Below are 144179 nucleotides of genomic sequence, written 5' to 3' on the forward strand. Positions count from 1 at the left end.
AAACATGAAGATGAAACCAGGAGATGTCCTTACTGAATCATCAGAGCTGTGATGGAGAAACAGGTTTACCTTTTAGTTAACATGAATGAGTTGAAGGGAAGTTATGAACTGTTTCTGAGAGACAAATAACACCAGGATCCTTTTCTAAGTAGCTGACAGCTGGTAACTGTGCAGGGGCGGGTCTAGCAAAGTGTTGCCAGGGGTCCATGTAGGGCATTAAAAGGGAGAGGTGGGCACAAGGAAATACTTTCTTATTCTCATTTAAAATGTCTCACTTTTAAAAAAATAATTATCTGAGTCTTGCAACAAACAATTGATAGATTGATACATATATACCATCAGAACAGTGTACATCACTGTCACAAGAGTGTTTATTTTCATTCAAAGGCTTTATGATTTTTCCTATAATGGTGGGCCGGTCTCTAGTCAAAATGCCCGGGACGATTTTTTTGTCCCAGTCCAGCTCTGTATGCAGCTGATCTGCAGTCTGGTGTTACCTACATCTTCCTATTCAGAAGGCAGAATTTCCGAGTTCTGAGTACAATCGAAAGCACCACGACTGCAGTTTTTGTGTTGGATGTAAAAAGCAGGCTAGGATAGAATCAGGTGTGGGATTTCTCTCGTGGAAATGTGCACATTATTTTTTCCTTTCTATTGGTAGGTGGCACAGTGCACTTGTGGCAAGTAAGCAAGCAAGCTAGAAGACTGGCAATCTTGCTGGGTATCCAGTTACGGAAGCAACACATTAACAAGAGAATTCTGAGTAAAACCAAAGTTACTTTCCCTAGTAACTAGTTACTCTGAAAGTAATGAGTAACTTGAAGTAAGTGAGTTACTTTTGATAGAAGTAACTAGTAATGTAACTAAGTTACTAATTTAAAGTAACTTACCCAACACTGGTGATCTTGCAGGAGCGAACCAATTTAAAAGATCAGAAAGGTATGAGGGTGCTAACACATGCAACGCCTTAAAAACACATAATAAAATCTTAAAATGAATTCAAAACCTAACTCGCAGCCAGTGTAAGGATGCCAGTATGGGAGACTCGGTTGCATAAGATAAGATAACCTTTAGTAGTCCCGAGCGTGGGAAATTTGTTTTGTTACAGCAGTAGACAGTGCAAATGTATAAAAGGCTCTGGGATTTTATGTCTATGTTCTGCAATATTGTGTGGCAATAAAACAGCTGGCGGTGACAATCCAGCAAATTGGAAGCCTGTTGTCCTCCTGTATCCTGACCGATACACCATCTTGTTAGCTGCTGAACCTAAAAGAACTAGCCCTCACCAAGTACTCCTCAACAGCAAAGTTGCATAGAAAATTTTGAGAAAAAACACTGGAGTAATATATCCATAAGATACTGTACACCAGGGGTTGGCAACCCTAGGCACGCGTGCCACAGTTGGCACGCGAAGGGTTAACTGATGGCACGACCATAGCTGGACTGGCCATCGGGCATACCAGGCATTTGCTCGGTGGCCCGATTATTTGTTTTTGTTTTGTTTTTTTTGTAACGGTATAAACAATGAAAGGTGGTGGATTGGCCAGATGCTGGCCAGTGTGTAAAAATAACTCAGTTGTTTGGTAGTGGCATCGCGGAGCTTCCACTGATTCAATAAAATTAACAAGTGGTGGAGGCCAGCAGGTGGATGAGGGAGAGGGGAGGCAGGAGGAGAGACCCGAGGCGGCCACCAGTCCAAGTGTCAGGTGAACTGAACTTCAGGTAAGAAGTTATGACCTGCAGTCTATCTGGGTCAGATATAAACCAAGTTTAGGTGGAGTTTATTTTCGTTGTGCTGACTTTTTACAGTCAGTTACAATAGCTCGTACTGCGTACTAGCTAGCATGACGGAGTTTCTATACAGCTGGGTGGGTGCTTTGATGTTACTGATGTTGAACTTTTTTACTGAACATTTTATTCATAAGGTTAGTTAGTAGAGTTGCCAACCGTCCCGTAAAAAGATGGAATCGTCCCGCATTCAGAGAAATTATTACGTGTTTCGTGTTGAGGTGAAAAGGAACAGTTTGTCCCGGACTTCAGCTACAATGAAAAAGACACAAAGCTGGAGTTATTCTGTCTTTACGCTGCACAGCTGCCTCTTCTCTCATTCTCCTCCCTCCCTCTCCTGTTGCTACTTTAATCATGAAACTGATCAATGATCAGCTGATCGGCTATCCTCTCTTGTTTGTTTATCGCACACTTTGCGCCAGAAAGAGGAAACCAATCGCGCTAAACAACAGCAGCACCTTTAAGCTTGATCAGCTGTTGTTAGAATTTATTTAATATTAATTTCTAGTATCAGCTGATGTTTGCTGGAGCCACAGCTGTAAAAGCTGCTGGTCATGATATCGGTTTGGATATCTGGTGAGAGGGAAACATGAAGATGAAACCAGGAGATGTCCTTACTGAATCATCAGAGCTGAACAGGTGATGGAGAAACGGGTAGGGATGCACCGATACCACTTTTTTGGAAAACGAGTATGAGTACGAGTACTTGCATTTCAGTACTCGCTGAACTGGACATGATTTAAATTTACAGGTAACAGCGTTAGTCCTATAATTTAACAAAAAAACAAGGGACTGGTTTGGAATTAAGAATATTTATTTAAAATGAAAAGCATGTTGTATGCAACATATTACAGAATAAATAATTATGAAAAATTTAAACAGTGACAGTGCAACTCAAGTATTTTTTTCAGTTTGTTGTAAACTGCCGCTTTGAACAACAGAAGGGGCATTAATAAACACCTTTGCTATTTAGTGCACAATATTTGAATAAACTAACAACATCCACCAACATAAAACTGTGGCAGTCAGTGCAACTGAGGTAGGTATTAACATCGAGTCTAAGATGACTCACTTAATGAAGCCTATTTAGAAAAAGTGAGTGGCAGGTTTTTTTTTTAAAGAAAAGTAGCTTTTCTGCATTACCAGCAGTCAGCCTGTTTCTGTTTTCATCTATAATGTGTGACACTGAGCTAAAAAGCCTTTCACTTTCCACACTGCTACATGGGGCTGAGAGGTATTTACGGGCCATTTTAGCCAAAGTGGGGAACCTGATTTTGTTGACACCCCAGTACTTCAGAGGACTGTCTTCACAAGGGCTCGGGGCCTCTCCGAGGTATGTGTCGAGCTCAATGGCAGCACCTGCTGCCAGCGGCTGTGCTGCCTGGGGCTGCTCCTTAGCAATTTCGTCAAATACAGTGTCCAGACTGCTGCTAGTGCTGGCCTGGGCCTTGAGGAACAGTTTAGTAGGAGGTTCTGCAGCTTCTGCCCGACTCCCCTCTGCCTCAGCTCTGGACATCATCTGCAGCTCCTGCTTCAGGTGCAGCTTGGTCTCCGGAGCAGTGTTGTTGGAGAAGAAGCGATCTTTATACCTGCACAAAATTCATAAATGTATTAATATGTGGAGAAATAGGACTGATTTTAGTGTCCCCTAAACATTGTGACAAATGCCAGCCATTTGACTTTCTGGTAGTAATAAGGGAAATGTATTTCATATTATATATTGCATACATTTGTATTTGTGTATTTTAGTTACAAATATATAATATTTCAGATGGAAAATAATCTTACATTTAGTACTGTAGTTTATCATTGAATACCTATAGCACACAGACTTTACCTTGGGTCAAGTATGGTGGAGATGAAGTACAGTGGGTTGGTCTCGATGTCACTGAAGCGCTTCTTGACAGCTGCCAGTAAGGTTGCTTTCATTGTGTTGACGCCGTGGTCCTCGTCTGTTTCTCTGTTTAGAAGTCTCACTAGCACAGTCACAGCTGGGATGACATCAGAGGCTAGTGCGTCGTAGCTGCTCACCTATTTAGTTTTAGTTCCTCAAAGGGGGCAAGGATGGCAACAGTCGTCTCCATAAGAGCCCATTGGTGAGCGGTGAGATAGTCAGGGAGTTCGTGCTCGGACACATACACGCCCAGCACTTGCTTTTGCTCAATGAGGGACTGGAGCATGTAATACGTGCTGTTCCAGCACGTCTGTACGTCCTGCTGCAGTCTCTTTATTGGCTGGTTGAGCTGTCCCTGAATGTCCTCGAGGCGGGAGTAGGCTAAGGCGGAATGTTTAAAATGCCCAACTATTTTCCGTCCCACTGCTATAGCATCAGCTATGCTCCTCTGTGCTAATAAACATGGGTAAATAAGCGTGGGTAAACTCTTTGTACTCGTTGTCGTGTTGGGATTTTAGGTGCTTGATTAAATTGCTTGTGTTAAATGCGCTACCTTTAGAGCCTCCTCTGGACAATTTCGCTGAGCACAATTTGCAGTCCGCCTTTGTTTTCGGGTCTTCATTCACTTTGAAATAGTTCCACACAGCTGATATGTCTCGCCTCGCTTTCTCCCCGCTCTGAGCTGCAGCCGGGGCCTGGGGGCGGGCACTCGGCGCCTGTGATCAGTGTTGGGTAAGTTACTTTAAATTAGTAACTTAGTTACATTACTAGTTACTTCTATCAAAAGTAACTCAGTTACTTCAAGTTACTCGTTACTTTCAGAGTAACTAGTTACTAGGGAAAGTAACTTTGGTTTTACTCAGAATTCTCTTGTTAATGTGTTGCTTCCGTAACCCAGCAAGATTGCCAGTCTTCTAGCTTGCTTACTTGCCACAAGTGCACTGTGCCACCTACCAATAGAAAGGAAAAAATAATGTGCACATTTCCACAAGAGAAATCCCACACCTGATTCTATCCTAGCCTGCTTTTTACATCCAACACAAAAACTGCAGTCGTGGTGCTTTCGATTGTACTCAGAACTCGGAAATTCTGCCTTCTGAATAGGAAGATGTAGGTAACACCAGACTGCAGATCAGCTGCATACAGAGCTGGACTGGGACAAAAAAATCGTCCCGGGCATTTTGACTAGAGACCGGCCCACCATTATAGGAAAAATCATAAAGCCTTTGAATGAAAATAAACACTCTTGTGACAGTGATGTACACTGTTCTGATGGTATATATGCATTAATCTATCAATTGTTTGTTGTAAGACTCAGATAATTATTTTTTTTTAAAAGTGAGACATTTTAAATGAGAATAAGAGGGTATTTCCTTGTGCCCCCCTCTCCCTTTTGATGCCCTACATGGACCCCTGGCAACACTTTACTAGACCCGCCCCTGCACAGTTACCAGCTGTCAGCTACTTAGAAAAGGATCCTGGTGTTATTTGTCTCTCAGAAACAGTTCATAACTTCCCTTCAACTCATTCATGTTAACTAAAAGGTAAACCTGTTTCTCCATCACAGCTCTGATGATTCAGTAAGGACATCTCCTGGTTTCATCTTCATGTTTCCCTCTCACCAGATAACCAAACCGATATCATGACCAGCAGGTTTACAGCTGTGGCTCCAGCCAACATCAGCTGATACTAGAAATTAATATTAAATAAATTCTAACAACAGCTGATCAAGCTTAAAGGTGCTGCTGTTGTTTAACGCGACATCCGCTGGTTTCCTCTTTCTGGCGCAAAGTGGGCGATAAATAAACAAGAGAGAAAAGCCAATTAGCTGATCACTGATCAGTTTCATGATTGAAGTAGAATCATGAGAGGGAGGGGAGAGAATGAGAGAAGAAGAGGCAGCCGTGCAGCAAAGACAGAATAACTCCAGCTTTGTGTCTTTTTCATTGTAGCTGAAGTCCGGGACAAACTGTTCCTTTTCACCTCAATACGAAACGCGTAATATTTTCTCTGAATACGAGACGATTCCGTTTTTTACGGGACAGTTGGCAACTCTAATAACTAACCTTATGAACAAAATAAAGTTCAACATCAGTAACATAGCACCCACCCAGCTGTATAGAAACTCCGTCATGCTAGCTAGCACGCAGTACGAAAAAGTCAGCATAACGAAAATAAACTCCACCTAAACTTGGTTCATATCTGACCCAGATGGACTGCAGGTTATAACTTCTTACCTGAAGTTCAGTTCACCTGACACTCTCGGACCAGCGGCCGCTTCGGGTGTCTCCTCTTGCCTCCCTTTTCCTTCATCCACCTGCTGGCCTCCACCACTTGCTAATGTTATTGAATCTGTGGAAGCTCCGCGATAGCCACCACACGAAGTAACGAATAACGAGCCTATTTAAATCCCAGTAACGAGTAACGCGTTCCCGGTTTTGGCATAATAACTAGTTACCGTGCTCGTTACCACAATAATAACGTAGTTACTGTAACGCGTTACTTAATAACGCGTTAGTCCCAACACTGCCTGTGATTAACCCCTTACATGCCCTCAAACATAGACAGGTCTCAGACTGTGGTATCGGTTCCCCGGTATCGGGGGACTTTTAACGAGTACGAGTACTTCAGAAAATGTGGTATCGAGGCCGATACCAGATACCGGTATCGGTATCGGTGCATCCCTAGAAACAGGTTTACCTTTTAGGTGACATGAATGAGTTGAAGGGAAGTTATGAACCGTTTCTGAGAGACAAATAATACCAGGATCATTTTCTAAGTAGCTGACAGCTGGTAACTGTGCAGGGGCGGGTCTAGCAAAGTTTTGCCAGGGGGGCCAGGTAGGGCATTAACAGGGAAAAGAGGGCACAAGGAAATACTTTCTTATTCTCATTTAAAATGTCTGGCTGTTATTAAATAATTATCTGAAGCTTACAACCAAAGTTTTTATCTGATGTAAAATGTATAGAAATCATACATATACCAGCAAGACAGTGTACATCACTGTCACAACAGCGTTTGTTTTCATTCAAAGGCTTTATGGCTTTAATACCTGGTGGGCCGGTCTCTAGTCAAAAAGCCCGGGCTGTTTTTTTGTCCCAGTCCAGCCCTGGGCACGACACGCAGTGAATTAATCTGAGAAGGTGCATCAAAAAATAAATGGCCGCACCAGAGGTGCACATCGCAAATCAGCTCGCATAGACAGATTAGTTGTGCCTCTTCTTAATGATGGTATCTTAGCTACCAGATTCAACTTGTAATTGGCTAAAAATAACTTAGCTTACTGGTGAGAGGGACGTTTTTAGCTTTTCACATTCCGACACTTCAAAAGCTTCAGGAGCTGTCTGCTCAGCGCAGCATCAGCACCACGGAAATACACGGATACATCCGTAGACTCGAGACAGAATTCACAATGTGCTTTTGGGACTTTCAGGTGTATGGACCAATGTTTTATTTTCTTATCAAACCAGAAATCTTTAATGAGCAGCTAGATTTGTCTCACATTAACTGGCTGAGTTAATGCCAGTTAATGCAACATCGAAGCAGCTGGAATCCATAGCTGTCCGTGTTCATGGAGCTTGCATTTTCACCTGCTGGACATCACTACCTGACTAGTTTAACTGTCTTCAGAACATTGCAGAGGCATTATTGACAGTATTTGGCTCTAATATCTGTGTGAGCAGATTTTCTCTCACATGAGTGTCCTCAGGTAGCCGTCTGAATGCTGGACACTGGGAGACCTGTGTCTCTGAGTGGGAGACCAGAGATCACATTAACATGTGTGTCTCTGTATTACAGTTTTTCTCAAATGTTAAAACACAAAAGCCAATCCTGTAACCCAAATGACCAGTAGTCTAAACACATTTACTAAATGTAGCCACCATATTCCAGTACCATAAACACATGTCACATGAAGACACAATTCACAAAACACAACCCTCTGTACTCATAAATCTAAACACATTTTTCCTTGCTAAAACACATGTTGCAAAACAACTCTGCTCATATTCTCAAATGAAAGCCCATGTGATGCAAAATGCTTGCCACAGTCACCAATCTTTGAACACAGGGAACACACCTGGCGTCAGTCACTACACACAACGACTCAAAATTGAAGACACCTGTTGCTAATGATGTGACCCCACCTATAAAAGCATAGTTTGGTGAAGATGCCAAACAATCACAATGGATGAAGGCATTCGAGCGTGCGGAAGGAGAAGAGCTGCAGGCCAAAGAGGAAGAGGGGTTGAGATCAGAGGAGGAAGAGGTGAAAGCCTAAGAAGAAGAGGAGTTCGGAGTCGAGGAGGAAGAGAAGGAGGCCAACAAGAGAGAGGAGAAGGTCCAGGTGGGAGAAGAAGACAACCTCACACCATCATAACAGATGATATGCGAGCAACAGTAATTGATCATGTCATTGGCCATGGCATGACAATGGCTGAAGCGGGACGAAGAGTACATCCAAACCTGAGTAGGTTCACCGTGGCCACCATTATCAAGGCATTTAGACAACACAACAGGTATAGTACGCTATTGCTTTCTTTGTCACACTACAGTTTTACAGGCCTGTGAAAGTGGTCTGTTACTTTACATGTAGTTTTACATATAAATCAGTCAATTGACAACACATGTTTCTTTCTTTAGAGCTGAAAGGATGCCACATAGAGGTGGGAGGGTTGCCATATTCACAGCGGCACAAGAAACCCTCATTGCAGATATGGTCCGTGAGAACAACTGCATTAGACTCCGAGAGATCAGAGACAAAGTCATTGCAGATAATGTAAACTTTGAGAACATTGACGCTGTCAGCGTGTCCACAATAGACCGAGTTCTCCGGCGCCAACAGATGAGGATGAAACAGGTCTACAGGGTTCCCTTTGAGCGCAACTCTGCGCGACACATAGAACAACGTTACGAGTATGTGCAAGTACGTATACATCCATGTCCACAGTACAGTTAGTGGACATACTGTGTTGCTTAGTGGCCTACATTACTTCTGGACAATACTGTGCTACCTGATTGACCGTTCTGAACACCTGTACGTTTTTCCATGTTCACAGAGGATAATGCAGTTGGACGCGATGGCCAGACCCCATGAGTACCTCTTCCTGGATGAGGCTGGCTTCAACCTCCAGAAACGAAGGCGAAGAGGCCGTAACATCATTGGCCAAAGAGCCATCACTGAGGTTCCTGGCCAACGGGGGGGTAATATTACTCTTTGTGCAGCTATGGGTACGGAGGGGCTTGTCCACCGGCATGCTGTCCTTGGGTCTTACAACACCCAACGTCTCCTCACCTTCCTAGAGGAGCTAAAAGACATCCTCCTGGACCGTCAACAACACCATCCTAGGCTAGCACATCACATGTATGTGATCATTTGGGACAACGTCCGCTTCCACAAAACACACCAAATCAGAGAGTGGTTCACCACCAACAGTGACCACTTTTTAAACGTCTGTCTGCCACCCTACTCCCCTTTCCTGAACCCTATAGAGGAGTTCTTCTCATCATGGAGATGGAAGGTGTATGACAGACAGCCATACACAAGAGAGAACCTCGTACGGGCAATGGAGCTGGCCTGTGCTGACATCCCAGTGGAGGCCTTCCAGGGATGGATTCGCCATTCCAGGGCGTTTTTCCCGCGGTGCCTAGCAAGGGACAATATAGCCTGTGATGTGGATGAGGTGATGTGGCCCAATGCAGCTCGGCGACATGATGCCGCACAGTGACTGTGTGTAATACTGTAAAAAGACCGTGTAGACAATAAAAAAGACTTCACACCCTGATCATGTTTCCGAGAGTACTGTTGTGTGCGATAGATTCTGTTTTTGCATTGAGTTGTGTTACAGTAGTGTACGTACATGCAGGATGTTTTTATAGATTTAGTCTTCATGTGAAACTCTCAAATCTAAATGCCTAATCCTCTGCAGGGTTCTATGACGATCCGTTACTGTACAGTTTATAAAAATATGCATTGGCAGTTATGAACCAAAGAACCTTCTCACAAATTGAGCATTGTGTTTTCAATTGTTTTGCTGTAGTGTGTAATGCTGTGTATAGTGTTTACAGTTTTGACAGCTTCGAGCTGCTCTCTTGGTGTGGGAGTTTGAGTTTTGCAGTGGGAAGGTGTGGTTGTGTTTATGTAGCTTTAGAGAAGGGTGTTGTGTTTGGACATTGGGGGACCTGGTGGTAACGTTTGTGACATGTGTTTTAGCATTTGAGAAAAACTGTAACAAACATGCCATATTGGCCCAGTTTATTTTTCTTATCATTGTTGTGAGGAGACCATAAATAGCATTTGCATTTTCTGTTGTACAGTTCATTTGCTGTTGTGGAGTTCTTGTTATGGATTAAAAAGTGTCCTTTTTTGTTTCAAAATAGCTGATAACTATTCGCTGACAGCTGCCAACATCTGCAAACAAATATAATTCTATAAAGTGCTTCTATATATTGTGTAACTGTTAATATAGAGCGTTATTAAATTTATTGATAATGCAATGATAAGGCACACTGACTTCTGAGGAAATTTTAAATGGCACTCGCCATTAGAAAGGTTGCCTACCCCTGCTGTACACAATAGAATAAAATAAAATACTATATGCAATCGAATAAAATAGAATACAAATTGAAAAAGAATTGAGTATAATACAACGATGCCAGAAAGAGTATTGCACTCATTGTAATCCCTTGTCCAACAGGGATGACAGCTTAGCTACCATTCTCCTGTCACTCACCACCACTACTGGGTCCAGAGCAGCGGTCTCCAGCCTTTTTTGCGCCACGGACCAGTTTATGCCCGACAATATTTTCACGGACCGGCCTTTAAGGTGTCGCGGATAAATACAACAAAATAAAACTAGTACCGGTACCGAAAAAAAGGAAATTTATTCATAACACACGTGAAAAGACCCAGGAAAACCGAGTAAACGATAAAAACGATAACAAAATAACGCTGAAAACCGATAAAAACCCTGAAAACTATTCATTTTACACCTGAGCCTCAACTCTCGCAGCCCGGTACCAAACGACTCACGGACCGGTACCGGTCCGAGGCCCGGGGGTTGGGGACCGCTGGTCCAGAGGGCATCCTAGAACAGAGCTGGCCCTTCTGATCGGCCTGTTCAGTCTCTTCCTGTCTCCGGCACAGATGCTGCTGTCCCAGCAGACCACACCGTAAAAGATGGCTGAGGCCACCACAGAGTCATAGAAGGTCTTCAGGAGTGGGCCCTTCACTCCAAAAGACCTGAGTCTCCACCAGGGCCGTGCAGAGATGTTTAAAGGGGAGGGTGCTCAAAGTTAAAAAGGGGCACATGGAACCAGGTTGAATAACAACAACACACATTCATCAAGAATCTAATATGGGATCGCATCATACTGTATCACTGTTATGAGGTGGCCACAAGGCAAAGCAAATGTAGCCTATGCTTCAAGCACTCTTTTCTTCTAGTAAGTGCCAAAGAAGCCGATACTGTTCTTGTTTTGTATTTTGTTCTTGTTTTTTTTTTCTTCATCTTATATATGGCTGTTCTATTAAGTTCCTTAAATGTTCGAGGCTTAAATGTCAAACGTAAGGCCATGTTTCTATTCTGCAAAGAAATTAAGGCAAACATTTTGTTTTTACAAGAAACGCATTCTAGTAAGGAAGAGGAAACATTTTGGAAACATCAATGGGGAGAAAGTATTCTTTATTCACATGGTACTACTCACTCAGCAGGAGTGATGATTTTATTTAACAAATTTGCAGGGAGAGTTATTGACCATAAAAGCGATGGAATGGGACATTGGATCATGGTGTTGGTAGAAGTCTGTGAACAGAACATTATTCTTATTAACGTGTATGGATACAATAACAGGTCTCTAAATAGAAACATGATGTCAAACTTAAGTAAATTAATTGCAAATTGGAGTAATACATATGGTTCTACCCAGGTAATAACTGGAGGCGATTTTAACCTGGCTCCTAACTCATGGCTTGACAGGCAACCACAGAGAGGGAAACAACCAGAACACGATAGCATTATTTGTGACTTTTGTACAACAACTAATATGATGGATTATTGGAGGATGACAAACCCAAATACGGAGAAATACACTTGGTTTAGTCCAACAAATAAAAACGTATGTTCAAGATTAGATTATTGGCTTGTCTCCCAAACAGTATCATCATATGTTACGAAATGTGAGACCCAATCAACCCCACTTACTGATTGTTGTCTGATAAGTCTCTCATTATCTCTACGTAAACAACAAAGATCTGAAAACATATGGAAATTTAACAATAGTTTATTGCAAAACAAACACTTCTGTACACAAGTTAAAAAACTTAAATTAGAAATTAACAATATGAGGATGACTAATGTCAGTAAATGGGAATGGTTTAAATATAGTGTTAAACAACTAGCTATAGAAACGGGAAAGAAAGTGTCTGCCCTACGCATACGTAAACAGAAAAATCTAATTGAACAAATACATTTATCATGTGGTAAGCCTTGTATGACTGCAGAAGAGTCAGAACACTTACAATCTTTACAACACCAGCTAGATGAGGTGTAGTTGATTAAGGCTAAAGGAGCATATGTAAGGTCTAAAGCCAAGTGGATTGAGCATGAGGAAAAAATTCATCTTATTTCTATAGTCTAGACAAGCGTAGACAAACAAAGAAAAAAAATAACTAAATTGAGTAAGGATGGCGCTATGATAGAGGAACCAAACCAAATTAGTGAGGAAATTAACATATTCTATAGTAATCTGTATAAACCAATAACCGAAAAAGAGAATGCAGACATCTTTTTTAATATGATTAAAGACCAGGTAAAAAAATTGGAAGAGGATGATAAAATATGGTTAAAAGAAGATTTGAATATATCCGAATTAGAAACAGCTCTAAAACAAATGGAAAATGGAAAATCGCCTGGAATTGACGGTCTAACGATTGAATTTTATAAAACCTTTTGGCAAGACATTAAAGATTTGTTATTTAATGGCTTTTTGGATTGTTTAAAAAATGAAGAACTATCCCCAACAATGAAAACAGGATTAATAACCTTATTGCCCAAACCAAACAAAAATTTACAAGTGCTAGACAATTGGAGACCCATAACACTTTTATGTAACGATTACAAATTATTAGCCTTAGTATATGCAAATAGGATTAAGAGCATCTTAAACAAATTAATTGATGAGTGCCAATCAGCGTTTATTAAAGGAAGGCAGATTCATAATAGCATAAGATTAATATTAGATATGATTGACTACCGATCCTTTATTAATTCATAAAGTTTAATATTATTTATTGACTTTTTTTAAAGCATTTGATTCAACAGACCATAATTTTTTATTTAGATCTTTAGAACTTTTTGGATTTGGAAACAAATTTTGCAAAGTGATCAAACTGTTCTACAAGCAGATTTATAGTTATGTTTTGCTCAATCCAGGCATAACACCTAGGATAGACGTATTCCGTGGAATTCGACAGGGTTGCCCAATTTCTCCAAAATTATTTATTCTTTGCACTCAATTAATGGCCTACCTCATTGTGAACCATTCAGACATCGAAGGAATAAATATTTTTGATATTGAACTGAAAATAAGTCAGTTTGCAGATGACACAGTAATACTTTTAAAGGATAAATCAATACTTGAGAAAGCATTGAATGTAATTTCAATTTTTTCTAAAGCTTCAGGCTTGTGTCTGAATCTAAAGAAGTGTGAACTTTTGCCACTTTATGATTGTTTGGACAATAGCATGAGGACGATTCCAGTGAAAAATGAAGTCAAATATCTAGGCATTTATTTAAACAAAGACATCAACACTAGAGAATCAAAAAACCTAAAAGACAAAATTGATGGTATGTCCAAAACACTAAATCATTGGTTAACAAGAGATATTACAATTTTTTCTTTTTTTTTCTTTTTTTTTTCTTTTTTTTTTTTTGTTGTCCCGTTTGGATCTTTAGCCATCAGAATTGTTGTCTTAAGGCCAAGAAAGATGCCAAGCGGATTTATTTTACCAAGTGGATCATCATGGCCTTGCCATATTGGTCCATTTGATTGACCTTTATTATAATTATGTATTTATTTTATTTTCGGTTGCTACAAACAGGACAGACATGACTGGGGGATAGGACAGGGAGAAAGAATGAAAGAAACAGAGGGAGAGAAAGAAAAACAGAGGGGAGAAGAGAGGGTGAGAAAGGGGGGAAGAAGGAAAGAAAAACAAACAAAACACCTGGATCACCTGTATGGAGAAAAAAAACAGAAGAGAAAGCAAAAAAAAAAAAAAAAAAAAAAAAAAAGAGCAACATAATAAAAACAGCACCATCACAATAAACTAGCTAGCAGTAGATAACAGTAGATACTAAATATTAAACGCCATTGTGCAGCACACAAGATAGACAGCGCACAATATGCTTTGAGGCAGCAGCCAAGAAAGGTGTAGTCCACGTCTGTGAACACCCGTGTGTACACCTGTGTGCATACCTGTGTGGATCAGCATGCTTGTATTCCAAAGGTTTCTCCATGTAACGATCTGCTAGGGAGTGTGGGGAGCCATAGCCCCGTCCACCAGGGTATGAAGCAGGTATGGAGGAGATCCAGGCCCCAGATATCCAGAGGCCCCAGAGTACGAGGACCCGAGGAGGACCACCAAAAGGGGGGGAACCGTGCCACCCTCCTGGGAAGAGCCGAGTAGAGCCCCAAACGAGAGGTCACCCAGCAGCTATGGAGCAGAGGCCAGAGGGGGTTGCAGTGGCGTGCCCGCGGGCTCTGCCGGCAGCCAGCTGTGCCAGAGAGGACCGAGCTTCAGGCCCAGAGGCCAGAGGCCTGAGGGCACCCCACCCCCCGGAAGGGGCCCAGCCGGGCCACAGGCACCAGGCCCCGCCAATCGGCCACCAGGAGTGAGCCGGTACATACATGAGCGCCCAGCCCCAGTCGACAAGAACCACCAACACACCAACGTCTGAGGGCATCAGCCACCGGCAGGGAGTGTGGTGAGGGGAGATAGGCCTCTGTACTTAGGAGGGCCTGAGATGTACCCAGAGAGGTTGAGTCTAAGACCCAACCTGACATATAGACACAGACGAACAGGCGCACGCGGACACAAACGTGCATTTCCACCCCCATATGCACAACCAAATACTCGGCACTCACCCAACGTGTAGACAGACACAAATAGACACTGCACAGACAGTCACACTCCCCAAACATACTCTATATCCCAGGTCCAGGTACCCCCGCCCTCAGAGGGGCAAGCCGCACCTAGACCCAGGAGATGTAACCCTTCTCTCTGGGGTGGAGGCAAGCGGACCACCTCCTTATCTGCAGTAGCAGGGCGGCCCCGCATCCCAGACCCCAATCTGACGGCCAGCACGTCCTCCCAGCCCCCCAGCCCTGACAGCTAACAGAACCGGGGTGAGTGAAGACCCCAAAACCTCCCTACACCTGCTCATATGTAGTGTTGCTGTGTGCTGTTCTTAAGTGCATTTAAAACACAGGAGAGCACGTCCCGGACCCACCCAGGGGCAGCCAGGCTACCAGGCCAGTAACCAACGTCCGCCAGCACAGACCCTGCCCCATCTCCGCTGTACGCAGCAACAAGGAAAACACCATCTAAGAGCCACCAGAGCCCCTAACCAGGTCATGGCCACATCCCCCGGGTTAGGCCCTCCAGGGAAAACGTCCCTAGGGACTCCCCAGACGTCCTAAGGCCGTCCCTACCCCCATATCAACCACAATAGCGAAGGCAGGACCAAACCATGACCCCCCACCCCCACTAGGTGATGGAGCCCAAAGGGATTGATCAAATGTGATGGCAGAGGCTGTATCAAGACTAATGTGATCTATTAGATGGTTTTTATATTGGTTAGAATTAAGATTATTTTTATTTTTCCAGTTAATGAGGACCATTTTCTTGGCAATGCATAGGGCCGTAAAAACAACGTGGGCTGTGTTTATTTCTGCAGTGACCTCATCCAAGTTGCCCAGCAAGCATACTAAAGGGGAGGCTGGAATGTTACATTTCAGACACTTTGATAAGTCTTCACATATCTCATGCCAAAACTTCTGAACTGGTGGACAGAACCAAAGAGCGTGGATGTAATTGTCCGGTGTATTTGCTGTGCAGTGTGAGCAGTTGTTGGAAGGCGTATAGCCCATCTTGAACATCCTATGACCAGTATAGTGCACTCTATGTAATATTTTGTATTGTATTAATTGCAAACTGGGATTTCTGATCCATTGAAAGGTTTTTAAGCATATCTGAGACCAAAGGTTTTGGTCTAAGCTGATCGATAAATCTGCTTCCCATTTTCCAATAGGAAGGGATATTGATTCATCTATTTTAGAAAGTGTTCTGTATATTTTAGACAATAATTTGGGGGGTTTTAGACTAAAAAAATTGTACCACACTTGGTGGTGTTTGTAATTCAGCTGCACTGGGATTAAATTTCTTTTTTACTATGGGTTTAATTTGTTGATATTCCAAAAATCGTTTCTTGTTGATCCCATATTGTGTCTGTCAAACGAAATAAAGTCTGTTCCTTCCAATATATGTTCCAAGTATTTAATTCCTTTGCAACTCCAATCTGGAAAGTTTATCATATTATTGTTTTGTAATATGTCCGGATTGTTCCAGATAGGTGTACGTTTGCATGGGATTAACGAAGACTCTGTCATTTTTAGAAACTCCCACCATTCTGTCAGAGAAGAGCTGATGTTGATGCTTTTAAAGCATTCATGTCGTTTGATGTTTGAGCTGATAAATGGTAGGTCTGAAATTTCTAGGTTATTACATAGTGCCTGTTCTACATCTATCCAAGGTTCATCTAAGAGGGTGTGTTTAAACCATCTAGAGATGAACTGAAGCCTGTTGGCTAAAAAATAGTGATTAAAGTTAGGCAGATCTAATCCTCCTTTATCCTTGGTCCTTTGTAGTGTTTTTAAGCTGATACGTGGGGGTTTATCTTTCCAAAGGAATTTAGAAATATACGAGTCTAGAGATCTGAACCAATCTTGTGATGGCTTATTTGGGATCATTGAAAATAAATAGTTTATTTTTGGCAAGACCATCATTTTTATAGCGGCGACCCTTCCCATGAGTGATATGGGTAAAGATTTCCATCTAGCCAGGTCGCCTTCTACTGTCTTTAAAAGTGGGATGTGGTTTAATTTAGTTAATTCTGAAAGCTTAGGAGAGACATTAATACCTAAATATTTTATATTTCCAGATTGCAGTGGGGAAGGAGAAGAATTATGGAAGGAGCAATTAATTGGAAGAACTGTAGATTTTGACCAGTTAATTGAATAATCTGAGACACTTGAGAAAGAATTTATCAATGCAATTACCCCAGAGAGATTGGTTTGTGAATTTTGGAGAAAAAGTAACACATCATCCGCATAAAGGCTGATTTTATGTTCTACATTCTTACATTTTATGCCCTTAATTGTTGTAGCCTGTCTAATTGCTGCTGCTAGTGGCTCAATAAAAATTGCAAACAGTGAAGGGGAGAGTGGGCACCCCTGTCTGGTGCCCCTCAGGAGACAGAAGCTGGAGGATGTTTGGTCATTTGTTCTGACACAAGCTGTTGGGGAGTTATATAATATTTTTAACCAGTTTATGAAAGAGGATCCAAAACCAAATTTGTGTAAAGTTGCAAATAGAAATTTCCAGTTAACTCTGTCAAATGCTTTTTCTGCATCTAAAGAAAATATTATGGTTTCAATGTTTTTACTGCATGAGTAGTCTATTAAATTAAGTAATCTACGTGTATTTGTTGATGAGTGCCTACCTTTTATGAAACCAGTTTGGTCAGGATGAATTAAAAGGGGGGTTATTTTCTCTAATCTCTTTGAGAGAGCTTTGCAGATTATTTTAAGGTCTATATTAATAAGGGATATTGGACGATAGCTTGAAGGAAATACAGGGTCTTTGCCTGGTTTTAGTAAGAGACTGATATTTGCAGAGTTCATATTTGGTGGTAGTCTACCATTTTCTTTGATTTCCTGCAACATCCTGTGAAAAACTGGTGCCAGAATTGTCCAGAATTCTTTGTAAAAATCTGTTGGAAAACCGTCTGGACCTGGAGCCTTATTATTGGGCATACTTATCAGAGCTTCCTGGAGTTCACCTGGCGTCAGTGGCGAATCCAGTGCTATTGCTTGGGTGTCTAATAATTTTGGAAGAGTTATGTTGTCGAGAAATTGATCAATTTCGTTTTTAGATGGGTTTATTTGTGGTGTATATAAAGTTTCATAGAAATCCCTAAAAATTTTATTTATTTTTTTAGGATCATATATTGTATTCCCAGATAAATCTTTAACAGCACATATAGTTGTTTTTTCTTTATTGATTTTTAACTGGTTAGCAAGAAATTGTCCGGATTTGTTACCGTGTTCATAATTTTGCAGGCGAAGTCTTTGTACTAAGAATTTAGTCTTTTTATTAATAATTTCATTTAATTCTAGTTTTGTCTTGCGTATTTTGTTTAATATTTCTTGATCTTGGTGTGACACATAGGCTTTTTCTAAGAATTTGATGTTTTTTTCTAGTTCCTGAATATTTTTGTTTTCTTCTTTCTTCTTATGTGATGAGAAAGAGATTATTTTACCTCTCATCACGGCTTTCCCTGCTTCCCAGAGGACAGATGCTGATGTTCCAGGAATGTCATTAAAGCCTAAATATAGAGTCCATTCTTTTTTAAAGTATTTGATGAACGCTTCGTCTTTGAGCAGTGATGTATTAAATCTCCAGTTTTTACTTGGTGTAGTATTATTCTTCTGTATTAGTGTTAAAGATACAGGAGCATGATCGCTGACAGCTATAGGATGAATCTCAGTGTCTGAAATGTCACTCAGCAGTGAGCTGCTGACTAGAAAATAATCCAGACGAGAGTAGGAGTGATGGACATGCGAGAAGAAAGAATATTCCTTACTGTTGGGGTGAAGGGAGCGCCATGCATCACAAAGACCAAAGTCGCTCATATACTGTTTGATTATATTTGTGGACTGCCAATTACGCTGAGTTCCTGCTGTATTATTGAGCCTATCCATTTCTTCATTTAGTCCCAGGTTGAGGTCTCCCCCAAGAACAATTGTGCAGTCTAGGTGTTCGGAGAGTGTACTAAAAAAAACGTAGAAGAATGAGGGGTCATCAACATTTGGACCATATATACTTACAATACATAGCTTTTGGTTAAGTATAGATAGTTTGACGATTAGGAATCTGCCCTCTGGATCTATAACTGTATCGAGTACTGTGAAATTAATATTTTTATGTATTAGAATTGCTACTCCTCTTTGTCTAGAATTATAACAGGCTGAGAACACATTAGGAAACTCAGGTGTTTTAAGTTTATTCAAACCTGTGACAGGCATGTGGGTCTCTTGTAATAAAACAACGTCTGCCTGTAATTTTTTAAGTTGGTTAAGTATTTTTAACCTTTTTTCCCTAGAGCCAGCTCCATGCACATTCCATGTGACAAATGTTAGCATGCCCATAGTTGTGTGTTTGTGGCTAATGATGTACGCTGTGTGTCTCGCTTAGACGGGTGAGGAAAATGGAAACACATCATTTTTTTGTAAATAAAGAGAAGAAAATGCGCGGCGAGAAGCTCCATAGGTCTGACTATGTGTGTGCATAATAACTAAAATGAGCAAATGTGTGCGTGTGTCCTATATCTGTGTGCGCTGTGTGGCTGTTGTAAATGTGATGCCTTTAAACGCACGTGTGTGCGTGATCGTGCAGAGTGAGCATGTAGAAATAGACAGTGTTGTTTGTGGATGGATAGGGAAACAGGTGATCGACGCAGTGATAGAAAAGAGAAGCAAAGAAACCAAAGAGCAAGGTGAGCGACAAGAGAGAGAGAGGGAAAAAGAAATAGAAACGGAAACATTCCAATTAAGGCATTGGCGGAGAGTGACGTTATACTAAATTAGCAAACTGATATTACATAGTTAAGCAAAAGTTAATACAAGAGAGTGTGAGTGAAGAGAATAGTGTAGCGGATTCTTATCTGGTGTGCAGTCAATACAGCCATGGAGTGGTGCCGGGGTCGCGGTAGAGCTGTCCGTCCACGTAGAGCCGGTCCACGGCGATGACAGCCCGGGAGCCTTTCTGGATAAAACTACGTCGGACTGGGAAGAGGACCCTGCGTCGTTCCAGGATCTCTCTGGGGAGCTGATCATTCACGCTGAAATCCGTTCCTCACAATTTTTGGACGCAATCTATTATCCAAATCAGAGGGCGTCTCAAAGATGGTTTATCCAGCTTACTCATTATACATTACCCCGAAAAGTATTAAAAAGATTAACTCTATAATCTATCAATTCATTTGGCGCAATAAAACACATTACATTAAAAAATCACAACTCGTCAAAGATTACACTAAAGGTGGTATAAAGACAATTGATTTTCAATCAATGGTTGGAGTATTTAAAATAAACTGGATAAAAGCCTTCCTCTTGAAACCTGACTCCATATGGTTCCATATCCCTAAAAATATTTTCAAAAAGGTGGGAGGGTTGGATTTTCTCCTGAAATGTGATTTTGATATATTGAAGTTGCCTGTGAAACTGTCAGAATATCATAAGCAGGTCTTGTCTTATTGGAAGAAGGTTTTTGCCCATAACTTTTCACCACATTGCTCCACCTTGTGGAATAACAGGCCCATTACAATTAATAGGAAGTCATTGTTCATTAAAGAGTGGTATGAAAAAAACATCATCTTTATAACAGATTTACTTGATGAAAAGGGACAGTTTCTCTCAGTGGGTGTTTTTAATGCAAAGTTTAACATTCAGTGTTCCCTTAGAGAATATGACAAGGTTTGTAAGGCGATCCCCTTACCTCTGTTGAGTTTGATACAAGGCTATTTATATTACTCTAAGGGACAAATTAGTTTACCTTCTTTACAGCTAAATCAGATTCCTTTGACTGATTAAAAAATGTAATAATAAAACCATAAACAAAATATTTAAAAATGAATTATTTCCCGATTTTAACAGTAACACAAAATTAAAAGGGAGTAACGTTAAAATAACGAACAAATATACACACTTTTTAAAGTGGCCTACCCCCCCCCCCCCCCAAAGTCAAAGAAATGCAATTTAAAATAATTAATGGATATTACCCAGCAGCTGAAATGCTTAAAAAAAGGTTTGGGTTTGAGGTGGAGCCATGTGGATTTTGTTCACAAAATGAAGAAAGTATTGATCATTTGTTTTTTTTTTCCTGCTCAGTAACGACTGACTTTTGGCAGGATTTGGTAGACTGGTTGAGTGTAAGAATAGATGGGATGACCCCACTGACTCTAACACAAGTTTTATACAATAACTGCATTGAAGATTGAATTAAAATCTTTTTTGTCATCTTTAGAATTACTGAAGGATTCATGTAATGATGCTGCTTTGATATGTGAAAATGGGACCCAGTTTCTATCCTTTTAATAAATGTGTTTTGTTTTAGTGTACCAAGTAAGCCACATGTATGTTAAAGTGTTCACAGAAAGGAAACTGTTAAATGTCATAAGAATGGCCTTCACATATTTATATGGTTTTTTTTGTTTTGTTTTTCTTTTAGTCTTCTTCTATTTCGTTTGGTTTCTTACTCAACATTTCAAGATGTTGTTGCACCAATGTTGTCTCCCAATGAGAGATTGTAAATGTGTGCATAAATTAAATCAATTTATGGGAAAAAAAAATAAATTTTTGAATGATACGGTTAGCGCCCAGTTAGCTCCTAGCATTTCTAAACAGCTCTGCCTCCCACTACCAGGACATTTAAACAGTGGATAATCCATTTACAAACAAATTCATGCTTTTCTCCTCAACAGAGAGCGTCCCCCGATTGAACAACAGCGCCGTAAAATGAGAAGAATGGTGCCGAATTACAGACTTAATAATACTGACTTAGTAATGTGTCACGTAAAGATTCATCAGCCAGATGAAGTGTTTACTGACAACTGACAGTGATAGCGGACATCATCATCACTATTCCAACAATCCTCTTCACACAGACAAGCATGAACACACTAGACTATCACTAAATCAAATTAAGCATGCATTTGTAATGACGCTGCTTCAGTTTCCAATACGGTTCATTCGTTTGGTCAGCAGGTGGCGCTTTACTCGTAGACTGGAGAGTAAACTGCCATTAAATTGAACAGAAGAAGAAGAAAAATTTGCACATGCGCAGTACGGATCGGGGAGTCCTGATCCGTAACTATCTTTTTATTTTTTGTTTTTGTCTACATTATATTGAAATGCTTCATTATTGGAAAATTTTTAAGAGATACTTATTGTTCTTAACATCTTTACAGATACTCTGACCCGTAACTATCATAAAACGCTTCGAGCGGAAGTAGACAGCTTTCGCGCATGCGGGGTACCGATCGGGTTTCCGGTACGGATCGGGTAGTGACAGTGACAACTCAGACGGAGCTACCGTTTCTTCCTAAGCGAGTAAAAGAGTGAATTTGGATGATAAAACAAACTAAACCAGCGTTTGGATCGATATCTGCATCGATCTGCCCACCCTTGTCTCCTGGATCGTAGCTGAGATCAGCGTGAACCACGTGGGTCTTGTGGACAAGAGATATTTTATTTTGTATTCTTATGGTGACGATTTATAATCAGAACTATCATTGATCAATCATTCATCATTGTCGAACCAGTTGACAGAATAATCTCTGAATTATATCTATGGTAATCTGAGCAAAATATTAATGTATGTATATTATCATCACTTTAATTAGTCTATTGTTGTTCTCTATCATTCTTTCTATCTGCTTAAGCTGTTGCAAATGGTATCCATATCAGTGTATTCACACCTCTCGAAGCTGTGGGTCCAGTAGGGCCTTCTACATTCACTTACACACATATTCAGGCCCACACCAACATGCACATAGAGAGTCATGGAAAGTACGCACGTTCACTCCCGCACGTACTAAGAACAGGGAGGTCAAAGGAGCTTGCAAAGAAAAGCGTCTGGACTTCTTTAAGTTTACTTGAAGACATTTCACCTCTCATCCGAGAAGCTTCTTCAGTTCTAAGGTCAAATGGTGGAGAGTCCCAGATATAAACCTAGTGGGAGTATCCCCCCACAGAGGGACAAAAGGACCCCCTGATGATCTTCTAATCGCCTGAGCCAAGGTGTGAAACTGGGTGTGGGTCCCAATCAGCCAGGGTTTCGGGTGTGTTCATTGTGAAACCTGGCCCCACCTTATCATGCGAATTCCTGAGGTCAGATGGCCCAGGATGTGAGTGGGCGTTAAGGCGTCTGGGAAGGGATCTCAAAACTGGATTATAGATGGCAGAGAGTTGGTGTCGTAAACCCCCGCCTCTGTTCAAAGATGGTCGCTCACAGTGGACATAGATGGCTATGTCTCTTCCTCAAAAATTCGAACCACGACAGTTTTGGTGCCAGAAACCCGGTTTGAGGAGGGACAAATGGAGTTTGGCTGAGGTATAGTGGTGTCAAACAGACGGACAGTCAGGAGGTCGACTGAGTGATGGGCCCCGAAATAGGAGGTAAGCACCACCTGTTGATTCAAGAAATATCCAAAGGTGCTAAATTGGAAATTAAGCTAAATTAAATGTTCACTCAGTAGAGCTTCTGGTCTGTGTCCGTGGTGATTTTGGGGTAATTAGTGATAAAAGTTTGGGGAATATTGGACTGACTAAATTTATTGCTGTTTATTTTGGGGGTGAATTTTGAGTTAAGAGGTTATGTGTTTAAGTCAATACGGTGTGTGTTTAAAGTGATGTGGGTTGACTGGGGAGGCCAGCCAGCCAACCAGTAGTTTAGGGTATTCGGTCTGATTGATCAGCAGAACGCGGTTCGGGCGTCGAAATAACCACGGGCTAAGACCCGGGAGTGATGCTTATAATACACTTGAATAAATTGTCTTAGGACTGGGGCGCGGCCCCTAAGAGTGCAGTTGCTCAGCGTGTGGCGGCGACCCCTGATCGTGGACGCACGGTCAGGTTAAAAGCTCGGGTGGTACCCGGGGGATTTCGAGCCCCCCTTAAAAACTAAAGTGATCAAGGGGATCACTTTCCTTACTGCGCTGTTTGATTGACAGGGTGCGACCCGGCTGCGACTATTCAACGTCGGGGACTTGTGAACTTTAAGTAAAGCCAAAAGCGTGAACTGTGATATTTCACGTGGCTGGTGGAGGTCCTTGTTGCCTGGCGGGAAGCAGTTATAAATTAAGTAGGGCTTAGGAATCTGACCGCTCTCGGCGGGGGCGTCCTCGAAGCGGGTTTAATTGATTAGCAAGGCGCGGCCCTGGGCTGAAAGATGCTTTTAAATTAGTCGAAAAACTTAGGAACACCGGTAGAGAAATGAAGAAGATAAGTTGTTCTGGCATATGGTGTTTTCATACGTTTATACGGGCCCGTGTATGTAAATAGAATGTAAATTACCCGTGTATGTAAATTACCCGTGTATGTAAATAAAGTGTAAATTACATTGAGAGCGCTTATATTGTTTAAAAGCTTGCATGTACAGGCTTGCTTTTGTTTGTGGTAGAGAAAAAAGGAAAAGCGTCTCTCTCTCTCTGTCTCAAGAAGCTGCAGAGAGGGGGGCTTGGTGAAGTGCATGAGAGCCGCGTGGCTCTGTGTTCCTGAAAGAAAGAAAAGGTGGGGGCTGTGTGTGTGTGTGTGTGACAGGAAGTTTGCATGCCCATATAAGGAGTGAGCACCCAGAGAGAAAAACAGAAGAGGCAGACTCTGGCCACATGAAGCAATGGAGGCTTTAAGGAAAGAAATGAAAATGATATTAATGCTATGGTTTAGTGTGTCAATATATATAGGCCCCAAATAGATAAAGGTGGACTTTTCTCAACCTAGAATTGTGAGCATAGCAGCAAAACCATAGATTAACATAATTGGGAGAAAACAAGCCAAAGTTTGGTTTAAAATTTTACAGCTTGACCTCCCACTTGTCCCCATCCTGAGAAGAAGCTCAAAGGACAGTTAATCTTCTGATGAAGACCAACAGAACATCGTGGATTTGGGAAGAATTAATAGCAGGCAAAAGATAGTGCAACTGAACCGTTAACACTGAAACCGAACTGATGGGACCAGCAGCATGGAAGGAACTACGAGATGGAAACGTGCACTGTGAATGACAGGCTGGACAGTTGAACGGTGGGAAAGCACTGGACACTGATTGTCAGATTTGCCATGCTTGGAGTAATCTTGAAATAGACGACTGAAAGGATCAACAGAGAAGAAGAAACCACGTGATGAAACATGGACGGCGAAAGTGCAGGCTGTTCTTACCCTCCTCGACTAAATTGGTTTCAGTTATGTACTGAAATATAAGAATGGACACTAGAGGCTTCTTTCAAAGAAAAACTCAGGCTGGGACTTAATCCAAAAGGAAAATACTGAAGAGAAACAGAGAAGAAACGGACTGTGTTTGCTGGAGACTTCAAGACAACAAAAGGACACTGAGAAAAGAGGACGGGGACCAGTGAGAGGTGAAGCCGGACGAGTTCGACTGCAAGAATACAGGGTATAATTGGATTGAAATGAAACCCTGAACTCATGATGGTGTTTAGAGATGTCCACCAGAAAAAAGGGAAAATGAAGAAAGAAAATAACTGACAACTACGTGAATGAATGGAAAACACACATACACAAAGTGTTACATGTGAAATTATTTCTGGAAAGAATCAGAAGTGAGATAGTTTTGAATTAAGAAATCAGTGAAATGATGTGTGAATTAAACCTGATTATAACATACAGAGGCAATGAAGAAAGCAGCTTACACTCACTGAACATTAACAAAATACATAGGAAAAGCAATGAAGACCTGCTTACACTTATACACATGACATAAGCTGGTATTTCTGACCAGAGAGAGGGAAACGGGTAGTTTAAGTACTCACGATAATAATAAAATGTCTCAGTTGTGTTTCTTCAGGGGCGAAACAGACCTGGATCAATTCTCCACGTGCAGCGGTCGGAAGAAACCTATAGGTTAACTTGACTGGATGTGATAAGGCAAGTTTCTGGTTGAATTGTTCACAGCGCCATGTCTCCATAAACCTGACAAGTGGGCCCTAACTTCTGGCTGAGGACCAGGAATGCTGTTAATAAGGTGGGAACTTAAAATTTGGGTTAGCAAATTTGGGTAGGAAAACTGACGGCTTAAGTGGAGAAATGTGCAGGAGTCTGAAACACTGCGAAGGCAACATATGCAAATTCACATACACAAGCAGAAAATGCATTAGCCTTACAAGGACAAGCTCATAATGATTAATGCATAGACATTGATTAAACCTGGCTACGAACACAAACATACGCAATGAAGAACAGCTTGCTGTTTGTATGAGTGATAGAATGGTGTGAATGTTTAATAGAATACATTTGAGTTTGAAGTAGAGGAAATTCAAAGAAGCTATATGACAAAGGGAGTGAGTTATGAACAAAGAAAAAGTGATTAAAGTAGTTTTAAGCATAGCAGACAGAAGAGAAGTGCAGATTTGCATAGGAAACTTATAGTTTAGTGATTATATGTTGTCGTAAGGGGGTGATTGTTGTGTGCAAATTGTGTGGTTTTAACAAGACTTTCGGTGTATTGAGGAGGTGTAATTATGTGAGTTGACCCGGGAGTGTCAGGACTGCGGGGTCAATATTTGTGTGTGTAAGGTTGTTGAGGTTGTGGTGATGGGTTGATTCTGTCAGTGAGGTTCGGGTTGTTGTTGTTTTTGTTTTTAATAGAGGGAGTTTTAGGAAACATGGACATGTCTGAGAGGGGCCCATTATTTCTGTAACAGTGCACTTAGAGAAAACCTGTCAGGTGATTTTGTTTTGTGTTTTCATGAGCTAATAATCAGCTCTCTTTTTATTCCTCATTTTTGTTCTAAGCAGGCCTGTAACAGTGGATAACAGCGCTGATAAATTCTCGGGAAGAGCAAATATAAGGTGGGCTTTCCAGATTACAACTGGCCAAGGGGAAAGCTACCTGTGGGGATCTGATCAGGTCGTAAGTCCCTGTCGAAAAGGATTGTAGCGATTCAATCCAGTCCAAAACATAAGGAATTAGTTTCCTATCGAAAATAAAAAATGAATGAGCTAATTTTGCTGAGGGTGGAGAATCTGACGCGGGAGGCTCCACTATTAGCAAAATATGGTGTGATTACAGGTCAGTGAATGTGTGTCAAAATAAAGGGGGAATTTAGGGTTTAATAATTTAATTGTTAAAGAATTTAGGATCATTCTCTGACTTTTGGGTTTTTTGGTCATTTGGATATGGTAAACAGAAACTGTTATTTTTATGTTAAGGTTAAAGGATTAAAGTGAACTGAATCCTGTTTAGAAGATACAATGCCACTGTTTTAAAGCTGTGTACAAATTTTAGAGGGAAATTGTGGGACACGTTGACAAAAAGATATGCTTTGGGGAAAATTAGTGAGGGTTGTAGGAGTAGAACAGGTTTGATTTCTTTTTTGATTTCTAGGAAGTAGTGGTTATAATGTAGGCTTACACATACAGATATTACATAGATTTATTTTTAGGATAAAGGGGAGAGCTTATAAGTAGAAATGATTTTTTATACATATTGCATTCTGTGCCTTTAAAGGAGTTGTGGCTCAATTCGTCTCTTGAGGGTCACGAGCTTTTGGCTAGCGCTATGATTGGCCAATCTACTGTGAGGAGGATATGAGTTATTGAGGGATTGCACACGCTTACAGACACAGAGTCCAGAAACACACATGAGAGTATTGATTCCAGGCAAAAGGCCTGAAATTCGTTTAGTTTTTAACTGAACTTAAAGACGGACCAAAGAGGAAGGAAAGCATATATTTTGGTTACAGCTGATTAACTAGAATTAGAAGGTATTTTTACATTAGAAGGAGCAAAATGAAATAAAAAGAGTTATATCAAAACAGGTTATAACATAGGAAATGTGAGGGTAAAGGGAAGTTAGTGTCAACACACAGGAGTTGTGTCTAGCCAGCATTTAGCTCTGATCAAAGTTATGCATGAGTAATTGCTTATATGCTTAAACTCGATTGATTAGAGGGGAAATGGGGTTTTGTTTCCTTTGCAGAAGATCTCTGGACCATGAGAGAGGGTCAGAGCGAGGACACAATGTATTGCGACCTCTGGTGTTCCAGAGGGCGAGAGAGGGAGTGTGGAGCAGGGAAATTATTTTACTGCTATTGCTAAATAATAATCATCATCACCATTGCATTAATAATATAATTTACAGCACAGATATTGCATTCGGAGATTTATACAGTGTGTGTCTTTCAGAAAGACTAAGTTGCATTCTTTTACTAAGCTCTTAGTAGGGGTTCTTTTAAAGTTTTACTGTTGATTTTTGTTTTATATTTTGAACAGTGCACTGATTTTTGTTTGAGAGTCTTTTCTTTAAGCAGATCTGCACATCGGAAATTACAAGCATTACACGTCGGCGAGAAAATTGTTGCAAGTGAGTTTCTCCACATTAAAATGGGCTCTGGAGAAAGCCACTTATTGGGACAATTAGAAAATAAGGGTCCCTGCCTAAAAAGGATTCAGCGAGGTAATCCGATCTAAAGTTCTTGTTTTTCTTTTTGAAATGACGTCATTTTGCTGAGGGCGGAAATCTAAATGCGGTGATGGTTTCCACTATCAGCAATGAATGAATGAATGAATGAATGACTGGAAATAAAACAAACTGACTGACTGACTGGTAAAAGCTGACAGGACTTGACCACGACTCAAGGTTAACCTCCACCTAGATAGGAAAAAGGGTGGATGAATTTAGGTGTGTTTCTTTTTACAGGAGCAGATAGATGACAGCGACATCTGAGGTTGCATGACGATTTAACTGTTAAATACTACTTTCGGTGTTCGTGAACCTACCAGGGTGGTTGTTCAGGGGTTTGTGTTGTGTTGCTCACGGAGATAACTGTGAGAAAGTGTGTACACACCTGCGCAGCGTTAACATTTGCATTTTCTTCTTTTGAAACAGGGTGATTCTTTTTACAGGAAATGTTTTACAGGACCTCTGGAATGTGGATGGCTGACGCCTAACCCGAGATGGTCAAATGTGGTTTGCTAATGTTTGTTTTGGCATGTGGAGGATTCAGTAGAAAACAGACAAGTGACATGAGAAAACAAATAAGGGATGCAGTTTCTATGGAACAGTTTAATATGGGGTTCGTAGGGATAAAGCAAGTGGAGTGACATTGCTTAAGGGAAGTCACTGATTAAATTGGGGATAAAATAAATTGCAGCAATAATAGTGATGTAATGATTTGGGAAATCCTGAACGTGATACTTGCCTGTTGTGCTGAATACTTTATCACTTTCGTGATCTATAGTTGGTTATAAATAAGATGTTTGATTTAGCAGATTTGTTTTCCAGGATACAGGTTCCAGGTGGAGCTGGGAGTTAAATGAGCTTAACCTGTAACTGCTGACTGATGTTTTTACACAAGCTTACAGGTTGGCAGGAGATTGTTTTAGAGAAAATGTGTAACGTTCGTGTACAGGCCTCAGTAGGGAGTCAACATGTGGGAGGAGGCCAGGAAGGCCCAAGAGGAGGTGGCCCCGGAAGAGAGCTTACTCGAGATAAGCTCCACCCCAAGTAACACAGGGGGGAACATAGAGGCAGAATAATCCTCTCCCCCTGTGCCGTGGTTCTCCCCAGCAGTCTACCTGGGGACACGAAGAAAGAAGAGGAGCGTGACATGCCAAGCATTAATTCATTCCAGGCTCCTAATAGGCTAGGGCTCTAGTCTAAAGTATTTGATAGTTTAAAGGAATCGTAATAGTTTTGCACGGTTTTTACTTTTATACTCATAACGTTATACTCTTATCATGAAGTGAAAGTAAAAGAGCCTGGGAACAGTGATCATGAAATTGTGGGAAAATTGGAAAATAACGGGGATGTTGGGGTTAATAAGTGGTATAATGTGTTTGTTTGTTTATTGGCAGACAGGCGAATTGCCCAGACGCAGAGGTCTATCCGCTCCAGAGTCCAAACCGATCGAGTCGTCGAGGAAATTCAAGCGCGAGGTTGGCTCAGGTGGGAACAATTAGGTCCGACGTCTTTAATGGGAGTCCAAAATCGAATGGCTCTGGACATGTTGTTGGCTGAGAAAGGTGGAGTATGTGCAATGTTTGGTGACATGTGCTGCACCTTTATTCCCAACAATACTGCTCCGGACGGAACGGTCACTCGGGCGCTTGAGAATCTGAAAACGTTATTTAGAACCATGCATGAGCAATCAGGCGTGAACACGGGGCTGGGAGACTGGATCACGTCTGTTTTTGGGCAATGGAAGGGTGTGTTTATGTCTGCCATGTTTTCTCTTATAGTTTTTCTAGGTATATTGATGATCGGATGTTGTCTCATTCCTCTGGTAAGGCGAGTGTTGGTAAAACTGGTAAGCAGGGCCCTAGACTCTGGTTCAGCTGGTTCAGCTGGTCTGGGGTATATGATGCCGTTGCGAGAAGCCGCCTGGACGGAGGAGTGAAACAAATTCTGGTAAAGGTTGGCCAATGGCCAAAGAGGAGGAGTGTGGACAAGAGATATTTTATTTTGTATTCTTATGGTGACGATTTATAATCAGAACTATCATTGGTCAATCATTCATCATTGTCGAACCAGTTGACAGAATAATCTCTGAATTATATCTATGGTAATCTGAGCAAAATATTAATGTATGCATATTATCATCACTTTAATTAGTCTATTGTTGTTCTCTATCATTCTTTCTATCTGCTTAAGCTGTTGCAAATGGTATCCATATCAGTGTATTCACACCTCTCGAAGCTGTGGGTCCAGTAGGGCCTTCTACATTCACTTACACACATATTCAGGCCCACACCAACATGCACATAGAGAGTCATGGAAAGTACGCACGTTCACTCCCGCACGTACTAAGAACAGGGAGGTCGTCTCAGGACAATCTCTCGGTTGGACACACAGTCTCACAAAATTGCACAACATATCACAAACTTGTTTGTTTCGAAAGTAGTATCGGATGTCTATATAAGGAGAACTTTGGAACTGTTATCATTTCCAGTAAGATCTAGCTGTGATGTCATCAGGGTAATATAAGGATGGGGAGCGGTCTGCTCGAGGAAGATTGGAAGATTGTAGGGTGGCTGTTGCAAGTTTCTTCTCACACTGTACTGTGTGTTTTAATAAAATAATTTGTGTTGACCCACTATGGACTTCCAGTCGTATGTCTCTTCCTCAAAAAATCGAACCATGACACTGCTTAAGCTGTTGCAAATGGTATCCATATCAGTGTATTCACACCTCTCGAAGCTGTGGGTCCAGTAGGGCCTTCTACATTCACTTACACACATATTCAGGCCCACACCAACATGCACATAGAGAGTCATGGAAAGTACGCACGTTCACTCCCGCACGTACTAAGAACAGGGAGGTCGTCTCAGGACAATCTCTCGGTTGGACACACAGTCTCACAAAATTGCACAACATATCACAAACTTGTTTGTCTCGAAAGTAGTATCGGATGTCTATATAAGGAGAACTTTGGAACTGTTATCATTTCCAGTAAGATCTAGCTGTGATGTCATCAGGGTAATATAAGGATGGGGAGTGGTCTGCTCGAGGAAGATTGTAAGATTGCTGTTGCAAGTTTCTTCCCACACTGTACTGTGTGTTTTAATAAAATAATTTGTGTTGACCCACTATGGACTTCCAGTCGTATGTCTCTTCCTCAAAAATTCGAACCACGACAGTCTCTGCTCCCTGATCTGTTTCCTGTGTTTGGAAAGAGTTGCAGCTTCATCGCGGAGTTTCTCTCGGTTTGTGGACTCATCTAAAGGTAAGCACCGAGCTAACTTTACTGTGAGTTCAGTTCATGTTGAGTTTAGCTCCTGAATGAGGTCTTCTGCTGCTCTCCTCGGTGTCTGTTCACAGTTTATTGTGAACACGTTGAGAGAAGAGTGAGAGAGTGTTTGGAGAAAAACACCAACTAATCATTAGCTCAGCATGCTGGGAGAAGTCGGAGCAGAAAAGTCTTTTCATTGTCCCTGCAGCTGTTTTTCTGCCTGCACCAAACCTCTACAGCCTCATTTCTATTTGAAGTGATAACAGGAAATGGATGAGAGCGATCTGCTGCAGTATCAGGGTCACAATAAACTTTATTGTCCAGCTGCTGTGGATGAACACATGAGAGGAAGTGAACTCCTACAAAGTCTCATTTTAATGAGTCTGGCTGCTGTAAAGTGATGCACAGGAAGATGTTAACAAAAACTAATGAAACAGAGATGAAAGTAAACAGTGTTCATATTTGAAAGCACAGAGAATAAAATATATTGTGGTGGTTAATGTGCAGCTCTTGCTGATTTGGGAGAATCATGTTTTTAATAATGTTGTGGATTGAATGTTGGTTTTTATTTTATTTTATCTACAGCAGTTTTTCCCACCTGTGATCGTTCAGATTGATTTGTTGGGTTGACTTGAATCATGTGAAGGTTTAAAGCTGCACTTCCCCCAAAAAGAATAAAGTATAATCGTGAAGAATGTAATAATGTCTTCCTGTGTCAAACACAGCTGCAGTCAAAGCAGGAAGGAAAGCACTGAAACCACTGATCAAAGCTCATTAATCAATGGCCATGATTACCGTTCACAGTGTTGTGGTTCGAATTTGAGAAGAGACATACGACTGAAAGTCCATAGTGGGTCAACACAAATGATTTTATTAAAACACATATATGTGGTGAAGATGGGCTCTGCAAAACATCAGCCTCGATCTCCCGCGAACAATAGGTGGGTGTGATATTTATACTTGTAATATGCGTCACTGCAGATGCCTGTTCCAGTAACTCCAGCGAGGACATATTCTAAAAAAGAACAGCTACTTCCTCTGTTCCTCCAGATGCTTCCTGTAATTCCACTCCCTCTGCACTTCAGAACAGAACATGAGCATGCCGTTTACAAGCAACACAAGTCTACTATGTATGTGTGCAGGCCGACTTATGTCTGTGTTTTAACCTCAGTACATGACCTCACTCAACAAACAAAGACATTTTAGAAGTATACTTCCTGACTCCGTTTGAGTCATCTGTTACCAGGCAAACTTCAATGCAGCAGGCTGCTGAGCACACACACCAGCCTTCAATATGTGGTAAATTGTACTGTAAACATGTAGGGCAATTCTTTCAACTTGAACTTTGCTCCATAGATCAGTCGAACTCGCGCCGGCTGTAGCTTCAAACCATTAATTAACTTGACCTAGCTTATATGTGTATATAAGATTATAATGTAGTTATACTAACACCTGAAATACAGACTTTAATATAACATCAACAGTTTCAATAAATGTGTCAATGAAATGATAATGATAAATCATAAATGATGCAACAATAATGATAATGATTATGAATAGTAACAGTAAATAATATTTCATCCCGACAACAGTGAGTGAGTCGCTGCAATCACAGCATTTGATCAATGAGCTTTAATCATTGGTTGTTGGGGAATGGTGGAGGTGGTGGGACTGGGGGGCTGAAGGTGTGGAAAGTGTGGGGTGGGGGAGTAACAGGTCTGTCCCTGTTTGTGGAAACCACAGGAGGAGCTGTTCAGGCTGTTGCTGGGTGTGAATTGTTGATGGAGTCTTTAAACTTGTAGTTGCTGTTTTCCAGACTGAAGCAGAGTCATTAGCTGAAAACTGGTTTTAGAGGTTCATTCAGGACACCTTCTCAGGCTCTTACAGCCTTACCTGTATCATAACAAAGTGTATAAACCCCAATCCACCTTTAACATGGTCCTTCTCCCAAACCTTCAAATAGGACTTTCTGGCCCTGTCATAGTAAAGGGCTGCTTAGAATATTAGAGCCAATGTCACAAAGTTCCTCCTGAAGTATAAGTGAGTGAGAGAGTTTCCTCACTTTGCAGCACAACACGTCTCACAAGATTTCTACAAGCAATCAGAGTGAAATTTGTACTTTGTGTTGTCAGATGAACATATGAGACACTTTGACTCTTCAGTGCAGTGTGGAGCCTAACAAAGATCTGTTTTGTGTCCCAGCTGATCAGCAGGAGGAGAAGAGTCTGACGGAGCAGCAGAGGAACATTTTCAGCTACTTGGACTCAGCTGAGTCACTACAGAGGAAACAATGAGCTCAACACAGAAGGTATCGGAGTGAAATATTATTTTACATTCATAATCTATGTTACTATTCATAATCCTTATTATTACTGTTGCATCATTTATGATTTATCATTATTGTCATTTCATTGACACATTTATTGAAACGGTTGATGTTATATTAAAGTCTGTATTTCAGGAGTTAGTATAATTACATTATAATCTTATATACACATATATTGCCTTTTGTGCTTATTAAAGAGTTGAAGTTAATTAATGGTTTAAAGCTACAGCCGGCGCGAGTTCGACTGATCTATGGAGTAAAGTTTAAGTTGAAAGAATTGCCTACATGCTTACAGTACAATTTACCACATATTATACATGTTGTCTAGAGATGAAATAAAGGCCGTGTGCCCTGTGCTATTGATGTTTGCCTGGTAACAGATGACGTAGAGGGGGGTCATTCACTAAGGTTAACAACACAGACACATAGTCTGCCTGAGTAAATTGACTGCAAATGTTGTTTAGCGGCATACGTGACAGTTTAGCTCTGATAAGCGCAGAGGGTGGAATAACAGGAAGCGTCTGGACAAACAAAGGAAGTAACTGTTCTTTTTTAGAATATCTCCTGAGATAGAATTACTGGAACATGCATGTTGTTTTCCATTTGGAGTCACGTATATTATGTGTATAAATATCACACCCAAGCTCTTGTTCGGGGGAGATCGAGGCTGAGGTTTTCCAGAGCCCATCTTCACCACATATATGTGTTTTAATAAAATCATTTGTGTTGACCCACTATGGACTTTCAGTCGTATGTCTCTTCCTCAAAAATTCGAACCACGACAAAGGTGAGGAAAATATCACAGTTTCACCAAATAATCAGTCACGTCTCAAACTCTCATACTCCCAACCTGTTATATGACTGTGTTGTATATTATGTTGTTTTTTAGAGACCACAGCACATGTTAAAATAAGGAAGGTTTATTCATCAAAATTATTAATAATCAAATGGACATTTGTCAGAGTTTTACCCCTGATACTGCTGGATAAACAGAAACTCACTCAGGAACGAGGTCACACAGAGCTCAAGTTTTCACTCGCGAGGGGGAAGCAGTTGTCTCCAGCCCACTTCAACTTGCTTTCCCCCTGCAGGTTGTTTTTATTGGTTACACACATGAATATTCATAAAGCTTGTTGCTGTATTACCTATGAGAAACTACTATAACTGGTTACAAAGTGATTGTGCTGTGCAAGCGTGATTATACATTGTGTGTGGTTATCTGATGGGAGTGCAGCTCTCCCAGATTGTTGTTGGTAGAATCTGTTCTTCTCAAGGCTGCTTGTTCCCCTTATCAATGTCATGCACGTAGTCATATGCGTAGGTTACCTAGATAGCAAACAGAAGCATTCTAGCTTTCTAAATGGCATTGTGTAGCTTTTTAAATGGCAACCTGTAACACATACATTAAACCTAACAGTTTTTTCATCACCCCAAAAAATACACGTTCAAAGCACCACAACAGCAGCCTGATATGAAACAGAAGCTGTCAGCTGAGCTCTGTAGAGTGGGCAATTATAATGAAGCTCTATATTATAATTTGTAGATTCAAGCTGCTCTTCATATTTTGGCCAGCAGATGTCACCAAAGAGGACTGTGTTGAAAAGCTTTGAGCAATGAACCTTTTTTCAATACAAGCTTCAGTGTTTCAGAAAGCTTCATTTGGCCATCACTGATATAAATAATATTATAGAAATGATCAGGGGAGGCAAAAGTACATTTACTCTATACTTAAGTAGAAGTACAGATATTAGTGTTATAAATACTTAAGTAAAAGTATTCATTCACCTTCTTTACTTAAGTAACAGTGAAAAAGTACAGGCTCTGAAATGTAATCAGAGTAAAAAAGTAAAAGTAGCTCCTTGAAGAACATTTTAACCACATGTTTTTATCCAAAGTTAACTGAACCTTGTGCTTTATTAATGTAATAATAAAATAAGATTAGTAAATGAAGTACAAACTATTTATTTCTAATAAAGGTTCTCTGTTTGAATCAGTCTAGTAGAAAATAAAGGAAAATAAAACATATGTGTATTTTCTGTTGCCTACATTGTAGAGGGTGACTTTGCCTCTAAACAGGAACATGAGCAGGGAAGAGGTTAAAGTGGGATTGAGCAGGTGGGAACCCTAAAATCATCTGTAGTGGCTCAGCGTGGGGAAAAGAATCACAGCTCACAATAATTTCTATTGAGAGCTCCAGTAGATTTTCTTAAACAGGGCTCTAGACTATCTTTTTGCCATGGGCGTACCGGTACGCCTAACTTTAAAAAGTTAGGCATACCGGCACAAAAGTTAGGCGCACACAAATTTTATAATAATTTATATAATATAATGTGTTTTTCTGGATACACTGTGCTTTTTCAGCTTTCAAAGATTGATGACACCGTGTCAGAGCACTGGGTATGAATTTCAGAAGGATCAGGCCTTAACTTAACAGAAAAGTTAGCAATAGTTCTTTTCCTATTACAGCTACATCCACTTCTGTCGTGCCTAGGCTGCTCACTAGGGCTGGGTATCATCACTGATTTCTATAATCCGTTCGATTCCGGTTTTCAAAGTCCCGATTCGATTCAACTTAGCCTCAGACAGTCAGAAATATTATAATTCTGATCATTTATCAGTACTGACTTCATCAGAATTGTGAACATCACAGCAGATGCCTTTGTGTGAAAGTAACTGAGAATAAAACACAGAAAAACATTAAGGAGATTTTCCTGGTCTGGCTTTTTATAGCAGATAACCTTAAAAATATTCTACAATGTTCTGCATATAAAGTTTCAATTTCTTCAGTATTGAACAGCAGAAATTAGGCTTTCTTGTCCGAGGTCATTTAAGTGAAAAAAGAAAAAGACAGCGCTGTAAGCAACGGTAGACTGGTGGGTAATAAGCGAATGAATAATACAGAAAACAGAGATTGGAGACGGGAAACTGTTCTTGAAGTACAGAGAGAGATAGAGAGAGAGCTAGCTGTGCATGAAGTGTGATTTTAATTGTCGTGGAAGCAAAACAGCAAAATTCATGACGACATTGATCAAATGTGAAGCGCAGTTTGCTGCTTCTTTTGCTGCTGGCTCGGTGAATTTTGTTTGGAGAGAGACAAAACCTGTAGCTCAGAATCAGCGCAAAAAGACGTAATCACAGCGCGGACCGGACGCATCAGAATCGCTAAGCTCCGACAGCGTGTCCGTCTACGGGCCGTCGGGTGAGAAAGCCGAGAAAGACATAGCTGATTCTGATGCGTCGGGTCTGTGTTTACGTCTTTGTGTGGAATCCGTGTACCTGCTCTCATTTGCTGTTTGGTTGTTGTCGAAATGGTTTTGTGAGCTTTAATCTGAGAATCTGGTGTTTCTGGCAAAACACAGTTATATTTAAAAGTCGATTCAGGATTAAATGAATTGATATCGCTTTATTCAAGCTACTCACCTCCCACTTCCACCTGCACTTTCAACTGGACCACGGCCAATCAGAGAGGTCCCGCCCTTACTATCTCTGATTGGTTTAGTCCACGATAGGGGCATAATGTGTGTCTGTTGTTGACCACAGGGAAGGTTGCAGATTTTTTTATTTTATTTTTTTTTTGCTACCCGATCAGTTGGTCGCACAGGTGCAACCAAATATTTTTTTTTAGTCGCACCACTGAAAAATTTGGTCGCATTTGCGACCAAATTGGTCACACTCTAGAGCCCTGTTAAAGTACAGGCTGTGATCAGCTGACCTGCTGCTCTCTGTGGATGTACACAACTGAATTCAACCAGATGTCAGCAGATGTTTCATGAGCTGTCCTGGCTGATTTCCATCCTCTACACTGACAGTACACTGTCTTTATATTAGACACTACAGGGAGTGCAGAATTATTAGGCAAGTTGTATTTTTGAGGAATAATTTTATTAATGAACAACAACCGTGTTCTCAATGAACCCAAAAAACTCATTAATATCAAAGCTGAATGTTTTTGGAAGTAGTTTTTAGTTTGTTTTTAGTTTTAGCTATTTTAGGGGGATATCTGTGTGTGCAGGTGACTATTACTGTGCATAATTATTAGGCAACTTAACAAAAAACAAATATATACCCATTTCAATTATTTATTTTTACCAGTGAAACCAATATAACATCTCCACATTCACAAATATACTTCATAATATATTTCTGACATTCAAAAACAAAACAAAAACAAATTAGCGACCAATATAGCCACCTTTCTTTGCAAGGACACTCAAAAGCCTGCCATCCATGGATTCTGTCAGTGTTTTGATCTGTTCACCATCAACATTGCGTGCAGCAGCAACCACAGCCTCCCAGACACTGTTCAGAGAGGTGTACTGTTTTCCCTCCTTGTAAATCTCACATTTGACAATGGACCACAGGTTCTCAATGGGGTTCAGATCAGGTGAACAAGGAGGCCATGTCATTAGTTTTTCTTCTTTTATACCCTTTCTTGCCAGCCACGCTGTGGAGTACTTGGATGCGTGTGATGGAGCATTGTCCTGCATGAAAATCATGTTTTTCTTGAAGGATGCAGACTTCTTCCTGTACCACTGCTTGAAGAAGGTGTCTTCCAGAAACTGGCAGTAGGACTGGGAGTTGAGCTTGACTCCATCCTCAACCCGAAAAGGCCCCACAAGCTCATCTTTGATGATACCAGCCCAAACCAGTACTCCACCTCCACCTTGCTGGCGTCTGAGTCGGACTGGAGCTCTCTGCCCTTTACCAATCCAGCCACGGGCCCATCCATCTGGCCCATCAAGACTCACTCTCATTTCATCAGTCCATAAAACCTTAGAAAAATCAGTCTTGAGATATTTCTTGGCCCAGTCTTGACGTTTCAACTTGTGTGTCTTGTTCAGTGGTGGTCGTCTTTCAGCCTTTCTTACCTTGGCCATGTCTCTGAGTATTGCACACCTTGTGCTTTTGGGCACTCCAGTGATGTTGCAGCTCTAAAATATGGCCAAACTGGTGGCAAGTGGCATCTTGGCAGCTGCACGCTTGACTTTTCTCAGTTCATGGGCAGTTATTTTGCGCCTTGGTTTTTCCACACGCTTCTTGCGACCCTGTTGACTATTTTGAATGAAACGCTTGATTGTTCGATGATCTTCGATGAAGCTTTGCAATTTTGAGACTGCTGAATCCCTCTGCAAGATATCTCACTATTTTTGACTTTTCTGAGCCTGTCAAGTCCTTCTTTTGACCCATTTTGCCAAAGGAAAGGAAGTTGCCTAATAATTATGCACACCTGATATAGGGTGTTGATGTCATTAGACCACACCCCTTCTCATTACAGAGATGCACATCACCTAATATGCTTAATTGGTAGTAGGCTTTCGAGCCTATACAGCTTGGAGTAAGACAACATGCATGAAGAGGATGATGTGGACAAAATACTCATTTGCCTAATAATTCTGCACTCCCTGTATACTGTTGGTATGAAGGTGGAACTCAGTGAATGAATGTCAGCATCATGAGCTTCAGTTTAAATGAATCTCTGCTACACTTGATGTAATCTAACTCGGACATGAGCACCACAGTCACTGTGCACCAGTCACACACTGTTCTTTACTTTAAATCCATCACAGTTCAGCAAACGAACCTGTTTATCCTGCACTAACCTGCAGAGGATCTTCATGCAGTCTTTAAATAACACAGTTAGTGATGAAATAACTCTCCTCAAATTCCTCCAACCAAAAGTAAAAAGACTGTTTTGAAAATACAATGAGTAGAAAGTCCTTTTTTTTAATGTGGGGAGTAAAAGTAAGGAAAAAATGATTTTACTGTTTGAACAGTCATGAATTATTTTTAACACCAGGTTGGATGTAATGTGTTAGAACTTCCAGCAGGTGGGGATAAGAGACCTTTAATGTGTTTGGTGCCACACTCCACCTTCAGGTTTAAAACTAGTGTTAATGGAGGGAGTTTGAAGGTTCAGTTTGTCCCACGACTGCATTTCACTCACTGCCTCTGTTTGTATCTCTGTCACTGCAGGACCAACATGGAGCGAGAAGTCAGCGCTCTCAGGAGGCCGACAAACCTCACAGAAGAAAGAGAGAGAAAAAACACACCTGTGACGATTGTGGGAAGGATTTTACTCTGAAGGCTAAACTAAAACGTCATCAGGTCATCCACACTGGAGAGAGACCGTTCAGCTGTGACTTGTGTGGAAAGACTTTTTCCTGGAAGGGTTCCCTAAAGATACACCAACTCATCCACAGTGGAGTTAAAGCGTACAGCTGTGATCAGTGTGGCAGAGCTTTTACTCACAGTGGCCACTTACAGAATCATCTAGTTACCCACTCTGGAATTAAGGCATACAGCTGTGACATCTGTGGGAAAACTTTCAGCCGGATTGAGAGCAGAAATACACACCTACGCATTCACACCGGACATGATGTGTACTGCTGTGATCAGTGTGGCAAACAGTTTACAACAGGCCCACAGTTACAACAACACATGTTTACCCACACTGAGGAGAGACCTTATAAATGTGACCTGTGTGAGAAGACTTTTAAAGCTCCACATTACCTGAGACTACACCAACAGATCCACACCAGAAAGAGACTCTACAAGCGCAGTTACTGTGAGGTATGTATTTTTATCTTTATCTTGTCATTTTAGCCTGACTGTTTGGAACAACTCTGCAAATTAAACTGTGTTAGCATGTTAGCAATTCTACTGCATGGAAAAGGCTGCATCTGAGGCGGCACAGTTAATCTGCCTCAGATTGTTTTGCAGCATGTTTCATAATCTGAAAAAAAAAACATAATGTCACATGTACAGACCCAATACCTGATTTCAACACATGAGGACTTACATGTAAGCTTTAATCTCCAGTTGATCAAATCCCACTGAGCAGTCCTTCCCTTTAAATCTAACCTCTCTTCTTCCTCTCCTGTCCTGTGTGTCTTATCTTTCTCCATCTCTGAGTGAAGTTAGCTCTCTTTCTTTTCTCTCCCTGTGATGTACAGCAGCTGGACCTTTAGCCAGCAACACACTGTGAGACAAACTGCACACAAACAGTTTGTGTGTTTGCTGATGTTTGTTGATAGAAACGCTGCATTTGAAATGACCTGTTTGTTCAGGTGCTGTGCAAAAAAGAAAGAAGAACAACGTCTCCTAGGGCTGCACGATTTTGCATAAAATGAGAATCACAATTTTTTTTGCTTAGAATTGAGATCACAATTCTCTCACGATTTTCTTTTCTAATATAAATATTTATTGCACTTATTAACTGCACATCAACTTCGTAACAGTTGAGACTGAACATAAGAACAATTTCGTCTCCACCGTTGCTCGACACTGCGTGTATACAGCAGGTAGTGCAACATTTGAAAAATAGTTGCGGGATGGCACTGTGTAGCGTTTGTCTAGGGTAGGGGTCAGCAACCTTTAACACCCAAAGAGCCATTTGGACCCGGGTTCCACGCAAAAGAAAACACTGGGAGCCGCAAATACTTTTTGACATCTAAAATGAAGATAACACTGTATATATTGTTTTTTACCTTTATGCTTTGTGTGAACAACTAAGGTGTGTTGCTTATGAAATCCATGAAGTGCTACAGAGAAAATTTCATTTTATTTCTGTAATTAACACATTTTGAACTCTTAAAGAAATATAACAAAAGGAAAGACACCCAGCTGAACTAAAATGATCCATGTAGCAAAGAAAAACTGTTGTGAGCCGCCACCCTTATATCGTCTTTGGGCTTTTGGAGCCTTGACCTGACTTTTAAAAAATAACTGGAAAAAAGCACTATGCTGCTAAAAGATGAAAAATAGATATTTGCAAAATTCTGCCCAAATATGTATTTTACCTGGTTAATGTGTGTGGCGGGGCGTGGTCTGCAGCGCTGCTGCAGGGAAGGCGGATGCACCTGAGCGGGACCCGCAATCACGCCTTGCCGCCTTAAAGTCTGTGCTCTCTATGCTGTTGTGTTGGTGTGTGTCGGGCTGTGAGCTGAGAAGCTACAGCCGGCTGTATGCGTACAGCAACCGTGTGTGAAAAGTGGTCAATAAAGAGATGCTGAAAAGCGTGTTCATACAAACATCGTCGGGTCTGCCGTGATATGTTTACAATGGGACTTCTGCTCCTGAACCTCTGCGCACAGCGTCTGCAGATCGGGGTTGTACGAAGTCACTTTCATCTTTACGCAGGACTGTAAGCTGTCATCTGTGAGGCGTGAGCGGCGTTTGTTTTTAACATAGTTCACGGTGGAGAACAGCTGCTGACATAATGTGGATCCGAAGATCCATAATTGGCCTACCTGGGGTTGAAAGTCTCGATAAATTTCATGGCGTTTCGGGGGGTACACCGGCTTCCGCCAGTGTGACGCTTATTTTGAGCGAAAAAAAAAATAGAATATAATTTTATTTTTATGTTTCAATATCACAATAATCTTCCAATTTAGAACTACAAGTTAAAAAAGAACTAACATAAATAAAATACACTTCAGCTAAATACTTCTAATTTATTTTCCCAAACCATGCAGAGCTGCACTGTAAGGACTAAAGAGCCGCAGGTTGCCGACCCCTGGTCTAGGGTGTTGATCATTTTCCTAAATCCCTCGTTTTGCACAGTGTTGATGGGAGCCATATCTTTAGCCAGGTGATAAGTGAAAGCCTCCGTAATTTCTTTGTGCCTGCGGGAGTTCGACGGGTATGGGGAGGCGCTGTATAAGGTTCCCGTTATTGATGTTTGGGTGGTTGACCGGGACGGATTTTCTCCTGTCACTTTCTTGACCTTTACAGCTTTGTCATCTCTCACGTGTTCTCCGTTGTTTTTTCCCCTGCATCAGCAAGCTGGCTTCTGTATCACGTGGTATAAGGCTCCGCCCTTGTCATTTGTTGAGCAGGAAGAGTGAGCGCTTGTGTTCATGTCCCGGATCAAAATGCGGTACAATCGTCATCTTTTTTTTTCTTTTCTTTTTTTTTTAATCGTTGTCATTTGGAAATGAGATCGCACATAAGTATGAATTGAGATCGCGATTTTCTAACGATTAATTGTGCAGCCCTAGCATCTCACTTTAACTCCTAACTATGACTCAAAGTTTTGCCTCTTTCATCTCTTTTTATGTTTCATACCCTGGTGATTAGTACACAATCAGGATTGTCTTTCATGTGTTACTTTTCAGGCTCAAATCGGTTTGATGTTTGATGCCCTTAGTGATGAAATAACTCCCCTCAAATTCCTCAAACCAAAAGTAAAAAGTCTGTTTTGAAAATATAATGAGTAGAAACTCTTTTTTTTAATGTGGGGAGTAAAAGTAAGGAAAAAAAGGAAAAAATATTTTAGAGTGTTTAAACAGTCATGAATTATTTTTAACACCAGGTTGGATGTAATGTGTTAGAACTACCAGCAGGTGGGGATAAGAGACCTTTAAGGTGTTCGGTGCCACACTCCACCTTCAGGTTTAAAACTAGTGTTAATGGAGGGAGTTTGAAGGTTGAGTTTGTTCCACGACTGCATTTCACTCACTGCCTCTGTTTGTATCTCTGTCACTGCAGGACCAACATGGAGCGAGAAGTCAGCGCTCTCAGGAGGCCAACAAACCTCACAGAAGAAAGAGAGAGAACAAATACACCTGTGACGATTGTGGGAAGGGTTTTCCTGCTAAGTCTACACTAAAACAGCATCAGGTCATCCACACTGGAGAGAAACTGTTCAGCTGTGAATTGTGTGAAAAGTCTTTTTCCTGGAAGGGTTCCCTAAAAAGACACCAACTCATCCACAGTGGAGTTAAAGCGTACAGCTGTGATCAGTGTGGCAAAGCTTTTACTCACAGTAGCAGCTTACAGAATCATCTAGTTACCCACTCTGGAATTAAGGCATACAGCTGTGACATCTGTGGGAAAACTTTCAGTCAGATAGGGAACCGAAATACGCACCTACGCATTCACACCGGACATGTGTACTGCTGTGATCAGTGTGGCAAACAGTTTACAACAGGCCCACAGTTACAACAACACATGTTTACCCACACTGAGGAGAGACCTTATAAATGTGACCTGTGTGAGAAGACTTTTATAGCTCCACATTACCTGAGACTACACCAACAGATCCACACCAGAAAGAGACTCTCCAAGCGCAGTTACTTTGAGGTATGTATTGATATTTTTATCTTGTCATTTTAGCCTGACTGTTTGGAACAACTCTGCAAATTAAACTGTGTTAGCATGTTAGCAATTCTACTGCATGGAAAAGGCTGCATCTGAGGCGGCACAGTTAATCTGCCTCAGATTGTTTTGCAGCATGTTTCATAATCTGAAAAAAAAAACATAATGTCACATGTACAGACCCAATACCTGATTTCAACACATGAGGACTTACATGTAAGCTTTAATCTCACGTTGATCGAATCCCACTGAGCAGTCCTTCCCTTTAAATCTAACCTCTCTTCTTCCTCTCCTGTCCTGTGTGTCTTATCTTTCTCCATCTCTGAGTGAAGTTAGCTCTCTTTCTTTTCTCTCCCTGTGATGTACAGCAGCTGGACCTTTAGCCAGCAACACACTGTGAGACAAACTGCACACAAACAGTTTGTGTGTTTGCTGATGTTTGTTGATAGAAACGCTGCATTTGAAATTACCTGTTTGTTCAGGTGCTGTGCAAAAAAGAAAGAAGAACAACGTCTCACTTTAACTCCTGACTATGACTCACAGTTTTGCCTCTTTCATCTCTTTTTATGTTTCATACCCTTGTGATTAGTACACGATCAAGATTGTCTTTCATGTGTTCTTTTCAGGCTCAAATTGGTTTGATGTTTGATGCCCTTAGTGATGAAATAACTCCCCTCAAATTCCTCAAACCAAAAGTAAAAAGTCTGTTTTGAAAATATAATGAGTAGAAAGTCTTTTTTTCTGTGGGGAGTCAAAGTAAGGGAAAAAAGGAAAAATATTTTAGAGTGTTTAAACAGTCATAAATTATTTTTAACACCAGGTTGGATGTAATGTGTTAGAACTACCAGTAGGTGGGGATAAGAGACCTATAAGGTGTTTGGTGCCACACTCCACCTTCAGGTTTAAAACTAGTGTTAATGGAGGGAGTTTGAAGGTTGAGTTTGTTCCACAACTGCATTTCACTCACTGCCTCTGTTTGTATCTCTGTCACTGCAGGACCAACATGGAGCGAGAAGTCAGCGCTCTCAGGAGGCCGACAAACCTCACAGAAGAAAGAGAGAGAACAAATACACATGTGACGATTGTGGGAAGGGTTTTCCTGCTAAGTCTAAACTAAAACGTCATCAGGTCATCCACACTGGAGAGAAACCGTTCAGCTGTGAATTGTGTGAAAAGACTTTTTCCTGGAAGCGTTCCCTAAAAACACACCAACTCATCCACAGTGGAGTTAAAGCGTACAACTGTGATCAGTGTGGGAGAGCTTTTACTCACAGTAGCAACTTACAGAGGCATCTAGTTACCCACTCTGGAATTAAGGCATACAGCTGTAACATCTGTGGGAAAACCTTCAGCCGGTTAGAGTACCAAAATACACACCTACGCATTCACACCGGACATGATGTGTACTGCTGTGAACAGTGTGGCAAACGGTTTATAACCAACACGCAGTTACAACGCCACATGTTTACCCACACTGAGGAGAGACCTTATAAATGTGACCTGTGTGAGAAGACTTTTAAATCTCCACATGACCTGAGACTACACCAACAGATCCACACCAGAAAGAGACTCTACAAGTGCAGTTACTGTGAGGTATGTATTTATATTGTTATCTTGTCATTTTAGCCTGACTGTTTGAAACAACTCTGCTCATTGAACTGTGTTAGCTAGGGTTGGGTTTTGATAATCGATTTACCGATTAAAATCGATTCTGGCTTGGATAACGTGACATCAATTCATTAAAATCCTGAATCGAATTTTTTAATATAATTTTATTTTGCCCGAAACGCCCGAATCTCAGGTGAAACCTCACAAAATTTTGACAACCACCAAACAGCTCAAACAGTAAACTAGAGGAGGTACACGGATTCTGCACAAAGCGCAGACCCGCGAATTAGAATCAGTGAGTTGTCGCCTTTCTCACCTGACGGCACGGACACAGTCGGGGCTGAAAGCTTGCAGCTCACTGATTCTGATGTTTCGGCAATTCTACTGCATGAAAAAGCAGCTCTGAGTGATTATTCAGATTTTCATTTCAGTTATGATTTTGTTTGTTTTTTATTTGCTCTTTATTTCAGGCGACGTTCAGGATAAAAATGGTGAAGGACTGACTTACACTGTCTTTGTGTCTTTGTTTAGAAGCAGAGCGACACAGATGGATCCAGTTCTCAACCCTGTCATCACTGTGGTGGTGGGAAAGACTTTCGTTGTGACCTCTGTGGAAAAACTTTCAGTTGGAAAGCTGACCTAAAAACACATCAACGTAGACACACTGGAGACAAACTGAAATACTGCAAAGAATGTGGGAGAAGCTTCACCACATTAAGTGGATTAAAACAACATGAACTCATTCACAGTGGGACAAAAAAGCACCTCTGTGATCAGTGTGGATCATCTTTCATTACTGCAAGTGAGCTTAAAAGACACAAACGAGTCCACACAGGAGAGAAACCATACAAGTGCAGACACTGTGACAAAAGATTCTCACAATCATCTCTTCGTAGTCTTCATGAACGTACACACATGGAAGGAAACTACAGCTGTGACCAGTGTGACAAGAGCTTCAGGAATCTCAGTTCATACTCCGAACACAAACGATCCCACGTTACTAATAAACTGTTTCACTGTTACCAATGTGCCAAAACATTCAATTCATTATCTGCTCTGTGCAAACATCGGCGTGATCACTCCCATCACAGTGAATCTGAAGAGACAGAAAGATCCTCTTCTGGTTTCAGGGTCAAACTCAAAACCCTTGAGATCAGGCTCCACAGAGTTCAGAGTGAATCTCCTGTAAAGATCTGATGAGGCAACTATGAATGAAAATGGTTCTCTAGTCTCATTTTAAGCTTTCTAAACTGTTCTGCTTCAGTGTTCATGTCGAGTGGTTCGCTTTGTTCCAGCAGTTGGATGAAGAAGTTTGAGCTGTGATTTCATTTCCTGTATTTCAGAGTAAAGACTGAAGTGACAAATGGAAACATGTTTACAGTCACAGTCAGATGAACTGTTTTCAGTGGCACAGATGGAGGTTTATCAGAGGAGGAGACTTGGCTGTTCTCCACTCACACTGAACAGGGTTCCTGCAACTTATTAAAAATCTGACCTGAAAGTTATGAAAAATTTCCTTGTAACACTGAGTTACAGTAGGGGGGCTGCTCCGTAATCCAGTTCAATAACACATCTCCTGACATTAAACATAAGCTTATTTAATAACGTGAATCTCTTTTTGTCCAGATTTTTATTCAGAGGCAGCAACCGTGGTAAGAATTGAACCGGATGTTTATATATCTTAAAGTTTAGTATCAAGTTCATTTTCTTGTTGATGCAGAGCCAGAATTTAGATATTTTTAGACAATCCCATAGAAGATGCATGTAAGTTCCATCTGCTGTTTTATATTTGAGAAAAAATGTTGAAAGATCTTTAAAATCTTTTATTTTTCCTTAAACTTGCTGTAGGTATTAAAACTTATGATTTTGTGTTTAAGATGTCGAAACAATTAATTTTGGGAATTCATTTTTTAAAGTTGTGGTTTCATTTGCTCAAAGTTCATCAATGTTTTCCTGATACAAGGTGGGATGGATCCATGCTTTTATGCTGTTTAAGACAAATTCTGAAAGCTGAACGTTGTAGAGATTGAGACCCATTAGACCAGGCAGCATTTTTCAATCTTCTATTGTCCTGAGCTGTGGCCTCAGTTTCACTGGAAGTTGAACCCAAGTACGGTGTTCAGCTGTGGACTGGTCCATGGACCCGCCTGTCCTCCAGGAACACATCCTGTACACATCCAGGACAGGGAGGAACGCCGGTTTGAGACCAGAGTCAAGGAGACCATTTACGTCAAAAGGGAAAATGATAGGTTTGTAGCTTGAACCTATTCGCTGGAACGTTGAAGACAATATAATTACACAGCAAAGCAAGACACGAAGTAGGCAAAGTTCTTCATGTTTCTCGTGCACGGGAGAGAACCGGACAAATGCCATTCCTTCGCTTGACCCCAGTTGCTCTCGTCCGCTCCCCCGTAACACTGCTCTTTTATTGAGGTTACATGAATATGCATAGGTTCATTAACATATGACGTCTACATACAAACAAAGAGTACCTTGCCTGTGTGTGTGTGTGTGTGTGTGTGTGTGTGGGGGGTCAGAGTGTGACCCCATAAATGACTTCCCTAAACCTGCCGGTCTGGAAGTCCAGCAGTTCATCTAAACAAAAGGCACTTAGCCTAAAACAGATATAGACACGTTTATCCTACCATAAAACAATAAGACAAGGTACGACCTCTTCCCATGCTCCCAGGATGTAGGTGTGCACACAAAGTTTGCAGACTATTAAGGATCAAACCTCTACCAATCTAAAACTAATTATAAAACTCTAAGCATATATAAGTAGATATTTCTAAGCATAAATGACAATCAACAATACAAAACCTAACAGAAAGACTCTGAATCAAGGAGGGGACTTTTATTTCCTTTGCAACGTCCATTTAAATTTCCATTTAAACACAGACAACAAGTAACTAGATTAAGCAAAGTAGGAAATGGTTTGCCCCTTCTCATCAGCAACACCTGGACAGAATTACCCTTGACCTTAAATAACCCCGTACCTACCTCTGCCATAACCAGTACATAAAATGAAATACAACCCTCTAGTGGTGATAAAGACAGGGAAATAAGAAAAATGGCTCCTACACACCAGCTCCTAATTACATGAGCAGAGGTCATAGTAATTATCGAACTTAAAGGAGCCATGATGAATTCGACTATTATGTGATAAGAACAAGTAGTCTGATGTCCTGTAATCATGATGACGCTAAAATTTAAGAAACAATAAATAAAATAAGTTTTTATACAAAGTATCGGTTCAGTATCGTCGATGCCACCCTGAATTTCACTTGGTATCATATCAGAAAGGAAATCAGTGGTATCCCACATTACTAGTCATGATACATCAATACAATATGCACAAGAGGGCAAATCATGTTTAATTTATACATCATTCTACCAGTAATCTAGTTCATCAGTTTGTAGCTTGACAAAACTAAACAAAAAGGAATTTTTGCAACAGGTTTTTCAATCAATTTTGTTAATTTTGTTTCCAGATAAGAGAGGCCAGACCTTTCTTATCCTCTGTGTTTAATCTGGACCTTGGGACAGCTAAGAGCATCTGATCCACAGACTTCAGTGATCTTACAGGAGTGAACAAATTTAAAAGATCAGAAAGGTTTGAGGGTCCTAACCCATGCAACGCCTTAAAAACACATAATAAAATCTTAAAATGAATTCAAAACCTAACTCGCAGCCAGTGTAAGGATGCCAGTACGGGAGATATGTAGTCTTGGTTGCATAAAATAAGATAACCTTTATTAGTCCCACGCGTGGGAAATTTGTTTTGTTACAGCAGTGGACAGTGCAAAGTTGCATAGAAAATTTTAAGAAAAAACACTGGAATAATATATCCATAAGATACTGTACACAATAGAATAAAATAAAATACTACATGCAATTGAATAAAATAGAATACAAATACTATTTACAATTGAGTATAATACAACGATGCCAGAAAGAGTATTGCACATGTGTGGATGTGTGTGCTTGGTCAGTTGAAGTCTTTGTTGTGGAGTCTGACAGCAGTGGGGAGGAAAGACCTGCGAAATCTCTCCGTCCCACATCGTAGATGCCGCAGCCACTGAAGGAGGTGCTCAGTGCTGTCAGTCTCTTGCATTGGGTGGGAGATGTTGTCCAACAGGGATGACAGCTTAGCCACCATTCTCCTGTCACTCACCACCACTACTGGGTCCAGAGGGCATCCTAGAACAGAACTGGCCCTTCTGATCAGCCTGTTCAGTCTCTTCCTGTCCCCAGCAGAGATGCTGCCGCCCCAGCAGGCCACACCGTAAAAGATGGCTGAGGCCACCACAGAGTCATATAAGGTCTTCAGGAGTGGGCCCTTCACTCCAAAAGACCTGAGTCTCCGCAGCAAGTACAGCCTGCTCTGCCCTTTCCTGTAGAGGGCGTCTGAGTTATGAGTCCAGTCCAGTTTATTGTTCAGATGAACACCAAGGTACCTGTAGATGTCCACAGTCTCAATGTCCATACCTTGGACCTCAGTGGTTGCAGTGGGGGATGTTAGTGCCTGCGGAAGTCTACCAGCAACTCCTTGGTTTTACTAGTGTTGATCTGGAGGTAGTTCTGCTGGCACCAGTCCACAAAGCCTTGAGTCACTTCTCTTTAATAATAATAATAATAATACATTTTATTTATAGGCGCCTTTCAGACCGTCAAGGTCAACTTACAGTAACATGTAAACAATACCATAAAAAACATAAGAAAAATGTATATATCGCAAACATGGCAGATAAAATTTAGACATAAACAGTCATAAAAGTATAAAAGCAAATATAAAAACTGAGCAGATCAGGTGTATGCAATTCTAAATAGATGAGTTTTGAGCAGTGATTTAAAGGTGATGTACTTTTGTACTGTACTCCTTGTCGTCCCCATCAGTGATGAGGCCGACTATTGCAGAGTCGTCAGAGAACTTCTGCAGGAAGCACTGGGTGGAGTTGTGGGAGAAGTCTGCAGTGTAGATGGTGAAGAGGAACGGTGCCAGAACGGTTCCCTGTGGGGCCCCCGTACTGCAGACGACCCTCTCCGACACACAGCCCTGAGTTCTCACATACTGTGGTCGGTCAGTGAGGTAGTCCAAAATCCAGGTGACTGACGATATCATTGACACGAGACAAAATACTCCACAACTTTATTAGTGCAAAAAACCCCATCAATGTATTTTCACATAAACAAGCAGCTGTTTTTTATGTGCATTACAGTTATATAAAAATTAACAGTGCAAATGCAAATTCTTTGCTGACAGTTTAACCAAAAGGCATTTCCAGTGGAAATTGGCCAACATATCTTCAGCATAACCATGTATAATATCCACAAAACTTAAAAGGAGGTTATACACACACAATACGGTAATATTATGTTGAAGCACAGTTTTTATCACCCGCGAGGCTCCTGCCTACGATAGCCGTAATGCTCCAACAATCCATCAAGCGATGCGGATTCGTAGCTTAGAAAAGTCATACTAAAACATTTTTGAGCTCCATGTACCACATAAAATCGTTTCCAGGTCAGTAAACACAACCAGAATTCATACATAAGACACACAGGATTATAAGTGGCACTGTTGATTTTCAGAAAAATCAAAGGATTGATTTTAAGTGTGCCGTATTTTCCAAAAAAACACGGCAATAACGACGGCCCGCTAGCATGCGCTACCAAAAATAGTGCTTTGTTGTGTATCTGACGGAACAAAGCCACACCACTGAAGTTGCAGCCTTTCTGCAAACCAGTTTTTGCTGCTAGGCAAACTGAAGTGGGTCCAGTGATGAGCTCACCAGGCGCCGAAGCTGAGCCAGGACCAGCCGCTCCAGGGTCTTCATCAGGTGGGATGTCAGAGCCACCGGCCCATAGCTGTTGAGGTCTTTGGCACTGGTACAACACAGGAGGTTTTCCAGAGCTGCCTCAGGCTCAGGTTGAGGAGGTGCTCCATCACCCCACACAGTTGGTCTGCGCAGGACATGACAACCCTTGAGCTGATGCCATCTAGACCTGCAGCTTTCCTGGCTTTAATCCTCCTCACTTCCCTCCTAACCTGGGTGGTTGAGAGAGGCAGGATGGAGCCTTGTGTTAAGTGTGTATCAGATGCTGTTGTTGGGGGTGGGGAGGAGTGACCAGGGTGAGTAGAGGAGGTGTTAAGTATCTGAGGTGTCAGAGGTGGAACAGCAGCAGTGGGGGTGGGTGAGTCTGCAGCCAATGTTGGAGACTGCCTCATGGATGAATCAAACCTGTTGAAGAAATGATGCAGTTCATTTGCCCACCTCACATCCCTGCCAGGCAGAGAGTTCTGACCTTTGTGCCCCGAGATGGTTCTGAGGCCTCTCCAGACTTCGCCAACATTGTTTTGTTGTAATGCATGTCCCCAGGCTGTCGATGTCCTCTCCGTGGTTTCACAGATCACCTCCCACACAGTAGACTCAAAACAGTCATTAAGAGCCTCCTCGCTCTCCTCTGACCATCTCTGCACTGTGCGGGTGGCTGGTGGCTCCCTGTGCACTAAGGGCTTATGCACAGGGACAAGGTGCACCAGGTTGTGATCAGATCTGCCCAGGGAAGGGAGAAGTGATTAACTGTATGCCTCTTCTGCACTGACGTACAGTAAGTCCAGTGTTTTATTGTCTCTGGTTGAGCATGTCACATACTGTGTGAAGGTGGGCAGTGTGGAGTTCAGAGAGACATGATTAAAGTCTCCTGATATTAAACGGCTAAAGGCTCAATGTCTCTGCTGCAGAGTGGTTCTTTTACAGTGATGTGCCCGGGTTTACACCATCTGTCATTCACAAACACTGCCAGCCCCCGTCCTTTCCTCTTACCTCTGTCTCTTGTCCTGTCCACTCGCAGTAGCTGGAATCTCGGTAGCGTCACGCTTGTGTCCGGAGTTAGCGGTGTTAGCCAAGAATCCATTAGCATCATGATACTACATTGCCGGTATCCCCTCTGTGACCAGGTTAGCGACGTGAACTCATCTATCTTATTGAGTAAAGATCTTATGTTTCCAATGATTACAGAAGGGAGAGATGGTCTATAGCGCATCTCCTTGTCTGCCGACAGCGCTCCCTACCAACACGACACTAGTGTTGTTCGATTCGTGAACGAATCGTTCAATACTCGACAATCACTTTACTGACTCGTGAATCATGATTTACAAGCCCAACTGACTCACTGACTCATCCCTGTTGCTGTTAGCAAACTAATTCCATTAGTAGAAATATATCTAGCTTATAATTAAAATTGTGGGGGGGGGGGGGGGGAACAAAAGCCAGTTTCGTAACAAAAGCATTTCTGCTCTGAACTGGAAGAAAAAACCCTGAGTAGAAGCTCACATCAAGAAAATAGCTCCTCGGTTCAGAGTAGCATCGCTCTGCTAACATGCTAACAACACATTTGACCTACTCACCCCCTCCCTCCTGTGCTGAATCATAGAGCGAACGAATCACTCAGGACTCGCTCACCCCCTCCCTCCTGTGCTGAATCATAGAGCGAGCGAACGAATCACTCACTCACTCACTCACTCACCCCCTCCCTCCTGGCTCACAGCTTCTTCTTCTTCTTGGTTGGCAACCAATGTTAAGGCGCATTACCGCCCCCTGGCTCACAGCTCAGTGGACATTTAGATGAGAAAATATATATTTCACACACTTAAGGAAAACACTAATAAAATACAAATAAACAAAATAAATGTTTATTAAGCAATTTTGATAGGAAATTGCTTAATTTTAGAAATGTTTTTGCTCTTTTTTGCTCTATAAAATAGTTGTTGTTTTTTTAATCATTCATCTTAGCAGTGGGATTTACATGAAAAGAGAAAAAAATTAAGTTTGAGTGAAAATGTAAATTTTTTGCACTCTCTGGTCAACTGACTCAGTGAATCAAATGACCCAAAAATTCGATTCACTTTGGTGAGTAACTCATTAAAACTCGATTCAGTAAAAAGAATCAAATTTACCATCGCTACACGACACCCACATCTTTTCCTTCTCAGCTCGATGGGAATGTCATGTCTTTCCACCGGCAGCACTGCTGTGGGACGCAGCGCCAACAGCTGATCCCTACTGTAAACAAAGGATCCATGTGCCGGGTTCCCAAACACGGGTGAAAAGAGTGGAAAAAACACCAGAGTAAAGACTATTACATAAGTCGAGGTGAGATGAAATGAAGGCATGGATAGCTATCTCAGAGTCTCTAAAACAGAGAAATGGCTTAACTTTTGCAAGTAGCTGAAGATGAAAGAAAATGGTCTTGATGACAGCATTAATATGTTTATCAAATGTTAGATTAATATCATAAATCACTCCTAGGTTCCTCGCAAGGGCTTTTTAAAAAATAAATTCCTAAGGGGCCAAAGTCGTAGTGGTCACAGGGACCAAACACAATGATCTTTGTTTTCTGTTCATTTAAACTGAGAACATTTAAAACCATCCACGCCTTAACATCCTCCAACCAATCCAGCAATCCCTTCAAAGGACTCACAGATTTATGTTTCAGTGGCAGGTAAATCTGCGAGTTGTCTGCATAACAATGGTGTGAGATGCCATGTTTTTTTAAAAATTGAGCACATAGGGAGGATATAAATTGAAAAGAGAACTGGGCCAAGAATGGACCCCTGGGGGACCCCACAAAAAATTGAGGGTTTTGAGGACAATGTATCCACTAATCTAGCAGAAGAACTTTGGTTAGACAGGTAAGATTGAAACCATTCCAATGCTGACAGTTGAAATAGTTTTATTAACTATGGTGAGCCCTCCAGCCTGGCCAGTAGTCCATGGCGACTTCAGATATTCACAGCCTGGAGGGACAACTTCCGAAAGCGAGCTTAACTCACCCAAGTTTAGCCAAGTTTCCGTCACCAGAAGAAAATTTAAGCGACGAGTGGTGAAGAAGTCATTCAAAATAAAGGTTTTATCTTTTTTTAGCACCTCGCATTAACCAGAGCCAATATAGCTAATACAGGGTTGCTAGCCAATTCCAATAGGTGCACCAATTCCAGGGATCGCCTGGAGATGAACAACTTGATCTCCGGGGCAAATTTGTTCAGGAGAGCGTAAGGATTAGCCGTTGGTGAAGCAGCCATGCAATTTTTGAATTTTACCAATACACTGCCCTGTTTCCCTCGCCTTCTTTGACATTTCTTCCTGGTGGGATGGCATTGTGGATCGCACCGGAGGAACAGTGGTACAGTCTCGAACACAGGTGGGATATGAAAATCTTCACGTCCTTTGGCCAGTCGGGATTGCTCTACCTCAGTGGCTCTGATATTTAGTAGCGATTGGAAGTCATAAACCAGAAGTGTACAGACATTTTTGAAGAAAACAGATGTAAACAAAGCTAGCAAAAACAAAGCAGGTAACAGCTGCAAATGCCCAAGGCCTAACAACACAACCGCTACAAAAATGTAACTTTTATACGACCAGATTTTCATATACTTCATTTAAGAGTGTATTCCTCTCCAGCATTAACTCCTACTTCATCTGCTATTCTTATGAGGAAAAATTCTCCTGTATGACTCACAGTGAATCCTGGGATATGCTGGGCCACAAAGGATACACCCAACCAATCCTTGAAATCTGTGGAAAAGTAGGACACGTTCGTCACCACATTCGGAGGACTCTTCGACTTTGGAAAGCCTTCATCGCATCGTTGTGACATAATGGCCTACAAATACGGCATTTGAAGTATCAACCCCCTGAATTTGGACACAGTCTTCCTCTCCTGGTGCATGATCACTTTTTTTGACGGTTGGCAAATAAGGAGGTGGGGCATTGCTGCCACTAACTAGTGTGGACCAGAATTCACTCTTACCAAATAATAAAAAATAGATGTTAAAAAAACAACAACAACCAGACAGAAAGATAATAAATTCCCCTCTCGCCCGTGCAGGTGGTTTATCCTTCAAGCTCAGGTCCTCTAACAGAGGCCTGGGGCCTTGAGGGTCCTGTGCATCCTAGCTGTTCCTAGGACTGCGCTCCGATCTCCAATGTTGTTCCTGGGATCTGCTTGGGCCAAATATACTGATGCCACAGTAGGTTTCACATTACACGAAAAGAAGAACAGGAATAGGGAATTTAATTTAAACTTACATACAGTACAGACTTACAATGATCAGTATTGTAATTATGTACAAATATATACAGATGCATCAAAGAATACAGCCAGTCAAACCGGGGTAGCATTTGTGGTCCCTGAAAAGGATCAATGATGGACCGTCAGTATACACTGGAGAAATGCTTCCAGTACTGTCAGCTGTTCAGTGGGTAGAAGACATGTGATTGTTACAATCAGGCATTTGTTCAGACTGAAGCTCTTCATTGGCCAGTTTACAGTGTAGCCACTCAGAAAGTAGAGCAGATGTACTAACAGAGGTTCAGCAAACATTTAACGAAATACACATGATGGGACTTATAGCTGGCTTTTTATGGATTCCAGCTCACTATGGAGTCAGAGAAAATGAAACGACAGAGTTGTGAAGAAAGCCACAAAACATGGGTTAACTGACCTGGCTTTTAACTTCTGTCAGACAGAGATAACGAGTATAATAAGGCAAGAAATAAAGGAAACATGACAAAAACAGTGGGAGGGAGAAAGAAATTTAAGGAGGGTAGGAGAAATGAGAAGCACAGGAAGGAGTAAGAGAGAGGAGGTGGTCATATCTGGAATAAGATTTGGACATATTGGTTTGATCACTACTATTGGTGACTGTCAAACCTTTGAGTCGCCGAGAAGCTGAATAGGGGGATAATGTTGACGCGCCCGCTGTTCAAAACGTAAGTTTACTGCAAAAGGGTTCAAGAAGTGAAAGTTGTCAGGCCTTATTCCAGTTTTTAAAACAGAGTATACATTTAGGGAGGATTCTGGTGTCGACGTTTCACTCCACACCAGTTGGTGGCGGTAATGCACCATTTTGGTGTTTGACAACCGCCAATAACAAATGCAAAGAAGAAGAAGTCTGTTCCGGGATCACATGCTGGACACAGTTTACGCAGACGGAGTTACCGTTTCACCCTAAGCGAGTAAAATCCTGATTTTGGATGATAAAACGAACTAAACCAACGTTTGGCTCGATATCTGCATCGATCTGCCCACCCTTATCTCCTGGATCGTAGCTGAGATCAGCATGAACCACGTGGGTCTCTGCTCCCTGATCTGTTTCCTGTGTTTGGAAAGAGTTCCAGCTTCATCGCGGAGTTTCTCTCGGTTTGTGGGCTCATCTAAAGGTAAGCACCGAGCTAACTTTACTGTGAGTTCAGTTCATGTTGAGTTTAGCTCCTGAATGAGGTCTTCTGCTGCTCTACTCGGTGTCTGTTCACAGTTTATTGTGAACACGTTGAGAGAAGAGTGAGAGAGTGTTTGGAGAAAAACACCAACTAATCATTAGCTCAGCATGCTGGGAGAAGTTGGAGCAGAAAAGTCTTTTCATTGTCCCTGCAGCTGTTTTTCTGCCTGCACCAAACCTCTACAGCCTCATTTCTATTTGAAGTGATAACAGGAAATGGATGAGAGCGATCTGCTGCAGTATCAGGGTCACAATAAACTTTATTGTCCAGCTGCTGTGGATGAACACATGAGAGGAAGTGAACTCCTACAAAGTCTCATTTTAATGAGTGTGGCTGCTGTAAAGTGATGCACAGGAAGATGTTAACAAAAACTAATGAAACAGAGATGAAAGTAAACAGTGTTCATATTTGAAAGCACAGAGAATAAATATATATTGTGGTGGTTAATGTGCAGCTCTTGGTGATTTGGGAGAATCATGTTTTTAATCATGTTGTGGATTGAATGTTGGGTTTTATTTATTTTGTTTACAGAAGTTTTTCCCACCTGTGATCGTTCAGATTGATTTGTTGGGTTGACTTGAATCATGTGAAGGTTTAAAGCTGCACTTCCCCCAAAAAGAATAAAGTATAATCGTGAAGAATGTAAAAATGTCTTCCTGTGTCAAATACAGCTGCAGTCAAAGCAGGAAGGAAAGCACTGAAACCACTGATCAAAGCTCATTAATCAATGGCCATGATTACCGTTCACAGTGAGTGAGTCGCTGCAATCACAGCATTTGATCAATGAGCTTTAATCATTGGTTGTTGGGGAATGGTGGAGGTGGTGGGACTGGGGGGCTGAAGGTGTGGAAAGTGTGGGGTGGGGGAGTAACAGGTCTGTCCCTGTTTGTGGAAACCACAGGAGGAGCTGTTCAGGCTGTTGCTGGGTGTGAATTGTTGATGGAGTCTTTAAACTTGTAGTTGCTGTTTTCCAGACTGAAGCAGAGTCGTTAGCTGAAAACTGGTTTTAGAGGTTCATTCAGGACACCTTCTCAGGCTCTTACAGCCTTACCTGTATCATAACAAAGTGTATAAACCCCAATCCACCTTTAACATGGTCCTTCTCCCAAACCTTCAAATAGGACTTTCTGGCCCTGTCATAGTAAAGGGCTGCTTAGAATATTAGAGCCAATGTCACAAAGTTCCTCCTGAAGTATAAGTGAGTGAGAGAGTTTCCTCACTTTGCAGCACAACACGTCTCACAAGATTTCTACAAGCAATCAGAGTGAAATTTGTACTTTGTGTTGTCAGATGAACATATGAGACACTTTGACTCTTCAGTGCAGTGTGGAGCCCAACAAAGATCTGTTTTGTGTCCCAGCTGATCAGCAGGAGGAGAAGAGTCTGACGGAGCAGCAGAGGAACATTTTCAGCCATCTGGACTCAGCTGAGTCACTACAGAGGAAACAATGAGCTCAACACAGAAGGTGAGGAAAATATCACAGTTTCACCAAATAATCAGTCACGTCTAAAACTCTCATACTCCCAACCTGTTATATGACTGTGTCGTATATTATGTTGTTTTTTTAGACTATTATGTTTACAAACATCAAGAAGTCAGAAGGAAAGAGAGACCACACCACAGCACATGTTAAAATAAGGAAGGTTTATTCATCAAAATTATTAATAATCAAATAGACAAAACATTTTTTTCATCATCCCCAACAATACACGTTCAAAGCACCACAACAGCAGCCTGATATTAAACAGAAGCTGTCACCTGAGCTCTGTAGAGTGGGCAATTATAATGAAGCTCTATATTATAATTTGTAGATTCAAGCTGCTCTTCACATTTTTGGCCAGCAGATGTCACCAAAGAGGACTGTGTTGAAAAGCTTTGAGCAATGAACCTTTTTTCAATACAAGCTTCAGTGTTTCAGAAAGCTTCATTTGGCCATCACTGATATAAATAATATTATAGAAATGATCAGAGGAGGCAAAAGTACATTTACTCTATACTTAAGTAGAAGTACAGATATTAGTGTTATAAATACTTAAGTAAAAGTATTCATTCACCTTCTTTACTTAAGTAACAGTGAAAAAGTACAGGCTCTGAAATGTAATCAGAGTAAAAAAAGTAAAAGTAGCTCCTTGAATAACATTTTTTACCACGTGTTTTTATCCAAAGTTAACTGAACCTTGTGCTTTATTAATGTAATAATAAAATAAGATTAGTAAATGAAGTACAAACTATTTCTTTCTAATAAAGGTTCTCTGTTTGAATCAGTTAATTAGAAAATGAAGGAAAATAAAACATATGTGTATTTTCTGTTGCCTACATTGTAGAGGGTGACTTTGCCTCTAAACAGGAACATGAGCAGGGAAGAGGTTAAAGTGGGATTGAGCAGGTGGGAACCCTAAAATCATCTGTAGTGGCTCAGCGTGGGGAAAAGAATCACAGCTCACAATAATTTCTATTGAGAGCTCCAGTAGATTTTCTTAAAGTACAGGCTGTGATCAGCTGACCTGCTGCTCTCTGTGGATGTACACAACTGAATTCAACCAGATGTCAGCAGATGTTTCACGAGCTGTCCTGGCTGATTTCCATCCTCTACACTGACAGTACACTGTCTTTATATTAGACACTATACTGTTGGTATGAAGGTGGAACTCAGTGAATGAATGTCAGCATCATGAGCTTCAGTTTGAATTAATCTCTGCTACACTTGATGTAATCTAACTCTGACATGAGCACCACAGTCACTGTGCACCAGTCACACACTGTTCTTTACTTTAAATCCATCACAGTTCAGCAAACTAACCTGTTTATCCTGCACTAACCTGCAGAGGATCTTCATGCAGTCTTTAAATAACACAGTTAATCTGCCTCAGATTATTCTGCAGCATCTTTCACAATCTGAAAAAACATGTCACACGTACAGACCCAATATCTGATTTCAACACATGAGGACTTACATGTAAGCTTTGATCTCCAGTTGATCAAATCCCACTGAGCAGTCCTTCCCTTTAAATCTAACCTCTCTTCTTCCTCTCCTGTCCTGTGTGTCTTATCTTTCTCCATCTCTGAGTGAAGTTAGCTCTCTTTCTTTTCTCTCCCTGTGATGTACAGCAGCTGAACCTTTAGCCAGCAACACACTGTGAGACAAACTGCACACAAACAGTTTGTGTGTTTGCTGATGTTTGTTGATAGAAACGCTGCATTTGAAATTACCTGTTTGTTCAGGTGCTGTGCAAAAAAGAAAGAAGAAGAACGTCTCACTTTAACTCCTGACTATGACTCACAGTTTTGCCTCTTTCATCTCTTTTTATGTTTCATACCCTGGTGATTAGTACACAATCAGGATTGTCTTTCATGTGTTACTTTTCAGGCTCAATTTGGTTTGATGTTTGAAACCAAAAGTGAAAAGTCTATTTTGATAATATAATGAGTAGAAAGTCTTTTTTTTCTGTGGGGAGTAAAAGTAAGGAAAACAAGGAAAAAAATATTTTAGAGTGTTTAAACAGTCAAGAATTATTTTTAACACCAGGTTGGATGTAATGTGTTTCTACTACCAGCAGGTGGGGATAAGAGACCTTTAAGGTGTTTGGTGCCACACTCCACCTTCAGGTTTAAAACTAGTGTTAATGGAGGGAGTTTGAAGGTTCAGTTGTTCCACGACTGCATTTCACTCACTGCCTCTGTTTGTATCTCTGTCACTGCAGGACCAACATGGAGCGAGAAGTCAGCGCTCTCAGGAGGCCGACAAACCTCACAGAAGAAAGGGAGAGAAAAAATACACCTGTGACGATTGTGGGAAGGAGTTTACTCTGAAGGACAAACTGAAGCAGCATCAGGTCATCCACACTGGAGTTAAAGCGTACAGCTGTGACTTGTGTGGAAAGAGTTTTTCCAGGAAGGATTCCCTAAAAAGACACCAACTCATCCACAGTGGAGTTAAAGCGTACAGCTGTGATCAGTGTGGCATAGCTTTTACTCACAGAGGCAGCTTACAGAATCATCTAGTTACCCACTCTGGAATTAAGGCATACAGCTGTGACATCTGTGGAAAAACTTTCAGCCTGAAACAGAGCCGAAATACACACCTACGCATTCACACCGGACATGATGTGTACTGCTGTGAACAGTGTGGCAAACAGTTTATAACAAACCAAAAGTTACAATACCACATGTTTACCCACACTGAGGAGAGACCTTATAAATGTGACCTGTGTGAGAAGACTTTTAAATCTCCACATGATCTGAGACGACACCAACAGATCCACACCAGAAAGAGACTCTCCAAGCGCAGTTACTGTGAAGTATGTATTTATGTTTTTATCTTGTCATTTTAGCCTGACTGTTTGGAACAACTCTGCTCATTAAACTGTGTTAGCATGTTAGCAATTCTACTGCAGGGGAAAAGGCTGCATCTGAGGCACAGTTAATCTGCCTCAGATTGTTTTGCAGCAAGTTTCATAATCTGAAAAAAAGACATAATGTAATATGTACAGACTAGAGATGAACCGATCCGATATTACGTATCGGTATCGGTCTGATACTGAAGTAAATTACTGGATCGGATATCGGAGAGAAATAAAAAATGTAATCCGATCCATAAATATCAAAAAAGCACCTCACAAAACTTGCGACATGGCGTAACTCGGCTCATAACCGTAGCACGTGGCAGCAGTATGCATCATGTTATAGAGCGGCTGTGGCGTGCGGGACCTTTCTGCGGTCTGTTTGAGCATTTGGAGCCTCGCTACCAATCCGGCATTTCATCTCTGAGGAAGTTATCCCAGAGAGAAGTAAAGCAAGTGTGTAAGTTCATCTCTGAATGTTTGTAAAGCATTCCCACATTAAGCTTAACAACCAAATATATGGAGCGACTGCCTCTTCTCTCTCCCTCCCTCTCCTGCTGCTACTTCAATCATGAAACTGATTTAATGATCAGCTGATTGGCTTTTCTGTTGCGCGTCCGTCTCTCTTCTAGAGCAGGGCGATATGGCCAAAAATATTTATCACGATATATATTTGAAAATTTGCGATAACGATATAACTGACGATATAATTGATGCGAGACAAAATACAACTCCACAACTTTACTAGCGCAAAAAGACAACCTTCCATTTATTTTCACTTAAACAAGAAGCTGGTTTTTATGTACATTAAAGCTTTATAAAAATTTAACAGTGCAAATGCAAATTCCTTGCTGAAAGTTTAACCAAAAGGCATTTCCAGTAGAAATGGGCTGACATATCCTGAGCATAACCATGTATAATATCCACTGAAGTTAAAAAGAGGTGCTTTGCAACATTAAACTGCAGTGTGCAGTACGTATTTTTCGGACCATAAGGTGCACGGGATTATAAGGCACATTAAGCGAAACAAAGCAGTCAGATAAATCAAACTTTATTAAACTCATTCTTCTTGCTTCCTCCACTTCTGTACCATTGATTCATTAATGTTGAATTCTCTGGCAGCTGCTCTATTCCCATGTTGTTGCAGTATATTAATGACTAACCTTGTATTGTGGATGGATTATCTCAGTTGTTCTCCTGACTGAAGTTTGGTCCGTTTACAGCATCCTGCCATGCGATTGCATTTGTCTCTAACTATCAGGAACCTTAACGTTAACTTTTATAAGTGGAAAAGTGTTAGTGTTCATCCTCCAGCTTCACTGTTTATGTTATGCTAACATAGCTGTGTCGCTAGCGATCACGTAGCACATCATTATATACCAGCTAGCCCAACTTCAGTAACCCTACAAACATGACTGCTGTTTAGTTTCCTGTCTTCATTTATGTTGGAAGTGATAGCAGAGCTGTACGTTTGAATTTTTTCAGAAATCTCTCAGTCAGAACATGCAATATCATGCTTGGGTAACTAGCGAAACTAGCGAGCTAACTTCCGCTAGCTTCCTGCTAACTTCTAACTCCATTAAATGTAATAAATTTTGTTTTCATGGATGCCTGGAAGTTAAACTTCATAGTTACACCTGGTAAAGCAGCAATGCTGATCGTTTTATTAAAGATGAAAGAATTTAGACAGTTTTTAACTCTCAGTGATGCTGCAGTGTTCGTTTGACCTGAAGCAGACTGAGTTTAGGACCAGTGTTGCCAACTCCTCAGTAAGGAAAATCGCTATTGGTTGTCCTAAAAGTCGCTAGAAGTCGCTAAATGACGTCATCGCCTAATTTGCATAATTGGTCATGCTAATCTAATTGTAACCTATGTTGTTGGAGAGAGAAATAATATCGTGGAAGAGACATAAAGTGAGTAAAAAACGTCCTAAATGCATTTAGAGTTTATTTAGAACTACAAATTAAATTTCTTTTAGCAATTATTGTTTTTTTTAATGTCACAATTCCAACCCTGCTCCTTTACCCGGGCTTGGACCGGCAAAAGTGACCCGAAATAGGCACTCTGGTGGAGTTACTTTGTGTGTGTGTGTGTTTATAAGTAGTTTTAAACCTTGTGATCCACAAAACAGCATAAGAGTAAAAGAGTAAAAGAAGAACTGACTGCGTTACAGCACCCGCTGCTTGTTGAGAGTAAAAGCCATACGCGCTTTCACGTCTTTTTTAGGGACTTTTTTTTTAGAAAAAAAGTCGCTAAGGGGTCTGAAAACTCGCTAAATATAGCGACAAAGTCGCTAAGTGGGCAACACTGTTTAGGACCCAGATTACTCCCAGATTTAAGAGCATCTTAGTCCGACAAATACGACAATAACGACGGCCGCTTGCATGTTCTGCAAAAAAAATGTGCTTTGTCGTGTATCTGACGGACAAACACCAAACCAGTTCCACATCACTGAAGTTGCACCATTTTACAAACCAATTCTGGTTCATCTGTTTCACTCAACAATCGGCCATGTGCGTATGAAAACAAAGGCACTGCGCATGCGCGTTTTACTCATATTCTATCGCGATATTTCATTTTCCTATCGTTGCCTAACATTATACCAGTATTACCGTGAACGGTATAATATGGCCCAGCCCTACTCTCTTCTTTGTTTATCGCCCTCTTCGCGCCAGAAAGAGGAAACCAGTGGCTGAACAACTGCAGCACATTTAAGCTTGATAAGCTGTTGTTGGAATTTATTTAATATTACTTTCCACACCAGGATCTTTTTCTACGTAGCTGACGGCTGGTAACTGTGCAGGGGCGGATCTAGCAAAGTTTAGCCAGGGCATGAACAGGGAAAAGGGGGCACAAAGACATACTTTTCTTTCTTATTCTCATTTAAAATGTCTATCTTTTAATAAATAATTATACGAAGCTTACACCCAAAGTTTTAATCTGATGTAAAATGTATAGAAGTTCATTACTGTATATAGTAACTATTAAGTCTAATATACCCTAGTAAGCTATAGTACTTTTTCCTTTGGGAAGGTACCATCTGTGCAGTCTGCAAATCTGTTGAAGATGTTGAATCTATTTAAATGTTCTTGAAAAATAATTGGTTTCCTTGCAAGCATCATGAGGTGGAGGGTGGGTGGTTCCCTTTTTTTTTTCTTTTTTTTTTTTTGCTGGGAGTTTTAGAGCCCTATTAGGTAGGTTGCTTACTCTTTAAAATACCAGAATAGGGAGGATGGAGCAGGTTTAAGTTTATTAGATTGGTCAGTATTGCTGAACTATGAAATATTTTGGGTGTAGTGTATTTTTGCATACAGGTATAACAGAATAGGTTTAGTGTTTTTTGGTTTTTTTTGTTTTGTTTGTTTTTTTACTTGAGCATGAACTTATACAAAAAGCAGCAAGATATTAAAAAACATTTTTATTGATTAAAAACACACAGTATCAGATTCATATCGGTATTGGCGATATCCAAATTTATGATATCGGTATCGGACATAACAAAGTGGTATCGTGCCATCTCTAGTACAGACCCAATATCTGATTTCAACACATGAGGACTTACATGTAAGCTTTAATCTCCAGTTGATCGAATCCCACTGAGCAGTCCTTCCCTTTAAATCTAACCTCTCTTCTTCCTCTCCTGTCCTGTGTGTCTTATCTTTCTCCATCTCTGAGTGAAGTTAGCTCTCTTTCTTTTCTTTCCCTGTGATGTACAGCAGCTGGACCTTTAGCCAGCAACACACTGTGAGACAAACTGCTCACAAACAGTTTGTGTGTTTGCTGATGTTTGTTGATAGAAACTCTCCATTTGAAATTACCTGTTTGTTCAGGTGCTGTGCAAAAAAGAAAGAAGAAGAACGTCTCACTTTAACTCCTGACTATGACTCACAGTTTTGCCTCTTTCATCACTTTTTATGTTTCATACCCTGGTGATTAGTACACGATCAGGATTGTCTTTCATGTGTTACTTTTCAGGCTCAAATCAGTTTGATGTTTGATGCCCTTAGTGATGAAATAACTCCCCTCAAATTCCTCCAACCAAAAGTAAAAAGTCTGTTTTGAAAATGTAATGAGTAGAAAGTCCATTTTTTAATGTGGGGAGTAAAAGTAAGGAAAATAAGGAAAAAATGATTTTAGAGTGTTTAACCCTTTAAAACAGGTCAGAGCGGGCACGCTCTGTTTTGCGTAACTATTTTTAAATCCCAGTAGCACTGCAACCATGTGAGCTAGCGCAATAATTTTTTTTGCATATGAAACCGGAGGAGTTGTACTTACGTCTTATGCCATCAGCTTGTCCTCGGTCACGGTTTCCTTCCACATAAAGCTTTGCAAAAATTGCATAAAAAGCACTTGCAGGAACAAAAACATAATATTCCAGAAACACGCTTTGCCGATCCGATCAGCTGTTCATAACACTTCCTACGTCCATCAGCACGAACTATCCATGTCCGCCATGACCTGCCCGAAACCGGAAGTGACGTCATTTGCCCGGAAATGTAGTTTTTTACCATCAAGGCCTCATGAGCTTATGCTGGTGTTTTTAAAAGTTATGTTTGACTTTATGACTTTCTGTGTCGTTTCTGGGATGCCTAGGACTTATATTGCACTGCTGGAAATAGTTTATTTTGATGCATATGCTGCTTTTTTGCAAATTTGCACTATAATATTTATTTTCGTTTTTCCTGCAGTGTATAGAAATTATTTCAAAAATAAAACTATGAAGACACTCAAAATAAATTTCCTGTGGTGGGAAACTATTTTGTGCAACTTTTTTATATTTACAGTTTTGAGGGATAAGCCTCTTAAATTTCTCTAACTAGAAATATATGTTAAAAAACAAAAACGATTTTCAATTTTTTTGTAGTTTATTGCACTTTTTTGCAATTTATGTAGTTACTATGCACTTAATGCATGCATATTATTAAAATTTAGGCTGTAGTGGTTGTATTGATGTATAGCAACTTGAAATGCTCCCAAAAATGGCATTACAACATGTAAAAATATAATATAAGCTCTGGCGGACTTGGTTCTATGGTAGGTCTTAAAGGGTTAAACAGTCATAAATAATTTTTAACACCAGGTTGGATGTAATGTGTTTCTACTACCAGTAGGTGGGGATAAGATGCCTTTAAGGTGTTTGGTGCCACACTCCACCTTCATGTTTAAAACTAGTGTTAATGGAGGGAGTTTGAAGGTTGAGTTTGTTCCACGACTGCATTTCACTCACTGCCTCTGTTTGTATCTCTGTCACTGCAGGACCAACATGGAGCGAGAAGTCAGCGCTCTCAGGAGGCCGACAAACCTCACAGAAGAAAGAGAGAGAAAACATACACCTGTGATGAGTGTGGGAAGGGTTTTACTTTGAAGGCTAAACTAAAACAGCATCAGGTCATCCACACTGGAGAGAAACCATTCAGCTGTGACTTGTGTGGAAAGTCTTTTTCCAGGAAGGGTTCCCTAAAAAGACATCAACTCATCCACAGTGGAGTTAAAGCGTACAGCTGTGATCAGTGTGGCATAGCTTTTACTGACAGTAGGTACTTACGGAGTCATCTAGTTACCCACTCTGGAATTAAGGCATACAGCTGTGACATCTGTGGAAAAACTTTCAGCCTGAAACAGAACCAAAATAGACACCTGCGCATTCACACCAGACATGATGTGTACTGCTGTGATCAGTGTGGCAAACAGTTTATAACCAACACGCATTTACAACAACACATGTTTACCCACACTGAGGAGAGACCTCATAAATGTGACCTGTGTGAGAAGACTTTTAAATCTCCACGTTACCTGAGACGACACCAACAGATCCACACCAGAAAGAGACTCTCCAAGTGCAGTTACTGTGAGGTATGTATTTATATTTTTATCTTGTCATTTTTGCCTGACTGTTTGGAACAGCTCTGCTCATTAAACTGTGTTAGCATGTTAGCAATTCTACTACATGGAAAAGCAGCTCTAAGTGATTATTCAGATTTTCATTTCAGTTATGATTTTTGTTTGTTTTTTATTTGCTCTTTATTTCAGGCGACGTTCAGGATAAAAATGGTGAAGGACTGACTTACACTGTCTTTGTGTCTTTGTTTAGAAGCAGAGCGACACAGATGGATCCAGTTCTCAACCCTGTCATCACTGTGGTGGTGGGAAAGACTTTTGTTGTGACCTTTGTGGAAAAACTTTCAGTTGGCAACAAACCCTGAAAACACATCAACGTAAACACACTGGAGACAAACTGAAATACTGCAAAGAATGTGGGAGAAGCTTCAGCACATCAAGTGGATTAAAACGACATGAACTCATTCACAGTGGGACAAAAAAGCACCTCTGTGATCAGTGTGGGTCATCTTTCATTACTGCAAGTGAGCTTAAAAAACACAAACGAGTCCACACAGGAGAGAAACCATACAAGTGCAGACACTGTGACAAAAGCTTCTCACAATCAGGTCATCAAAACAAGCATGAATGTACACACATGGAAGGAAACTACAGCTGTGACCAGTGTGACAAGAGCTTCAGGAATCTCAGTTCATACTCCAAACACAAACGATCCCACGTTACTAATAAACTGTTTCACTGTTACCAATGTGCCAAAACATTCACTAAATTATCTGCTCTGTGCAAACATCAGCGTGATCACTCAGGGTTGAAATCACTCCCATCACAGTGAATATGAAGAGACAGAAAGATCCTCTTCTGGTTTCAGGGTCAGACTCAAAACCCTTGAGATCAGGCTCCACAGAGTTCAGAGTGAATCTCCTGTAAAGATCTGATGAGGCAACTATGAATGAAAATGGTTCTCTAGTCTCATTTTAAGCTTTCTAAACTGTTCTGCTTCAGTGTTCATGTCGAGTGGTTCGCTCTGTTCCAGCAGTTGGATGAAGAAGTTTGAGCTGTGATTTCATTTCCTGTATTTCAGAGTAAAGACTGAAGTGACAAATGGAAACATGTTTACAGTCACAGTCAGATGAACTGTTTTCAGTGGCACAGATGGAGGTTTATCAGAGGAGGAGACTTGGCTGTTCTCCACTCACACTGAACAGGGTTCCTGCAACTTATTAAAAATCTGACCTGAAAGTTATGAAAAATTTCCTTGTAACACTGAGTTACAGTAGGGGGGCTGCTCCGTAATCCAGTTCAATAACACATCTCCTGACATTAAACATAAGCTTATTTAATAACGTGGATCTCTTTTTGTCCAGATTTTTATTCAGAGGCAGCAACTGTGGTAAGAATTGGCCCGGATCTTTACAGATCTTATAATTTTGTGTCAAGTTCATTTTCTTGTTGATGCAGAGCCAGAATTTTGATATTTTTAGACAATCCCATAAAAGATGCATGTAAGTGTCATCTGCTGTTTTATATTTGAGAAAAAATGTTTGAAAGATCTTTAAAATCTTTTATTTTTTCTTAAACTTGCTGTAGGTATTAAAACTTATGATTTTGTGTTTAAGATGTCGAAACAATTAATTTTGGGAGCTCATTTTTTTAAAGTTGTGGTTTCATTTGCTCAGAGTTCATCAACGTTTTCCTCATACAAGGTGGGATGGATCCATGCTTTTATGCTGTTTAAGACAAATTCTGAAAGCTGAACGTTGCAGAGATTATAGCAATTATTGAGCTTAAAGGTGCCATGATGAATTCAGCTGTATTATGTGATAAGAACAAGTAGTCTGATGTCCTGTTATCATGATGACACTAAAATTTGAGATACAATAAATAAAATAAGTTTTTGTACTAGGTATCGGTTCAGTATCGTCGATACCACCCTGAATTTTACTTGGTATCGGATCAGAAAGGAAATCAGTGGTATTGCACATCACTAGTCATGATACATCAATACAATTTGCATAAGAGGGCAAATCATGTTTAATTTATACATCATTCTACCAGTAATCTAGTTCATCAGTTTGTAGCTTCACAAAACTAAACAAAAAGGAATTTTTGCCACAGGTTTTTCAATCAATTTTGTTAATTTTGTTTCCAGATAAGAGAGGCCAGACCTTTCTTATCCTCTGTGTTTAATCTGGACCTTGGGACAGCTAAGAGCTTTTAAACCACAGACTTCAGTGATCTTCAGTGTTGGGACTAACGCGTTATTAAGTAACGCGTTACAGTAACTACGTTATTATTGTGGTAACGAGCACGGTAACTAGTTATTATGCCAAAACCGGGAACGCGTTACTCCTTACTGGGCTTTAAATAGGCTCGTTATTCGTTACTTCGTGTGGTGGCTATCGCGGAGCTTCCACAGATTCAATAACATTAGCGAGTGGTGAAAGCCAGCAGGTGGATTAAGGAAAAGGGGAGGCAGGAGGAGAGACCCGAAGCGGCCACTGGTCCGAGAGTGTCAGGTGAACTGAACTTCAGGTAAGAAGTTATAACCTGCAGTCCATCTGGGTCAGATATGAACCAAGTTTAGGTGGAGTTTATTTTCGTTATGCTGACTTTTTCGTACTGCGTGCTAGCTAGCATGACGGAGTTTCTATACAGCTGGTTGCTATGTTACTGATGTTGAACTTTATTTTGTTCATAAGGTTAATTATTAGAGTTGCCAACCGTCCCGTAAAAAACGGAATCGTCTCGTATTCAGAGAAAATATTACGGGTTTCGTATTGAGGTGAAAAGGAACATTTTGTCCCGGACTTCAGCTACAATGAAAAAGACACAAAGCTGGAGTTATTCTGTGTTTACGCTGCACAGCTGCCTCTTCTTCTCTCATTCTCTCCTCTCCTGTTTCTACTTCAATCATGAAACTGATCAGTGATCAGCTGATCGGCTTTTCTCTCTTGTTTATTTATCGCCCACTTTGCGCCAGAAAGAGGAAACCAGCGGATGTCGCGCTAAACAACAGCAACACGTTTAAGCTTGATCAGCTGTTGTTAGAATTTATTTAATATTAATTTCTAGTATCAGCTGATGTTGGCTGGAGCCACAGCTGTAAACCTGCTGGTCATGATATCGGTTTGGTTATCTGGTGAGAGGGAAACATGAAGATGAAACCAGGAGATGTCCTTACTGAATCATCAGAGCTGTGATGGAGAAACAGGTTTACCTTTTAGTTAACATGAATGAGTTGAAGGGAAGTTATGAACTGTTTCTGAGAGACAAATAACACCAGGATCCTTTTCTATGTAGCTGACAGCTGGTAACTGTGCAGGGGCGGGTCTAGCAAAGTGTTGCCAGGGGTCCATGTAGGGCATTAAAAGGGAGAGGTGGGCACAAGGAAATACTTTCTTATTCTCATTTAAAATGTCTCACTTTTAAAAAAATAATTATCTGAGTCTTGCAACAAACAATTGATAGATTGATACATATATACCATCAGAACAGTGTACATCACTGTCACAAGAGTGTTTATTTTCATTCAAAGGCTTTATGATTTTTCCTATAATGGTGGGCCGGTCTCTAGTCAAAATGCCCGGGACGATTTTTTTGTCCCAGTCCAGCTCTGTATGCAGCTGATCTGCAGTCTGGTGTTACCTACATCTTCCTATTCAGAAGGCAGAATTTCCGAGTTCTGAGTACAATCGAAAGCACCACGACTGCAGTTTTTGTGTTGGATGTAAAAAGCAGGCTAGGATAGAATCAGGTGTGGGATTTCTCTCGTGGAAATGTGCACATTATTTTTTCCTTTCTATTGGTAGGTGGCACAGTGCACTTGTGGCAAGTAAGCAAGCAAGCTAGAAGACTGGCAATCTTGCTGGGTATCCAGTTACGGAAGCAACACATTAACAAGAGAATTCTGAGTAAAACCAAAGTTACTTTCCCTAGTAACTAGTTACTCTGAAAGTAATGAGTAACTTGAAGTAACTGAGTTACTTTTGATAGAAGTAACTAGTAATGTAACTAAGTTACTAATTTAAAGTAACTTACCCAACACTGGTGATCTTGCAGGAGCGAACCAATTTAAAAGATCAGAAAGGTATGAGGGTGCTAACACATGCAACGCCTTAAAAACACATAATAAAATCTTAAAATGAATTCAAAACCTAACTCGCAGCCAGTGTAAGGATGCCAGTATGGGAGACTCGGTTGCATAAGATAAGATAACCTTTAGTAGTCCCGAGCGTGGGAAATTTGTTTTGTTACAGCAGTAGACAGTGCAAATGTATAAAAGGCTCTGGGATTTTATGTCTATGTTCTGCAATATTGTGTGGCAATAAAACAGCTGGCGGTGACAATCCAGCAAATTGGAAGCCTGTTGTCCTCCTGTATCCTGACCGATACACCATCTTGTTAGCTGCTGAACCTAAAAGAACTAGCCCTCACCAAGTACTCCTCAACAGCAAAGTTGCATAGAAAATTTTGAGAAAAAACACTGGAGTAATATATCCATAAGATACTGTACACCAGGGGTTGGCAACCCTAGGCACGCGTGCCACAGTTGGCACGCGAAGGGTTAACTGATGGCACGACCATAGCTGGACTGGCCATCGGGCATACCAGGCATTTGCTCGGTGGCCCGATTATTTGTTTTTGTTTTGTTTTTTTTGTAACGGTATAAACAATGAAAGGTGGTGGATTGGCCAGATGCTGGCCAGTGTGTAAAAATAACTCAGTTGTTTGGTAGTGGCATCGCGGAGCTTCCACTGATTCAATAAAATTAACAAGTGGTGGAGGCCAGCAGGTGGATGAGGGAGAGGGGAGGCAGGAGGAGAGACCCGAGGCGGCCACCAGTCCAAGTGTCAGGTGAACTGAACTTCAGGTAAGAAGTTATGACCTGCAGTCTATCTGGGTCAGATATAAACCAAGTTTAGGTGGAGTTTATTTTCGTTGTGCTGACTTTTTACAGTCAGTTACAATAGCTCGTACTGCGTACTAGCTAGCATGACGGAGTTTCTATACAGCTGGGTGGGTGCTTTGATGTTACTGATGTTGAACTTTTTTACTGAACATTTTATTCATAAGGTTAGTTAGTAGAGTTGCCAACCGTCCCGTAAAAAGATGGAATCGTCCCGCATTCAGAGAAATTATTACGTGTTTCGTGTTGAGGTGAAAAGGAACAGTTTGTCCCGGACTTCAGCTACAATGAAAAAGACACAAAGCTGGAGTTATTCTGTCTTTACGCTGCACAGCTGCCTCTTCTCTCATTCTCCTCCCTCCCTCTCCTGTTGCTACTTTAATCATGAAATTGATCAATGATCAGCTGATCGGCTATCCTCTCTTGTTTGTTTATCGCACACTTTGCGCCAGAAAGAGGAAACCAATCGCGCTAAACAACAGCAGCACCTTTAAGCTTGATCAGCTGTTGTTAGAATTTATTTAATATTAATTTCTAGTATCAGCTGATGTTTGCTGGAGCCACAGCTGTAAAAGCTGCTGGTCATGATATCGGTTTGGATATCTGGTGAGAGGGAAACATGAAGATGAAACCAGGAGATGTCCTTACTGAATCATCAGAGCTGAACAGGTGATGGAGAAACGGGTAGGGATGCACCGATACCACTTTTTTGGAAAACGAGTATGAGTACGAGTACTTGCATTTCAGTACTCGCTGAACTGGACATGATTTAAATTTACAGGTAACAGCGTTAGTCCTATAATTTAACAAAAAAACAAGGGACTGGTTTGGAATTAAGAATATTTATTTAAAATGAAAAGCATGTTGTATGCAACATATTACAGAATAAATAATTATGAAAAATTTAAACAGTGACAGTGCAACTCAAGTATTTTTTTCAGTTTGTTGTAAACTGCCGCTTTGAACAACAGAAGGGGCATTAATAAACACCTTTGCTATTTAGTGCACAATATTTGAATAAACTAACAACATCCACCAACATAAAACTGTGGCAGTCAGTGCAACTGAGGTAGGTATTAACATCGAGTCTAAGATGACTCACTTAATGAAGCCTATTTAGAAAAAGTGAGTGGCAGGTTTTTTTTTTAAAGAAAAGTAGCTTTTCTGCATTATCAGCAGTCAGCCTGTTTCTGTTTTCATCTATAATGTGTGACACTGAGCTAAAAAGCCTTTCACTTTCCACACTGCTACATGGGGCTGAGAGGTATTTACGGGCCATTTTAGCCAAAGTGGGGAACCTGATTTTGTTGACACCCCAGTACTTCAGAGGACTGTCTTCACAAGGGCTCGGGGCCTCTCCGAGGTATGTGTCGAGCTCAATGGCAGCACCTGCTGCCAGCGGCTGTGCTGCCTGGGGCTGCTCCTTAGCAATTTCGTCAAATACAGTGTCCAGACTGCTGCTAGTGCTGGCCTGGGCCTTGAGGAACAGTTTAGTAGGAGGTTCTGCAGCTTCTGCCCGACTCCCCTCTGCCTCAGCTCTGGACATCATCTGCAGCTCCTGCTTCAGGTGCAGCTTGGTCTCCGGAGCAGTGTTGTTGGAGAAGAAGCGATCTTTATACCTGCACAAAATTCATAAATGTATTAATATGTGGAGAAATAGGACTGATTTTAGTGTCCCCTAAACATTGTGACAAATGCCAGCCATTTGACTTTCTGGTAGTAATAAGGGAAATGTATTTCATATTATATATTGCATACATTTGTATTTGTGTATTTTAGTTACAAATATATAATATTTCAGATGGAAAATAATCTTACATTTAGTACTGTAGTTTATCATTGAATACCTATAGCACACAGACTTTACCTTGGGTCAAGTATGGTGGAGATGAAGTACAGTGGGTTGGTCTCGATGTCACTGAAGCGCTTCTTGACAGCTGCCAGTAAGGTTGCTTTCATTGTGTTGACGCCGTGGTCCTCGTCTGTTTCTCTGTTTAGAAGTCTCACTAGCACAGTCACAGCTGGGATGACATCAGAGGCTAGTGCGTCGTAGCTGCTCACCTATTTAGTTTTAGTTCCTCAAAGGGGGCAAGGATGGCAACAGTCGTCTCCATAAGAGCCCATTGGTGAGCGGTGAGATAGTCAGGGAGTTCGTGCTCGGACACATACACGCCCAGCACTTGCTTTTGCTCAATGAGGGACTGGAGCATGTAATACGTGCTGTTCCAGCACGTCTGTACGTCCTGCTGCAGTCTCTTTATTGGCTGGTTGAGCTGTCCCTGAATGTCCTCGAGGCGGGAGTAGGCTAAGGCGGAATGTTTAAAATGCCCAACTATTTTCCGTCCCACTGCTATAGCATCAGCTATGCTCCTCTGTGCTAATAAACATGGGTAAATAAGCGTGGGTAAACTCTTTGTACTCGTTGTCGTGTTGGGATTTTAGGTGCTTGATTAAATTGCTTGTGTTAAATGCGCTACCTTTAGAGCCTCCTCTGGACAATTTCGCTGAGCACAATTTGCAGTCCGCCTTTGTTTTCGGGTCTTCATTCACTTTGAAATAGTTCCACACAGCTGATATGTCTCGCCTCGCTTTCTCCCCGCTCTGAGCTGCAGCCGGGGCCTGGGGGCGGGCACTCGGCGCCTGTGATCAGTGTTGGGTAAGTTACTTTAAATTAGTAACTTAGTTACATTACTAGTTACTTCTATCAAAAGTAACTCAGTTACTTCAAGTTACTCGTTACTTTCAGAGTAACTAGTTACTAGGGAAAGTAACTTTGGTTTTACTCAGAATTCTCTTGTTAATGTGTTGCTTCCGTAACCCAGCAAGATTGCCAGTCTTCTAGCTTGCTTACTTGCCACAAGTGCACTGTGCCACCTACCAATAGAAAGGAAAAAATAATGTGCACATTTCCACAAGAGAAATCCCACACCTGATTCTATCCTAGCCTGCTTTTTACATCCAACACAAAAACTGCAGTCGTGGTGCTTTCGATTGTACTCAGAACTCGGAAATTCTGCCTTCTGAATAGGAAGATGTAGGTAACACCAGACTGCAGATCAGCTGCATACAGAGCTGGACTGGGACAAAAAAATCGTCCCGGGCATTTTGACTAGAGACCGGCCCACCATTATAGGAAAAATCATAAAGCCTTTGAATGAAAATAAACACTCTTGTGACAGTGATGTACACTGTTCTGATGGTATATATGCATTAATCTATCAATTGTTTGTTGTAAGACTCAGATAATTATTTTTTTTTAAAAGTGAGACATTTTAAATGAGAATAAGAGGGTATTTCCTTGTGCCCCCCTCTCCCTTTTGATGCCCTACATGGACCCCTGGCAACACTTTACTAGACCCGCCCCTGCACAGTTACCAGCTGTCAGCTACTTAGAAAAGGATCCTGGTGTTATTTGTCTCTCAGAAACAGTTCATAACTTCCCTTCAACTCATTCATGTTAACTAAAAGGTAAACCTGTTTCTCCATCACAGCTCTGATGATTCAGTAAGGACATCTCCTGGTTTCATCTTCATGTTTCCCTCTCACCAGATAACCAAACCGATATCATGACCAGCAGGTTTACAGCTGTGGCTCCAGCCAACATCAGCTGATACTAGAAATTAATATTAAATAAATTCTAACAACAGCTGATCAAGCTTAAAGGTGCTGCTGTTGTTTAACGCGACATCCGCTGGTTTCCTCTTTCTGGCGCAAAGTGGGCGATAAATAAACAAGAGAGAAAAGCCAATTAGCTGATCACTGATCAGTTTCATGATTGAAGTAGAATCATGAGAGGGAGGGGAGAGAATGAGAGAAGAAGAGGCAGCCGTGCAGCAAAGACAGAATAACTCCAGCTTTGTGTCTTTTTCATTGTAGCTGAAGTCCGGGACAAACTGTTCCTTTTCACCTCAATACGAAACGCGTAATATTTTCTCTGAATACGAGACGATTCCGTTTTTTACGGGACAGTTGGCAACTCTAATAACTAACCTTATGAACAAAATAAAGTTCAACATCAGTAACATAGCACCCACCCAGCTGTATAGAAACTCCGTCATGCTAGCTAGCACGCAGTACGAAAAAGTCAGCATAACGAAAATAAACTCCACCTAAACTTGGTTCATATCTGACCCAGATGGACTGCAGGTTATAACTTCTTACCTGAAGTTCAGTTCACCTGACACTCTCGGACCAGCGGCCGCTTCGGGTGTCTCCTCTTGCCTCCCTTTTCCTTCATCCACCTGCTGGCCTCCACCACTTGCTAATGTTATTGAATCTGTGGAAGCTCCGCGATAGCCACCACACGAAGTAACGAATAACGAGCCTATTTAAATCCCAGTAACGAGTAACGCGTTCCCGGTTTTGGCATAATAACTAGTTACCGTGCTCGTTACCACAATAATAACGTAGTTACTGTAACGCGTTACTTAATAACGCGTTAGTCCCAACACTGCCTGTGATTAACCCCTTACATGCCCTCAAACATAGACAGGTCTCAGACTGTGGTATCGGTTCCCCGGTATCGGGGGACTTTTAACGAGTACGAGTACTTCAGAAAATGTGGTATCGAGGCCGATACCAGATACCGGTATCGGTATCGGTGCATCCCTAGAAACAGGTTTACCTTTTAGGTGACATGAATGAGTTGAAGGGAAGTTATGAACCGTTTCTGAGAGACAAATAATACCAGGATCATTTTCTAAGTAGCTGACAGCTGGTAACTGTGCAGGGGCGGGTCTAGCAAAGTTTTGCCAGGTAGGGCATTAACAGGGAAAAGAGGGCACAAGGAAATACTTTCTTATTCTCATTTAAAATGTCTGGCTGTTATTAAATAATTATCTGAAGCTTACAACCAAAGTTTTTATCTGATGTAAAATGTATAGAAATCATACATATACCAGCAAGACAGTGTACATCACTGTCACAACAGCGTTTGTTTTCATTCAAAGGCTTTATGGCTTTAATACCTGGTGGGCCGGTCTCTAGTCAAAAAGCCCGGGCTGTTTTTTTGTCCCAGTCCAGCCCTGGGCACGACACGCAGTGAATTAATCTGAGAAGGTGCATCAAAAAATAAATGGCCGCACCAGAGGTGCACATCGCAAATCAGCTCGCATAGACAGATTAGTTGTGCCTCTTCTTAATGATGGTATCTTAGCTACCAGATTCAACTTGTAATTGGCTAAAAATAACTTAGCTTACTGGTGAGAGGGACGTTTTTAGCTTTTCACATTCCGACACTTCAAAAGCTTCAGGAGCTGTCTGCTCAGCGCAGCATCAGCACCACGGAAATACACAGATACATCCGTAGACTCGAGACAGAATTCACAATGTGCTTTTGGGACTTTCAGGTGTATGGACCAATGTTTTATTTTCTTATCAAACCAGAAATCTTTAATGAGCAGCTAGATTTGTCTCACATTAACTGGCTGAGTTAATGCCAGTTAATGCAACATCGAAGCAGCTGGAATCCATAGCTGTCCGTGTTCATGGAGCTTGCATTTTCACCTGCTGGACATCACTACCTGACTAGTTTAACTGTCTTCAGAACATTGCAGAGGCATTATTGACAGTATTTGGCTCTAATATCTGTGTGAGCAGATTTTCTCTCACATGAGTGTCCTCAGGTAGCCGTCTGAATGCTGGACACTGGGAGACCTGTGTCTCTGAGTGGGAGACCAGAGATCACATTAACATGTGTGTCTCTGTATTACAGTTTTTCTCAAATGTTAAAACACAAAAGCCAATCCTGTAACCCAAATGACCAGTAGTCTAAACACATTTACTAAATGTAGCCACCATATTCCAGTACCATAAACACATGTCACATGAAGACACAATTCACAAAACACAACCCTCTGTACTCATAAATCTAAACACATTTTTCCTTGCTAAAACACATGTTGCAAAACAACTCTGCTCATATTCTCAAATGAAAGCCCATGTGATGCAAAATGCTTGCCACAGTCACCAATCTTTGAACACAGGGAACACACCTGGCGTCAGTCACTACACACAACGACTCAAAATTGAAGACACCTGTTGCTAATGATGTGACCCCACCTATAAAAGCATAGTTTGGTGAAGATGCCAAACAATCACAATGGATGAAGGCATTCGAGCGTGCGGAAGGAGAAGAGCTGCAGGCCAAAGAGGAAGAGGGGTTGAGATCAGAGGAGGAAGAGGTGAAAGCCTAAGAAGAAGAGGAGTTCGGAGTAGAGGAGGAAGAGAAGGAGGCCAACAAGAGAGAGGAGAAGGTCCAGGTGGGAGAAGAAGACAACCTCACACCATCATAACAGATGATATGCGAGCAACAGTAATTGATCATGTCATTGGCCATGGCATGACAATGGCTGAAGCGGGACGAAGAGTACATCCAAACCTGAGTAGGTTCACCGTGGCCACCATTATCAAGGCATTTAGACAACACAACAGGTATAGTACGCTATTGCTTTCTTTGTCACACTACAGTTTTACAGGCCTGTGAAAGTGGTCTGTTACTTTACATGTAGTTTTACATATAAATCAGTCAATTGACAACACATGTTTCTTTCTTTAGAGCTGAAAGGATGCCACATAGAGGTGGGAGGGTTGCCATATTCACAGCGGCACAAGAAACCCTCATTGCAGATATGGTCCGTGAGAACAACTGCATTAGACTCCGAGAGATCAGAGACAAAGTCATTGCAGATAATGTAAACTTTGAGAACATTGACGCTGTCAGCGTGTCCACAATAGACCGAGTTCTCCGGCGCCAACAGATGAGGATGAAACAGGTCTACAGGGTTCCCTTTGAGCGCAACTCTGCGCGACACATAGAACAACGTTACGAGTATGTGCAAGTACGTATACATCCATGTCCACAGTACAGTTAGTGGACATACTGTGTTGCTTAGTGGCCTACATTACTTCTGGACAATACTGTGCTACCTGATTGACCGTTCTGAACACCTGTACGTTTTTCCATGTTCACAGAGGATAATGCAGTTGGACGCGATGGCCAGACCCCATGAGTACCTCTTCCTGGATGAGGCTGGCTTCAACCTCCAGAAACGAAGGCGAAGAGGCCGTAACATCATTGGCCAAAGAGCCATCACTGAGGTTCCTGGCCAACGGGGGGGTAATATTACTCTTTGTGCAGCTATGGGTACGGAGGGGCTTGTCCACCGGCATGCTGTCCTTGGGTCTTACAACACCCAACGTCTCCTCACCTTCCTAGAGGAGCTAAAAGACATCCTCCTGGACCGTCAACAACACCATCCTAGGCTAGCACATCACATGTATGTGATCATTTGGGACAACGTCCGCTTCCACAAAACACACCAAATCAGAGAGTGGTTCACCACCAACAGTGACCACTTTTTAAACGTCTGTCTGCCACCCTACTCCCCTTTCCTGAACCCTATAGAGGAGTTCTTCTCATCATGGAGATGGAAGGTGTATGACAGACAGCCATACACAAGAGAGAACCTCGTACGGGCAATGGAGCTGGCCTGTGCTGACATCCCAGTGGAGGCCTTCCAGGGATGGATTCGCCATTCCAGGGCGTTTTTCCCGCGGTGCCTAGCAAGGGACAATATAGCCTGTGATGTGGATGAGGTGATGTGGCCCAATGCAGCTCGGCGACATGATGCCGCACAGTGACTGTGTGTAATACTGTAAAAAGACCGTGTAGACAATAAAAAAGACTTCACACCCTGATCATGTTTCCGAGAGTACTGTTGTGTGCGATAGATTCTGTTTTTGCATTGAGTTGTGTTACAGTAGTGTACGTACATGCAGGATGTTTTTATAGATTTAGTCTTCATGTGAAACTCTCAAATCTAAATGCCTAATCCTCTGCAGGGTTCTATGACGATCCGTTACTGTACAGTTTATAAAAATATGCATTGGCAGTTATGAACCAAAGAACCTTCTCACAAATTGAGCATTGTGTTTTCAATTGTTTTGCTGTAGTGTGTAATGCTGTGTATAGTGTTTACAGTTTTGACAGCTTCGAGCTGCTCTCTTGGTGTGGGAGTTTGAGTTTTGCAGTGGGAAGGTGTGGTTGTGTTTATGTAGCTTTAGAGAAGGGTGTTGTGTTTGGACATTGGGGGACCTGGTGGTAACGTTTGTGACATGTGTTTTAGCATTTGAGAAAAACTGTAACAAACATGCCATATTGGCCCAGTTTATTTTTCTTATCATTGTTGTGAGGAGACCATAAATAGCATTTGCATTTTCTGTTGTACAGTTCATTTGCTGTTGTGGAGTTCTTGTTATGGATTAAAAAGTGTCCTTTTTTGTTTCAAAATAGCTGATAACTATTCGCTGACAGCTGCCAACATCTGCAAACAAATATAATTCTATAAAGTGCTTCTATATATTGTGTAACTGTTAATATAGAGCGTTATTAAATTTATTGATAATGCAATGATAAGGCACACTGACTTCTGAGGAAATTTTAAATGGCACTCGCCATTAGAAAGGTTGCCTACCCCTGCTGTACACAATAGAATAAAATAAAATACTATATGCAATCGAATAAAATAGAATACAAATTGAAAAAGAATTGAGTATAATACAACGATGCCAGAAAGAGTATTGCACTCATTGTAATCCCTTGTCCAACAGGGATGACAGCTTAGCTACCATTCTCCTGTCACTCACCACCACTACTGGGTCCAGAGCAGCGGTCTCCAGCCTTTTTTGCGCCACGGACCAGTTTATGCCCGACAATATTTTCACGGACCGGCCTTTAAGGTGTCGCGGATAAATACAACAAAATAAAACTAGTACCGGTACCGAAAAAAAGGAAATTTATTCATAACACACGTGAAAAGACCCAGGAAAACCGAGTAAACGATAAAAACGATAACAAAATAACGCTGAAAACCGATAAAAACCCTGAAAACTATTCATTTTACACCTGAGCCTCAACTCTCGCAGCCCGGTACCAAACGACTCACGGACCGGTACCGGTCCGAGGCCCGGGGGTTGGGGACCGCTGGTCCAGAGGGCATCCTAGAACAGAGCTGGCCCTTCTGATCGGCCTGTTCAGTCTCTTCCTGTCTCCGGCACAGATGCTGCTGTCCCAGCAGACCACACCGTAAAAGATGGCTGAGGCCACCACAGAGTCATAGAAGGTCTTCAGGAGTGGGCCCTTCACTCCAAAAGACCTGAGTCTCCACCAGGGCCGTGCAGAGATGTTTAAAGGGGAGGGTGCTCAAAGTTAAAAAGGGGCACATGGAACCAGGTTGAATAACAACAACACACATTCATCAAGAATCTAATATGGGATCGCATCATACTGTATCACTGTTATGAGGTGGCCACAAGGCAAAGCAAATGTAGCCTATGCTTCAAGCACTCTTTTCTTCTAGTAAGTGCCAAAGAAGCCGATACTGTTCTTGTTTTGTATTTTGTTCTTGTTTTTTTTTTCTTCATCTTATATATGGCTGTTCTATTAAGTTCCTTAAATGTTCGAGGCTTAAATGTCAAACGTAAGGCCATGTTTCTATTCTGCAAAGAAATTAAGGCAAACATTTTGTTTTTACAAGAAACGCATTCTAGTAAGGAAGAGGAAACATTTTGGAAACATCAATGGGGAGAAAGTATTCTTTATTCACATGGTACTACTCACTCAGCAGGAGTGATGATTTTATTTAACAAATTTGCAGGGAGAGTTATTGACCATAAAAGCGATGGAATGGGACATTGGATCATGGTGTTGGTAGAAGTCTGTGAACAGAACATTATTCTTATTAACGTGTATGGATACAATAACAGGTCTCTAAATAGAAACATGATGTCAAACTTAAGTAAATTAATTGCAAATTGGAGTAATACATATGGTTCTACCCAGGTAATAACTGGAGGCGATTTTAACCTGGCTCCTAACTCATGGCTTGACAGGCAACCACAGAGAGGGAAACAACCAGAACACGATAGCATTATTTGTGACTTTTGTACAACAACTAATATGATGGATTATTGGAGGATGACAAACCCAAATACGAAGAAATACACTTGGTTTAGTCCAACAAATAAAAACGTATGTTCAAGATTAGATTATTGGCTTGTCTCCCAAACAGTATCATCATATGTTACGAAATGTGAGACCCAATCAACCCCACTTACTGATTGTTGTCTGATAAGTCTCTCATTATCTCTACGTAAACAACAAAGATCTGAAAACATATGGAAATTTAACAATAGTTTATTGCAAAACAAACACTTCTGTACACAAGTTAAAAAACTTAAATTAGAAATTAACAATATGAGGATGACTAATGTCAGTAAATGGGAATGGTTTAAATATAGTGTTAAACAACTAGCTATAGAAACGGGAAAGAAAGTGTCTGCCCTACGCATACGTAAACAGAAAAATCTAATTGAACAAATACATTTATCATGTGGTAAGCCTTGTATGACTGCAGAAGAGTCAGAACACTTACAATCTTTACAACACCAGCTAGATGAGGTGTAGTTGATTAAGGCTAAAGGAGCATATGTAAGGTCTAAAGCCAAGTGGATTGAGCATGAGGAAAAAATTCATCTTATTTCTATAGTCTAGACAAGCGTAGACAAACAAAGAAAAAAATAACTAAATTGAGTAAGGATGGCGCTATGATAGAGGAACCAAACCAAATTAGTGAGGAAATTAACATATTCTATAGTAATCTGTATAAACCAATAACCGAAAAAGAGAATGCAGACATCTTTTTTAATATGATTAAAGACCAGGTAAAAAAATTGGAAGAGGATGATAAAATATGGTTAAAAGAAGATTTGAATATATCCGAATTAGAAACAGCTCTAAAACAAATGGAAAATGGAAAATCGCCTGGAATTGACGGTCTAACGATTGAATTTTATAAAACCTTTTGGCAAGACATTAAAGATTTGTTATTTAATGGCTTTTTGGATTGTTTAAAAAATGAAGAACTATCCCCAACAATGAAAACAGGATTAATAACCTTATTGCCCAAACCAAACAAAAATTTACAAGTGCTAGACAATTGGAGACCCATAACACTTTTATGTAACGATTACAAATTATTAGCCTTAGTATATGCAAATAGGATTAAGAGCATCTTAAACAAATTAATTGATGAGTGCCAATCAGCGTTTATTAAAGGAAGGCAGATTCATAATAGCATAAGATTAATATTAGATATGATTGACTACCGATCCTTTATTAATTCATAAAGTTTAATATTATTTATTGACTTTTTTTAAAGCATTTGATTCAACAGACCATAATTTTTTATTTAGATCTTTAGAACTTTTTGGATTTGGAAACAAATTTTGCAAAGTGATCAAACTGTTCTACAAGCAGATTTATAGTTATGTTTTGCTCAATCCAGGCATAACACCTAGGATAGACGTATTCCGTGGAATTCGACAGGGTTGCCCAATTTCTCCAAAATTATTTATTCTTTGCACTCAATTAATGGCCTACCTCATTGTGAACCATTCAGACATCGAAGGAATAAATATTTTTGATATTGAACTGAAAATAAGTCAGTTTGCAGATGACACAGTAATACTTTTAAAGGATAAATCAATACTTGAGAAAGCATTGAATGTAATTTCAATTTTTTCTAAAGCTTCAGGCTTGTGTCTGAATCTAAAGAAGTGTGAACTTTTGCCACTTTATGATTGTTTGGACAATAGCATGAGGACGATTCCAGTGAAAAATGAAGTCAAATATCTAGGCATTTATTTAAACAAAGACATCAACACTAGAGAATCAAAAAACCTAAAAGACAAAATTGATGGTATGTCCAAAACACTAAATCATTGGTTAACAAGAGATATTACAATTTTTTCTTTTTTTTTCTTTTTTTTTTCTTTTTTTTTTTTTGTTGTCCCGTTTGGATCTTTAGCCATCAGAATTGTTGTCTTAAGGCCAAGAAAGATGCCAAGCGGATTTATTTTACCAAGTGGATCATCATGGCCTTGCCATATTGGTCCATTTGATTGACCTTTATTATAATTATGTATTTATTTTATTTTCGGTTGCTACAAACAGGACAGACATGACTGGGGGATAGGACAGGGAGAAAGAATGAAAGAAACAGAGGGAGAGAAAGAAAAACAGAGGGGAGAAGAGAGGGTGAGAAAGGGGGGAAGAAGGAAAGAAAAACAAACAAAACACCTGGATCACCTGTATGGAGAAAAAAAACAGAAGAGAAAGCAAAAAAAAAAAAAAAAAAAAAAAAAAAGAGCAACATAATAAAAACAGCACCATCACAATAAACTAGCTAGCAGTAGATAACAGTAGATACTAAATATTAAACGCCATTGTGCAGCACACAAGATAGACAGCGCACAATATGCTTTGAGGCAGCAGCCAAGAAAGGTGTAGTCCACGTCTGTGAACACCCGTGTGTACACCTGTGTGCATACCTGTGTGGATCAGCATGCTTGTATTCCAAAGGTTTCTCCATGTAACGATCTGCTAGGGAGTGTGGGGAGCCATAGCCCCGTCCACCAGGGTATGAAGCAGGTATGGAGGAGATCCAGGCCCCAGATATCCAGAGGCCCCAGAGTACGAGGACCCGAGGAGGACCACCAAAAGGGGGGGAACCGTGCCACCCTCCTGGGAAGAGCCGAGTAGAGCCCCAAACGAGAGGTCACCCAGCAGCTATGGAGCAGAGGCCAGAGGGGGTTGCAGTGGCGTGCCCGCGGGCTCTGCCGGCAGCCAGCTGTGCCAGAGAGGACCGAGCTTCAGGCCCAGAGGCCAGAGGCCTGAGGGCACCCCACCCCCCGGAAGGGGCCCAGCCGGGCCACAGGCACCAGGCCCCGCCAATCGGCCACCAGGAGTGAGCCGGTACATACATGAGCGCCCAGCCCCAGTCGACAAGAACCACCAACACACCAACGTCTGAGGGCATCAGCCACCGGCAGGGAGTGTGGTGAGGGGAGATAGGCCTCTGTACTTAGGAGGGCCTGAGATGTACCCAGAGAGGTTGAGTCTAAGACCCAACCTGACATATAGACACAGACGAACAGGCGCACGCGGACACAAACGTGCATTTCCACCCCCATATGCACAACCAAATACTCGGCACTCACCCAACGTGTAGACAGACACAAATAGACACTGCACAGACAGTCACACTCCCCAAACATACTCTATATCCCAGGTCCAGGTACCCCCGCCCTCAGAGGGGCAAGCCGCACCTAGACCCAGGAGATGTAACCCTTCTCTCTGGGGTGGAGGCAAGCGGACCACCTCCTTATCTGCAGTAGCAGGGCGGCCCCGCATCCCAGACCCCAATCTGACGGCCAGCACGTCCTCCCAGCCCCCCAGCCCTGACAGCTAACAGAACCGGGGTGAGTGAAGACCCCAAAACCTCCCTACACCTGCTCATATGTAGTGTTGCTGTGTGCTGTTCTTAAGTGCATTTAAAACACAGGAGAGCACGTCCCGGACCCACCCAGGGGCAGCCAGGCTACCAGGCCAGTAACCAACGTCCGCCAGCACAGACCCTGCCCCATCTCCGCTGTACGCAGCAACAAGGAAAACACCATCTAAGAGCCACCAGAGCCCCTAACCAGGTCATGGCCACATCCCCCGGGTTAGGCCCTCCAGGGAAAACGTCCCTAGGGACTCCCCAGACGTCCTAAGGCCGTCCCTACCCCCATATCAACCACAATAGCGAAGGCAGGACCAAACCATGACCCCCCACCCCCACTAGGTGATGGAGCCCAAAGGGATTGATCAAATGTGATGGCAGAGGCTGTATCAAGACTAATGTGATCTATTAGATGGTTTTTATATTGGTTAGAATTAAGATTATTTTTATTTTTCCAGTTAATGAGGACCATTTTCTTGGCAATGCATAGGGCCGTAAAAACAACGTGGGCTGTGTTTATTTCTGCAGTGACCTCATCCAAGTTGCCCAGCAAGCATACTAAAGGGGAGGCTGGAATGTTACATTTCAGACACTTTGATAAGTCTTCACATATCTCATGCCAAAACTTCTGAACTGGTGGACAGAACCAAAGAGCGTGGATGTAATTGTCCGGTGTATTTGCTGTGCAGTGTGAGCAGTTGTTGGAAGGCGTATAGCCCATCTTGAACATCCTATGACCAGTATAGTGCACTCTATGTAATATTTTGTATTGTATTAATTGCAAACTGGGATTTCTGATCCATTGAAAGGTTTTTAAGCATATCTGAGACCAAAGGTTTTGGTCTAAGCTGATCGATAAATCTGCTTCCCATTTTCCAATAGGAAGGGATATTGATTCATCTATTTTAGAAAGTGTTCTGTATATTTTAGACAATAATTTGGGGGGTTTTAGACTAAAAAAATTGTACCACACTTGGTGGTGTTTGTAATTCAGCTGCACTGGGATTAAATTTCTTTTTTACTATGGGTTTAATTTGTTGATATTCCAAAAATCGTTTCTTGTTGATCCCATATTGTGTCTGTCAAACGAAATAAAGTCTGTTCCTTCCAATATATGTTCCAAGTATTTAATTCCTTTGCAACTCCAATCTGGAAAGTTTATCATATTATTGTTTTGTAATATGTCCGGATTGTTCCAGATAGGTGTACGTTTGCATGGGATTAACGAAGACTCTGTCATTTTTAGAAACTCCCACCATTCTGTCAGAGAAGAGCTGATGTTGATGCTTTTAAAGCATTCATGTCGTTTGATGTTTGAGCTGATAAATGGTAGGTCTGAAATTTCTAGGTTATTACATAGTGCCTGTTCTACATCTATCCAAGGTTCATCTAAGAGGGTGTGTTTAAACCATCTAGAGATGAACTGAAGCCTGTTGGCTAAAAAATAGTGATTAAAGTTAGGCAGATCTAATCCTCCTTTATCCTTGGTCCTTTGTAGTGTTTTTAAGCTGATACGTGGGGGTTTATCTTTCCAAAGGAATTTAGAAATATACGAGTCTAGAGATCTGAACCAATCTTGTGATGGCTTATTTGGGATCATTGAAAATAAATAGTTTATTTTTGGCAAGACCATCATTTTTATAGCGGCGACCCTTCCCATGAGTGATATGGGTAAAGATTTCCATCTAGCCAGGTCGCCTTCTACTGTCTTTAAAAGTGGGATGTGGTTTAATTTAGTTAATTCTGAAAGCTTAGGAGAGACATTAATACCTAAATATTTTATATTTCCAGATTGCAGTGGGGAAGGAGAAGAATTATGGAAGGAGCAATTAATTGGAAGAACTGTAGATTTTGACCAGTTAATTGAATAATCTGAGACACTTGAGAAAGAATTTATCAATGCAATTACCCCAGAGAGATTGGTTTGTGAATTTTGGAGAAAAAGTAACACATCATCCGCATAAAGGCTGATTTTATGTTCTACATTCTTACATTTTATGCCCTTAATTGTTGTAGCCTGTCTAATTGCTGCTGCTAGTGGCTCAATAAAAATTGCAAACAGTGAAGGGGAGAGTGGGCACCCCTGTCTGGTGCCCCTCAGGAGACAGAAGCTGGAGGATGTTTGGTCATTTGTTCTGACACAAGCTGTTGGGGAGTTATATAATATTTTTAACCAGTTTATGAAAGAGGATCCAAAACCAAATTTGTGTAAAGTTGCAAATAGAAATTTCCAGTTAACTCTGTCAAATGCTTTTTCTGCATCTAAAGAAAATATTATGGTTTCAATGTTTTTACTGCATGAGTAGTCTATTAAATTAAGTAATCTACGTGTATTTGTTGATGAGTGCCTACCTTTTATGAAACCAGTTTGGTCAGGATGAATTAAAAGGGGGGTTATTTTCTCTAATCTCTTTGAGAGAGCTTTGCAGATTATTTTAAGGTCTATATTAATAAGGGATATTGGACGATAGCTTGAAGGAAATACAGGGTCTTTGCCTGGTTTTAGTAAGAGACTGATATTTGCAGAGTTCATATTTGGTGGTAGTCTACCATTTTCTTTGATTTCCTGCAACATCCTGTGAAAAACTGGTGCCAGAATTGTCCAGAATTCTTTGTAAAAATCTGTTGGAAAACCGTCTGGACCTGGAGCCTTATTATTGGGCATACTTATCAGAGCTTCCTGGAGTTCACCTGGCGTCAGTGGCGAATCCAGTGCTATTGCTTGGGTGTCTAATAATTTTGGAAGAGTTATGTTGTCGAGAAATTGATCAATTTCGTTTTTAGATGGGTTTATTTGTGGTGTATATAAAGTTTCATAGAAATCCCTAAAAATTTTATTTATTTTTTTAGGATCATATATTGTATTCCCAGATAAATCTTTAACAGCACATATAGTTGTTTTTTCTTTATTGATTTTTAACTGGTTAGCAAGAAATTGTCCGGATTTGTTACCGTGTTCATAATTTTGCAGGCGAAGTCTTTGTACTAAGAATTTAGTCTTTTTATTAATAATTTCATTTAATTCTAGTTTTGTCTTGCGTATTTTGTTTAATATTTCTTGATCTTGGTGTGACACATAGGCTTTTTCTAAGAATTTGATGTTTTTTTCTAGTTCCTGAATATTTTTGTTTTCTTCTTTCTTCTTATGTGATGAGAAAGAGATTATTTTACCTCTCATCACGGCTTTCCCTGCTTCCCAGAGGACAGATGCTGATGTTCCAGGAATGTCATTAAAGCCTAAATATAGAGTCCATTCTTTTTTAAAGTATTTGATGAACGCTTCGTCTTTGAGCAGTGATGTATTAAATCTCCAGTTTTTACTTGGTGTAGTATTATTCTTCTGTATTAGTGTTAAAGATACAGGAGCATGATCGCTGACAGCTATAGGATGAATCTCAGTGTCTGAAATGTCACTCAGCAGTGAGCTGCTGACTAGAAAATAATCCAGACGAGAGTAGGAGTGATGGACATGCGAGAAGAAAGAATATTCCTTACTGTTGGGGTGAAGGGAGCGCCATGCATCACAAAGACCAAAGTCGCTCATATACTGTTTGATTATATTTGTGGACTGCCAATTACGCTGAGTTCCTGCTGTATTATTGAGCCTATCCATTTCTTCATTTAGTCCCAGGTTGAGGTCTCCCCCAAGAACAATTGTGCAGTCTAGGTGTTCGGAGAGTGTACTAAAAAAAACGTAGAAGAATGAGGGGTCATCAACATTTGGACCATATATACTTACAATACATAGCTTTTGGTTAAGTATAGATAGTTTGACGATTAGGAATCTGCCCTCTGGATCTATAACTGTATCGAGTACTGTGAAATTAATATTTTTATGTATTAGAATTGCTACTCCTCTTTGTCTAGAATTATAACAGGCTGAGAACACATTAGGAAACTCAGGTGTTTTAAGTTTATTCAAACCTGTGACAGGCATGTGGGTCTCTTGTAATAAAACAACGTCTGCCTGTAATTTTTTAAGTTGGTTAAGTATTTTTAACCTTTTTTCCCTAGAGCCAGCTCCATGCACATTCCATGTGACAAATGTTAGCATGCCCATAGTTGTGTGTTTGTGGCTAATGATGTACGCTGTGTGTCTCGCTTAGACGGGTGAGGAAAATGGAAACACATCATTTTTTTGTAAATAAAGAGAAGAAAATGCGCGGCGAGAAGCTCCATAGGTCTGACTATGTGTGTGCATAATAACTAAAATGAGCAAATGTGTGCGTGTGTCCTATATCTGTGTGCGCTGTGTGGCTGTTGTAAATGTGATGCCTTTAAACGCACGTGTGTGCGTGATCGTGCAGAGTGAGCATGTAGAAATAGACAGTGTTGTTTGTGGATGGATAGGGAAACAGGTGATCGACGCAGTGATAGAAAAGAGAAGCAAAGAAACCAAAGAGCAAGGTGAGCGACAAGAGAGAGAGAGGGAAAAAGAAATAGAAACGGAAACATTCCAATTAAGGCATTGGCGGAGAGTGACGTTATACTAAATTAGCAAACTGATATTACATAGTTAAGCAAAAGTTAATACAAGAGAGTGTGAGTGAAGAGAATAGTGTAGCGGATTCTTATCTGGTGTGCAGTCAATACAGCCATGGAGTGGTGCCGGGGTCGCGGTAGAGCTGTCCGTCCACGTAGAGCCGGTCCACGGCGATGACAGCCCGGGAGCCTTTCTGGATAAAACTACGTTGGACTGGGAAGAGGACCCTGCGTCGTTCCAGGATCTCTCTGGGGAGCTGATCATTCACGCTGAAATCCGTTCCTCACAATTTTTGGACGCAATCTATTATCCAAATCAGAGGGCGTCTCAAAGATGGTTTATCCAGCTTACTCATTATACATTACCCCGAAAAGTATTAAAAAGATTAACTCTATAATCTATCAATTCATTTGGCGCAATAAAACACATTACATTAAAAAATCACAACTCGTCAAAGATTACACTAAAGGTGGTATAAAGACAATTGATTTTCAATCAATGGTTGGAGTATTTAAAATAAACTGGATAAAAGCCTTCCTCTTGAAACCTGACTCCATATGGTTCCATATCCCTAAAAATATTTTCAAAAAGGTGGGAGGGTTGGATTTTCTCCTGAAATGTGATTTTGATATATTGAAGTTGCCTGTGAAACTGTCAGAATATCATAAGCAGGTCTTGTCTTATTGGAAGAAGGTTTTTGCCCATAACTTTTCACCACATTGCTCCACCTTGTGGAATAACAGGCCCATTACAATTAATAGGAAGTCATTGTTCATTAAAGAGTGGTATGAAAAAAACATCATCTTTATAACAGATTTACTTGATGAAGGGACAGTTTCTCTCAGTGGGTGTTTTTAATGCAAAGTTTAACATTCAGTGTTCCCTTAGAGAATATGACAAGGTTTGTAAGGCGATCCCCTTACCTCTGTTGAGTTTGATACAAGGCTATTTATATTACTCTAAGGGACAAATTAGTTTACCTTCTTTACAGCTAAATCAGATTCCTTTGACTGATTAAAAAATGTAATAATAAAACCATAAACAAAATATTTAAAAATGAATTATTTCCCGATTTTAACAGTAACACAAAATTAAAAGGGAGTAACGTTAAAATAACGAACAAATATACACACTTTTTAAAGTGGCCTACCCCCCCCCCCCCCCCCCCCCCAAAGTCAAAGAAATGCAATTTAAAATAATTAATGGATATTACCCAGCAGCTGAAATGCTTAAAAAAAGGTTTGGGTTTGAGGTGGAGCCATGTGGATTTTGTTCACAAAATGAAGAAAGTATTGATCATTTGTTTTTTTTTTCCTGCTCAGTAACGACTGACTTTTGGCAGGATTTGGTAGACTGGTTGAGTGTAAGAATAGATGGGATGACCCCACTGACTCTAACACAAGTTTTATACAATAACTGCATTGAAGATTGAATTAAAATCTTTTTTGTCATCTTTAGAATTACTGAAGGATTCATGTAATGATGCTGCTTTGATATGTGAAAATGGGACCCAGTTTCTATCCTTTTAATAAATGTGTTTTGTTTTAGTGTACCAAGTAAGCCACATGTATGTTAAAGTGTTCACAGAAAGGAAACTGTTAAATGTCATAAGAATGGCCTTCACATATTTATATGGTTTTTTTTGTTTTGTTTTTCTTTTAGTCTTCTTCTATTTCGTTTGGTTTCTTACTCAACATTTCAAGATGTTGTTGCACCAATGTTGTCTCCCAATGAGAGATTGTAAATGTGTGCATAAATTAAATCAATTTATGGGAAAAAAAAATACATTTTTGAATGATACGGTTAGCGCCCAGTTAGCTCCTAGCATTTCTAAACAGCTCTGCCTCCCACTACCAGGACATTTAAACAGTGGATAATCCATTTACAAACAAATTCATGCTTTTCTCCTCAACAGAGAGCGTCCCCCGATTGAACAACAGCGCCGTAAAATGAGAAGAATGGTGCCGAATTACAGACTTAATAATACTGACTTAGTAATGTGTCACGTAAAGATTCATCAGCCAGATGAAGTGTTTACTGACAACTGACAGTGATAGCGGACATCATCATCACTATTCCAACAATCCTCTTCACACAGACAAGCATGAACACACTAGACTATCACTAAATCAAATTAAGCATGCATTTGTAATGACGCTGCTTCAGTTTCCAATACGGTTCATTCGTTTGGTCAGCAGGTGGCGCTTTACTCGTAGACTGGAGAGTAAACTGCCATTAAATTGAACAGAAGAAGAAGAAAAATTTGCACATGCGCAGTACGGATCGGGGAGTCCTGATCCGTAACTATCTTTTTATTTTTTGTTTTTGTCTACATTATATTGAAATGCTTCATTATTGGAAAATTTTTAAGAGATACTTATTGTTCTTAACATCTTTACAGATACTCTGACCCGTAACTATCATAAAACGCTTCGAGCGGAAGTAGACAGCTTTCGCGCATGCGGGGTACCGATCGGGTTTCCGGTACGGATCGGGTAGTGACAGTGACAACTCAGACGGAGCTACCGTTTCTTCCTAAGCGAGTAAAAGAGTGAATTTGGATGATAAAACAAACTAAACCAGCGTTTGGATCGATATCTGCATCGATCTGCCCACCCTTGTCTCCTGGATCGTAGCTGAGATCAGCGTGAACCACGTGGGTCTTGTGGACAAGAGATATTTTATTTTGTATTCTTATGGTGACGATTTATAATCAGAACTATCATTGATCAATCATTCATCATTGTCGAACCAGTTGACAGAATAATCTCTGAATTATATCTATGGTAATCTGAGCAAAATATTAATGTATGTATATTATCATCACTTTAATTAGTCTATTGTTGTTCTCTATCATTCTTTCTATCTGCTTAAGCTGTTGCAAATGGTATCCATATCAGTGTATTCACACCTCTCGAAGCTGTGGGTCCAGTAGGGCCTTCTACATTCACTTACACACATATTCAGGCCCACACCAACATGCACATAGAGAGTCATGGAAAGTACGCACGTTCACTCCCGCACGTACTAAGAACAGGGAGGTCAAAGGAGCTTGCAAAGAAAAGCGTCTGGACTTCTTTAAGTTTACTTGAAGACGTTTCACCTCTCATCCGAGAAGCTTCTTCAGTTCTAAGGTCAAATGGTGGAGAGTCCCAGATATAAACCTAGTGGGAGTATCCCCCCACAGAGGGACAAAAGGACCCCCTGATGATCTTCTAATCGCCTGAGCCAAGGTGTGAAACTGGGTGTGGGTCCCAATCAGCCAGGGTTTCGGGTGTGTTCATTGTGAAACCTGGCCCCACCTTATCATGCGAATTCCTGAGGTCAGATGGCCCAGGATGTGAGTGGGCGTTAAGGCGTCTGGGAAGGGATCTCAAAACTGGATTATAGATGGCAGAGAGTTGGTGTCGTAAACCCCCGCCTCTGTTCAAAGATGGTCGCTCACAGTGGACATAGATGGCTATGTCTCTTCCTCAAAAATTCGAACCACGACAGTTTTGGTGCCAGAAACCCGGTTTGAGGAGGGACAAATGGAGTTTGGCTGAGGTATAGTGGTGTCAAACAGACGGACAGTCAGGAGGTCGACTGAGTGATGGGCCCCGAAATAGGAGGTAAGCACCACCTGTTGATTCAAGAAATATCCAAAGGTGCTAAATTGGAAATTAAGCTAAATTAAATGTTCACTCAGTAGAGCTTCTGGTCTGTGTCCGTGGTGATTTTGGGGTAATTAGTGATAAAAGTTTGGGGAATATTGGACTGACTAAATTTATTGCTGTTTATTTTGGGGGTGAATTTTGAGTTAAGAGGTTATGTGTTTAAGTCAATACGGTGTGTGTTTAAAGTGATGTGGGTTGACTGGGGAGGCCAGCCAGCCAACCAGTAGTTTAGGGTATTCGGTCTGATTGATCAGCAGAACGCGGTTCGGGCGTCGAAATAACCACGGGCTAAGACCCGGGAGTGATGCTTATAATACACTTGAATAAATTGTCTTAGGACTGGGGCGCGGCCCCTAAGAGTGCAGTTGCTCAGCGTGTGGCGGCGACCCCTGATCGTGGACGCACGGTCAGGTTAAAAGCTCGGGTGGTACCCGGGGGATTTCGAGCCCCCCTTAAAAACTAAAGTGATCAAGGGGATCACTTTCCTTACTGCGCTGTTTGATTGACAGGGTGCGACCCGGCTGCGACTATTCAACGTCGGGGACTTGTGAACTTTAAGTAAAGCCAAAAGCGTGAACTGTGATATTTCACGTGGCTGGTGGAGGTCCTTGTTGCCTGGCGGGAAGCAGTTATAAATTAAGTAGGGCTTAGGAATCTGACCGCTCTCGGCGGGGGCGTCCTCGAAGCGGGTTTAATTGATTAGCAAGGCGCGGCCCTGGGCTGAAAGATGCTTTTAAATTAGTCGAAAAACTTAGGAACACCGGTAGAGAAATGAAGAAGATAAGTTGTTCTGGCATATGGTGTTTTCATACGTTTATACGGGCCCGTGTATGTAAATAGAATGTAAATTACCCGTGTATGTAAATTACCCGTGTATGTAAATAAAGTGTAAATTACATTGAGAGCGCTTATATTGTTTAAAAGCTTGCATGTACAGGCTTGCTTTTGTTTGTGGTAGAGAAAAAAGGAAAAGCGTCTCTCTCTCTCTGTCTCAAGAAGCTGCAGAGAGGGGGGCTTGGTGAAGTGCATGAGAGCCGCGTGGCTCTGTGTTCCTGAAAGAAAGAAAAGGTGGGGGCTGTGTGTGTGTGTGTGTGACAGGAAGTTTGCATGCCCATATAAGGAGTGAGCACCCAGAGAGAAAAACAGAAGAGGCAGACTCTGGCCACATGAAGCAATGGAGGCTTTAAGGAAAGAAATGAAAATGATATTAATGCTATGGTTTAGTGTGTCAATATATATAGGCCCCAAATAGATAAAGGTGGACTTTTCTCAACCTAGAATTGTGAGCATAGCAGCAAAACCATAGATTAACATAATTGGGAGAAAACAAGCCAAAGTTTGGTTTAAAATTTTACAGCTTGACCTCCCACTTGTCCCCATCCTGAGAAGAAGCTCAAAGGACAGTTAATCTTCTGATGAAGACCAACAGAACATCGTGGATTTGGGAAGAATTAATAGCAGGCAAAAGATAGTGCAACTGAACCGTTAACACTGAAACCGAACTGATGGGACCAGCAGCATGGAAGGAACTACGAGATGGAAACGTGCACTGTGAATGACAGGCTGGACAGTTGAACGGTGGGAAAGCACTGGACACTGATTGTCAGATTTGCCATGCTTGGAGTAATCTTGAAATAGACGACTGAAAGGATCAACAGAGAAGAAGAAACCACGTGATGAAACATGGACGGCGAAAGTGCAGGCTGTTCTTACCCTCCTCGACTAAATTGGTTTCAGTTATGTACTGAAATATAAGAATGGACACTAGAGGCTTCTTTCAAAGAAAAACTCAGGCTGGGACTTAATCCAAAAGGAAAATACTGAAGAGAAACAGAGAAGAAACGGACTGTGTTTGCTGGAGACTTCAAGACAACAAAAGGACACTGAGAAAAGAGGACGGGGACCAGTGAGAGGTGAAGCCGGACGAGTTCGACTGCAAGAATACAGGGTATAATTGGATTGAAATGAAACCCTGAACTCATGATGGTGTTTAGAGATGTCCACCAGAAAAAAGGGAAAATGAAGAAAGAAAATAACTGACAACTACGTGAATGAATGGAAAACACACATACACAAAGTGTTACATGTGAAATTATTTCTGGAAAGAATCAGAAGTGAGATAGTTTTGAATTAAGAAATCAGTGAAATGATGTGTGAATTAAACCTGATTATAACATACAGAGGCAATGAAGAAAGCAGCTTACACTCACTGAACATTAACAAAATACATAGGAAAAGCAATGAAGACCTGCTTACACTTATACACATGACATAAGCTGGTATTTCTGACCAGAGAGAGGGAAACGGGTAGTTTAAGTACTCACGATAATAATAAAATGTCTCAGTTGTGTTTCTTCAGGGGCGAAACAGACCTGGATCAATTCTCCACGTGCAGCGGTCGGAAGAAACCTATAGGTTAACTTGACTGGATGTGATAAGGCAAGTTTCTGGTTGAATTGTTCACAGCGCCATGTCTCCATAAACCTGACAAGTGGGCCCTAACTTCTGGCTGAGGACCAGGAATACTGTTAATAAGGTGGGAACTTAAAATTTGGGTTAGCAAATTTGGGTAGGAAAACTGACGGCTTAAGTGGAGAAATGTGCAGGAGTCTGAAACACTGCGAAGGCAACATATGCAAATTCACATACACAAGCAGAAAATGCATTAGCCTTACAAGGACAAGCTCATAATGATTAATGCATAGACATTGATTAAACCTGGCTACGAACACAAACATACGCAATGAAGAACAGCTTGCTGTTTGTATGAGTGATAGAATGGTGTGAATGTTTAATAGAATACATTTGAGTTTGAAGTAGAGGAAATTCAAAGAAGCTATATGACAAAGGGAGTGAGTTATGAACAAAGAAAAAGTGATTAAAGTAGTTTTAAGCATAGCAGACAGAAGAGAAGTGCAGATTTGCATAGGAAACTTATAGTTTAGTGATTATATGTTGTCGTAAGGGGGTGATTGTTGTGTGCAAATTGTGTGGTTTTAACAAGACTTTCGGTGTATTGAGGAGGTGTAATTATGTGAGTTGACCCGGGAGTGTCAGGACTGCGGGGTCAATATTTGTGTGTGTAAGGTTGTTGAGGTTGTGGTGATGGGTTGATTCTGTCAGTGAGGTTCGGGTTGTTGTTGTTTTTGTTTTTAATAGAGGGAGTTTTAGGAAACATGGACATGTCTGAGAGGGGCCCATTATTTCTGTAACAGTGCACTTAGAGAAAACCTGTCAGGTGATTTTGTTTTGTGTTTTCATGAGCTAATAATCAGCTCTCTTTTTATTCCTCATTTTTGTTCTAAGCAGGCCTGTAACAGTGGATAACAGCGCTGATAAATTCTCGGGAAGAGCAAATATAAGGTGGGCTTTCCAGATTACAACTGGCCAAGGGGAAAGCTACCTGTGGGGATCTGATCAGGTCGTAAGTCCCTGTCGAAAAGGATTGTAGCGATTCAATCCAGTCCAAAACATAAGGAATTAGTTTCCTATCGAAAATAAAAAATGAATGAGCTAATTTTGCTGAGGGTGGAGAATCTGACGCGGGAGGCTCCACTATTAGCAAAATATGGTGTGATTACAGGTCAGTGAATGTGTGTCAAAATAAAGGGGGAATTTAGGGTTTAATAATTTAATTGTTAAAGAATTTAGGATCATTCTCTGACTTTTGGGTTTTTTGGTCATTTGGATATGGTAAACAGAAACTGTTATTTTTATGTTAAGGTTAAAGGATTAAAGTGAACTGAATCCTGTTTAGAAGATACAATGCCACTGTTTTAAAGCTGTGTACAAATTTTAGAGGGAAATTGTGGGACACGTTGACAAAAAGATATGCTTTGGGGAAAATTAGTGAGGGTTGTAGGAGTAGAACAGGTTTGATTTCTTTTTTGATTTCTAGGAAGTAGTGGTTATAATGTAGGCTTACACATACAGATATTACATAGATTTATTTTTAGGATAAAGGGGAGAGCTTATAAGTAGAAATGATTTTTTATACATATTGCATTCTGTGCCTTTAAAGGAGTTGTGGCTCAATTCGTCTCTTGAGGGTCACGAGCTTTTGGCTAGCGCTATGATTGGCCAATCTACTGTGAGGAGGATATGAGTTATTGAGGGATTGCACACGCTTACAGACACAGAGTCCAGAAACACACATGAGAGTATTGATTCCAGGCAAAAGGCCTGAAATTCGTTTAGTTTTTAACTGAACTTAAAGACGGACCAAAGAGGAAGGAAAGCATATATTTTGGTTACAGCTGATTAACTAGAATTAGAAGGTATTTTTACATTAGAAGGAGCAAAATGAAATAAAAAGAGTTATATCAAAACAGGTTATAACATAGGAAATGTGAGGCTAAAGGGAAGTTAGTGTCAACACACAGGAGTTGTGTCTAGCCAGCATTTAGCTCTGATCAAAGTTATGCATGAGTAATTGCTTATATGCTTAAACTCGATTGATTAGAGGGGAAATGGGGTTTTGTTTCCTTTGCAGAAGATCTCTGGACCATGAGAGAGGGTCAGAGCGAGGACACAATGTATTGCGACCTCTGGTGTTCCAGAGGGCGAGAGAGGGAGTGTGGAGCAGGGAAATTATTTTACTGCTATTGCTAAATAATAATCATCATCACCATTGCATTAATAATATAATTTACAGCACAGATATTGCATTCGGAGATTTATACAGTGTGTGTCTTTCAGAAAGACTAAGTTGCATTCTTTTACTAAGCTCTTAGTAGGGGTTCTTTTAAAGTTTTACTGTTGATTTTTGTTTTATATTTTGAACAGTGCACTGATTTTTGTTTGAGAGTCTTTTCTTTAAGCAGATCTGCACATCGGAAATTACAAGCATTACACGTCGGCGAGAAAATTGTTGCAAGTGAGTTTCTCCACATTAAAATGGGCTCTGGAGAAAGCCACTTATTGGGACAATTAGAAAATAAGGGTCCCTGCCTAAAAAGGATTCAGCGAGGTAATCCGATCTAAAGTTCTTGTTTTTCTTTTTGAAATGACGTCATTTTGCTGAGGGCGGAAATCTAAATGCGGTGATGGTTTCCACTATCAGCAATGAATGAATGAATGAATGAATGACTGGAAATAAAACAAACTGACTGACTGACTGGTAAAAGCTGACAGGACTTGACCACGACTCAAGGTTAACCTCCACCTAGATAGGAAAAAGGGTGGATGAATTTAGGTGTGTTTCTTTTTACAGGAGCAGATAGATGACAGCGACATCTGAGGTTGCATGACGATTTAACTGTTAAATACTACTTTCGGTGTTCGTGAACCTACCAGGGTGGTTGTTCAGGGGTTTGTGTTGTGTTGCTCACGGAGATAACTGTGAGAAAGTGTGTACACACCTGCGCAGCGTTAACATTTGCATTTTCTTCTTTTGAAACAGGGTGATTCTTTTTACAGGAAATGTTTTACAGGACCTCTGGAATGTGGATGGCTGACGCCTAACCCGAGATGGTCAAATGTGGTTTGCTAATGTTTGTTTTGGCATGTGGAGGATTCAGTAGAAAACAGACAAGTGACATGAGAAAACAAATAAGGGATGCAGTTTCTATGGAACAGTTTAATATGGGGTTCGTAGGGATAAAGCAAGTGGAGTGACATTGCTTAAGGGAAGTCACTGATTAAATTGGGGATAAAATAAATTGCAGCAATAATAGTGATGTAATGATTTGGGAAATCCTGAACGTGATACTTGCCTGTTGTGCTGAATACTTTATCACTTTCGTGATCTATAGTTGGTTATAAATAAGATGTTTGATTTAGCAGATTTGTTTTCCAGGATACAGGTTCCAGGTGGAGCTGGGAGTTAAATGAGCTTAACCTGTAACTGCTGACTGATGTTTTTACACAAGCTTACAGGTTGGCAGGAGATTGTTTTAGAGAAAATGTGTAACGTTCGTGTACAGGCCTCAGTAGGGAGTCAACATGTGGGAGGAGGCCAGGAAGGCCCAAGAGGAGGTGGCCCCGGAAGAGAGCTTACTCGAGATAAGCTCCACCCCAAGTAACACAGGGGGGAACATAGAGGCAGAATAATCCTCTCCCCCTGTGCCGCGGTTCTCCCCAGCAGTCTACCTGGGGACACGAAGAAAGAAGAGGAGCGTGACATGCCAAGCATTAATTCATTCCAGGCTCCTAATAGGCTAGGGCTCTAGTCTAAAGTATTTGATAGTTTAAAGGAATCGTAATAGTTTTGCACGGTTTTTACTTTTATACTCATAACGTTATACTCTTATCATGAAGTGAAAGTAAAAGAGCCTGGGAACAGTGATCATGAAATTGTGGGAAAATTGGAAAATAACGGGGATGTTGGGGTTAATAAGTGGTATAATGTGTTTGTTTGTTTATTGGCAGACAGGCGAATTGCCCAGACGCAGAGGTCTATCCGCTCCAGAGTCCAAACCGATCGAGTCGTCGAGGAAATTCAAGCGCGAGGTTGGCTCAGGTGGGAACAATTAGGTCCGACGTCTTTAATGGGAGTCCAAAATCGAATGGCTCTGGACATGTTGTTGGCTGAGAAAGGTGGAGTATGTGCAATGTTTGGTGACATGTGCTGCACCTTTATTCCCAACAATACTGCTCCGGACGGAACGGTCACTCGGGCGCTTGAGAATCTGAAAACGTTATTTAGAACCATGCATGAGCAATCAGGCGTGAACACGGGGCTGGGAGACTGGATCACGTCTGTTTTTGGGCAATGGAAGGGTGTGTTTATGTCTGCCATGTTTTCTCTTATAGTTTTTCTAGGTATATTGATGATCGGATGTTGTCTCATTCCTCTGGTAAGGCGAGTGTTGGTAAAACTGGTAAGCAGGGCCCTAGACTCTGGTTCAGCTGGTTCAGCTGGTCTGGGGTATATGATGCCGTTGCGAGAAGCCGCCTGGACGGAGGAGTGAAACAAATTCTGGTAAAGGTTGGCCAATGGCCAAAGAGGAGGAGTGTGGACAAGAGATATTTTATTTTGTATTCTTATGGTGACGATTTATAATCAGAACTATCATTGGTCAATCATTCATCATTGTCGAACCAGTTGACAGAATAATCTCTGAATTATATCTATGGTAATCTGAGCAAAATATTAATGTATGCATATTATCATCACTTTAATTAGTCTATTGTTGTTCTCTATCATTCTTTCTATCTGCTTAAGCTGTTGCAAATGGTATCCATATCAGTGTATTCACACCTCTCGAAGCTGTGGGTCCAGTAGGGCCTTCTACATTCACTTACACACATATTCAGGCCCACACCAACATGCACATAGAGAGTCATGGAAAGTACGCACGTTCACTCCTGCACGTACTAAGAACAGGGAGGTCGTCTCAGGACAATCTCTCGGTTGGACACACAGTCTCACAAAATTGCACAACATATCACAAACTTGTTTGTTTCGAAAGTAGTATCGGATGTCTATATAAGGAGAACTTTGGAACTGTTATCATTTCCAGTAAGATCTAGCTGTGATGTCATCAGGGTAATATAAGGATGGGGAGCGGTCTGCTCGAGGAAGATTGGAAGATTGTAGGGTGGCTGTTGCAAGTTTCTTCTCACACTGTACTGTGTGTTTTAATAAAATAATTTGTGTTGACCCACTATGGACTTCCAGTCGTATGTCTCTTCCTCAAAAATTCGAACCACGACAGTCTCTGCTCCCTGATCTGTTTCCTGTGTTTGGAAAGAGTTGCAGCTTCATCACGGAGTTTCTCTCGGTTTGTGGGCTCATCTAAAGGTAAGCACCGAGCTAACTTTACTGTGAGTTCAGTTCATGTTGAGTTTAGCTCCTGAATGAGGTCTTCTGCTGCTCTCCTCGGTGTCTGTTCACAGTTTATTGTGAACACGTTGAGAGAAGAGTGAGAGAGTGTTTGGAGAAAAACACCAACTAATCATTAGCTCAGCATGCTGGGAGAAGTCGGAGCAGAAAAGTCTTTTCATTGTCCCTGCAGCTGTTTTTCTGCCTGCACCAAACCTCTACAGCCTCATTTCTATTTGAAGTGATAACAGGAAATGGATGAGAGCGATCTGCTGCAGTATCAGGGTCACAATAAACTTTATTGTCCAGCTGCTGTGGATGAACACATGAGAGGAAGTGAACTCCTACAAAGTCTCATTTTAATGAGTCTGGCTGCTGTAAAGTGATGCACAGGAAGATGTTAACAAAAACTAATGAAACAGAGATGAAAGTAAACAGTGTTCATATTTGAAAGCACAGAGAATAAAATATATTGTGGTGGTTAATGTGCAGCTCTTGCTGATTTGGGAGAATCATGTTTTTAATAATGTTGTGGATTGAATGTTGGTTTTTATTTTATTTTATCTACAGCAGTTTTTCCCACCTGTGATCGTTCAGATTGATTTGTTGGGTTGACTTGAATCATGTGAAGGTTTAAAGCTGCACTTCCCCCAAAAAGAATAAAGTATAATCGTGAAGAATGTAATAATGTCTTCCTGTGTCAAACACAGCTGCAGTCAAAGCAGGAAGGAAAGCACTGAAACCACTGATCAAAGCTCATTAATCAATGGCCATGATTACCGTTCACAGTGTTGTGGTTCGAATTTGAGAAGAGACATACGACTGAAAGTCCATAGTGGGTCAACACAAATGATTTTATTAAAACACATATATGTGGTGAAGATGGGCTCTGCAAAACATCAGCCTCGATCTCCCGCGAACAATAGGTGGGTGTGATATTTATACTTGTAATATGCGTCACTGCAGATGCCTGTTCCAGTAACTCCAGCGAGGACATATTCTAAAAAAGAACAGCTACTTCCTCTGTTCCTCCAGATGCTTCCTGTAATTCCACTCCCTCTGCACTTCAGAACAGAACATGAGCATGCCGTTTACAAGCAACACAAGTCTACTATGTATGTGTGCAGGCCGACTTATGTCTGTGTTTTAACCTCAGTACATGACCTCACTCAACAAACAAAGACATTTTAGAAGTATACTTCCTGACTCCGTTTGAGTCATCTGTTACCAGGCAAACTTCAATGCAGCAGGCTGCTGAGCACACACACCAGCCTTCAATATGTGGTAAATTGTACTGTAAACATGTAGGGCAATTCTTTCAACTTGAACTTTGCTCCATAGATCAGTCGAACTCGCGCCGGCTGTAGCTTCAAACCATTAATTAACTTGACCTAGCTTATATGTGTATATAAGATTATAATGTAGTTATACTAACACCTGAAATACAGACTTTAATATAACATCAACAGTTTCAATAAATGTGTCAATGAAATGATAATGATAAATCATAAATGATGCAACAATAATGATAATGATTATGAATAGTAACAGTAAATAATATTTCATCCCGACAACAGTGAGTGAGTCGCTGCAATCACAGCATTTGATCAATGAGCTTTAATCATTGGTTGTTGGGGAATGGTGGAGGTGGTGGGACTGGGGGGCTGAAGGTGTGGAAAGTGTGGGGTGGGGGAGTAACAGGTCTGTCCCTGTTTGTGGAAACCACAGGAGGAGCTGTTCAGGCTGTTGCTGGGTGTGAATTGTTGATGGAGTCTTTAAACTTGTAGTTGCTGTTTTCCAGACTGAAGCAGAGTCATTAGCTGAAAACTGGTTTTAGAGGTTCATTCAGGACACCTTCTCAGGCTCTTACAGCCTTACCTGTATCATAACAAAGTGTATAAACCCCAATCCACCTTTAACATGGTCCTTCTCCCAAACCTTCAAATAGGACTTTCTGGCCCTGTCATAGTAAAGGGCTGCTTAGAATATTAGAGCCAATGTCACAAAGTTCCTCCTGAAGTATAAGTGAGTGAGAGAGTTTCCTCACTTTGCAGCACAACACGTCTCACAAGATTTCTACAAGCAATCAGAGTGAAATTTGTACTTTGTGTTGTCAGATGAACATATGAGACACTTTGACTCTTCAGTGCAGTGTGGAGCCTAACAAAGATCTGTTTTGTGTCCCAGCTGATCAGCAGGAGGAGAAGAGTCTGACGGAGCAGCAGAGGAACATTTTCAGCTACTTGGACTCAGCTGAGTCACTACAGAGGAAACAATGAGCTCAACACAGAAGGTATCGGAGTGAAATATTATTTTACATTCATAATCTATGTTACTATTCATAATCCTTATTATTACTGTTGCATCATTTATGATTTATCATTATTGTCATTTCATTGACACATTTATTGAAACGGTTGATGTTATATTAAAGTCTGTATTTCAGGAGTTAGTATAATTACATTATAATCTTATATACACATATATTGCCTTTTGTGCTTATTAAAGAGTTGAAGTTAATTAATGGTTTAAAGCTACAGCCGGCGCGAGTTCGACTGATCTATGGAGTAAAGTTTAAGTTGAAAGAATTGCCTACATGCTTACAGTACAATTTACCACATATTATACATGTTGTCTAGAGATGAAATAAAGGCCGTGTGCCCTGTGCTATTGATGTTTGCCTGGTAACAGATGACGTAGAGGGGGGTCATTCACTAAGGTTAACAACACAGACACATAGTCTGCCTGAGTAAATTGACTGCAAATGTTGTTTAGCGGCATACGTGACAGTTTAGCTCTGATAAGCGCAGAGGGTGGAATAACAGGAAGCGTCTGGACAAACAAAGGAAGTAACTGTTCTTTTTTAGAATATCTCCTGAGATAGAATTACTGGAACATGCATGTTGTTTTCCATTTGGAGTCACGTATATTATGTGTATAAATATCACACCCAAGCTCTTGTTCGGGGGAGATCGAGGCTGAGGTTTTCCAGAGCCCATCTTCACCACATATATGTGTTTTAATAAAATCATTTGTGTTGACCCACTATGGACTTTCAGTCGTATGTCTCTTCCTCAAAAATTCGAACCACGACAAAGGTGAGGAAAATATCACAGTTTCACCAAATAATCAGTCACGTCTCAAACTCTCATACTCCCAACCTGTTATATGACTGTGTTGTATATTATGTTGTTTTTTAGAGACCACAGCACATGTTAAAATAAGGAAGGTTTATTCATCAAAATTATTAATAATCAAATGGACATTTGTCAGAGTTTTACCCCTGATACTGCTGGATAAACAGAAACTCACTCAGGAACGAGGTCACACAGAGCTCAAGTTTTCACTCGCGAGGGGGAAGCAGTTGTCTCCAGCCCACTTCAACTTGCTTTCCCCCTGCAGGTTGTTTTTATTGGTTACACACATGAATATTCATAAAGCTTGTTGCTGTATTACCTATGAGAAACTACTATAACTGGTTACAAAGTGATTGTGCTGTGCAAGCGTGATTATACATTGTGTGTGGTTATCTGATGGGAGTGCAGCTCTCCCAGATTGTTGTTGGTAGAATCTGTTCTTCTCAAGGCTGCTTGTTCCCCTTATCAATGTCATGCACGTAGTCATATGCGTAGGTTACCTAGATAGCAAACAGAAGCATTCTAGCTTTCTAAATGGCATTGTGTAGCTTTTTAAATGGCAACCTGTAACACATACATTAAACCTAACAGTTTTTTCATCACCCCAAAAAATACACGTTCAAAGCACCACAACAGCAGCCTGATATGAAACAGAAGCTGTCAGCTGAGCTCTGTAGAGTGGGCAATTATAATGAAGCTCTATATTATAATTTGTAGATTCAAGCTGCTCTTCATATTTTGGCCAGCAGATGTCACCAAAGAGGACTGTGTTGAAAAGCTTTGAGCAATGAACCTTTTTTCAATACAAGCTTCAGTGTTTCAGAAAGCTTCATTTGGCCATCACTGATATAAATAATATTATAGAAATGATCAGGGGAGGCAAAAGTACATTTACTCTATACTTAAGTAGAAGTACAGATATTAGTGTTATAAATACTTAAGTAAAAGTATTCATTCACCTTCTTTACTTAAGTAACAGTGAAAAAGTACAGGCTCTGAAATGTAATCAGAGTAAAAAAGTAAAAGTAGCTCCTTGAAGAACATTTTAACCACATGTTTTTATCCAAAGTTAACTGAACCTTGTGCTTTATTAATGTAATAATAAAATAAGATTAGTAAATGAAGTACAAACTATTTATTTCTAATAAAGGTTCTCTGTTTGAATCAGTCTAGTAGAAAATAAAGGAAAATAAAACATATGTGTATTTTCTGTTGCCTACATTGTAGAGGGTGACTTTGCCTCTAAACAGGAACATGAGCAGGGAAGAGGTTAAAGTGGGATTGAGCAGGTGGGAACCCTAAAATCAGCTGTAGTGGCTCAGCGTGGGGAAAAGAATCACAGCTCACAATAATTTCTATTGAGAGCTCCAGTAGATTTTCTTAAACAGGGCTCTAGACTATCTTTTTGCCATGGGCGTACCGGTACGCCTAACTTTAAAAAGTTAGGCATACCGGCACAAAAGTTAGGCGCACACAAATTTTATAATAATTTATATAATATAATGTGTTTTTCTGGATACACTGTGCTTTTTCAGCTTTCAAAGATTGATGACACCGTGTCAGAGCACTGGGTATGAATTTCAGAAGGATCAGGCCTTAACTTAACAGAAAAGTTAGCAATAGTTCTTTTCCTATTACAGCTACATCCACTTCTGTCGTGCCTAGGCTGCTCACTAGGGCTGGGTATCATCACTGATTTCTATAATCCGTTCGATTCCGGTTTTCAAAGTCCCGATTCGATTCAACTTAGCCTCAGACAGTCAGAAATATTATAATTCTGATCATTTATCAGTACTGACTTCATCAGAATTGTGAACATCACAGCAGATGCCTTTGTGTGAAAGTAACTGAGAATAAAACACAGAAAAACATTAAGGAGATTTTCCTGGTCTGGCTTTTTATAGCAGATAACCTTAAAAATATTCTACAATGTTCTGCATATAAAGTTTCAATTTCTTCAGTATTGAACAGCAGAAATTAGGCTTTCTTGTCCGAGGTCATTTAAGTGAAAAAAGAAAAAGACAGCGCTGTAAGCAACGGTAGACTGGTGGGTAATAAGCGAATGAATAATACAGAAAACAGAGATTGGAGACGGGAAACTGTTCTTGAAGTACAGAGAGAGATAGAGAGAGAGCTAGCTGTGCATGAAGTGTGATTTTAATTGTCGTGGAAGCAAAACAGCAAAATTCATGACGACATTGATCAAATGTGAAGCGCAGTTTGCTGCTTCTTTTGCTGCTGGCTCGGTGAATTTTGTTTGGAGAGAGACAAAACCTGTAGCTCAGAATCAGCGCAAAAAGACGTAATCACAGCGCGGACCGGACGCATCAGAATCGCTAAGCTCCGACAGCGTGTCCGTCTACGGGCCGTCGGGTGAGAAAGCCGAGAAAGACATAGCTGATTCTGATGCGTCGGGTCTGTGTTTACGTCTTTGTGTGGAATCCGTGTACCTGCTCTCATTTGCTGTTTGGTTGTTGTCGAAATGGTTTTGTGAGCTTTAATCTGAGAATCTGGTGTTTCTGGCAAAACACAGTTATATTTAAAAGTCGATTCAGGATTAAATGAATTGATATCGCTTTATTCAAGCTACTCACCTCCCACTTCCACCTGCACTTTCAACTGGACCACGGCCAATCAGAGAGGTCCCGCCCTTACTATCTCTGATTGGTTTAGTCCACGATAGGGGCATAATGTGTGTCTGTTGTTGACCACAGGGAAGGTTGCAGATTTTTTTATTTTATTTTTTTTTTGCTACCCGATCAGTTGGTCGCACAGGTGCAACCAAATATTTTTTTTTAGTCGCACCACTGAAAAATTTGGTCGCATTTGCGACCAAATTGGTCACACTCTAGAGCCCTGTTAAAGTACAGGCTGTGATCAGCTGACCTGCTGCTCTCTGTGGATGTACACAACTGAATTCAACCAGATGTCAGCAGATGTTTCATGAGCTGTCCTGGCTGATTTCCATCCTCTACACTGACAGTACACTGTCTTTATATTAGACACTATACTGTTGGTATGAAGGTGGAACTCAGTGAATGGATGTCAGCATCATGAGCTTCAGTTTAAATGAATCTCTGCTACACTTGATGTAATCTAACTCTGACATGAGCACCACAGTCACTGTGCACCAGTCACACACTGTTCTTTACTTTAAATCCATCACAGTTCAGCAAACGAACCTGTTTATCCTGCACTAACCTGCAGAGGATCTTCATGCAGTCTTTAAATAACACAGTTAGTGATGAAATAACTCTCCTCAAATTCCTCCAACCAAAAGTAAAAAGACTGTTTTGAAAATACAATGAGTAGAAAGTCCTTTTTTTTAATGTGGGGAGTAAAAGTAAGGAAAAAATGATTTTACTGTTTGAACAGTCATGAATTATTTTTAACACCAGGTTGGATGTAATGTGTTAGAACTTCCAGCAGGTGGGGATAAGAGACCTTTAATGTGTTTGGTGCCACACTCCACCTTCAGGTTTAAAACTAGTGTTAATGGAGGGAGTTTGAAGGTTCAGTTTGTCCCACGACTGCATTTCACTCACTGCCTCTGTTTGTATCTCTGTCACTGCAGGACCAACATGGAGCGAGAAGTCAGCGCTCTCAGGAGGCCGACAAACCTCACAGAAGAAAGAGAGAGAAAAAACACACCTGTGACGATTGTGGGAAGGATTTTACTCTGAAGGCTAAACTAAAACGTCATCAGGTCATCCACACTGGAGAGAGACCGTTCAGCTGTGACTTGTGTGGAAAGACTTTTTCCTGGAAGGGTTCCCTAAAGATACACCAACTCATCCACAGTGGAGTTAAAGCGTACAGCTGTGATCAGTGTGGCAGAGCTTTTACTCACAGTGGCCACTTACAGAATCATCTAGTTACCCACTCTGGAATTAAGGCATACAGCTGTGACATCTGTGGGAAAACTTTCAGCCGGATTGAGAGCAGAAATACACACCTACGCATTCACACCGGACATGATGTGTACTGCTGTGATCAGTGTGGCAAACAGTTTACAACAGGCCCACAGTTACAACAACACATGTTTACCCACACTGAGGAGAGACCTTATAAATGTGACCTGTGTGAGAAGACTTTTAAAGCTCCACATTACCTGAGACTACACCAACAGATCCACACCAGAAAGAGACTCTACAAGCGCAGTTACTGTGAGGTATGTATTTTTATCTTTATCTTGTCATTTTAGCCTGACTGTTTGGAACAACTCTGCAAATTAAACTGTGTTAGCATGTTAGCAATTCTACTGCATGGAAAAGGCTGCATCTGAGGCGGCACAGTTAATCTGCCTCAGATTGTTTTGCAGCATGTTTCATAATCTGAAAAAAAAAACATAATGTCACATGTACAGACCCAATACCTGATTTCAACACATGAGGACTTACATGTAAGCTTTAATCTCCAGTTGATCAAATCCCACTGAGCAGTCCTTCCCTTTAAATCTAACCTCTCTTCTTCCTCTCCTGTCCTGTGTGTCTTATCTTTCTCCATCTCTGAGTGAAGTTAGCTCTCTTTCTTTTCTCTCCCTGTGATGTACAGCAGCTGGACCTTTAGCCAGCAACACACTGTGAGACAAACTGCACACAAACAGTTTGTGTGTTTGCTGATGTTTGTTGATAGAAACGCTGCATTTGAAATGACCTGTTTGTTCAGGTGCTGTGCAAAAAAGAAAGAAGAACAACGTCTCCTAGGGCTGCACGATTTTGCATAAAATGAGAATCACAATTTTTTTTGCTTAGAATTGAGATCACAATTCTCTCACGATTTTCTTTTCTAATATAAATATTTATTGCACTTATTAACTGCACATCAACTTCGTAACAGTTGAGACTGAACATAAGAACAATTTCGTCTCCACCGTTGCTCGACACTGCGTGTATACAGCAGGTAGTGCAACATTTGAAAAATAGTTGCGGGATGGCACTGTGTAGCGTTTGTCTAGGGTAGGGGTCAGCAACCTTTAACACCCAAAGAGCCATTTGGACCCGGGTTCCACGCAAAAGAAAACACTGGGAGCCGCAAATACTTTTTGACATCTAAAATGAAGATAACACTGTATATATTGTTTTTTACCTTTATGCTTTGTGTGAACAACTAAGGTGTGTTGCTTATGAAATCCATGAAGTGCTACAGAGAAAATTTCATTTTATTTCTGTAATTAACACATTTTGAACTCTTAAAGAAATATAACAAAAGGAAAGACACCCAGCTGAACTAAAATGATCCATGTAGCAAAGAAAAACTGTTGTGAGCCGCCACCCTTATATCGTCTTTGGGCTTTTGGAGCCTTGACCTGACTTTTAAAAAATAACTGGAAAAAAGCACTATGCTGCTAAAAGATGAAAAATAGATATTTGCAAAATTCTGCCCAAATATGTATTTTACCTGGTTAATGTGTGTGGCGGGGCGTGGTCTGCAGCGCTGCTGCAGGGGAGGCGGATGCACCTGAGCGGGACCCGCAATCACGCCTTGCCGCCTTAAAGTCTGTGCTCTCTATGCTGTTGTGTTGGTGTGTGTCGGGCTGTGAGCTGAGAAGCTACAGCCGGCTGTATGCGTACAGCAACCGTGTGTGAAAAGTGGTCAATAAAGAGATGCTGAAAAGCGTGTTCATACAAACATCGTCGGGTCTGCCGTGATATGTTTACAATGGGACTTCTGCTCCTGAACCTCTGCGCACAGCGTCTGCAGATCGGGGTTGTACGAAGTCACTTTCATCTTTACGCAGGACTGTAAGCTGTCATCTGTGAGGCGTGAGCGGCGTTTGTTTTTAACATAGTTCACGGTGGAGAACAGCTGCTGACATAATGTGGATCCGAAGATCCATAATTGGCCTACCTGGGGTTGAAAGTCTCGATAAATTTCATGGCGTTTCGGGGGGTACACCGGCTTCCGCCAGTGTGACGCTTATTTTGAGCGAAAAAAAAAATAGAATATAATTTTATTTTTATGTTTCAATATCACAATAATCTTCCAATTTAGAACTACAAGTTAAAAAAGAACTAACATAAATAAAATACACTTCAGCTAAATACTTCTAATTTATTTTCCCAAACCATGCAGAGCTGCACTGTAAGGACTAAAGAGCCGCAGGTTGCCGACCCCTGGTCTAGGGTGTTGATCATTTTCCTAAATCCCTCGTTTTGCACAGTGTTGATGGGAGCCATATCTTTAGCCAGGTGATAAGTGAAAGCCTCCGTAATTTCTTTGTGCCTGCGGGAGTTCGACGGGTATGGGGAGGCGCTGTATAAGGTTCCCGTTATTGATGTTTGGGTGGTTGACCGGGACGGATTTTCTCCTGTCACTTTCTTGACCTTTACAGCTTTGTCATCTCTCACGTGTTCTCCGTTGTTTTTTCCCCTGCATCAGCAAGCTGGCTTCTGTATCACGTGGTATAAGGCTCCGCCCTTGTCATTTGTTGAGCAGGAAGAGTGAGCGCTTGTGTTCATGTCCCGGATCAAAATGCGGTACAATCGTCATCTTTTTTTTTCTTTTCTTTTTTTTTTAATCGTTGTCATTTGGAAATGAGATCGCACATAAGTATGAATTGAGATCGCGATTTTCTAACGATTAATTGTGCAGCCCTAGCATCTCACTTTAACTCCTAACTATGACTCAAAGTTTTGCCTCTTTCATCTCTTTTTATGTTTCATACCCTGGTGATTAGTACACAATCAGGATTGTCTTTCATGTGTTACTTTTCAGGCTCAAATCGGTTTGATGTTTGATGCCCTTAGTGATGAAATAACTCCCCTCAAATTCCTCAAACCAAAAGTAAAAAGTCTGTTTTGAAAATATAATGAGTAGAAACTCTTTTTTTTAATGTGGGGAGTAAAAGTAAGGAAAAAAAGGAAAAAATATTTTAGAGTGTTTAAACAGTCATGAATTATTTTTAACACCAGGTTGGATGTAATGTGTTAGAACTACCAGCAGGTGGGGATAAGAGACCTTTAAGGTGTTCGGTGCCACACTCCACCTTCAGGTTTAAAACTAGTGTTAATGGAGGGAGTTTGAAGGTTGAGTTTGTTCCACGACTGCATTTCACTCACTGCCTCTGTTTGTATCTCTGTCACTGCAGGACCAACATGGAGCGAGAAGTCAGCGCTCTCAGGAGGCCAACAAACCTCACAGAAGAAAGAGAGAGAACAAATACACCTGTGACGATTGTGGGAAGGGTTTTCCTGCTAAGTCTACACTAAAACAGCATCAGGTCATCCACACTGGAGAGAAACTGTTCAGCTGTGAATTGTGTGAAAAGTCTTTTTCCTGGAAGGGTTCCCTAAAAAGACACCAACTCATCCACAGTGGAGTTAAAGCGTACAGCTGTGATCAGTGTGGCAAAGCTTTTACTCACAGTAGCAGCTTACAGAATCATCTAGTTACCCACTCTGGAATTAAGGCATACAGCTGTGACATCTGTGGGAAAACTTTCAGTCAGATAGGGAACCGAAATACGCACCTACGCATTCACACCGGACATGTGTACTGCTGTGATCAGTGTGGCAAACAGTTTACAACAGGCCCACAGTTACAACAACACATGTTTACCCACACTGAGGAGAGACCTTATAAATGTGACCTGTGTGAGAAGACTTTTATAGCTCCACATTACCTGAGACTACACCAACAGATCCACACCAGAAAGAGACTCTCCAAGCGCAGTTACTTTGAGGTATGTATTGATATTTTTATCTTGTCATTTTAGCCTGACTGTTTGGAACAACTCTGCAAATTAAACTGTGTTAGCATGTTAGCAATTCTACTGCATGGAAAAGGCTGCATCTGAGGCGGCACAGTTAATCTGCCTCAGATTGTTTTGCAGCATGTTTCATAATCTGAAAAAAAAAACATAATGTCACATGTACAGACCCAATACCTGATTTCAACACATGAGGACTTACATGTAAGCTTTAATCTCACGTTGATCGAATCCCACTGAGCAGTCCTTCCCTTTAAATCTAACCTCTCTTCTTCCTCTCCTGTCCTGTGTGTCTTATCTTTCTCCATCTCTGAGTGAAGTTAGCTCTCTTTCTTTTCTCTCCCTGTGATGTACAGCAGCTGGACCTTTAGCCAGCAACACACTGTGAGACAAACTGCACACAAACAGTTTGTGTGTTTGCTGATGTTTGTTGATAGAAACGCTGCATTTGAAATTACCTGTTTGTTCAGGTGCTGTGCAAAAAAGAAAGAAGAACAACGTCTCACTTTAACTCCTGACTATGACTCACAGTTTTGCCTCTTTCATCTCTTTTTATGTTTCATACCCTTGTGATTAGTACACGATCAAGATTGTCTTTCATGTGTTCTTTTCAGGCTCAAATTGGTTTGATGTTTGATGCCCTTAGTGATGAAATAACTCCCCTCAAATTCCTCAAACCAAAAGTAAAAAGTCTGTTTTGAAAATATAATGAGTAGAAAGTCTTTTTTTCTGTGGGGAGTCAAAGTAAGGGAAAAAAGGAAAAATATTTTAGAGTGTTTAAACAGTCATAAATTATTTTTAACACCAGGTTGGATGTAATGTGTTAGAACTACCAGTAGGTGGGGATAAGAGACCTATAAGGTGTTTGGTGCCACACTCCACCTTCAGGTTTAAAACTAGTGTTAATGGAGGGAGTTTGAAGGTTGAGTTTGTTCCACAACTGCATTTCACTCACTGCCTCTGTTTGTATCTCTGTCACTGCAGGACCAACATGGAGCGAGAAGTCAGCGCTCTCAGGAGGCCGACAAACCTCACAGAAGAAAGAGAGAGAACAAATACACATGTGACGATTGTGGGAAGGGTTTTCCTGCTAAGTCTAAACTAAAACGTCATCAGGTCATCCACACTGGAGAGAAACCGTTCAGCTGTGAATTGTGTGAAAAGACTTTTTCCTGGAAGCGTTCCCTAAAAACACACCAACTCATCCACAGTGGAGTTAAAGCGTACAACTGTGATCAGTGTGGGAGAGCTTTTACTCACAGTAGCAACTTACAGAGGCATCTAGTTACCCACTCTGGAATTAAGGCATACAGCTGTAACATCTGTGGGAAAACCTTCAGCCGGTTAGAGTACCAAAATACACACCTACGCATTCACACCGGACATGATGTGTACTGCTGTGAACAGTGTGGCAAACGGTTTATAACCAACACGCAGTTACAACGCCACATGTTTACCCACACTGAGGAGAGACCTTATAAATGTGACCTGTGTGAGAAGACTTTTAAATCTCCACATGACCTGAGACTACACCAACAGATCCACACCAGAAAGAGACTCTACAAGTGCAGTTACTGTGAGGTATGTATTTATATTGTTATCTTGTCATTTTAGCCTGACTGTTTGAAACAACTCTGCTCATTGAACTGTGTTAGCTAGGGTTGGGTTTTGATAATCGATTTACCGATTAAAATCGATTCTGGCTTGGATAACGTGACATCAATTCATTAAAATCCTGAATCGAATTTTTTAATATAATTTTATTTTGCCCGAAACGCCCGAATCTCAGGTGAAACCTCACAAAATTTTGACAACCACCAAACAGCTCAAACAGTAAACTAGAGGAGGTACACGGATTCTGCACAAAGCGCAGACCCGCGAATTAGAATCAGTGAGTTGTCGCCTTTCTCACCTGACGGCACGGACACAGTCGGGGCTGAAAGCTTGCAGCTCACTGATTCTGATGTTTCGGCAATTCTACTGCATGAAAAAGCAGCTCTGAGTGATTATTCAGATTTTCATTTCAGTTATGATTTTGTTTGTTTTTTATTTGCTCTTTATTTCAGGCGACGTTCAGGATAAAAATGGTGAAGGACTGACTTACACTGTCTTTGTGTCTTTGTTTAGAAGCAGAGCGACACAGATGGATCCAGTTCTCAACCCTGTCATCACTGTGGTGGTGGGAAAGACTTTCGTTGTGACCTCTGTGGAAAAACTTTCAGTTGGAAAGCTGACCTAAAAACACATCAACGTAGACACACTGGAGACAAACTGAAATACTGCAAAGAATGTGGGAGAAGCTTCACCACATTAAGTGGATTAAAACAACATGAACTCATTCACAGTGGGACAAAAAAGCACCTCTGTGATCAGTGTGGATCATCTTTCATTACTGCAAGTGAGCTTAAAAGACACAAACGAGTCCACACAGGAGAGAAACCATACAAGTGCAGACACTGTGACAAAAGATTCTCACAATCATCTCTTCGTAGTCTTCATGAACGTACACACATGGAAGGAAACTACAGCTGTGACCAGTGTGACAAGAGCTTCAGGAATCTCAGTTCATACTCCGAACACAAACGATCCCACGTTACTAATAAACTGTTTCACTGTTACCAATGTGCCAAAACATTCAATTCATTATCTGCTCTGTGCAAACATCAGCGTGATCACTCCCATCACAGTGAATCTGAAGAGACAGAAAGATCCTCTTCTGGTTTCAGGGTCAAACTCAAAACCCTTGAGATCAGGCTCCACAGAGTTCAGAGTGAATCTCCTGTAAAGATCTGATGAGGCAACTATGAATGAAAATGGTTCTCTAGTCTCATTTTAAGCTTTCTAAACTGTTCTGCTTCAGTGTTCATGTCGAGTGGTTCGCTTTGTTCCAGCAGTTGGATGAAGAAGTTTGAGCTGTGATTTCATTTCCTGTATTTCAGAGTAAAGACTGAAGTGACAAATGGAAACATGTTTACAGTCACAGTCAGATGAACTGTTTTCAGTGGCACAGATGGAGGTTTATCAGAGGAGGAGACTTGGCTGTTCTCCACTCACACTGAACAGGGTTCCTGCAACTTATTAAAAATCTGACCTGAAAGTTATGAAAAATTTCCTTGTAACACTGAGTTACAGTAGGGGGGCTGCTCCGTAATCCAGTTCAATAACACATCTCCTGACATTAAACATAAGCTTATTTAATAACGTGAATCTCTTTTTGTCCAGATTTTTATTCAGAGGCAGCAACCGTGGTAAGAATTGAACCGGATGTTTATATATCTTAAAGTTTAGTATCAAGTTCATTTTCTTGTTGATGCAGAGCCAGAATTTAGATATTTTTAGACAATCCCATAGAAGATGCATGTAAGTTCCATCTGCTGTTTTATATTTGAGAAAAAATGTTGAAAGATCTTTAAAATCTTTTATTTTTCCTTAAACTTGCTGTAGGTATTAAAACTTATGATTTTGTGTTTAAGATGTCGAAACAATTAATTTTGGGAATTCATTTTTTAAAGTTGTGGTTTCATTTGCTCAAAGTTCATCAATGTTTTCCTGATACAAGGTGGGATGGATCCATGCTTTTATGCTGTTTAAGACAAATTCTGAAAGCTGAACGTTGTAGAGATTGAGACCCATTAGACCAGGCAGCATTTTTCAATCTTCTATTGTCCTGAGCTGTGGCCTCAGTTTCACTGGAAGTTGAACCCAAGTACGGTGTTCAGCTGTGGACTGGTCCATGGACCCGCCTGTCCTCCAGGAACACATCCTGTACACATCCAGGACAGGGAGGAACGCCGGTTTGAGACCAGAGTCAAGGAGACCATTTACGTCAAAAGGGAAAATGATAGGTTTGTAGCTTGAACCTATTCGCTGGAACGTTGAAGACAATATAATTACACAGCAAAGCAAGACACGAAGTAGGCAAAGTTCTTCATGTTTCTCGTGCACGGGAGAGAACCGGACAAATGCCATTCCTTCGCTTGACCCCAGTTGCTCTCGTCCGCTCCCCCGTAACACTGCTCTTTTATTGAGGTTACATGAATATGCATAGGTTCATTAACATATGACGTCTACATACAAACAAAGAGTACCTTGCCTGTGTGTGTGTGTGTGTGTGTGTGTGTGTGTGTGTGTGTGGGGGGTCAGAGTGTGACCCCATAAATGACTTCCCTAAACCTGCCGGTCTGGAAGTCCAGCAGTTCATCTAAACAAAAGGCACTTAGCCTAAAACAGATATAGACACGTTTATCCTACCATAAAACAATAAGACAAGGTACGACCTCTTCCCATGCTCCCAGGATGTAGGTGTGCACACAAAGTTTGCAGACTATTAAGGATCAAACCTCTACCAATCTAAAACTAATTATAAAACTCTAAGCATATATAAGTAGATATTTCTAAGCATAAATGACAATCAACAATACAAAACCTAACAGAAAGACTCTGAATCAAGGAGGGGACTTTTATTTCCTTTGCAACGTCCATTTAAATTTCCATTTAAACACAGACAACAAGTAACTAGATTAAGCAAAGTAGGAAATGGTTTGCCCCTTCTCATCAGCAACACCTGGACAGAATTACCCTTGACCTTAAATAACCCCGTACCTACCTCTGCCATAACCAGTACATAAAATGAAATACAACCCTCTAGTGGTGATAAAGACAGGGAAATAAGAAAAATGGCTCCTACACACCAGCTCCTAATTACATGAGCAGAGGTCATAGTAATTATCGAACTTAAAGGAGCCATGATGAATTCGACTATTATGTGATAAGAACAAGTAGTCTGATGTCCTGTAATCATGATGACGCTAAAATTTAAGAAACAATAAATAAAATAAGTTTTTATACAAAGTATCGGTTCAGTATCGTCGATGCCACCCTGAATTTCACTTGGTATCATATCAGAAAGGAAATCAGTGGTATCCCACATTACTAGTCATGATACATCAATACAATATGCACAAGAGGGCAAATCATGTTTAATTTATACATCATTCTACCAGTAATCTAGTTCATCAGTTTGTAGCTTGACAAAACTAAACAAAAAGGAATTTTTGCAACAGGTTTTTCAATCAATTTTGTTAATTTTGTTTCCAGATAAGAGAGGCCAGACCTTTCTTATCCTCTGTGTTTAATCTGGACCTTGGGACAGCTAAGAGCATCTGATCCACAGACTTCAGTGATCTTACAGGAGTGAACAAATTTAAAAGATCAGAAAGGTTTGAGGGTCCTAACCCATGCAACGCCTTAAAAACACATAATAAAATCTTAAAATGAATTCAAAACCTAACTCGCAGCCAGTGTAAGGATGCCAGTACGGGAGATATGTAGTCTTGGTTGCATAAAATAAGATAACCTTTATTAGTCCCACGCGTGGGAAATTTGTTTTGTTACAGCAGTGGACAGTGCAAAGTTGCATAGAAAATTTTAAGAAAAAACACTGGAATAATATATCCATAAGATACTGTACACAATAGAATAAAATAAAATACTACATGCAATTGAATAAAATAGAATACAAATACTATTTACAATTGAGTATAATACAACGATGCCAGAAAGAGTATTGCACATGTGTGGATGTGTGTGCTTGGTCAGTTGAAGTCTTTGTTGTGGAGTCTGACAGCAGTGGGGAGGAAAGACCTGCGAAATCTCTCCGTCCCACATCGTAGATGCCGCAGCCACTGAAGGAGGTGCTCAGTGCTGTCAGTCTCTTGCATTGGGTGGGAGATGTTGTCCAACAGGGATGACAGCTTAGCCACCATTCTCCTGTCACTCACCACCACTACTGGGTCCAGAGGGCATCCTAGAACAGAACTGGCCCTTCTGATCAGCCTGTTCAGTCTCTTCCTGTCCCCAGCAGAGATGCTGCCGCCCCAGCAGGCCACACCGTAAAAGATGGCTGAGGCCACCACAGAGTCATATAAGGTCTTCAGGAGTGGGCCCTTCACTCCAAAAGACCTGAGTCTCCGCAGCAAGTACAGCCTGCTCTGCCCTTTCCTGTAGAGGGCGTCTGAGTTATGAGTCCAGTCCAGTTTATTGTTCAGATGAACACCAAGGTACCTGTAGATGTCCACAGTCTCAATGTCCATACCTTGGACCTCAGTGGTTGCAGTGGGGGATGTTAGTGCCTGCGGAAGTCTACCAGCAACTCCTTGGTTTTACTAGTGTTGATCTGGAGGTAGTTCTGCTGGCACCAGTCCACAAAGCCTTGAGTCACTTCTCTTTAATAATAATAATAATAATACATTTTATTTATAGGCGCCTTTCAGACCGTCAAGGTCAACTTACAGTAACATGTAAACAATACCATAAAAAACATAAGAAAAATGTATATATCGCAAACATGGCAGATAAAATTTAGACATAAACAGTCATAAAAGTATAAAAGCAAATATAAAAACTGAGCAGATCAGGTGTATGCAATTCTAAATAGATGAGTTTTGAGCAGTGATTTAAAGGTGATGTACTTTTGTACTGTACTCCTTGTCGTCCCCATCAGTGATGAGGCCGACTATTGCAGAGTCGTCAGAGAACTTCTGCAGGAAGCACTGGGTGGAGTTGTGGGAGAAGTCTGCAGTGTAGATGGTGAAGAGGAACGGTGCCAGAACGGTTCCCTGTGGGGCCCCCGTACTGCAGACGACCCTCTCCGACACACAGCCCTGAGTTCTCACATACTGTGGTCGGTCAGTGAGGTAGTCCAAAATCCAGGTGACTGACGATATCATTGACACGAGACAAAATACTCCACAACTTTATTAGTGCAAAAAACCCCATCAATGTATTTTCACATAAACAAGCAGCTGTTTTTTATGTGCATTACAGTTATATAAAAATTAACAGTGCAAATGCAAATTCTTTGCTGACAGTTTAACCAAAAGGCATTTCCAGTGGAAATTGGCCAACATATCTTCAGCATAACCATGTATAATATCCACAAAACTTAAAAGGAGGTTATACACACACAATACGGTAATATTATGTTGAAGCACAGTTTTTATCACCCGCGAGGCTCCTGCCTACGATAGCCGTAATGCTCCAACAATCCATCAAGCGATGCGGATTCGTAGCTTAGAAAAGTCATACTAAAACATTTTTGAGCTCCGTGTACCACATAAAATCGTTTCCAGGTCAGTAAACACAACCAGAATTCATACATAAGACACACAGGATTATAAGTGGCACTGTTGATTTTCAGAAAAATCAAAGGATTGATTTTAAGTGTGCCGTATTTTCCAAAAAAACACGGCAATAACGACGGCCCGCTAGCATGCGCTACCAAAAATAGTGCTTTGTTGTGTATCTGACGGAACAAAGCCACACCACTGAAGTTGCAGCCTTTCTGCAAACCAGTTTTTGCTGCTAGGCAAACTGAAGTGGGTCCAGTGATGAGCTCACCAGGCGCCGAAGCTGAGCCAGGACCAGCCGCTCCAGGGTCTTCATCAGGTGGGATGTCAGAGCCACCGGCCCATAGCTGTTGAGGTCTTTGGCACTGGTACAACACAGGAGGTTTTCCAGAGCTGCCTCAGGCTCAGGTTGAGGAGGTGCTCCATCACCCCACACAGTTGGTCTGCGCAGGACATGACAACCCTTGAGCTGATGCCATCTAGACCTGCAGCTTTCCTGGCTTTAATCCTCCTCACTTCCCTCCTAACCTGGGTGGTTGAGAGAGGCAGGATGGAGCCTTGTGTTAAGTGTGTATCAGATGCTGTTGTTGGGGGTGGGGAGGAGTGACCAGGGTGAGTAGAGGAGGTGTTAAGTATCTGAGGTGTCAGAGGTGGAACAGCAGCAGTGGGGGTGGGTGAGTCTGCAGCCAATGTTGGAGACTGCCTCATGGATGAATCAAACCTGTTGAAGAAATGATGCAGTTCATTTGCCCACCTCACATCCCTGCCAGGCAGAGAGTTCTGACCTTTGTGCCCCGAGATGGTTCTGAGGCCTCTCCAGACTTCGCCAACATTGTTTTGTTGTAATGCATGTCCCCAGGCTGTCGATGTCCTCTCCGTGGTTTCACAGATCACCTCCCACACAGTAGACTCAAAACAGTCATTAAGAGCCTCCTCGCTCTCCTCTGACCATCTCTGCACTGTGCGGGTGGCTGGTGGCTCCCTGTGCACTAAGGGCTTATGCACAGGGACAAGGTGCACCAGGTTGTGATCAGATCTGCCCAGGGAAGGGAGAAGTGATTAACTGTATGCCTCTTCTGCACTGACGTACAGTAAGTCCAGTGTTTTATTGTCTCTGGTTGAGCATGTCACATACTGTGTGAAGGTGGGCAGTGTGGAGTTCAGAGAGACATGATTAAAGTCTCCTGATATTAAACGGCTAAAGGCTCAATGTCTCTGCTGCAGAGTGGTTCTTTTACAGTGATGTGCCCGGGTTTACACCATCTGTCATTCACAAACACTGCCAGCCCCCGTCCTTTCCTCTTACCTCTGTCTCTTGTCCTGTCCACTCGCAGTAGCTGGAATCTCGGTAGCGTCACGCTTGTGTCCGGAGTTAGCGGTGTTAGCCAAGAATCCATTAGCATCATGATACTACATTGCCGGTATCCCCTCTGTGACCAGGTTAGCGACGTGAACTCATCTATCTTATTGAGTAAAGATCTTATGTTTCCAATGATTACAGAAGGGAGAGATGGTCTATAGCGCATCTCCTTGTCTGCCGACAGCGCTCCCTACCAACACGACACTAGTGTTGTTCGATTCGTGAACGAATCGTTCAATACTCGACAATCACTTTACTGACTCGTGAATCATGATTTACAAGCCCAACTGACTCACTGACTCATCCCTGTTGCTGTTAGCAAACTAATTCCATTAGTAGAAATATATCTAGCTTATAATTAAAATTGTGGGGGGGGGGGGGAACAAAAGCCAGTTTCGTAACAAAAGCATTTCTGCTCTGAACTGGAAGAAAAAACCCTGAGTAGAAGCTCACATCAAGAAAATAGCTCCTCGGTTCAGAGTAGCATCGCTCTGCTAACATGCTAACAACACATTTGACCTACTCACCCCCTCCCTCCTGTGCTGAATCATAGAGCGAACGAATCACTCAGGACTCGCTCACCCCCTCCCTCCTGTGCTGAATCATAGAGCGAGCGAACGAATCACTCACTCACTCACTCACTCACCCCCTCCCTCCTGGCTCACAGCTTCTTCTTCTTCTTGGTTGGCAACCAATGTTAAGGCGCATTACCGCCCCCTGGCTCACAGCTCAGTGGACATTTAGATGAGAAAATATATATTTCACACACTTAAGGAAAACACTAATAAAATACAAATAAACAAAATAAATGTTTATTAAGCAATTTTGATAGGAAATTGCTTAATTTTAGAAATGTTTTTGCTCTTTTTTGCTCTATAAAATAGTTGTTGTTTTTTTAATCATTCATCTTAGCAGTGGGATTTACATGAAAAGAGAAAAAAATTAAGTTTGAGTGAAAATGTAAATTTTTTGCACTCTCTGGTCAACTGACTCAGTGAATCAAATGACCCAAAAATTCGATTCACTTTGGTGAGTAACTCATTAAAACTCGATTCAGTAAAAAGAATCAAATTTACCATCGCTACACGACACCCACATCTTTTCCTTCTCAGCTCGATGGGAATGTCATGTCTTTCCACCGGCAGCACTGCTGTGGGACGCAGCGCCAACAGCTGATCCCTACTGTAAACAAAGGATCCATGTGCCGGGTTCCCAAACACGGGTGAAAAGAGTGGAAAAAACACCAGAGTAAAGACTATTACATAAGTCGAGGTGAGATGAAATGAAGGCATGGATAGCTATCTCAGAGTCTCTAAAACAGAGAAATGGCTTAACTTTTGCAAGTAGCTGAAGATGAAAGAAAATGGTCTTGATGACAGCATTAATATGTTTATCAAATGTTAGATTAATATCATAAATCACTCCTAGGTTCCTCGCAAGGGCTTTTTAAAAAATAAATTCCTAAGGGGCCAAAGTCGTAGTGGTCACAGGGACCAAACACAATGATCTTTGTTTTCTGTTCATTTAAACTGAGAACATTTAAAACCATCCACGCCTTAACATCCTCCAACCAATCCAGCAATCCCTTCAAAGGACTCACAGATTTATGTTTCAGTGGCAGGTAAATCTGCGAGTTGTCTGCATAACAATGGTGTGAGATGCCATGTTTTTTTAAAAATTGAGCACATAGGGAGGATATAAATTGAAAAGAGAACTGGGCCAAGAATGGACCCCTGGGGGACCCCACAAAAAATTGAGGGTTTTGAGGACAATGTATCCACTAATCTAGCAGAAGAACTTTGGTTAGACAGGTAAGATTGAAACCATTCCAATGCTGACAGTTGAAATAGTTTTATTAACTATGGTGAGCCCTCCAGCCTGGCCAGTAGTCCATGGCGACTTCAGATATTCACAGCCTGGAGGGACAACTTCCGAAAGCGAGCTTAACTCACCCAAGTTTAGCCAAGTTTCCGTCACCAGAAGAAAATTTAAGCGACGAGTGGTGAAGAAGTCATTCAAAATAAAGGTTTTATCTTTTTTTAGCACCTCACATTAACCAGAGCCAATATAGCTAATACAGGGTTGCTAGCCAATTCCAATAGGTGCACCAATTCCAGGGATCGCCTGGAGATGAACAACTTGATCTCCGGGGCAAATTTGTTCAGGAGAGCGTAAGGATTAGCCGTTGGTGAAGCAGCCATGCAATTTTTGAATTTTACCAATACACTGCCCTGTTTCCCTCGCCTTCTTTGACATTTCTTCCTGGTGGGATGGCATTGTGGATCGCACCGGAGGAACAGTGGTACAGTCTCGAACACAGGTGGGATATGAAAATCTTCACGTCCTTTGGCCAGTCGGGATTGCTCTACCTCAGTGGCTCTGATATTTAGTAGCGATTGGAAGTCATAAACCAGAAGTGTACAGACATTTTTGAAGAAAACAGATGTAAACAAAGCTAGCAAAAACAAAGCAGGTAACAGCTGCAAATGCCCAAGGCCTAACAACACAACCGCTACAAAAATGTAACTTTTATACGACCAGATTTTCATATACTTCATTTAAGAGTGTATTCCTCTCCAGCATTAACTCCTACTTCATCTGCTATTCTTATGAGGAAAAATTCTCCTGTATGACTCACAGTGAATCCTGGGATATGCTGGGCCACAAAGGATACACCCAACCAATCCTTGAAATCTGTGGAAAAGTAGGACACGTTCGTCACCACATTCGGAGGACTCTTCGACTTTGGAAAGCCTTCATCGCATCGTTGTGACATAATGGCCTACAAATACGGCATTTGAAGTATCAACCCCCTGAATTTGGACACAGTCTTCCTCTCCTGGTGCATGATCACTTTTTTTGACGGTTGGCAAATAAGGAGGTGGGGCATTGCTGCCACTAACTAGTGTGGACCAGAATTCACTCTTACCAAATAATAAAAAATAGATGTTAAAAAAACAACAACAACCAGACAGAAAGATAATAAATTCCCCTCTCGCCCGTGCAGGTGGTTTATCCTTCAAGCTCAGGTCCTCTAACAGAGGCCTGGGGCCTTGAGGGTCCTGTGCATCCTAGCTGTTCCTAGGACTGCGCTCCGATCTCCAATGTTGTTCCTGGGATCTGCTTGGGCCAAATATACTGATGCCACAGTAGGTTTCACATTACACGAAAAGAAGAACAGGAATAGGGAATTTAATTTAAACTTACATACAGTACAGACTTACAATGATCAGTATTGTAATTATGTACAAATATATACAGATGCATCAAAGAATACAGCCAGTCAAACCGGGGTAGCATTTGTGGTCCCTGAAAAGGATCAATGATGGACCGTCAGTATACACTGGAGAAATGCTTCCAGTACTGTCAGCTGTTCAGTGGGTAGAAGACATGTGATTGTTACAATCAGGCATTTGTTCAGACTGAAGCTCTTCATTGGCCAGTTTACAGTGTAGCCACTCAGAAAGTAGAGCAGATGTACTAACAGAGGTTCAGCAAACATTTAACGAAATACACATGATGGGACTTATAGCTGGCTTTTTATGGATTCCAGCTCACTATGGAGTCAGAGAAAATGAAACGACAGAGTTGTGAAGAAAGCCACAAAACATGGGTTAACTGACCTGGCTTTTAACTTCTGTCAGACAGAGATAACGAGTATAATAAGGCAAGAAATAAAGGAAACATGACAAAAACAGTGGGAGGGAGAAAGAAATTTAAGGAGGGTAGGAGAAATGAGAAGCACAGGAAGGAGTAAGAGAGAGGAGGTGGTCATATCTGGAATAAGATTTGGACATATTGGTTTGATCACTACTATTGGTGACTGTCAAACCTTTGAGTCGCCGAGAAGCTGAATAGGGGGATAATGTTGACGCGCCCGCTGTTCAAAACGTAAGTTTACTGCAAAAGGGTTCAAGAAGTGAAAGTTGTCAGGCCTTATTCCAGTTTTTAAAACAGAGTATACATTTAGGGAGGATTCTGGTGTCGACGTTTCACTCCACACCAGTTGGTGGCGGTAATGCACCATTTTGGTGTTTGACAACCGCCAATAACAAATGCAAAGAAGAAGAAGTCTGTTCCGGGATCACATGCTGGACACAGTTTACGCAGACGGAGTTACCGTTTCACCCTAAGCGAGTAAAATCCTGATTTTGGATGATAAAACGAACTAAACCAACGTTTGGCTCGATATCTGCATCGATCTGCCCACCCTTATCTCCTGGATCGTAGCTGAGATCAGCATGAACCACGTGGGTCTCTGCTCCCTGATCTGTTTCCTGTGTTTGGAAAGAGTTCCAGCTTCATCGCGGAGTTTCTCTCGGTTTGTGGGCTCATCTAAAGGTAAGCACCGAGCTAACTTTACTGTGAGTTCAGTTCATGTTGAGTTTAGCTCCTGAATGAGGTCTTCTGCTGCTCTACTCGGTGTCTGTTCACAGTTTATTGTGAACACGTTGAGAGAAGAGTGAGAGAGTGTTTGGAGAAAAACACCAACTAATCATTAGCTCAGCATGCTGGGAGAAGTTGGAGCAGAAAAGTCTTTTCATTGTCCCTGCAGCTGTTTTTCTGCATGCACCAAACCTCTACAGCCTCATTTCTATTTGAAGTGATAACAGGAAATGGATGAGAGCGATCTGCTGCAGTATCAGGGTCACAATAAACTTTATTGTCCAGCTGCTGTGGATGAACACATGAGAGGAAGTGAACTCCTACAAAGTCTCATTTTAATGAGTGTGGCTGCTGTAAAGTGATGCACAGGAAGATGTTAACAAAAACTAATGAAACAGAGATGAAAGTAAACAGTGTTCATATTTGAAAGCACAGAGAATAAATATATATTGTGGTGGTTAATGTGCAGCTCTTGGTGATTTGGGAGAATCATGTTTTTAATCATGTTGTGGATTGAATGTTGGGTTTTATTTATTTTGTTTACAGAAGTTTTTCCCACCTGTGATCGTTCAGATTGATTTGTTGGGTTGACTTGAATCATGTGAAGGTTTAAAGCTGCACTTCCCCCAAAAAGAATAAAGTATAATCGTGAAGAATGTAAAAATGTCTTCCTGTGTCAAATACAGCTGCAGTCAAAGCAGGAAGGAAAGCACTGAAACCACTGATCAAAGCTCATTAATCAATGGCCATGATTACCGTTCACAGTGAGTGAGTCGCTGCAATCACAGCATTTGATCAATGAGCTTTAATCATTGGTTGTTGGGGAATGGTGGAGGTGGTGGGACTGGGGGGCTGAAGGTGTGGAAAGTGTTGGGTGGGGGAGTAACAGGTCTGTCCCTGTTTGTGGAAACCACAGGAGGAGCTGTTCAGGCTGTTGCTGGGTGTGAATTGTTGATGGAGTCTTTAAACTTGTAGTTGCTGTTTTCCAGACTGAAGCAGAGTCGTTAGCTGAAAACTGGTTTTAGAGGTTCATTCAGGACACCTTCTCAGGCTCTTACAGCCTTACCTGTATCATAACAAAGTGTATAAACCCCAATCCACCTTTAACATGGTCCTTCTCCCAAACCTTCAAATAGGACTTTCTGGCCCTGTCATAGTAAAGGGCTGCTTAGAATATTAGAGCCAATGTCACAAAGTTCCTCCTGAAGTATAAGTGAGTGAGAGAGTTTCCTCACTTTGCAGCACAACACGTCTCACAAGATTTCTACAAGCAATCAGAGTGAAATTTGTACTTTGTGTTGTCAGATGAACATATGAGACACTTTGACTCTTCAGTGCAGTGTGGAGCCCAACAAAGATCTGTTTTGTGTCCCAGCTGATCAGCAGGAGGAGAAGAGTCTGACGGAGCAGCAGAGGAACATTTTCAGCCATCTGGACTCAGCTGAGTCACTACAGAGGAAACAATGAGCTCAACACAGAAGGTGAGGAAAATATCACAGTTTCACCAAATAATCAGTCACGTCTAAAACTCTCATACTCCCAACCTGTTATATGACTGTGTCGTATATTATGTTGTTTTTTTAGACTATTATGTTTACAAACATCAAGAAGTCAGAAGGAAAGAGAGACCACACCACAGCACATGTTAAAATAAGGAAGGTTTATTCATCAAAATTATTAATAATCAAATAGACAAAACATTTTTTTCATCATCCCCAACAATACACGTTCAAAGCACCACAACAGCAGCCTGATATTAAACAGAAGCTGTCACCTGAGCTCTGTAGAGTGGGCAATTATAATGAAGCTCTATATTATAATTTGTAGATTCAAGCTGCTCTTCACATTTTTGGCCAGCAGATGTCACCAAAGAGGACTGTGTTGAAAAGCTTTGAGCAATGAACCTTTTTTCAATACAAGCTTCAGTGTTTCAGAAAGCTTCATTTGGCCATCACTGATATAAATAATATTATAGAAATGATCAGAGGAGGCAAAAGTACATTTACTCTATACTTAAGTAGAAGTACAGATATTAGTGTTATAAATACTTAAGTAAAAGTATTCATTCACCTTCTTTACTTAAGTAACAGTGAAAAAGTACAGGCTCTGAAATGTAATCAGAGTAAAAAAAGTAAAAGTAGCTCCTTGAATAACATTTTTTACCACGTGTTTTTATCCAAAGTTAACTGAACCTTGTGCTTTATTAATGTAATAATAAAATAAGATTAGTAAATGAAGTACAAACTATTTCTTTCTAATAAAGGTTCTCTGTTTGAATCAGTTAATTAGAAAATGAAGGAAAATAAAACATATGTGTATTTTCTGTTGCCTACATTGTAGAGGGTGACTTTGCCTCTAAACAGGAACATGAGCAGGGAAGAGGTTAAAGTGGGATTGAGCAGGTGGGAACCCTAAAATCATCTGTAGTGGCTCAGCGTGGGGAAAAGAATCACAGCTCACAATAATTTCTATTGAGAGCTCCAGTAGATTTTCTTAAAGTACAGGCTGTGATCAGCTGACCTGCTGCTCTCTGTGGATGTACACAACTGAATTCAACCAGATGTCAGCAGATGTTTCACGAGCTGTCCTGGCTGATTTCCATCCTCTACACTGACAGTACACTGTCTTTATATTAGACACTATACTGTTGGTATGAAGGTGGAACTCAGTGAATGAATGTCAGCATCATGAGCTTCAGTTTGAATTAATCTCTGCTACACTTGATGTAATCTAACTCTGACATGAGCACCACAGTCACTGTGCACCAGTCACACACTGTTCTTTACTTTAAATCCATCACAGTTCAGCAAACTAACCTGTTTATCCTGCACTAACCTGCAGAGGATCTTCATGCAGTCTTTAAATAACACAGTTAATCTGCCTCAGATTATTCTGCAGCATCTTTCACAATCTGAAAAAACATGTCACACGTACAGACCCAATATCTGATTTCAACACATGAGGACTTACATGTAAGCTTTGATCTCCAGTTGATCAAATCCCACTGAGCAGTCCTTCCCTTTAAATCTAACCTCTCTTCTTCCTCTCCTGTCCTGTGTGTCTTATCTTTCTCCATCTCTGAGTGAAGTTAGCTCTCTTTCTTTTCTCTCCCTGTGATGTACAGCAGCTGAACCTTTAGCCAGCAACACACTGTGAGACAAACTGCACACAAACAGTTTGTGTGTTTGCTGATGTTTGTTGATAGAAACGCTGCATTTGAAATTACCTGTTTGTTCAGGTGCTGTGCAAAAAAGAAAGAAGAACAACGTCTCACTTTAACTCCTGACTATGACTCACAGTTTTGCCTCTTTCATCTCTTTTTATGTTTCATACCCTGGTGATTAGTACACAATCAGGATTGTCTTTCATGTGTTACTTTTCAGGCTCAATTTGGTTTGATGTTTGAAACCAAAAGTGAAAAGTCTATTTTGATAATATAATGAGTAGAAAGTCTTTTTTTTCTGTGGGGAGTAAAAGTAAGGAAAACAAGGAAAAAAATATTTTAGAGTGTTTAAACAGTCAAGAATTATTTTTAACACCAGGTTGGATGTAATGTGTTTCTACTACCAGCAGGTGGGGATAAGAGACCTTTAAGGTGTTTGGTGCCACACTCCACCTTCAGGTTTAAAACTAGTGTTAATGGAGGGAGTTTGAAGGTTCAGTTGTTCCACGACTGCATTTCACTCACTGCCTCTGTTTGTATCTCTGTCACTGCAGGACCAACATGGAGCGAGAAGTCAGCGCTCTCAGGAGGCCGACAAACCTCACAGAAGAAAGGGAGAGAAAAAATACACCTGTGACGATTGTGGGAAGGAGTTTACTCTGAAGGACAAACTGAAGCAGCATCAGGTCATCCACACTGGAGTTAAAGCGTACAGCTGTGACTTGTGTGGAAAGAGTTTTTCCAGGAAGGATTCCCTAAAAAGACACCAAGTCATCCACAGTGGAGTTAAAGCGTACAGCTGTGATCAGTGTGGCATAGCTTTTACTCACAGAGGCAGCTTACAGAATCATCTAGTTACCCACTCTGGAATTAAGGCATACAGCTGTGACATCTGTGGAAAAACTTTCAGCCTGAAACAGAGCCGAAATACACACCTACGCATTCACACCGGACATGATGTGTACTGCTGTGAACAGTGTGGCAAACAGTTTATAACAAACCAAAAGTTACAATACCACATGTTTACCCACACTGAGGAGAGACCTTATAAATGTGACCTGTGTGAGAAGACTTTTAAATCTCCACATGATCTGAGACGACACCAACAGATCCACACCAGAAAGAGACTCTCCAAGCGCAGTTACTGTGAAGTATGTATTTATGTTTTTATCTTGTCATTTTAGCCTGACTGTTTGGAACAACTCTGCTCATTAAACTGTGTTAGCATGTTAGCAATTCTACTGCAGGGGAAAAGGCTGCATCTGAGGCACAGTTAATCTGCCTCAGATTGTTTTGCAGCAAGTTTCATAATCTGAAAAAAAGACATAATGTAATATGTACAGACTAGAGATGAACCGATCCGATATTACGTATCGGTATCGGTCTGATACTGAAGTAAATTACTGGATCGGATATCGGAGAGAAATAAAAAATGTAATCCGATCCATAAATATCAAAAAAGCACCTCACAAAACTTGCGACATGGCGTAACTCGGCTCATAACCGTAGCACGTGGCAGCAGTATGCATCATGTTATAGAGCGGCTGTGGCGTGCGGGACCTTTCTGCGGTCTGTTTGAGCATTTGGAGCCTCGCTACCAATCCGGCATTTCATCTCTGAGGAAGTTATCCCAGAGAGAAGTAAAGCAAGTGTGTAAGTTCATCTCTGAATGTTTGTAAAGCATTCCCACATTAAGCTTAACAACCAAATATATGGAGCGACTGCCTCTTCTCTCTCCCTCCCTCTCCTGCTGCTACTTCAATCATGAAACTGATTTAATGATCAGCTGATTGGCTTTTCTGTTGCGCGTCCGTCTCTCTTCTAGAGCAGGGCGATATGGCCAAAAATATTTATCACGATATATATTTGAAAATTTGCGATAACGATATAACTGACGATATAATTGATGCGAGACAAAATACAACTCCACAACTTTACTAGCGCAAAAAGACAACCTTCCATTTATTTTCACTTAAACAAGAAGCTGGTTTTTATGTACATTAAAGCTTTATAAAAATTTAACAGTGCAAATGCAAATTCCTTGCTGAAAGTTTAACCAAAAGGCATTTCCAGTAGAAATGGGCTGACATATCCTGAGCATAACCATGTATAATATCCACTGAAGTTAAAAAGAGGTGCTTTGCAACATTAAACTGCAGTGTGCAGTACGTATTTTTCGGACCATAAGGTGCACGGGATTATAAGGCACATTAAGCGAAACAAAGCAGTCAGATAAATCAAACTTTATTAAACTCATTCTTCTTGCTTCCTCCACTTCTGTACCATTGATTCATTAATGTTGAATTCTCTGGCAGCTGCTCTATTCCCATGTTGTTGCAGTATATTAATGACTAACCTTGTATTGTGGATGGATTATCTCAGTTGTTCTCCTGACTGAAGTTTGGTCCGTTTACAGCATCCTGCCATGCGATTGCATTTGTCTCTAACTATCAGGAACCTTAACGTTAACTTTTATAAGTGGAAAAGTGTTAGTGTTCATCCTCCAGCTTCACTGTTTATGTTATGCTAACATAGCTGTGTCGCTAGCGATCACGTAGCACATCATTATATACCAGCTAGCCCAACTTCAGTAACCCTACAAACGTGACTGCTGTTTAGTTTCCTGTCTTCATTTATGTTGGAAGTGATAGCAGAGCTGTACGTTTGAATTTTTTCAGAAATCTCTCAGTCAGAACATGCAATATCATGCTTGGGTAACTAGCGAAACTAGCGAGCTAACTTCCGCTAGCTTCCTGCTAACTTCTAACTCCATTAAATGTAATAAATTTTGTTTTCATGGATGCCTGGAAGTTAAACTTCATAGTTACACCTGGTAAAGCAGCAATGCTGATCGTTTTATTAAAGATGAAAGAATTTAGACAGTTTTTAACTCTCAGTGATGCTGCAGTGTTCGTTTGACCTGAAGCAGACTGAGTTTAGGACCAGTGTTGCCAACTCCTCAGTAAGGAAAATCGCTATTGGTTGTCCTAAAAGTCGCTAGAAGTCGCTAAATGACGTCATCGCCTAATTTGCATAATTGGTCATGCTAATCTAATGGTAACCTATGTTGTTGGAGAGAGAAATAATATCGTGGAAGAGACATAAAGTGAGTAAAAAACGTCCTAAATGCATTTAGAGTTTATTTAGAACTACAAATTAAATTTCTTTTAGCAATTATTGTTTTTTTTAATGTCACAATTCCAACCCTGCTCCTTTACCCGGGCTTGGACCGGCAAAAGTTACCCGAAATAGGCACTCTGGTGGAGTTACTTTGTGTGTGTGTGTGTTTATAAGTAGTTTTAAACCTTGTGATCCACAAAACAGCATAAGAGTAAAAGAGTAAAAGAAGAACTGACTGCGTTACAGCACCCGCTGCTTGTTGAGAGTAAAAGCCATACGCGCTTTCACGTCTTTTTTAGGGACTTTTTTTTTAGAAAAAAAGTCGCTAAGGGGTCTGAAAACTCGCTAAATATAGCGACAAAGTCGCTAAGTGGGCAACACTGTTTAGGACCCAGATTACTCCCAGATTTAAGAGCATCTTAGTCCGACAAATACGACAATAACGACGGCCGCTTGCATGTTCTGCAAAAAAAATGTGCTTTGTCGTGTATCTGACGGACAAACACCAAACCAGTTCCACATCACTGAAGTTGCACCATTTTACAAACCAATTCTGGTTCATCTGTTTCACTCAACAATCGGCCATGTGCGTATGAAAACAAAGGCACTGCGCATGCGCGTTTTACTCATATTCTATCGCGATATTTCATTTTCCTATCGTTGCCTAACATTATACCAGTATTACCGTGAACGGTATAATATGGCCCAGCCCTACTCTCTTCTTTGTTTATTGCCCTCTTCGCGCCAGAAAGAGGAAACCAGTGGCTGAACAACTGCAGCACATTTAAGCTTGATAAGCTGTTGTTGGAATTTATTTAATATTACTTTCCACACCAGGATCTTTTTCTACGTAGCTGACGGCTGGTAACTGTGCAGGGGCGGATCTAGCAAAGTTTAGCCAGGGGGGCCGATAGGGCATGAACAGGGAAAAGGGGGCACAAAGACATACTTTTCTTTCTTATTCTCATTTAAAATGTCTATCTTTTAATAAATAATTATACGAAGCTTACACCCAAAGTTTTAATCTGATGTAAAATGTATAGAAGTTCATTACTGTATATAGTAACTATTAAGTCTAATATACCCTAGTAAGCTATAGTACTTTTTCCTTTGGGAAGGTACCATCTGTGCAGTCTGCAAATCTGTTGAAGATGTTGAATCTATTTAAATGTTCTTGAAAAATAATTGGTTTCCTTGCAAGCATCATGAGGTGGAGGGTGGGTGGTTCCCTTTTTTTTTTCTTTTTTTTTTTTTGCTGGGAGTTTTAGAGCCCTATTAGGTAGGTTGCTTACTCTTTAAAATACCAGAATAGGGAGGATGGAGCAGGTTTAAGTTTATTAGATTGGTCAGTATTGCTGAACTATGAAATATTTTGGGTGTAGTGTATTTTTGCATACAGGTATAACAGAATAGGTTTAGTGTTTTTTGGTTTTTTTTGTTTTGTTTGTTTTTTTACTTGAGCATGAACTTATACAAAAAGCAGCAAGATATTAAAAAACATTTTTATTGATTAAAAACACACAGTATCAGATTCATATCGGTATTGGCGATATCCAAATTTATGATATCGGTATCGGACATAACAAAGTGGTATCGTGCCATCTCTAGTACAGACCCAATATCTGATTTCAACACATGAGGACTTACATGTAAGCTTTAATCTCCAGTTGATCGAATCCCACTGAGCAGTCCTTCCCTTTAAATCTAACCTCTCTTCTTCCTCTCCTGTCCTGTGTGTCTTATCTTTCTCCATCTCTGAGTGAAGTTAGCTCTCTTTCTTTTCTCTCCCTGTGATGTACAGCAGCTGGACCTTTAGCCAGCAACACACTGTGAGACAAACTGCTCACAAACAGTTTGTGTGTTTGCTGATGTTTGTTGATAGAAACTCTCCATTTGAAATTACCTGTTTGTTCAGGTGCTGTGCAAAAAAGAAAGAAGAAGAACGTCTCACTTTAACTCCTGACTATGACTCACAGTTTTGCCTCTTTCATCACTTTTTATGTTTCATACCCTGGTGATTAGTACACGATCAGGATTGTCTTTCATGTGTTACTTTTCAGGCTCAAATCAGTTTGATGTTTGATGCCCTTAGTGATGAAATAACTCCCCTCAAATTCCTCCAACCAAAAGTAAAAAGTCTGTTTTGAAAATGTAATGAGTAGAAAGTCCATTTTTTAATGTGGGGAGTAAAAGTAAGGAAAATAAGGAAAAAATGATTTTAGAGTGTTTAACCCTTTAAAACAGGTCAGAGCGGGCACGCTCTGTTTTGCGTAACTATTTTTAAATCCCAGTAGCACTGCAACCATGTGAGCTAGCGCAATAATTTTTTTTGCATATGAAACCGGAGGAGTTGTACTTACGTCTTATGCCATCAGCTTGTCCTCGGTCACGGTTTCCTTCCACATAAAGCTTTGCAAAAATTGCATAAAAAGCACTTGCAGGAACAAAAACATAATATTCCAGAAACACGCTTTGCCGATCCGATCAGCTGTTCATAACACTTCCTACGTCCATCAGCACGAACTATCCATGTCCGCCATGACCTGCCCGAAACCGGAAGTGACGTCATTTGCCCGGAAATGTAGTTTTTTACCATCAAGGCCTCATGAGCTTATGCTGGTGTTTTTAAAAGTTATGTTTGACTTTATGACTTTCTGTGTCGTTTCTGGGATGCCTAGGACTTATATTGCACTGCTGGAAATAGTTTATTTTGATGCATATGCTGCTTTTTTGCAAATTTGCACTATAATATTTATTTTCGTTTTTCCTGCAGTGTATAGAAATTATTTCAAAAATAAAACTATGAAGACACTCAAAATAAATTTCCTGTGGTGGGAAACTATTTTGTGCAACTTTTTTATATTTACAGTTTTGAGGGATAAGCCTCTTAAATTTCTCTAACTAGAAATATATGTTAAAAAACAAAAACGATTTTCAATTTTTTTGTAGTTTATTGCACTTTTTTGCAATTTATGTAGTTACTATGCACTTAATGCATGCATATTATTAAAATGTAGGCTGTAGTGGTTGTATTGATGTATAGCAACTTGAAATGCTCCCAAAAATGGCATTACAACATGTAAAAATATAATATAAGCTCTGGCGGACTTGGTTCTATGGTAGGTCTTAAAGGGTTAAACAGTCATAAATAATTTTTAACACCAGGTTGGATGTAATGTGTTTCTACTACCAGTAGGTGGGGATAAGATGCCTTTAAGGTGTTTGGTGCCACACTCCACCTTCATGTTTAAAACTAGTGTTAATGGAGGGAGTTTGAAGGTTGAGTTTGTTCCACGACTGCATTTCACTCACTGCCTCTGTTTGTATCTCTGTCACTGCAGGACCAACATGGAGCGAGAAGTCAGCGCTCTCAGGAGGCCGACAAACCTCACAGAAGAAAGAGAGAGAAAACATACACCTGTGATGAGTGTGGGAAGGGTTTTACTTTGAAGGCTAAACTAAAACAGCATCAGGTCATCCACACTGGAGAGAAACCATTCAGCTGTGACTTGTGTGGAAAGTCTTTTTCCAGGAAGGGTTCCCTAAAAAGACATCAACTCATCCACAGTGGAGTTAAAGCGTACAGCTGTGATCAGTGTGGCATAGCTTTTACTGACAGTAGGTACTTACGGAGTCATCTAGTTACCCACTCTGGAATTAAGGCATACAGCTGTGACATCTGTGGAAAAACTTTCAGCCTGAAACAGAACCAAAATAGACACCTGCGCATTCACACCAGACATGATGTGTACTGCTGTGATCAGTGTGGCAAACAGTTTATAACCAACACGCATTTACAACAACACATGTTTACCCACACTGAGGAGAGACCTCATAAATGTGACCTGTGTGAGAAGACTTTTAAATCTCCACGTTACCTGAGACGACACCAACAGATCCACACCAGAAAGAGACTCTCCAAGTGCAGTTACTGTGAGGTATGTATTTATATTTTTATCTTGTCATTTTTGCCTGACTGTTTGGAACAGCTCTGCTCATTAAACTGTGTTAGCATGTTAGCAATTCTACTACATGGAAAAGCAGCTCTAAGTGATTATTCAGATTTTCATTTCAGTTATGATTTTTGTTTGTTTTTTATTTGCTCTTTATTTCAGGCGACGTTCAGGATAAAAATGGTGAAGGACTGACTTACACTGTCTTTGTGTCTTTGTTTAGAAGCAGAGCGACACAGATGGATCCAGTTCTCAACCCTGTCATCACTGTGGTGGTGGGAAAGACTTTTGTTGTGACCTTTGTGGAAAAACTTTCAGTTGGCAACAAACCCTGAAAACACATCAACGTAAACACACTGGAGACAAACTGAAATACTGCAAAGAATGTGGGAGAAGCTTCAGCACATCAAGTGGATTAAAACGACATGAACTCATTCACAGTGGGACAAAAAAGCACCTCTGTGATCAGTGTGGGTCATCTTTCATTACTGCAAGTGAGCTTAAAAAACACAAACGAGTCCACACAGGAGAGAAACCATACAAGTGCAGACACTGTGACAAAAGCTTCTCACAATCAGGTCATCAAAACAAGCATGAATGTACACACATGGAAGGAAACTACAGCTGTGACCAGTGTGACAAGAGCTTCAGGAATCTCAGTTCATACTCCAAACACAAACGATCCCACGTTACTAATAAACTGTTTCACTGTTACCAATGTGCCAAAACATTCACTAAATTATCTGCTCTGTGCAAACATCAGCGTGATCACTCAGGGCTGAAATCACTCCCATCACAGTGAATATGAAGAGACAGAAAGATCCTCTTCTGGTTTCAGGGTCAGACTCAAAACCCTTGAGATCAGGCTCCACAGAGTTCAGAGTGAATCTCCTGTAAAGATCTGATGAGGCAACTATGAATGAAAATGGTTCTCTAGTCTCATTTTAAGCTTTCTAAACTGTTCTGCTTCAGTGTTCATGTCGAGTGGTTCGCTCTGTTCCAGCAGTTGGATGAAGAAGTTTGAGCTGTGATTTCATTTCCTGTATTTCAGAGTAAAGACTGAAGTGACAAATGGAAACATGTTTACAGTCACAGTCAGATGAACTGTTTTCAGTGGCACAGATGGAGGTTTATCAGAGGAGGAGACTTGGCTGTTCTCCACTCACACTGAACAGGGTTCCTGCAACTTATTAAAAATCTGACCTGAAAGTTATGAAAAATTTCCTTGTAACACTGAGTTACAGTAGGGGGGCTGCTCCGTAATCCAGTTCAATAACACATCTCCTGACATTAAACATAAGCTTATTTAATAACGTGGATCTCTTTTTGTCCAGATTTTTATTCAGAGGCAGCAACTGTGGTAAGAATTGGCCCGGATCTTTACAGATCTTATAATTTTGTGTCAAGTTCATTTTCTTGTTGATGCAGAGCCAGAATTTTGATATTTTTAGACAATCCCATAAAAGATGCATGTAAGTGTCATCTGCTGTTTTATATTTGAGAAAAAATGTTTGAAAGATCTTTAAAATCTTTTATTTTTTCTTAAACTTGCTGTAGGTATTAAAACTTATGATTTTGTGTTTAAGATGTCGAAACAATTAATTTTGGGAGCTCATTTTTTTAAAGTTGTGGTTTCATTTGCTCAGAGTTCATCAACGTTTTCCTCATACAAGGTGGGATGGATCCATGCTTTTATGCTGTTTAAGACAAATTCTGAAAGCTGAACGTTGCAGAGATTATAGCAATTATTGAGCTTAAAGGTGCCATGATGAATTCAGCTGTATTATGTGATAAGAACAAGTAGTCTGATGTCCTGTTATCATGATGACACTAAAATTTGAGATACAATAAATAAAATAAGTTTTTGTACTAGGTATCGGTTCAGTATCGTCGATACCACCCTGAATTTTACTTGGTATCGGATCAGAAAGGAAATCAGTGGTATTGCACATCACTAGTCATGATACATCAATACAATTTGCATAAGAGGGCAAATCATGTTTAATTTATACATCATTCTACCAGTAATCTAGTTCATCAGTTTGTAGCTTCACAAAACTAAACAAAAAGGAATTTTTGCAACAGGTTTTTCAATCAATTTTGTTAATTTTGTTTCCAGATAAGAGAGGCCAGACCTTTCTTATCCTCTGTGTTTAATCTGGACCTTGGGACAGCTAAGAGCTTTTAAACCACAGACTTCAGTGATCTTCAGTGTTGGGACTAACGCGTTATTAAGTAACGCGTTACAGTAACTACGTTATTATTGTGGTAACGAGCACGGTAACTAGTTATTATGCCAAAACCGGGAACGCGTTACTCGTTACTGGGCTTTAAATAGGCTCGTTATTCGTTACTTCGTGTGGTGGCTATCGCGGAGCTTCCACAGATTCAATAACATTAGCGAGTGGTGAAAGCCAGCAGGTGGATTAAGGAAAAGGGGAGGCAGGAGGAGAGACCCGAAGCGGCCGCTGGTCCGAGAGTGTCAGGTGAACTGAACTTCAGGTAAGAAGTTATAACCTGCAGTCCATCTGGGTCAGATATGAACCAAGTTTAGGTGGAGTTTATTTTCGTTATGCTGACTTTTTCGTACTGCGTGCTAGCTAGCATGACGGAGTTTCTATACAGCTGGTTGCTATGTTACTGATGTTGAACTTTATTTTGTTCATAAGGTTAATTATTAGAGTTGCCAACCGTCCCGTAAAAAACGGAATCGTCTCGTATTCAGAGAAAATATTACGGGTTTCGTATTGAGGTGAAAAGGAACATTTTGTCCCGGACTTCAGCTACAATGAAAAAGACACAAAGCTGGAGTTATTCTGTGTTTACGCTGCACAGCTGCCTCTTCTTCTCTCATTCTCTCCTCTCCTGTTTCTACTTCAATCATGAAACTGATCAGTGATCAGCTGATCGGCTTTTCTCTCTTGTTTATTTATCGCCCACTTTGCGCCAGAAAGAGGAAACCAGCGGATGTCGCGCTAAACAACAGCAACACGTTTAAGCTTGATCACCTGTTGTTAGAATTTATTTAATATTAATTTCTAGTATCAGCTGATGTTGGCTGGAGCCACAGCTGTAAACCTGCTGGTCATGATATCGGTTTGGTTATCTGGTGAGAGGGAAACATGAAGATGAAACCAGGAGATGTCCTTACTGAATCATCAGAGCTGTGATGGAGAAACAGGTTTACCTTTTAGTTAACATGAATGAGCTGAAGGGAAGTTATGAACTGTTTCTGAGAGACAAATAACACCAGGATCCTTTTCTATGTAGCTGACAGCTGGTAACTGTGCAGGGGCGGGTCTAGCAAAGTGTTGCCAGGGGTCCATGTAGGGCATTAAAAGGGAGAGGTGGGCACAAGGAAATACTTTCTTATTCTCATTTAAAATGTCTCACTTTTAAAAAAATAATTATCTGAGTCTTGCAACAAACAATTGATAGATTGATACATATATACCATCAGAACAGTGTACATCACTGTCACAAGAGTGTTTATTTTCATTCAAAGGCTTTATGATTTTTCCTATAATGGTGGGCCGGTCTCTAGTCAAAATGCCCGGGACGATTTTTTTGTCCCAGTCCAGCTCTGTATGCAGCTCATCTGCAGTCTGGTGTTACCTACATCTTCCTATTCAGAAGGCAGAATTTCCGAGTTCTGAGTACAATCGAAAGCACCACGACTGCAGTTTTTGTGTTGGATGTAAAAAGCAGGCTAGGATAGAATCAGGTGTGGGATTTCTCTCGTGGAAATGTGCACATTATTTTTTCCTTTCTATTGGTAGGTGGCACAGTGCACTTGTGGCAAGTAAGCAAGCTAGAAGACTGGCAATCTTGCTGGGTATCCAGTTACGGAAGCAACACATTAACAAGAGAATTCTGAGTAAAACCAAAGTTACTTTCCCTAGTAACTAGTTACTCTGAAAGTAATGAGTAACTTGAAGTAACTGAGTTACTTTTGATAGAAGTAACTAGTAATGTAACTAAGTTACTAATTTAAAGTAACTTACCCAACACTGGTGATCTTGCAGGAGCGAACCAATTTAAAAGATCAGAAAGGTATGAGGGTGCTAACCCATGCAACGCCTTAAAAACACATAATAAAATCTTAAAATGAATTCAAAACCTAACTCGCAGCCAGTGTAAGGATGCCAGTATGGGAGACTCGGTTGCATAAGATAAGATAACCTTTATTAGTCCCGAGCGTGGGAAATTTGTTTTGTTACAGCAGTAGACAGTGCAAATGTATAAAAGGCTCTGGGATTTTATGTCTATGTTCTGCAATATTGTGTGGCAATAAAACAGCTGGCGGTGACAATCCAGCAAAGTGGAAGCCTGTTGTCCTCCTGTATCCTGACCGATACACCATCTTGTTAGCTGCTGAACCTAAAAGAACTAGCCCTCACCAAGTACTCCTCAACAGCAAAGTTGCATAGAAAATTTTGAGAAAAAACACTGGAGTAATATATCCATAAGATACTGTACACCAGGGGTTGGCAACCCTAGGCACGCGTGCCACAGTTGGCACGCGAAGGGTTAACTGATGGCACGACCATAGCTGGACTGGCCATCGGGCATACCAGGCATTTGCTCGGTGGCCCGATTATTTGTTTTTGTTTTGTTTTTTTTGTAACGGTATAAACAATGAAAGGTGGTGGATTGGCCAGATGCTGGCCAGTGTGTAAAAATAACTCAGTTGTTTGGTAGTGGCATCGCGGAGCTTCCACTGATTCAATAAAATTAACAAGTGGTGGAGGCCAGCAGGTGGATGAGGGAGAGGGGAGGCAGGAGGAGAGACCCGAGGCGGCCACCAGTCCAAGTGTCAGGTGAACTGAACTTCAGGTAAGAAGTTATGACCTGCAGTCTATCTGGGTCAGATATAAACCAAGTTTAGGTGGAGTTTATTTTCGTTGTGCTGACTTTTTACAGTCAGTTACAATAACTCGTACTGCGTACTAGCTAGCATGACGGAGTTTCTATACAGCTGGGTGGGTGCTTTGATGTTACTGATGTTGAACTTTTTTACTGAACATTTTATTCATAAGGTTAGTTAGTAGAGTTGCCAACCGTCCCGTAAAAAGATGGAATCGTCCCGCATTCAGAGAAATTATTACGTGTTTCGTGTTGAGGTGAAAAGGAACAGTTTGTCCCGGACTTCAGCTACAATGAAAAAGACACAAAGCTGGAGTTATTCTGTCTTTACGCTGCACAGCTGCCTCTTCTCTCATTCTCCTCCCTCCCTCTCCTGTTGCTACTTTAATCATGAAATTGATCAATGATCAGCTGATCGGCTATCCTCTCTTGTTTGTTTATCGCACACTTTGCGCCAGAAAGAGGAAACCAATCGCGCTAAACAACAGCAGCACCTTTAAGCTTGATCAGCTGTTGTTAGAATTTATTTAATATTAATTTCTAGTATCAGCTGATGTTTGCTGGAGCCACAGCTGTAAAAGCTGCTGGTCATGATATCGGTTTGGATATCTGGTGAGAGGGAAACATGAAGATGAAACCAGGAGATGTCCTTACTGAATCATCAGAGCTGAACAGGTGATGGAGAAACGGGTAGGGATGCACCGATACCACTTTTTTGGAAAACGAGTATGAGTACGAGTACTTGCATTTCAGTACTCGCTGAACTGGACATGATTTAAATTTACAGGTAACAGCGTTAGTCCTATAATTTAACAAAAAAACAAGGGACTGGTTTGGAATTAAGAATATTTATTTAAAATGAAAAGCATGTTGTATGCAACATATTACAGAATAAATAATTATGAAAAATTTAAACAGTGACAGTGCAACTCAAGTATTTTTTTCAGTTTGTTGTAAACTGCCGCTTTGAACAACAGAAGGGGCATTAATAAACACCTTTGCTATTTAGTGCACAATATTTGAATAAACTAACAACATCCACCAACATAAAACTGTGGCAGTCAGTGCAACTGAGGTAGGTATTAACATCGAGTCTAAGATGACTCACTTAATGAAGCCTATTTAGAAAAAGTGAGTGGCAGGTTTGTTTTTTTAAAGAAAAGTAGCTTTTCTGCATTACCAGCAGTCAGCCTGTTTCTGTTTTCATCTATAATGTGTGACACTGAGCTAAAAAGCCTTTCACTTTCCACACTGCTACATGGGGCTGAGAGGTATTTACGGGCCATTTTAGCCAAAGTGGGGAACCTGATTTTGTTGACACCCCAGTACTTCAGAGGACTGTCTTCACAAGAGCTCGGGGCCTCTCCGAGGTATGTGTCGAGCTCAATGGCAGCACCTGCTGCCAGCGGCTGTGCTGCCTGGGGCTGCTCCTTAGCAATTTCGTCAAATACAGTGTCCAGACTGCTGCTAGTGCTGGCCTGGGCCTTGAGGAACAGTTTAGTAGGAGGTTCTGCAGCTTCTGCCCGACTCCCCTCTGCCTCAGCTCTGGACATCATCTGCAGCTCCTGCTTCAGGTGCAGCTTGGTCTCCGGAGCAGTGTTGTTGGAGAAGAAGCGATCTTTATACCTGCACAAAATTCATAAATGTATTAATATGTGGAGAAATAGGACTGATTTTAGTGTCCCCTAAACATTGTGACAAATGCCAGCCATTTGACTTTCTGGTAGTAATAAGGGAAATGTATTTCATATTATATATTGCATACATTTGTATTTGTGTATTTTAGTTACAAATATATAATATTTCAGATGGAAAATAATCTTACATTTAGTACTGTAGTTTATCATTGAATACCTATAGCACACAGACTTTACCTTGGGTCAAGTATGGTGGAGATGAAGTACAGTGGGTTGGTCTCGATGTCACTGAAGCGCTTCTTGACAGCTGCCAGTAAGGTTGCTTTCATTGTGTTGACGCCGTGGTCCTCGTCTGTTTCTCTGTTTAGAAGTCTCACTAGCACAGTCACAGCTGGGATGACATCAGAGGCTAGTGCGTCGTAGCTGCTCACCTATTTAGTTTTAGTTCCTCAAAGGGGGCGAGGATGGCAACAGTCGTCTCCATAAGAGCCCATTGGTGAGCGGTGAGATAGTCAGGGAGTTCGTGCTCGGACACATACACGCCCAGCACTTGCTTTTGCTCAATGAGGGACTGGAGCATGTAATACGTGCTGTTCCAGCACGTCTGTACGTCCTGCTGCAGTCTCTTTATTGGCTGGTTGAGCTGTCCCTGAATGTCCTCGAGGCGGGAGTAGGCTAAGGCGGAATGTTTAAAATGCCCAACTATTTTCCGTCCCACTGCTATAGCATCAGCTATGCTCCTCTGTGCTAATAAACATGGGTAAATAAGCGTGGGTAAACTCTTTGTACTCGTTGTCGTGTTGGGATTTTAGGTGCTTGATTAAATTGCTTGTGTTAAATGCGCTACCTTTAGAGCCTCCTCTGGACAATTTCGCTGAGCACAATTTGCAGTCCGCCTTTGTTTTCGGGTCTTCATTCACTTTGAAATAGTTCCACACAGCTGATATGTCTCGCCTCGCTTTCTCCCCGCTCTGAGCTGCAGCCGGGGCCTGGGGGCGGGCACTCGGCGCCTGTGATCAGTGTTGGGTAAGTTACTTTAAATTAGTAACTTAGTTACATTACTAGTTACTTCTATCAAAAGTAACTCAGTTACTTCAAGTTACTCGTTACTTTCAGAGTAACTAGTTACTAGGGAAAGTAACTTTGGTTTTACTCAGAATTCTCTTGTTAATGTGTTGCTTCCGTAACCCAGCAAGATTGCCAGTCTTCTAGCTTGCTTACTTGCCACAAGTGCACTGTGCCACCTACCAATAGAAAGGAAAAAATAATGTGCACATTTCCACAAGAGAAATCCCACACCTGATTCTATCCTAGCCTGCTTTTTACATCCAACACAAAAACTGCAGTCGTGGTGCTTTCGATTGTACTCAGAACTCGGAAATTCTGCCTTCTGAATAGGAAGATGTAGGTAACACCAGACTGCAGATGAGCTGCATACAGAGCTGGACTGGGACAAAAAAATCGTCCCGGGCATTTTGACTAGAGACCGGCCCACCATTATAGGAAAAATCATAAAGCCTTTGAATGAAAATAAACACTCTTGTGACAGTGATGTACACTGTTCTGATGGTATATATGCATTAATCTATCAATTGTTTGTTGTAAGACTCAGATAATTATTTTTTTTTTAAAAGTGAGACATTTTAAATTAGAATAAGAAAGTATTTCCTTGTGCCCCCCTCTCCCTTTTGATGCCCTACATGGACCCCTGGCAACACTTTACTAGACCCGCCCCTGCACAGTTACCAGCTGTCAGCTACTTAGAAAAGGATCCTGGTGTTATTTGTCTCTCAGAAACAGTTCATAACTTCCCTTCAACTCATTCATGTTAACTAAAAGGTAAACCTGTTTCTCCATCACAGCTCTGATGATTCAGTAAGGACATCTCCTGGTTTCATCTTCATGTTTCCCTCTCACCAGATAACCAAACCGATATCATGACCAGCAGGTTTACAGCTGTGGCTCCAGCCAACATCAGCTGATACTAGAAATTAATATTAAATAAATTCTAACAACAGCTGATCAAGCTTAAAGGTGCTGCTGTTGTTTACCGCGACATCCGCTGGTTTCCTCTTTCTGGCGCAAAGTGGGCGATAAATAAACAAGAGAGAAAAGCCAATTAGCTGATCACTGATCAGTTTCATGATTGAAGTAGAATCATGAGAGGGAGGGGAGAGAATGAGAGAAGAAGAGGCAGCCGTGCAGCAAAGACAGAATAACTCCAGCTTTGTGTCTTTTTCATTGTAGCTGAAGTCCGGGACAAACTGTTCCTTTTCACCTCAAGACGAAACGCGTAATATTTTCTCTGAATACGAGACGATTCCGTTTTTTACGGGACAGTTGGCAACTCTAATAACTAACCTTATGAACAAAATAAAGTTCAACATCAGTAACATAGCACCCACCCAGCTGTATAGAAACTCCGTCATGCTAGCTAGCACGCAGTACGAAAAAGTCAGCATAACGAAAATAAACTCCACCTAAACTTGGTTCATATCTGACCCAGATGGACTGCAGGTTATAACTTCTTACCTGAAGTTCAGTTCACCTGACACTCTCGGACCAGCGGCCGCTTCGGGTGT

General features: G+C 41.0%; 4 protein-coding genes and 3 pseudogenes across 6 annotated transcripts; 4 read left to right on the forward strand and 3 right to left on the reverse strand.

Annotated features, from left to right (window-relative positions):
* Positions 1–2874: 2874 nt before the first annotated feature.
* On the reverse strand, positions 2875–3781 carry LOC146380717 (zinc finger BED domain-containing protein 4-like; annotated as a pseudogene).
* A 19307-nt stretch (positions 3782–23088) lies between these two features.
* On the forward strand, positions 23089–52779 carry LOC146380718 (uncharacterized). Its single transcript, XM_084940218.1, has 6 exons — positions 23089–31482; positions 33691–33796; positions 39788–40384; positions 43304–43897; positions 44909–45505; positions 46052–52779. The coding sequence occupies exons 2-6, from the start codon at positions 33779–33781 to the stop codon at positions 46715–46717; spliced, it is 2472 nt and encodes an 823-aa protein (XP_084796344.1). The 5' UTR covers positions 23089–31482; positions 33691–33778; the 3' UTR covers positions 46718–52779.
* A 1-nt stretch (position 52780) lies between these two features.
* LOC146380719 (uncharacterized) lies at positions 52781–67922 on the forward strand. Of its 2 annotated transcripts, none has more exons than XM_084940060.1 (5): positions 52781–56745; positions 58096–58271; positions 60508–61104; positions 66403–66999; positions 67238–67922. In XM_084940060.1, the coding sequence occupies exons 2-5, from the start codon at positions 58254–58256 to the stop codon at positions 67814–67816; spliced, it is 1791 nt and encodes a 596-aa protein (XP_084796186.1). In that variant the 5' UTR covers positions 52781–56745; positions 58096–58253; the 3' UTR covers positions 67817–67922. The 2 variants fall into 2 exon arrangements, with proteins under 2 accessions (XP_084796186.1, XP_084796185.1); XM_084940059.1 differs by having other exon boundaries at positions 58166–58271.
* A 5084-nt stretch (positions 67923–73006) lies between these two features.
* Positions 73007–73913, reverse strand: LOC146380720 (zinc finger BED domain-containing protein 4-like; annotated as a pseudogene).
* Positions 73914–102812: 28899 nt separating this feature from the next.
* LOC146380721 (uncharacterized) lies at positions 102813–120850 on the forward strand. The gene is made up of 5 exons (XM_084940217.1): positions 102813–103430; positions 107849–108445; positions 111365–111958; positions 112970–113566; positions 114113–120850. The coding sequence occupies exons 1-5, from the start codon at positions 103413–103415 to the stop codon at positions 114776–114778; spliced, it is 2472 nt and encodes an 823-aa protein (XP_084796343.1). The 5' UTR covers positions 102813–103412; the 3' UTR covers positions 114779–120850.
* Positions 120851–122547: 1697 nt separating this feature from the next.
* On the forward strand, positions 122548–136002 carry LOC146380722 (uncharacterized). Of its 2 annotated transcripts, none has more exons than XM_084940057.1 (5): positions 122548–124813; positions 126164–126339; positions 128576–129172; positions 134483–135079; positions 135318–136002. In XM_084940057.1, the coding sequence occupies exons 2-5, from the start codon at positions 126322–126324 to the stop codon at positions 135894–135896; spliced, it is 1791 nt and encodes a 596-aa protein (XP_084796183.1). In that variant the 5' UTR covers positions 122548–124813; positions 126164–126321; the 3' UTR covers positions 135897–136002. The 2 variants fall into 2 exon arrangements, with proteins under 2 accessions (XP_084796183.1, XP_084796182.1); XM_084940056.1 differs by having other exon boundaries at positions 126234–126339.
* Positions 136003–141082: 5080 nt separating this feature from the next.
* LOC146380723 (zinc finger BED domain-containing protein 4-like) lies at positions 141083–142014 on the reverse strand (annotated as a pseudogene).
* Between the last annotated feature and the right edge of the window lie 2165 nt (positions 142015–144179).

The sequence above is a fragment of the Perissodus microlepis genome, chromosome 9, assembly GCF_051167445.1.
Source record: "Perissodus microlepis isolate ML-2025 ecotype Zambia chromosome 9, ASM5116744v1, whole genome shotgun sequence".
NCBI lineage: Eukaryota > Metazoa > Chordata > Actinopteri > Cichliformes > Cichlidae > Perissodus > Perissodus microlepis.

Bases quoted from the DNA above. Each gene is read 5' to 3' on its own strand.
- LOC146380718 (XM_084940218.1), top strand. The intron at 40,385-43,303 runs GTATGTATTTTT...CTGTCACTGCAG, and splicing joins ACAAGCGCAGTTACTGTGAG to GACCAACATGGAGCGAGAAG. The intron at 45,506-46,051 runs GTATGTATTTAT...GTCTTTGTTTAG, and splicing joins ACAAGTGCAGTTACTGTGAG to AAGCAGAGCGACACAGATGG.
- LOC146380722 (XM_084940057.1), top strand. The intron at 129,173-134,482 runs GTATGTATTTAT...CTGTCACTGCAG, and splicing joins CCAAGCGCAGTTACTGTGAA to GACCAACATGGAGCGAGAAG. The intron at 135,080-135,317 runs GTATGTATTTAT...GTCTTTGTTTAG, and splicing joins CCAAGTGCAGTTACTGTGAG to AAGCAGAGCGACACAGATGG.
- LOC146380719 (XM_084940060.1), top strand. The intron at 61,105-66,402 runs GTATGTATTTAT...CTGTCACTGCAG, and splicing joins CCAAGCGCAGTTACTGTGAA to GACCAACATGGAGCGAGAAG. The intron at 67,000-67,237 runs GTATGTATTTAT...GTCTTTGTTTAG, and splicing joins CCAAGTGCAGTTACTGTGAG to AAGCAGAGCGACACAGATGG.
- LOC146380721 (XM_084940217.1), top strand. The intron at 111,959-112,969 runs GTATGTATTGAT...CTGTCACTGCAG, and splicing joins CCAAGCGCAGTTACTTTGAG to GACCAACATGGAGCGAGAAG. The intron at 113,567-114,112 runs GTATGTATTTAT...GTCTTTGTTTAG, and splicing joins ACAAGTGCAGTTACTGTGAG to AAGCAGAGCGACACAGATGG.